The sequence below is a fragment of the Pituophis catenifer genome, unplaced genomic scaffold (assembly GCF_029215685.1).
Source record: "Pituophis catenifer annectens isolate HBS135680 unplaced genomic scaffold, rPitCat1.0.hap2 SCAF_1, whole genome shotgun sequence".
NCBI classification, from domain to species: domain Eukaryota; kingdom Metazoa; phylum Chordata; class Lepidosauria; order Squamata; family Colubridae; genus Pituophis; species Pituophis catenifer.
In genome coordinates this window covers 352,421,265-352,558,697 of record NW_027256881.1, presented here as the reverse complement: position 1 = coordinate 352,558,697, position 137,433 = coordinate 352,421,265, and the positions used below count along the sequence as shown (strand labels likewise).

The 137,433-nt window shown below is 41.6% G+C and overlaps 7 protein-coding genes across 7 annotated transcripts; 1 reads left to right on the top strand and 6 right to left on the bottom strand.

Moving 5' to 3' along the window:
• Positions 1 to 1,899: 1,899 nt before the first annotated feature.
• On the bottom strand, positions 1,900 to 17,018 carry LOC139313388 (vomeronasal type-2 receptor 26-like). The gene is made up of 6 exons (XM_070938992.1): positions 16,786 to 17,018; positions 15,673 to 15,964; positions 13,798 to 14,634; positions 3,980 to 4,198; positions 3,318 to 3,447; positions 1,900 to 2,804 (listed from the first exon to the last, which is right to left on the bottom strand). The coding sequence occupies exons 1-6, from the start codon at positions 17,016 to 17,018 to the stop codon at positions 1,900 to 1,902; spliced, it is 2,616 nt and encodes an 871-aa protein (XP_070795093.1).
• Positions 17,019 to 25,061: 8,043 nt separating this feature from the next.
• LOC139313380 (vomeronasal type-2 receptor 26-like) lies at positions 25,062 to 35,490 on the bottom strand. The gene is made up of 9 exons (XM_070938979.1): positions 35,424 to 35,490; positions 35,205 to 35,268; positions 33,905 to 34,196; positions 33,490 to 33,652; positions 33,057 to 33,318; positions 32,795 to 32,993; positions 30,244 to 30,462; positions 29,950 to 30,076; positions 25,062 to 25,966 (listed from the first exon to the last, which is right to left on the bottom strand). Exons 1-9 carry the CDS (start codon positions 35,488 to 35,490, stop codon positions 25,062 to 25,064), a joined length of 2,298 nt encoding a protein of 765 aa, XP_070795080.1.
• Positions 35,491 to 42,554: 7,064 nt separating this feature from the next.
• On the bottom strand, positions 42,555 to 51,915 carry LOC139313366 (vomeronasal type-2 receptor 26-like). Its single transcript, XM_070938953.1, has 6 exons — positions 51,901 to 51,915; positions 48,667 to 48,906; positions 44,773 to 45,633; positions 44,221 to 44,439; positions 43,918 to 44,044; positions 42,555 to 43,450 (listed from the first exon to the last, which is right to left on the bottom strand). The coding sequence occupies exons 1-6, from the start codon at positions 51,913 to 51,915 to the stop codon at positions 42,555 to 42,557; spliced, it is 2,358 nt and encodes a 785-aa protein (XP_070795054.1).
• An 8,867-nt stretch (positions 51,916 to 60,782) lies between these two features.
• On the bottom strand, positions 60,783 to 64,039 carry LOC139313359 (vomeronasal type-2 receptor 26-like). The gene is made up of 4 exons (XM_070938940.1): positions 63,374 to 64,039; positions 63,051 to 63,269; positions 62,441 to 62,570; positions 60,783 to 61,687 (listed from the first exon to the last, which is right to left on the bottom strand). Exons 1-4 carry the CDS (start codon positions 64,037 to 64,039, stop codon positions 60,783 to 60,785), a joined length of 1,920 nt encoding a protein of 639 aa, XP_070795041.1.
• LOC139313352 (vomeronasal type-2 receptor 26-like) lies at positions 64,039 to 82,985 on the bottom strand. Its single transcript, XM_070938927.1, has 8 exons — positions 82,953 to 82,985; positions 79,560 to 79,799; positions 75,625 to 76,485; positions 73,864 to 74,082; positions 73,561 to 73,687; positions 72,202 to 73,093; positions 65,488 to 65,779; positions 64,039 to 64,125 (listed from the first exon to the last, which is right to left on the bottom strand). Exons 1-8 carry the CDS (start codon positions 82,983 to 82,985, stop codon positions 64,039 to 64,041), a joined length of 2,751 nt encoding a protein of 916 aa, XP_070795028.1.
• Positions 82,986 to 83,986: 1,001 nt separating this feature from the next.
• Positions 83,987 to 101,872, bottom strand: LOC139313344 (vomeronasal type-2 receptor 26-like). The gene is made up of 6 exons (XM_070938915.1): positions 101,775 to 101,872; positions 88,993 to 89,284; positions 87,274 to 88,134; positions 85,854 to 86,072; positions 85,551 to 85,677; positions 83,987 to 84,882 (listed from the first exon to the last, which is right to left on the bottom strand). The coding sequence occupies exons 1-6, from the start codon at positions 101,870 to 101,872 to the stop codon at positions 83,987 to 83,989; spliced, it is 2,493 nt and encodes an 830-aa protein (XP_070795016.1).
• Positions 101,873 to 115,665: 13,793 nt separating this feature from the next.
• LOC139308402 (vomeronasal type-2 receptor 116-like) lies at positions 115,666 to 122,377 on the top strand. Its single transcript, XM_070931920.1, has 4 exons — positions 115,666 to 116,319; positions 118,881 to 119,099; positions 121,164 to 121,293; positions 121,473 to 122,377. Exons 1-4 carry the CDS (start codon positions 115,666 to 115,668, stop codon positions 122,375 to 122,377), a joined length of 1,908 nt encoding a protein of 635 aa, XP_070788021.1.
• The last annotated feature ends 15,056 nt before the right edge of the window (positions 122,378 to 137,433 follow it).

Sequence of the window (137,433 nt, the reverse complement as noted above, 5' to 3'; positions counted from 1 at the left end):
GAGATGGGCAGTATAGAAATAAAATTATCTATCTATCTATCGCGTGCACTCAAAAGCCCAATTGGACTTACTATCAGGAGATGTCTTATTTTTTGGGAAACACGGTAGTTACCAAAGAGATGGTATTTACAGTGTGGAAAGTGTCTTTTCATACTTTCCAGCCTCAACAGGGCCATCTGCAATTAGACATCTAACTACATTTCATGCAGTTCCAGTTGTCCAAAACTACACATAACACAAGTCCAAGGCAGTGCCCAAAAGTCGGTACCCCACTGAAAGCTCCCCACTTCACAGTAGATATGATAACCTCATAGGAATGTTAAATGTCAAAGATATTTATGGGCCTGCTATTTCCATAGTTGGTGCACCAGCTTTTGAAACCTGTGCTTTTCAAAATATATATGAAAAATATGGTTTTTATAGTTACAGAATGTATACCTAAGACTTCAAAGACGACAACTCTCTTAAATGAGCAGCAAAAATATCCAAGAATGGCAATTTGGCAAAATTAGCTGGTCGTTGACTTTGCCTTATTTAAAATGGGCTATGGCTATGAGGAAGTTGACTTCTAAGAGGTCAAAAGGAAAAACAGATGGTGGGGAAAATCAGATTTCAGTTTGATGGGAGTAGGTAATAATAATATTCAAAGACCCCCACAAGCCTGCTATGGGCCTGCTATTTCCATAGTTGGTGCACCATCTTTTGAAACCTGTGCTTTTCAAAATATATATGAAAAATATGGTTTTTATAGTTACAGAATGTATACCTAAGACTTCAAAGACTACAACTCTCTTAAATGAGCAGCAAAAATATCCAAGAATGGAAATTTTGCAAAACTAACTGGTCGTTGACGAGTGCATATGTCTATTTTAACTAAGTTCTCTATAGGTAACCAAAGAGTAGGAAGAAACCTGAAATCCATTACAGCATTACTTATGAATATGCATGCATGAATCATTTCAATAATGAATCATTCTTACATCATTTTCTCATTTCTGAAATGTATAAATATCAGTGCATCTCTTTGTCCTCTAAGGGGACCCAGTTCTCATGAAACATAATTTTTACCGAGAAGCTCTGAGATATGACATGGCACAAGGGATTGTTAAAATAACATGTGTGTAGTGATATTATTTTCTAATTGCAACCACGAAACTCCACCACATTGATGAGCAGATTTGGGTAGGAAGTTGAAAATTTAATCTCTACTATGAAAAAAGAAAGGAATCGAAACAGGAAATTCTACAAAGTTTCAGAAGACTATGGAAACAATTATATAGACAGAGAAACATTGATATGGAATCTAACCTTTTAAAAGACTAATATAGTGAAAGATCTAATTAAAAGAAATAAAAATTAGAGAATATCCTTCTTGGAATAATGAACTTATATGTAACAGCAAGCGTTCTTTCTACATAGCTCACTGGGCATCAATGTGGAAAACTGGGATATGGGATAAAAAAGCTGCATTATTATTGCTGCTAGCAGGTCCCTTTATTCATTCATTGACTAATTCATTCAATTTCTATATCTGCCCACCTCAGACAAGTGATTCTTATTGTAATCACTTATACCACTTGGTAAGGCATTATTTACTGGACGTCTTTCAAAAAAAAATTCAAAATTCAATAAATGTTTAATAATTACTTATTGATTCACCTCTCTGCCCTGTATGTATTTCAAAAGGGTAATAGAATAGAATAACAGAGTTGGAAGGGACCTTGGAGGTCTTCTAGTCCAACCCCCTGCCCAGGCAGGAAACCCTACACCACTTCAGACAAATGGTTATCCAACATCTTCTTAAAAATGTGTTCCTCTTTCTTTGTCATCATGTTTTTAAAATAAGATACTAAATATGCCTCAAAGAAAAATTTTAAAACATTCCCAGGCATGCATCAGTTAGAGATTTTTGGTCCTTATCATATTTTCTCTACAGTTCAGATCCGGCCTCAGCAGAATAATGTAGCATTTGGGAAAAAAGATACAAGCCAAGAGAGCAGCTCCAGAGGCCAAAATGGAGAAGATCTCCACAGCCACCATGGACTTTCCTTTGGTGCTCAGGTAGGTGGGGAGGAAGGAGATCCAAACACTGCAAAAGACCAGCATGCTAAAAGTAATGAACTTGGCTTCATTAAAACTGTCAGGTAATTTCCTAGCTAGAAATGCCACTGTGAAACTGACACTGGCCAGGAAACCCAGATAGGCAAGGACAGCATAAAACATTGAAACTGAGCCTTCCTGACATTCCAAGATAGTCTCTCCTACCAAGGAGCAAAAGTCAAAGTTGAGAAATGGGGGAGAGTTTCCCAGCCAGGTGGCACAAAGAAGTGCTTGGACCAGGGGACAAGCTAGGACAATGGAGTTGGTCAGTGGTTTTCCAAAGAGTTTCCTTGACCTGTTTCCAGGCTTGGTGGCCATGAAGGCCAGAACCACCATGACAGTTTTTGCCAAGACGGAGGAAACTGCCAGGGAAAAGAGAATGGCAAAGGCAGTTTGTCGGAAGAGACAGGTGATCTTCCCTGGTCGACCAATGAAGAGGAAGGAGCAGAGGAAGCAGAGCAGGAGGGAGACCAGAAGGATGTAGGTGAGATCTCGGTTGTTGGCCTTGACAATCGGTGTGTCACGATGTTTAAGGAAAATTGCCAGGACTCCCAATGTGATTGCAGAGAGAGAAAGTGTGAGAAAAACTAATATGTATCCCAGGGCATCTTCATAGGCAAGGAAGTGGATCTTCTTGGCAATGCAGTGGTCCTTGTCCTTGTTGGGATATTGGTCTTTTGGGCAGGGATCACAGCTTGCAGAATCTGAAATCAAGAGTACTTTGCACATCACGGAATATCAAAAAGAAGAAATCATTCTTCAATATTGAATATTCTGGTAATAGGCTAGTCTGAGACAAGGATGTTTCCACCTTTTGGGATTAAGTTCCCTACTTTGTATTTTGCATTGACTCATTCAGACTATAGTCTGAATGAGCCGATGCAAAATACAGTATCTACCTACGTAACTACCTACCTACATCCATCCATCCATCCATCCATCCATCCATCTATCTCTATCTCTATCTCTATCTCTATCTCTATCTCTATCTCTATCTCTATCTCTATCTCTATCTCTATCTCTATCTCTATCTCTATCTCTATCTCTATCTCTATCTCTATCCCTATCCCTATCCCTATCCCTATCCCTATCCCTATCTCTATCTCTATCTCTATCTCTATCTCTATCTCTATCTCTATCTCTATCTCTATCTCTATCTCTATCTCTCTGTCTGGTTTCCTTGACCCGGGAAGATCTACATTGAAAGTGTCTTCTACCTGTCTGGTTAGAAATGGTCCCTTCTGGACAAGGGTCACATTGGTAGCAGCAAACCTGCTCGCCCTCTGGAACTCTTCTCCTCTCTCCTGCCTGGCACCTCTTCATGCCACACCTGGCAAACGGCACCTTCTAAAAGAAGAAAGAGAAATACTTGAGATATCTTCAGCAATGAATATTCTTCACTTATTCTTTTCTATATTTCTCTTTCCATCATTAGAATATCTTCAAGAGCAACGGCTAACTCTGGTGTAGCACAAATCAGGAAAAGCTGCTGGGGGGATTAAGGCTTGTGCTATTCTAAACCACCAATGGATTCTGGGGCTTGGAACTGGGGCTTGGCATGCAAAAGAAAGGTCATGAATTGAGTTATAGCTTTTCTGAAGCAAACAGCGATGGAGATCCAACTGAATGGGAATGGTCCATGGAAACCACTCTTGGCTGCTCCATCTGCATCCTGGGTTTCAGGCAGAATTTCTTCCTGATCTCAATTGTTTTTGCTCCGTCACAAATCAGATCTCAAATACGTTGCATGCAAAACAGCTTTTTCATCAAACGGTTGCCAAATTTTTGCTTCAGTAACCCGTTCTCCAGTAAGGGAGATATTTTGAATCCCTGGAAGAGAATGACTCTTTTGCTGCACTTATTTTACCTTCCAGCTCACCTTTTTTGCCCAGACAATTGCATCAGAGTTAATGGTGAAATCCTGTCCTGCAGGAGCCCTGGGATCTATTTGTCCAACTTTCACAGGGACAAAAGATTCATTGGGGAGCAGAACCCAGTTGAAAAGATCATAACGAGCAGATCCCAGGCCATTTTCTGAGAAGGAGACTTCATCTCCAGCACTGTTGTTGAACCGGACGTTCCTCAAATAGGGAAGAAGCTGAATGAAAAGAGACTTTCAGAAATTGCTAATACTTTCCACTCCTCTAAGAATTTGTTTTCCTCACAGTGCCTGCCCTGATTCCTGACTTCAATGGATATAGAGGTCTATACTTTATGCTTTGAGGCAAAAAAACCCCACACCACAATTTTAGACTACGTTGACTCCTCTTCTGTGTGCTAAAGTTGACCAAGGCTGGTTTCACACAACAAGCAGTTCAGTGCAACAAATGACAAGTGAAACACGTGGGATGGGATAACATAGAATGTAAAGCCGCTGGGTGAGATTATCTGTGGTTTCAGGGTGAAGTACCATCAGTACGCTGATGACACTCAGCTGTACATGTCCACTCTGGACCACCCCAACGATGCCCTTGAAGTGATGTCCCGGTGCCTGGAGGCTGTGTGGATCTGGATGGGGAGAAACAGGCTCAGGCTCAACCCATCCAAGACCGAGTGGCTGTGGTTTCCGGCGTCCCGATATAGTCAGTTGGTGCCATCACTGACTATTGGGGTGAGTCGTTGGCCCCCACGGAGAGGGCTCGCAACTTGGGTGTCCTCCTGGATTCACGGTTGTCTTTAGAAGAGCATCTGATGGCTGTGGCCGGGAGGACTTTTTGTCAGGTCTGCCTGATTGACCAGTTGCGTCCCTTTCTGGATCGGGACTCCTTACGCACGGTCACTCATGCCCTCGTCACTTCCCACCTGGACTACTGCAATGCTCTCTACATGGGGCTCCCCTTGAGGAGCACCTGGAGGCTCCAACTGGCGCAGAGTGCAGCCGCGCGGGTGATTATGGGAGCGACGTGGCATTCCCATGTAACACCTCTTCTGCGCGAGCTGCACTGGCTCCCAGTGGTCTTCCGGGTGCACTTCAAGGTTTCGGTTACCACCTTTAGAGCATGGGTCTAGGTCTATGACTTAGAACCTGGATACTTACAGGACCGCCTTCTGCCACCAATAGCCTCTCACCAGCCAGTACGCTCTCATAGAGAGGGGCTCCTCAGGGTGCCGTCGGCCAAACAGTGTTGGCTGGCGGCCCCCAGGGGGAGGGCCTTCTCTGGGGGGGTACCTCTTATTTGGAATGAGTTTCCCCCGGAGATACGGAGGATCCTGGATTTACGCACCTTCCGCCGCGCCCTCAAGACCTTTTTATTCCAACAGGCTGGCCTGGCCTAACTTTCCCTTTTAAATGGTATATGAGAAATTTTAAATTTGTTTTAAATATGGGGATGTTTTTTAATTCGTCTCGGGCCAAATAGTTTAATACGTTTTTATACTGTTTTAAATTTTATAATTTGTGTGTTTTATCTTTTTGGCTGTTCACCGCCCTGAGTCCTTCAGGAGTAGGGCAGTATATAAATCTAATAAAATAAAATAAAATAAAATAAAATAATAAAATAAAATAAAATAAAATAAAATAAAATAAAATAAAATAAAATAAAATAAAATAAAATAAAATAATAAATAAATAAGCCATAGTAACATAAATCAGAGTTACAATGAATTGGGTCAAGTGTCTTTCTATAACTGGATTCAAGCTACAACATGGAAGAAACTGACATGGTTCTGAAAATATGTCTACTGGGACTTCAGTTGACCGATTGAAGTATCTGACAGACTTGTCATCTTGCTCTGTATCACTCTACCCAATGGCTACTCCATGAAAGTCACACAACCTTTGAATACTTCTGAAAACTTTTGGGAACGTCATAAATCCATGAATCTTAGGTACAATTGATTTGTGTTATTTCTCTTTCCCCCTTCTATCCCATTGAAACAAACATTATACTTAATCTGTGTTATTGCTGTTTTTAACAATAGTTCTGGTTTAATTTGCTTTGAGATGCAGTGATATAATGCCATAATAATATTTAACCAGCAATTCAAGAGATACTTTTCCTTGAAAATTCTTAGGGGAATAGAAACTATAATCTACAGACTGAACAGTCAATCTAAGGCAGCCCCCAGCTCCTCTTCCACAGGGAGACACCCCCCCTAATATTTTGTGGCTGGATCCCTCCCCCGCGATCCTCTCAACTGCCTCAGGATGCTCCGAACTGATAGAGCCTCCATCATAACTGCAGCCCATGCTCTACCCCCCAAGCCCCCGAGCCCCTGCACCAATTGGCTGACTTTGAACTGTCCTCTGCGCCCAAAAGCCCAATATGAACTGTACTGCAACGAATAGTCTGTGGCAAAGGGACTGGGACAGTGGGGCTGTGGCCCAAAGTTTCAGTTTCAGTTTCAGTTTCAGTTTCAGTTTCAGTTTTATTAAATTTTTATACCGCCCTTCTCCCAAGGGGACTCAGGGGGCGGTCCAGAAAGGGACGCAACTGGTGGATCAGGCAAACCTGATAAAAAGGCCCCCTGGCCACAGCCATCAGATGGTCTTCTAAAGACAACTATGAATCCAGGAGGACACCCAAATTGTGAACCTTCTCTGAGGGGTCCAAGGTCTCATCCCCTATAGTCAGTGATGGAACCAACTGACTATATCGGGACGCTGGAAACCACAGCAACTCAGTGTTGGAGGGGTTGAGCCTGAGCTTGTTTCTCCCCATCCAGATCCGTATGGCCTCCACGCACCAGGTCATCACTTCAAGGGCATCATTGGGGTGGCCCAGGGTGGAAATGTTCAGCTGAGTGTCATCAGCATACTGATGGAAATCCACTCCGAAGCCACGGATGATCTCACCCAGCGGCTTCACATAAATGTTGAACAAGAGGGTTGAGAGGACCGACCTCTGCGGCATACCACAAACTAGGCGCCTTGGGGTTGACCTCTGCCCCCCTGTCAACACAGATTGCGTACGGTCAGAAAGGAAGGAGGAGAACCACCGTAACATGGTGCCCCCCCATCCCCAACTCTTCTAACCGGTGCAGCATGATACCATGGTCGATGGTATCAAAAGCCGCTGAGAGATCTAATAGGACCAGGACAGAGGAACAACCCCTGTCCTGAGCCCTCCAGAGATCATCAACCAATGTGACCAATGCTATACCCAGGCCTGAAGCCCAACTGGAATGGATCTAGATAGTCCGCTTCACCCAGGTACTGGGGAAGCTGTCACGCCACCGCACTCTCAACAACCTTCGCCACGAAGCGAAGGTTGGAGACTGGATGATAGTTTGATAAAACAGCCAGGTCCAGAGAAGGCTTCTTGAGGAGGGGCCTCACCACCGCCTCTTTCAAGGCAGCAGGAAAGAAACCCTCACTCAAAGAAGCGTTAACAATCCCCTGGAGCCAGCCTCGTGTCACCTCCCGGGAAGCCAGCACCAACCAGGAGGGGCACGGGTCCAATAAACATGTGCCCATGTTCAACCTACCCAGAACCCTGTCCACGTCCTTAGAAGTCACAAGGTCAAACTCCTCCCAGCTAACATTCTCAAGACCCACCTCCAGCACCCCATCCGGATCTACCCAGTTGGAGTCCCGACCCTCCCGAATTTGACCAATTTTGTCATGCAGATATTGCACAAAATCCTCAGCCCTGCCCTGCAAGGGGTCTTCCCACTCTCCCAGATGGAGGAGGGAGCGGGTCACCCTAAACAGAGTGGTTGGGCAATTATCTGATGATGCAATAAGAGCGGAAAAATAATTACATGTTGCCGCTTTTATCGCCACTAGGTAGGTCTTAATATAGGATCTTACCAGTGTTCGGTCGGATTCAGAATGGCTGGCCCTCCAACCGTTCTCCAGGCGTCTTTTCCAGTGCTTCATCTCTCTCGGCTCCTCAGAGAACCAAGGAACCAATTGAGAATGGCGCCGGGACAGAGGTCGCAAAGGTACGACGCGATCCAAAGCCCCAGCGGCCGCCCTCTCCCAGGCCACCACTAGTTCTTCAGTTGAACCATGAGCCAGAGCCTCAGGAATGGCCCAAGCTCCATCAGGAACCTGTCCGGGTCCATCAGGTGCCTGGGACGGAACCATCTAACCGGTTCCGTCTCCCTGCGGCGAGGGTTAGCAGTTTGAAAGTCCAGTTGGAGAAGTGAATGATCAGACTATGACAAGGACTCGGTGACTAAGTCCCCTATTTCTAGATCATTCAGCCACTAACCAGAGACAAAAATCAGATCCAGAGTGTGTCCCCCCATGTGTGTGGGGGGGAATGAGCTAACTGGGTCAGGTCCAAGGCTGTCATGGAAGCCATGAACTCCCGAGCCACCATAGACGTTTCACCGACCGATGGCAGGTTAAAATCCCCATAACCATAAGCCTGAGGGTATCAACTGCCACCCTGGCTATCACATCAGGCAGTTTGGGTAGGGCCGCTGTTGCGTAGCAGGGAGCCAGGTATACAATCAGCAGGCCCCCCTGCACCCCCTGACCCCACTTCACAAGGAGGGACTCACATCCGGCTATCTGAGGAACAGTGGCCTCCCTTGGACATAGGCTTTCATTAATAATAACCGCCAGCCCCCCGCCCCTACCCTGAGCCCTTGGCTGATGGAATGCCCAGAAACTTGGTGGGCACATTTCAACAAGAGGCACCCCCCCCCCCCGGACCCAGCCAGGTCTCCGTAATACCCACCAGGTCCACAACCCCCTCCTGAATAAAATCGTAAATGAGGAGGGCTTGTTTTTTTTTTAAGTTTTTTTTTTTTTAGACAAAGACACATACAAACATACAATGTATTTACTTTGAACAGAGTATTTGGCTGGTTCACAAATTTAAACAGTGTTTAGTCATTTCAATTAAATTTACAATTTCTATATTTCCTTTTTGCCATATTTATTCCTGATCTATTTTTTTAAAAAAAAACAATATTACCCTTCATCCTCATCTCTAATCTTAATCAAATTCAATTTTTCCCTTCTATTCTATATTATACCTCTTCCCATTGTCATCTATTTTTATATCCATCCTCACATTGGTTAATTATTTAATATTACAATTGTTTAATACAAATTCAACATTTTTATATAAATCAATTAGTTATAACTCTCTTTTTTGTATATTAATCAATATGAACATGAATATTCCAATTATTTCCATGCAATCCAATTTCTTACAAATTTATTTTATTTTATTTTTTATTTTATTTCGAATTTATATACCGCACCTTCTCCCGAGGGATTCAGGGTGCTGTACAGCCAGATAAAAACATACAATACAAACATTAAAAACAATTAAAAGGATATATATTAATTTGGCCCCAATTTAAAATAACAAACCAATTAAAAATATTTTAAAAATATGTTAAAAAATATGTTAAGCCAGCCCGGCTTTCTGAAAAAAGAAAGTTTTAAGGGCACGACGGAAGGCACCGAGGTCTTGGATTCTCCTTATCTCTGGGGACAGCTGATTCCAGAGGGTAGGTGCCCCCACAGAGAAGGCCCTCCCCCTGGGGGTCACCAGCTTACATTGTTTGGCTGATGGCACCCCGAGGAGGCCCTCTCTGTGGGAGCACACAGGTTGGTGGGAGGTCATCGGTAGCAGCAGGCAGTCTCGAAGATAACTAGGCCCTATGCCATGGAGCACTTTAAAGGTGGTAACCAACACCTTGAAGCGCACCCAGAAGACCACTGGGAGGCAGTGCAGCTCACGCAGGAGCGGTGTTATGTGGGAGCGCCAAGCGGCTCCCATGATTACCTGCATGGCCACATTCTGGACCAGCTGGAGCCTCCGGGTGCTCCTCAAGGGGAGCCCCATGTAGAGAGCGTTCCAGTAGTCCAGGCGCGAGGTGACGAGGGCATGGGTGACTGTGCACAGGGAATCCCGATCAAGAAAGGGCCACAACTGGTGAATCAGGTGAACCTGACAGAAGGTCCCCCTGACTACAGCCGTCAGATGTTCCTCCAAGGACAGCTGCATATCCAGGAGGACACCCAAGTTGCACGCCCTCTCTGCGGGGGCCAAAGACTCGCCCCCAATAGTCAGTGATGGAGTCAACTGACTATATCAGGATGCCGGGAACCACAGCTACTCAGTCTTGGAAGGGTTGAGCTTGAGCCTGTTCCTCCCCATCCAGATCCGCACAGCCTCCAGGCACTGGGACATCACTTCAAGGAGCATCGTTGGGGTGGCCTGGGGTGGAGATGTACAGCTGGGTGTCATCAGCGTACTGATGGTACTTCACCCCAAAGCCACGGATGATCTCATCCAGCGGCTTCACATTAATGTTGAACAGAAGGGGCGAGAGGACCGACCCCTGAGGCACTCCACAAATGAGAGGCCTCGAGGTCGACCTCTGCCCCCCTGCCAACACGAACTGTGACCGGTCTGAGAGAAAGAAGGAGAACCACCGTAATACAGTGCCCCCCATCCCCAACTCCTCCAACTGGTGCAGCATGATACCATGGTCGATGGTATCAAAGGCGCTGAGAGATCTAACAGGGCTAGGACAGAGGAGCAACCCTTGTCCTCCCTCCAGAGATCATCTACCAACACGACCAATGCCATTTCCATGCTGTGCCCAGGCCTGAAACCCAACTGGAATGGATCTAGATAAGATGTTTCCTCCAGGAATTGTGGAAACTGTTGTGCGACCACACTCTCAACAACCTTCGCCACAAAGCGAAGGTTGGAGACAGGACGATAGTTGGTTAATACTGCTGGGTCCAGGGAAGGCTTCTTGAGGAGAGGCCTCACCACCGCCTCTTTCAAGGCAGTGGGGAGGTAACCCTCACTCAATGAAGCATTGATAATTCCCTGGAGCCAGCCTCATGTAACCTCCCGGGAAGCCAGTACTAACCAGGAGGGACACGGGTCCAGTAAACATGTGGCCGCACTAAGTCTCCCCAAAATCCTGTCCACGTCATCAGGAATCACAGAGTCAAACTCTTCCCAGATAACGTTCTCAGGACTGTTCCTCGTCACCCTGCCCGAATCTACCTTATTATTTAATTAATTTAAATAATTTAATAATTTAATTAACCCCTGCCCTCCAGGGGATCCTCCCGCGCTCCCGGGTGGAGGAGGGAGCAGGTCACCCTGAACAGGGCGGCCGGACGATTCTCTGATGATGCAATAAGAGCGGAAAAGTAATTAAACTTTGCTGCTTTTATCGCCACTAGGTAGGTCTTAATATGCGACCTTACCAGTGTTCGATCAGATTCAGCGAGACTGGCCCTCCAACCGCTCTCTAGGTGTCTTTTCCAGCATTTCATCTCCCTCAACTCCTCAGTGAACCAAGGAGCTGTGAGGGATCGGCACCGGGTCAGAGGCTGCAAAGGCACAACTCGATCCAAGGCCCCACCAGCCACCCGGTCCCAGGCATCCACCAGGTCCTCAGCCGAGTCATGCGCCAGATCCTCAGGAAGTGGCCCATGCGCCATCTGGAACCTATCAGGATCCATCAGGCACCTGGGGTGGACCCATTTTATTGGCTCCGCCTCCCTGCGGCGGGGTATGGCGGTTCAAAGGTCCAGGCAAAGGAGCGAGTGATCTGACCATGACAAGGGTTCCATGTCTATATCCCCTATAACAAGACCACTCAACCACTGGCCAGAGACAAAAATCAAGTCCAGAGTGTGACACCCCCCCCCGTGGGTGAGGCCATGAACTAACTGGGTCAGGTCCATGGCCTTCATGGAAGCCATGAACTCCCGAGCCAACTCAGACGTTTCACCAACAGACGGCAAGTTGAAATCACCCATGACCATAAACCTGGGTATATCAACTGCCACCATGGCTATCACATCGAGTAGTTCGGGCAGGGCCGTTGCCACGTGGCAGGGAGCCAGGTATGTAAGCAACAGGCCCATCTGAACCCCATGACCCATCTCACAAAGCGGGATTCACATCCGGCAATCTGAGGCACAGTGGTCTCCCTCGGACCGAGACCTTCTTTAATAATGACCGCCACCCTCCCGCCCCTCCCCTGGGCCCTCGGCTGGTGGAACACTCTGAAACCTGGTGGGCACATCTCAACCAGGGGGACCCCTCCCTCCAGGCCCAACCAGGTCTCGGTAATACCCACCAGGTCCGCTCCCCCCTCATGTATGAGATCGTGGATGAGGGGGCCTTATTTACCACAGACCTGGCGTTGCATAGCATCAGCTGAAGGCCCAGATCCTGAGTATCTGTGCCACCTAGCATCCGAGAGGAGCCTTGGGGACCGGGGCATGTAATAGCTCTCAAACAGCGAATGCGTACCCCCGACAGATGATATGGCCCCCTGCTCACGCCATATCTGCCCCTCCCATCGACCGTGCTGATGGTACATCCCTCATTAAGATAGCCCTCCATCCCCTCCCCAATCCCTCGTCCTGCACCCTCCAAATCATTACCCTGGGCTCGGCTCGGCTCTGACCTTAGTGGATTTCCCCCCCCCATCCCCTTTAGTCACCACCCACCTCCCGGGTCCCCTTAAAATTTGGTTAAAAGCCTTAATTGAAAAACCCCTCAGACCATGCTTCGAGGCATGCCACCAATCGGGGTTCCAAAACCCGTCCTTGAAGTAGGCCTTCGATAAATTTGAAGGCCATGTCTGCAAGAGGGGGGCATCTCACAGAGTGAGGAGGGTCGCCGAAGTGTACGCCAGAATAAACATAAGAGGTTGATGTAAGACAGTGACAGGGAACCAAGATGGTAAAAAGAGGGGCAGATATAATGCCAAGATAGGAGTAAACCAGGCCGGTATAACCACCACTCTCTCACAGCGGTGGAGGAGTTCGAAGAGCTGCAATGAATAGGTCCAACGGAACCGGCTGCAACCATCCTCTCACGGCAACTAGGCAAAGAACAACCGCCAGCGGAGTCATAGAACAGTTCTTAGGAACATAATGCAGCAGTCCACCAGGACTCAATTAATTATATTTACCAATAATAATAAACCAAATAATTTTCCCCATATATTCCTCCAAATCACAACTTAACCATTTCTGCTTTCAACACAATATACAATTAATAGTATCTTAATTATTACAATTCCCTAGTTAAATAGAGCTTTTTTTCTTTTGTGTTTTAAAATCTTGAACTCTCCTCTTTTGCCCTAAATTTCCCATTCTTTGCACCTACCTTTTTTGGTGAGGAAAAAGAAAAAGAAATTTCTCTCTGCCTCATTTTGTCATGTTACAGGAGAGCCTGCTTTACTTTCAGTTTCGTTTTTTCAGCATAGCTAGGGGAAAAAAAATCTGCTTCAGCACTCTGCAGCAAGCAGGAGAGCTCTGCGCAAAACAGCTGAGAGCAAATCAGCTATGAGTCGGGAGGCCGATCTAATCAACTTGTGCGAATTAACCTATGCTGAAGCTGAAAGGGGCTGTTTTTTCTTGCTGTTTGCTTGCAAGAAGGTAACTGCTGCAAGGCACAAGCCAAAGGGTGGGGGCCAGTGGGTGGGCAGGGCTACATTTGGTGTATAAGACGCAACTAAATTTTCACCCCCTTTTGGGGGGTAAAAAGGTGCGTCTTATACTCCAAAAAATATGGTAGCTTGTTTTCAGAAGTTGTGGGTGCTCCATCACTGGAGACTTTCAAAAAGAGGCTGGACAACCATTTTTCTGAAATGATATAAGCTCTCCTGCTTGAGCAGGGGGTTGGTTAGAAGACCTCCGAGGTCCCTTCCAACTCTGTTATTCTATGTTCTACACATGGGGTATTTCCTCTCTATGTTGGCTCTAAGGATCTGTGGACTGGATTAACAAACAGAGATTACCTGCCATGACTGGACATCTAAGATCCTCTTTCCAAGTCTCATCATAGCTGGTCGTGCTCCTGATCCATGCATTGCATGTAGTGCGTGTGCCACAGCATAAATGGCATTGTAGATATTGTAACTTTCACCTGTCATGCTTGTTTCAAACAGGTAAGTTGGCACATTCTGTAAATTCTCCTCTCCAGTACATGGTTTTTCCCCCTTTGGAGGGATCTCTCCTGGTTCATAAATGTTGCAGCCAAAGATCAATCCCCACCATAGAGGGAGAAAAATGTCTCCTTGTGGTTTCAAAGGGTCTAAAGACAAGAGAAAATGGCTGAATTCTGAGACATCCCTGGTGTGGTCCCTAAAATGCAAAGCCCCATGGTAGGGCTTTATAACATGCAATATATATTCAGAGCTCATCACATTAAGTTTCCAATTGGATGTGAAGATCCAAACTTTCAGTAATGATGCGTATTTCTGTTTTTTATAAGCAAACAAAACTATATGTACATATGTAATACTACTGTAGTCTCCAAAAAAAATAATCACTTCACCTTTAGACCAAATGTTGAAAATATAATATAAATTTGGATCTTGATCAGTGTAAAAATCAAATTTCATTATTTCAGTGAAGGCCAGGCAGATCTCCTTCTCCTTGAGCTTTGGTATCAGAGACGAGACGAAATGTTCTGCTCTGTCATCTTTGTTGGCCACCAGCCCAACCCAGTTCCACTGGAAATACAGGAGCAGCTGGACTAAACCCTCATACTGAGCAGATTCATCAGGATTGATCTGGAAGAAGGAAGGATAAACGCTTCTCTCTCCTTGAGTGAACTCAAAGCCAACACCGAGCTAGAGAAAGTGAGAATCTTCTTTCAAAAACAAAGTTAAGTTTTATGATGACTTTAAAGCTCACCCTTGGGTAGTTAATGCCCCACCAGTCAGGCTGATTCACTTTGAGTGACAAGCTTCATCTTCCTCCCTTCTTAGGAAGAACCACCAGTTTCCTGTTTTGCCTGGTTGCGATAGATCATAAGTCAAAGGAACAAAACCTCTACCTGATTCTTCACCGACAGGTGCAGAAAAATGATAAACTTTTATGAAAGTCAGGCGCTAATGCTTCTTGGCAAATACAGCTTTTCAAAATTATGTCGGTATCTTTTTGCAGTTGTATAAAAATGTATGTTGACATATAACATTGGTTGGAAGAAATATCCTTCTGGGTTCAGTTCTAAGTGGGGAGAAAATCACTGGAAACATGGTGGCTGATTGGAAAGATGGTTTTTAATGGTGGACAGGACCTCATGGTTTGAGATCCTGGGCAAAAAGTTCATGGTTGAGAGAGAGAGAGAGAGAGAGAGATATTTATACCCTCTTTTCGGCTTTGAATTTGAGCTTGTATTCTGATTGGCTGTCAGCCTCCCAGGGAGCAGGGGTCTTAGCTAACTTTGAAGGCTCCCTGTGTCACAGGCTTGGTTGAGCCTTGCTGGGTGGTGTAATCTTCCCAGGTGCCATGTGGTAAGATGAGGAGAGGGCTAATCCTATCATGTTGTGAGGGCCATGTCTTAATCCCATCACCCTGGAGCTGAAGGGTTGGGGGCAGGGAGTCGCAGGAAGCTGCTTTCTTTTTAAAAATATGTTTCTCCTTTTCTCATTGAGGGAAATATAATATTCTGCCTTTTTAATATACCCCAGAATATTTCATTCTTCTAGAAGGGGGGTGGGTGCTAACTTCCCACACATAGAAAAATCAATTCAACTTTAGGGTGAATTATCTACGTTATATACCCCTGGTGTGTCCCCCACCCCCCAATACCTTTGCTTACATCCTTGGCTTCTGTGTGTTGGTTGTTTGTGTGCTCCATACTGCATCCAGTGCAGCCCTCTTACCTGTGGGACTTTGGGGATGCTGAAGATGGAGGCCATCTGCCTTGAGGATTTGGAGTTGTGACCTCCAATGACAGAGAGCAGAGCATCCTTCCTGTCACATTTGTAACCTGGAACCATTCGGCGCCTTGTGGAGAGCAGGGAGAGGCTGTTTAAGAAAATCTTCCTCTCCATCTTCTTATTTTCATAGATGCGGAAGCCAAAGGTGATGTTGGGGAGGAGAACTAGATTCTTATTCACCTCCATGACAGCAAACATCAAGGCCAGGAACTGATGGTACTCTTTGACTAGGGATCTACAGTGAGAAAAAGATTGGGGAACGTTATAGGAAAGATCTTGTGTGTTGGCGGAGTTGGCCTGGTCTTTTTTGTGTGTTCTTGCAGTATTAAGTGACAAGTTCCATTGGGTTGTTTTGGCTTTTTTAAGGATGTTCCTTGATTGCATTTGGATGGATTTCTGAGAAAGGAGAAAGGCCAGGCCATCCATTTCCCACATCATTTTATACCCGGCTATCCTCCCTCCTTTCTTCACTTTCCTCCAGTGGCTGAACTACTCCCCAATTGCTCCTCTTCCTCCCTACTCAGTTTGTTTCACCCTTGAAGCAGCTTCTACAGGTCTGAGGAGAAGACTCCAGTGGGGGCCACAGCCCAGATTTACTAAGGACCATTATTCAAGAGCTCTGCTGATTCCAAATCTGAGAAGGATGTTTGTTTGTTTGTTTTGACAATATCCACATTGGAAAAAGATCAAAAAAAAATTTGAGTTTTTTTTTAATATGACTTTATGTCCAAATTAATATTATAAGTCAACTTCTTCACTAAACCAGCAAGGTTTCCAAGATTTTTCCCCTCTCAACTTTTATATGGTTGATAATCATCCTGATGAAAACATCTGGAAAGGCAGGTCCTGCCGCCTGCATTTACTTTGTGTATATACTATTGTTCTTCTCTGTCCTCAGTTCTGGAAAGACAAGGAATTCTAGATTATTTCCTGAGCTTTCCTCTTTATTGAGAAAGGGACAAAGATCTGAGGATCCCTAGAATTTCTTAAAAGAGGCCCTGAATCCAAAGAAAAGGAAACAATCACCTACATTTTTTCCCTCCAGGTGAAACTTACGCGAATTTATGAGTAAGCCGCAATGGGTCCCTTTGGAAATCTGGTGATTTGGACTCCACAAAAGTTTCCAGGGGCAAATTCCCTCCAATGATCAGATCACCAGGCCTGTAAAATTCCCACTGATTTTGAAACTTTACATGTTTCTGTAATGGACATACGGTTTGAATCTTCTTAGCGGTAACTGGAGGCAGGAGACAGAAGAGCAGCAGCAGCAGGAGAGGCAGCCCAGTCATTCTTCTCACCTTCCCTCCTAGATCAGAAATCAAGATTTGGGCAGAAGCTGAATGGAAGGGAGTATTTGAAATACCATCAGAGCTGTAGCACAACAGACAGTTTCCATGCCTTCTGGATGGCCTCAAGTCAAATTTATCTGATGTCACTTTGTATGAACACATTTGTACGTTATCACTTTATTTCTTCCTATCTCTCCTATTCTGAAATTAGACTATGTGCTGTATTTTATTTTATAGAATAACAGAGTTGGAAGGGACCTTGGAGGTCTTCCAGTTCAACCCCTTGCTTAGGCGTCAGACAAATGGTTATCCAACCTCTTCTTAAAAACTTCCAGTGTTGGAGTATTCACAACTTCTGGAGGCAAGTTGTTCCACTGATAAATTGTTTTCGCTGTCAGGAAATTTCTCCTTAGTTCTAAGTTGATTCTCTCCTTGATTAGTTTCCACCCATATCTTCTTGTCCTACTCTCAGGTGCTTTGGAGAATAGCTTGGCTCCCTCTTCTTTGGGGCAGCTACTGAGATATTGGAAGATTGCTCTCATGTCTCCCTAGTCCTTCTTTTCATCAGACTAGACATACCCAGTTCCAGCAACCGTTCTTTATATGAATAAAAAATAAAACAAAATTTTATTTTATTTTAATAAGGTCACAAGACTAATCCATCAATAAAACACTGTATCAATCATGTATCAAAATACAATTGACGGATTTTATTTAATCCATCAATAAAATACTATATCAATCATGCTTTCTTTTACCTGTGTTTGGACTTTGACACAAAGGTCAGCTGAGTCTCACCAAACCCCGCAGTTAGCTCTTTAGAGGACCAGGCAAAATCCTCCACCAGTGGGAGAACTCAGAGAATATCTTTTAAAGCAGGTTTAACCTTGGAATATTTTTATGGGTTGAAATCCATAGGGAATATATTAAGAATTACTGTTATTCTATAATTGGAAGGGAAAGCAATTGTCCTATCCATTGGGCAATAGATGTTCTTTGTACACCAGACAGGGAAAAACATGCTTGTGTCTCTTGTTGCTAATCCACAGAGCAGATGGACTTGGGAATCAAGATGAAGTTGACTTTTTGAACTAACTGAAAGTGAACACCTGCACACAAGATGGAGTTTGGCCTGTGCCATGGTATCTTCAGGTAGAATGGCTGCTAATGGGGCACGGTGGCAGTGAGCTGCACCTTAGGAAATGTGAGCAATCGTACCAATGGTAAGATGCAATAATTGCTTTAGTTATTGTCAAGATTTTATTACTACAATGCTTGTTAGCTTAATCATCTTGCCAAATTCAAAGACCCCCGCAAGCCTATCGGGCAGAGTCCGGAATCCATTCTATAAAGCAGGGAAGTCAATCAGTGGCTGAGTACATTCAGGAGTTCTGCAGCCTAGCTGGAAGACTAAGAGGATAGCCAGAGCGCTTACTCTTCTACCACTTCTGAGACAGATTAACTGTATTAGAATTTCCTGGGAAGGGGGGGGAATCCCAGATGACCTCCATGTGTGGTATCAGCTGGTGTTGTGGCCCCGCCCTCTGAGCCTATCCCATCGGAGGAAGAAAGCTCCGAGCATGAGGAAGAGGAGTCAGCCAGGCCTCCCTCTCCAGGCCCCTCCCCTCTGGCACTGTCTCAGGTGCCGGCCGAGGGAGAGGAGATTAGCCGGGAGACAGGTGTCTCGGATGAGAGTGAAGGAGAGACGTCATTCCTGGACGCACGCCACCGAAGGCGTGATAAACGATTGCAGCAGCTCAGGAGGCATGCTAGGGATTAGAACTGAGTCACTGGACCACACCCCAGAGACTATATAATAGAGGGTGGTGGCCAGTGATCCCTGTGACGAACAAAAATAAACCTTGGATAGTCACTAGAGCATCGTCCGAAACTGCTGGGAGGAATATTATTTCTGTCGGACTCTTGTACGCTGAGTATATTATCTTTCTGTTTCTGTGGCAATAAAAGCACTTGGCAGACGGTGTGTATATCGCTGCCGAGTTGGAGATAAAGACCTGGGTGTGTGCCAAGTGCTTCCTTAACCCTCGGCTGGCTGTGTTTGTGTGTGTGTGTGGACGGGGACAGATCAAGCTGGCTACCATGGTAGAACTGGACCTGTTGGAGTACAGGCAGCACACAGTGCAAGAGAGCCACCCCTGGCTGAGGCAAGGAAAGGCACCTGTCAATGCGCAGAGAGGGAGGAAGCCCTCCGTCGGCCACAAGAGAGGGCCAGTGTCACCCCACACAGGCCTGCTTCTGATGCAGAAAGGAGGGCCATTGGGCTGCTAAGTGCCTAGCCCTCCAGTGTGTATCGGTGCCGAAATTCCCAAGCCAGTCAAAGCTGAAGAAAACATTGAAGAAGATGGAGAAGACTTGGGCAGAGCAACAGGTCAAGCTTTGCTAGGTTCCAACTCCCCAAGTACCATGTTTCCCCAAAAATAAGACCCTGTCTGATATTTTTTGAACCCCAAAATAAGCTCTTGGCCTTATTTTTGCGGATGTCTTATTATTTTGGGGCGCGTGGAGCAAGATAGAGATCCTTTTGTCGTCTTACCTGATTTCCAGCTCTACGTTTAAATATTTTCAGGGAGGGCTTATTTTCGGGGGGAGGCTTATTTTATCGCATGCACTCAAAAGCCCAATTGGACTTACTATTTATTTATTTGTTTGTTTGTTTGTTTGTTTGTTTATTTATTTATTTGTTTCAATTTGTATACCACCCTTCTTCAGCAGGACTCAGGGCGGTGAACAGCCAGAATAAAAACAGAACATACAAAATTTAAAAACAGTTTAAAATAATTAAATATTTTTGGCTGCAATTTAAAACAAACCCAATTAAAATCAGTTAAATTTAACCAAAAACTGTGGGATCAAGCCAGCCCGGCTAGGTGAAATAAATAAGTTTTCATAACTTTACTATCAGGAGATGTCTTATTTTCAGGGAAACAGGGTAGTTACCAAAGAGATGTTATTTACAGTGTGGAAAGTTTCTTTTCATACTTTCCAGCCTCAGCAGGGCCATCTGCAATTAGCCATATAACTACATTTCATGCAGTTCCAGTTGTCCAAAACTACACATAACACAAGTCCAAGGCAGTGCCCAAAAGTCGGTACCCCACTGAAAGCTCCCCACTTCACAGTAGATATGATAACCTCATAGGAATGTTAAATGTCAAAGATATTTATGGGCCTGCTATTTCAACAGTTGGTGCACCAGCTTTTGCAAACTGTGCTTTTCAAAATATATATGAAAAATACAGTTTTCATAGTTACAGAATGTATACCTAAGACTTCAAAGACGACAACTCTCTTCAATGAGCAGCAAAAATATCCAAGAATGGCAATTTGGCAAAATTAGCTGGTCGTTGACTTTGCCTTATTTAAAATGGGCTATGGCTATGAGGAAGTTGACCTCTAAGAGGTCAAAAGGAAAAACAGACGGTGGGGAAAATCAGTTTTCAGTTCGATGGGAGTAGGTAATAATAATATTCCAAGACCCCCACAAGCCTGCTATGGGCCTGCTATTTCCATAGTTGGTGCACCATCTTTCGCAGCCTGTGCCTTTCATAATATGTAAAATATACGGCTTTTATAGTTCAGAACATACAGAACATATACCCAAGACTTCAAAGACTACAACTCTCTTAAATGAGCAGCAAAAATATCCAAGAATGGCAATTTTGCAAAACTAGCTGGTCGTTGACTTTGCCTTATTTGCCTTATTTTTCTGACTTGCCAGACAATGGGGAAAATCAGTTTTCAGTTTAATGGGAGTAAGTAATAATAATAATAACCTTTATTGTCACTGCATAACATATTTACAATCTGAATCCCCGGGTGCATATGTTTATTTTAACTAAGTTCTCTATAGGTAACAAAAGAGTAGGAAGAAACCTGAAATCTATTACGGTATTACTTATGAATATGCATGCTTGAATCATTTCAAGAATGAATCATTCTTACATCATTTTCTCATTTCTGAAATGTATAAATATCAGCGCATCTCTTTGTCCTCTCAGGGGACCCAGTTATCATAAAACATAATCTTTACCGAGAAGTTCTGAGATATGACATGGCACAAGGGATTGTTAAAATAACATCTAAGTAGTGATATTATTTTCTAATGTCAACCACAAAAGTCCACCACACTGATGAGGCAGCCCAGAAGAATTGGGTAGGAAGTTGGGAATTTAATCTCTACTATAAAAAAAGAAAGGATCTGCTTATTTGGACCAATGTCCTGTGTTCGAGGATCAAACACTTTATCGTTCAGTTATTGGGTCACTGTTGTATATTAGTAGTTGGACTAGACCCAACATTCCACTTAGTGTTAATCTCTTGTCCCGACACATAGGTAAGGCAAAACAGTTTCATTGGACATGTGTTGAGAAATTATTGAAATACCTAAAACACACTAAAAATATAAAACAATTAGTGAAACAAGGTTTTGTAAAATTGCAGTATGTGCCTACACATGATCAGATTGCTGACATGCTCAACAAACCACTTCCAGCAGCTCAGCACAAGTATCTGCGTAAGAAGATGTGCCTTACCTGATGGCTATACCTGATGTTTGCTCAACTGACAAAGAAGAGGTTGTCACTGCGTTAAGTGTTTGCCAGCTGAGCTTCCATCCTAAGACTTACAGGAAATTTTACAAAGTATCGGAAGACTACGGAAACAATTATATGCAATTATATGCACAGAGAAAAATTGATATGGGATCTAACCTTTTAAAACACTAAAATTGTGAAAGATCTAATTAAAAGAAATAAAAGTTAGAGAATATCCTTGGAATAATGAACTTATATGTAACAGCAAGTTTTCTTTCTACATAGCTCACTGGGCGTCAACGTGGAAAACTGGGATATGGGATAAAAAAGCTGCTTGGTTATTGCTGATAGCAGGTTCCTTTATTCATTCATTGACTGATTCATTCAATTTCTGTATTTGCCCACCTCAGACAAGTGATTCTTAAATATCTTATAGATAAAGGGGAGTTGATGTATTTCAAGACATGGGATAAATTTTATGATTGGTTAGAAAAGAAACATGAATATGGACATAGAGATAAAATAGAGAATAGATGGGAGAAAACAATTAGAAAAATAGATACCCAGATGATGTCAAGTAAAAGGAGAAAGGGGAGGGGGGGATAAAAGGGAAAAAAGTGAGATGTTTTAAAAATGTATGCAAATTTGCCTCTTTATTGAGAAAGGGACAAAGATGTGAAGATGACTAGAACACATATTTCGTAAAGTAGTTCCTAAGGAAAGAAAGAGAAAAGAAAGAAAGAAGGAAGGAAAGAAAGAAGGAAAGAAAGAAAAAAGAAAGAAGAAAGAGAGAAAAAAGAAAGAAAAAGAAAGAAAGAAAGAAGAAAGAAAGAGAAAAAAGAAAGAAAAAGAAAGAAAGAAAGAAAGAAAGAAAGAAAGAAAGAAAGAAAGAACCTATCATCTATAACATTCCTAGTTGAATCTTACATTATTTTTTTAGTAAGCAGGAATGGGTCCCTTTGAAAATTTGGGGGACTGGAGGGCACATACGTTAGCGGGGCAAATTCCCCCCAATAATCAGATCGCCAGACCTGTAATATTCCCATCCACTCCGAAACTTTAAATGTTTTTGCGACACACATATCCTTTGAATCTTCTTAGCAGTATTTGGAGGAAGTAGCCAGAAGAGCAGCAGCAGAAGGAAGTGGGGCAGCCCAGACATTCTTCTTCTCACCTTCTGTCCTAGATCAGAAATCAAGGTTTGTGCAGAAGCTGATTTGCAGGTAGCACTTGTATTCTCAGCAGACCTCTAGCATCCTAGAAACCATTCCATACCACCTAGATGGCCTTGGGGCAAATTTATATCATCCGTGGTTTCTTTTATCTGTGTTTGGGCTGTGACCAAAGAGAAAACAAAGGCCAGTTGAATCTCTCCAACCTAAAATGCTCTTTGCAAGACAAGGCAAGCTATCATGTCCTGCCCCCTCTGGGAAAACTCAGAGCATCCCTGTTTAAAGCAGGTTTTAACATGGAATATCTTTGTGGGTTGAAATCCACAAGAGATATATTAAGAATTACTATTCTAATAATTGCAAGGAGAAGCATGTCAGGGCATTGATTAATCCCATGTTTGGCTCTGGGACAAATCACCCTGATTTAAATTAGAGGATGGATCGTGGCTTTCTCCAAATTGCAATATTCTGAAAAGAAACACGAAGAAAAATTCTCTAATAAAACTCATTTATTTGTTATAAAGAAAATAAAACACCTCACTAACTAAGAAAAGTAATTGCTACATTTTGAAATAGTTCTTGCCGGCTATTTCTCAGCCGGACCTTTCTGGTAAGAGAACAAAGGAAAGAGTGTGTGAAGCAAGTGAAAAGAATGTGGATACACATAGCTTACTGATAAGAAGTTGGCAAGCTACGGAAAGTCAGACAGTCCAGAAATGATTAGCTCAGCTGGTAAATAAAATAACGCAGTGACAAAGCAATTGTCCTATCTACGGAGCACTAGATGTTTATTGCATGTCAGATAGTTAAAAACATGTATGTGTCTCTTGTTGCTAATCCACAGAGTTTGAGAGTAAGGTGAAGTTTGGTATTTGACCTACATGAAACTGAGCCACCTGCACACAAGACGGAGTTTGGCCTTGGCCATAGTATGTTCAAATAGTATCAGTGCTAAATGGGGCACATGACAATCACTTGACCCCCTACTAAGTGTAGGCAATCAATGTTTAGATGGGAGAAGTTGTTTCTTTATGCCTCAGTGGCAGGAGATGAAATTTGAAACTAACTAACTAAAAAGTTGGAGCCCAACCTTTCATTTTCAAGGTGCCTCAGTGAGGCCTTCTCAGTTTGAGGTCCGGTATCACCTGTGTGCTGATGATACTCAATTGCACAACTGTTGACTGACCAAGCAATGCAGTCAGTTTCTTGTCCTAGTGCTTGAAGGCTGTTGGATGGAGAGGAACAGTCTCAATGTGAATCCTAGCAAAACTAAGGAGCTGTGGATGATTGGTCCTCTCAGTACTGGGGACTTTCTCTCTTTGGTCCCGCATGATGTTGCACTGCCATGCTTGGAACTGCTGTGCAATCTGGTGTCTTCCTGGAATCTCAGCTCCTGCTCAAGGAGCAGATAGTAGCTATGGCCAGGAAGGTCTCTGAAGAGCTTCAGTTTGTTAAATAGGATGATATTGAACTGTAGAAAGCCTGGATGTGCATGAGAGCAACAGAAGGGACAGAAATAAGAGTTGGAGGCAGGGAGTCTGCAGTTATTGGGAAATCCCAAACAAAGAGAACTGGTTCAGTGACATCATATCGTCACCGCTACCCACTTGGAGGAACCAGGCCGAACCGGGAGGAACCCACCACTGCTTGAGACCATTTGTTGGTTGCAAACCCCACTTCCCTCCTCAGTGTCACCAGCCATTTTCCTTTTTCACAATATTTGAAAAGGATAAAAAGGATTAAAAAATAGTACCAATAGTACCAATGGCAGGAGCATGTAATAAACACATGATTGTGTTTATTAATAAAGTATGTTCTCTATTGAGTATATAGCGAGTAAAAAATGTAGCTTATTTAAACTGTAGAATCATAAGAACTCTAATAATCATTTGAATGGAAAAGTTGGTAGGAAACTCAGCAAAGCCTCAGGGATCAATACAACCAAACATGCTTCAAAACAGGGCTCACCAGGTTGAACTGACATAAATGAAAAATAAAAGTAGGGGTGATTAATAAATGGTCTGGGATTATTCACATCACTTGATTTCTAATTATTTAACGAATTATCTGCTCTCTCGTGTCGCAATGTTTTTTAGAGATCAGATCAAATACAAAAATGCCCCAATGTCAAATTAAAACTTTCAAATCTCATTAGTCATTTCACTTAATTTCCAATTATTTAATGGACAAGACCTGCCTCCCTTTCATCATTTTTAGAAATTAGATCAAATACAAAAGAAAATAAAAATAAAATCAGAAGTCCAAATTCAAAGTTGCAAAAATCAAAATAAAAGTTTCCAATTCCCACATACTGTAGGTCAGGGATTCTTGTGCCTCATGATATTCTCTCTACAATTCAGATTGGGTTTAAATAGGATAATGTAGCATTTGGGGAAAAAGATGCAAGCCAAGAGACCAGCCCCAGAGGCCAAGATGGAGAAGATCTCCACGGCCACCATGGACTTCCCTTTGGTGCTCAGGTAGGTGGGGAGGAAGGTGATCCAAACACTGCAAAAGACCAACATGCTGAAAGTAATGAACTTGGCTTCATTGAAGCTGTCAGGCAATTTCCTAGCCAGAAAGGCCACAGAGAAACTCACAAGGGCCAGGAAACCCAGATAGACGAGAACAACATAAAACATTAAAGTAGAACCTTCATTACATTCCAAGATGGTCTCTCCTACTAAAGAGTGGAAGTCAAAGTTGGGAAATGGGGGAGAGGTTGCCAGCCAGGTGGCACAAAGAACTGCTTGGACCAGGGGACAGCCTAAGACAATGGAGTTAGTCAGAGGTTTTCCTAAGAATTTCCTTGTCTTGTTCCCTGGTTTGGTGGCCATGAAGGCCAGAACCACCATGATAGTCTTTGCTAACACAGAGGAAACTGCCAGGGCAAAGAGAATGGCAAAAGCAGTTTGTCGGAAGAGACAGGTGAGGTTCCCAGGTTGACCGATGAAGAGGAAGGAGCAGAGGAAGCAGAGCAGGAGGGAGACCAGGAGGATGTAGGTGAGATCTCGGTTGTTGGCCTTGACGATCGGTGTGTCACGATGTTTAAGGAAAAGCACCAGGACTGCAGATGTGGTCACTGAGAGAAAAAGAGTGAGGGAAACTAAAGCATATCCCAAGTTATCTAGATAAGTAAGGAAGTGGATTTTCTTCACAATGCAGTGATTCTTCTCATTGTTTGGATATCGGTTTTCTGGGCAAGGATCACACTGGGCTGCATCTGAAAACAAAAATCTTTGTCTTAAGTCTTCAGTAGCATCTAACATGATCATTATTCCTCATTCAGGGCAGACATGATTATCCCCTCTCTGAAGTGGTGAATCCACAAAGATAATGAACTGGTGCGCTGTGCAACTTGTGGTGCATCAAAACAGACAAATCATCCTTCATTGAAAATGTCCCTGGGGAAAGGTTGGGCAGAGGCAAGGGTCTATTTAAGTCCACCTGACCTGGTCAATTTGGTGGAGGACAAAAGGTCTTCTCCAGTCTTTAGGCACTTCCATGATTACTGTGACTTTTACTGTGAGACAGATTACGGACTATTTTCCCCCTAAAATTATTCTGGAACCCCAAAAAGGCTCATAATTCTGTCAGTTAGCAGTCCTGTTAATTTGTTTCTATGTGCATTATCTGGTTCAGCTTCTTTGCTTTTTAATTCAAGCTTCATCATTCAGACATATTTTGCAGGAAAGTTTAGTGGACATAGATAGTTTAAGTTTCAATTTTCTCCAAAAGTTATATCAGTTTCCTGGCAGATTGATAGTGCTGAAAGAACAAGCAATCTTCACCCCACCAAAAAATAAATGAATAAATATTGAGCCACATACCACACCCCTTTGTGAAAAGATGGGTAGTTGAATTTTTCAATGTGATGTGACAACAGGAGCGGGAATTCCAGTAGGGAAACTATAAATTCTGCCATGAAACTACCCCACATAAATTGCTGAGAGTTGGGAAAGATGGCCCATGGGGTCAAGACAGGTCAGAACCAGGGGTGAAATGCTCCCGGTTCGGACCATCTCAGGCAAGTAGGTAGCGATGATGGCTGGTGGTTCGGAGAACCGGTAGCAATGGCAGCTGGAGGCTCAGCCCACCCGCCCCATTCCCCGGAGTCGGGGGATGCACCATTCCCTGACTCCGGCCTTGCCGTGGAGCTGCTGCCTGCTCGCTCTTCGCCACGTGACTCCACCCACCCGCCCCATTCCCCGGAGTCAGGGAATGCACCATTCCCCGACTCCTACTGATCACCTTTCTCCTGTGGATGGCTGTCAGGGAAGGCAAGCGCTCGAAAGATACCGGAGTCGCTCACTCTCCTTCTTGAATGAGCCACTCTGGTCCACGTGCCAGCTGAGCAAGCACACACCATTTATTTAATTCAGTGGCAGGTTGGGTGTGCGCTGGCGCAGCCAGTGCGTGGACCAGAGCGGCTCATTTAAGAAGGAGAGTGAGCGACGCCGGTATCTTTCGGGCGCTTGCCTTCCCTGACAGCCAGCCGCGGGAGAAAGGTGAGCAGTAGGAGTCGGGGAATGGTGCATTCCCTGACTCCGGGGAATGGGGCGGGTGGGCGGAGCTGTGTGGTGAAGGGCGAGCAGACAGCGGCTCCGCGGCAAGGCCGGAATCGGGCAATGGTGCATTCGGAGCTACGGGAGAAAGGTAAGGACACGCCAGCAGAATAGAAATTTAAAAATTTTTCCCTACCGGTTCTGTGAGAGTGGCTTGATGGGAGGGGGTCTTGTGATTGAGTGGGCATGGCTGTGAGTGACATTGAGTTGGCCACGCCCACTCAGTCACAGGACACCCCCCCACACCAAGCCACACCCACAGAACCAGTAGGGAAAAATTTTAGATTTCACCCCTGGTCAGAACCATAAAATAAAAGTTCTGCTGAAACCTGTGAATAGGTTGATTCAGGTCGATGAAGTTTGATTAGGTTGATTAAATAGATTGATCAAGCTCGATCAATGTCATTAAGAATACTTTCCAAACACTACTGTGCAAACCCTTTTTTTAAAAAAAATTGATTTATATGCCGCCCTTCTCCGGAGACTCAGGGCGGCTTACAATGCGTTAAGCAATAGCCTTCATACTTTTGTATATTTATACAAAGTCAGCTTATTGCCCCCACAACTGGGTCCTCAATTTACCTACCTTAGAAAGGATGGAAGGCTGAGTCAACCTTGAGCCTTGGAGAGATTCGAACCTGCAGCAATTGCAGGCATCTGGTCTTAATAACCAGCTTAATAACAGGGTGCCTTAGACCACTGTACTACCAAGGCTCTCCTTGAAACTATCATAAGCTGTTTATAACTTTCCCATCTCTTTTCCTTACGCAAGATGGTCATAAATAAGCAAGGAAAAGGTAGGAGATTTTTTAAAAAATCCTGGAGTGCCAGGGAAATACCAGAGGACTGGAAAAGAGCTGATGTGGCTTCTATTTAAAAAAAAAAAAAGCCAGGAAACTACTGACAAATCAGCCTAATATCCATACCTGGGAAGATACTGGAAAAGATAATAATAATAATAATAATAATAATAATAATAATAATAATAATAATAATAATAATAATAAATAAAAAAAAAAAACCAGATATGCGAATATCTAGAAACAAATAAGTTTTAACTAGTAGCCAGCATGGTTTTTTTAAAAACAGATCATGCCAAATCAATCAATGGGATAGAATCAAGATCCCGTGAAGTTTTAGTACCGTTTTATAAAACCTTAGTAAGCCATACTTGGAGTACTGCATCCAGTTTTGGTCACCACATTACAAAAAAAAGATGTTGAGAGTTTGGAAAAAGTGAAAAGAAGAGCAATTAGGATGATTAAAGGCCTGGAGGCTAAAACCTATGAAGAAAAGCTGCAGGATTTGGGTTTGGCTAATCTAGAGAAAAGAAGGATTAGGGGGGAACATGACAGCAGTATTCCACTATTCAAAGGGGCTGCCACAAAGAAGAAGGGGTCAGTTTAAGAACAGCTGGACAGCTATCTATTTAAGACTGGACAGCTATCTATTTTTTTTATTTTTATTTGATTTATATGCCGCCCTTCTCCGGAGACTCAGGGCGGCTTACAATGCGCTAAGCAATAGCCTTCAGCCTTTTCTTTTCATTTCATTTCATTTATTCGAATTTCTATACCGCCCTTCTCCTTTCGGACTCAGGGCGGTGAACAGCCAGATAAAAAACATCTATACAAACATCACAGTTAAAAAATAAAGTTAAAATAATTTATAAATTTGGCCCATAATTTAAAATTTGTCAATTAAAATAAATATTAAAATTTTTTAAAACTAACCCTAAAATCAGGACAGACCGGCTAGCTGAAAAAAATAAGTTTTTAGGGCCCGACGAAAAATCCGGAGGTCGGAGATCACTCGTATCTCTGGGGTTAGATTGTTCCAGAGGGTAGGTGCCACCACAGAGAAGGCTCTCCTCCTGGGGGTCGTCAGCCGGCATTGTCTGGCCGACGGCACCCTGAGGAGGCCCTCTCTGTGGGAGCGAACCGGCCGGTGGGAGGCTATTGGTGGCAGAAGGCGATCCCGTAAGTACCCTGGCCCTAAGCCATGGAGCACTTTAAAGGTGATCACCAACACCTTGAAGCGCACCCGGAAGTCCACCGGAAGCCAATGCAGCTCGCGCAGGAGAGGAGTCATATTTATACAAAGTCAGCTTATTGCCCCCACAAACTGGGTCCTCAATTTACCTACCTTAGAAAGGATGGAAGGCTGAGTCAACCTTGAGCCTGGCGAGATTCGAACCTGCAGTAATTGCAGGCAGGTGGTCTTAATAACAGGGTGCTTTAGACCACTGTACTACCAAGGCTCTTTGAAATGGTATAGAATCTCCTGCTTGACCAAGGGGTTGGACTAGTAAATCTTCAAGGTCCTTTTCAACTTTGTTCTGATTGACTCCCACTGTCCTAAAAGACATGGAAAATCCACCCCCATAATCCTGAAAAATTGCTGCTAATAATTTACAGAATACAGAATAACAGAGTCAGAAAGGACCTCGGAGGTCTTCTAATCCAAACTCCCGCTCAAGCAGAAGATCCTTAAAGGAGGCTGAGTTCAATGTCCCACTCTTTAAATGTCATCATCTTGATTTGCTCAACTGATTTGCTCCCTTATGTTCTCTTTCAACCCATTCCATCCATCCTTGCCAGACCTCCTCATTCCTGTTGGAGGAACTTCTTGAGCAACTTGCCTGTTTGATTAGAGATGGTCCCTTCTGGGCAAGAAACACATTGGTAGCAGCAAATGGGCCTCTTCTCTGCGATCTTCCTGACTTGTCCTGGAAGGCAGTGCTTCACACATCGGGAGAAAGGCTTTGTCTGAAAGGAGAGATTTTAGCGTTCAGAGGTTAAATATATTGATCTTGGCTACAGGATCTGTATAAAAGTGGCCCCTCTTGCTCCATTCTGATTTGAGTTTTCATCTCAACATCCCGTTCCCCTTCTCTTGATTTTCCTTAACCCTGGAAGAAACATTTCATCCCCACCTGGTTGGCCCACACAATGGCATCAGGATCGATGCTGAAATCTGCAGCTGAAGGAGCCTCCATATCAACCCATCCGACTTTCTGTCGAAAGATCGTCATATTTGTGAAGACGATCCAGTTTAGGATGTCAAATCCTTCATATTTCATCCCAGTTTCTGAAAAGGAGACTTCCTCCCCAGCCGTGTTGTTAAAAAACATGTTTCTCAAGAAAATGTTGATCTGAGATTGTAAAACAAGCAAAGAAATAACAAGTCCGTAAAAGGGAGAGCATCGTTATAAAGAGATTTCTTTAAAAACTGCAATATCACCCTCTTTTAACAACCCCATAATCCCTTGCAGGGTGGAGTCTGGGCAACTAAATGGAGCTGAGTGTTTACTGGCCGGATGCCCTTCCTGTAGCCAATGCAGAGTTTTGCTCAGCAGATATATTCTCAGCGTGCCCCGAGAGAGAAATATCTGCCTCTACCTAGGATCGAACTCACAGGATCCTGATTGTGAGGCAAGAGCTCCACCTCTAGGCCACCACACCACTCTTTGAAAATTGCAATATGTGGAAGGAATATTATTCTGAATGTGGGAAATGAAACAGAGATGGGGTTAGCCAACATTTCCCCAATAGGGCTTTTACAGGCAATCTGTTTATTCCTTTTAGTTCATTATACACTGCTGCAGAACTACAGTAGCAAGTCTGCTGTTAGCTGATGGAGAAAGCAAACTTTGATGAATAAGAGGGCAAATATATTTCACCTTAAGGAGAAAAAGAAAATTATTTCCCCCACAAATGAAAGTGTGGAGGGAGAGAAATATGCCTGTGCTGAAACGAGACTTATTTCAGTTTGTGATCTGTTATTACACCAGAATCGCAACTGAGCTGTAAGATGAGGCAAAGTTCCATTTCTGGAGCGAATAGATCTTCTGCTTCAAGGATTGGACCTACACGCTACTGAAAAGGAAAAAAAAATAGATGCTTGGAAGAGTAAATTAATAAAAAATAAGCTCCAGTGCCAGATAATGTCTCTGCAAAATTTAATTTAATTTAATTTAATTTAATTTAATTTAATTTAATTTAATTTAATTTAATTTAATTTAATTTAATTTAATTTAATTTAATTTAATTTAATTTAATTTAATTTAATTTAATTTAATTTAATTTAATTTAATTTAATTTCCAATTTATATACCGCCCTTCTCCCTGAGGACTCAGGGCGGTGTACAGCCAAGATAAAAAACATAGAATACAAGTATTAAAAAACATTTAAATATATATATAAATTTTGGCCCGAAAGTTAAGAAATCTTATTTGGTTAATCAGTTAATCCAAGGGATGGATGAGATCCATCAATAATTCATGTTGCCAAAATCTTGGTTAGATGAAAAATGTGAGGTAGACAGGACCACCAAAATATGGATTCGCAACTGCTGACCAACCACACTCAACATGTAGTACTCAATGGAATTAGAGCTACATGGAGGGAAGCATGCATTGGAGTACCCCAAGGTACTGTTTTAGGCTCAATACTCTTCAACATCTTCATATGTCATTTAAATGAGGGGATAGATGGGGAACTCATTAAATTTGCAAATGACATGAAAGTGGGGAAATAGCCAACACTTTGAACGATAGGCTTAAAATTGGAGAAGAATGTTGACAGACTTGAACATTGAGCCCTATCCAACAAAATGCAATTCAGTGAAGAGAAAAATAATGTTCTACATTTAGGCAAGAAAAATCTAACACAGATATACAGTAGAATAGGTTATATCTGGTCCAACAGCGATAACTGTGAGAGAAATCTAAGGGAAGACATAATAGTATGTTTCAATATCTCAAGGGCTGCCACCAAGAAGAGGGAGCCAAGCTCTTCTCCAAAGCCCCTGAGGGCAGGACAAGAAGCAATGGGTGGAAACTAATCAAGGAGAGAAGCAACTTGGAACTAAGGAGAAATTTCCTGACAGCGAAAACAATTTATCAGTGGAACAACTTGCCTCCAGAAGTTGTGAATGCTCCAACATTGGAAGTTTTTAAGAAAATGTTGGATAACCATTTGTCTGAAATGGTATAGGGTTTCTTGCCTAGGCAGGGGGTTGGACTAGAAGACCTCCAAGGTCCCTTCCAACTCTTCTATTCTATTCTATTCTATTCTATTCTATTCTATTCTATTCTATTCTATTCTATTCTATTCTATTCTATTCTATTCAGATCTAGTCTAGTCCAGTCCAGTCCAGTCCAGTCTAAAATGACAGCCTAGTGTGATAAAATTGGGTACCCATAAGAGATGATTTTTTTCGCTACATTGAAATGAGGTTATTTTGTTACCTTACTATATATCTTATTTCTCGTTCTCGCTTACTTCATGGTTTCCCTTATGAATCTCCTGCTGAAATTTTGGTAAATGCCAAGATATGAGATTTAAATAAAAGAGGGGAAAAGTACATAGACAAGTTAGCGGACATTGCAAGCAAAAGTTTATAAATCCTAAAACAGTGTAAAGTGAAGGTAACCAACAGAAGGGAGGATTTGTTGACCAGAAGGGAAGAGTTCAAGAGTTACCTGCCATGGCTTCACAGAGAGCAGGTGTGGCTTCTTTCTGCCCCTCTTCAATGCCCGTTGTGATTCCAACATATACGCAGCATGTAATGCGTGTGCCACAGAATAGGCAGCATTGTAGACGCTGTAGCTGAAACCGGTCATCTTTCCATCAAAGAGGGATATTGGGAGGGTGTCCAGGTTCTCCTCCCCTGTGCAAACCCTTTGGCCATCAGGTGAGGACAGACCTGCCTTCAAAACCTCACAGTTAAATACAACTTCTCACCATTCAGGGAGAAAGACATCTCCGTGGGGTTCATGTGGATTCAGAGCCCAGAGATAATCTTTGAATCCTGGCACTGGATTCGTATGGACGGTCAAAGACAAAGCACCATGGACGGATTTTAGTTTCACCCAATCGTAGTGATAGCCAATAGCTGAAAATTCCCATTGGGTGGTCAGGATCCAGACCTTCCCAAAAGAAGTGTGGTTCTCTTCTTCGTAAATATAAAGGGCTGCTATAAGGTTTTGCAGGGTATTTGAATCCCCTGAAACAATCACAACTTAAGCATCGTTGTTCAAAATGGTCCAAAGCACATCTACTTGATCATTGTGCAATTCATTGAACAATGAGATTTGAGTAAAGATCTGTTTTACAAATTGTATGCAGATGTCATTCTGGGCAAGGGTAGCATCAAAAATCCATATGAAATGGTCACTGCTCTCTGACTTCTGAACAACGATCCCAATCCAGTTCCACCGGAAATAGAGAAGGAGCCGGACTATGGCTGCATTCTGTAGGTGATACTGAGGATCGATCTGGTAGAAGGTGGGGAACTGAATCTTATCCCTCAAAACAGGGTCAGAGAAGCGGTATCCTAGCTGAAGGGAGGGTGGAGATGGAAGAAAAAGGAAGAGGTTAAGCAAGGAAAATGGAACCTGTATTTTTTGTTACTAACCTCAGACCATCTAAACTAGCCAGGTATCCAATCTAAATACCATTCCCCACAACCTTGTATCTCCATGAGATGTTTTCTAATGGTCACAGAATTGGCTCTGCAAGTTGTTTGGCAGTAATTACACAAGATAAAGCTTTCGGCATTCACCCATTCATCATGTTGCGTGTCCAAGTACCTGAGAAACCTTGAAATTGCCAAACACGGTTGCCATCTGGTATGAGATTCTGGGGTTGAGACCTCCAAGGACAGAGAGAAGGTTGTCCTGTGTGTCACACTTATAGTTAGGAAACACTTTTCCCCGGCTGGAGAGCAGAGATAGGCTGACATCTGGAGTCATGCTTGCATGATGGTTCTCTTCGTAGATGCGGAAGCCCAAAGTGATGTTGGGGAGAAGCTGTGAGTCTCTGTTGATCTCCTGAATGGCAAATGCCAAAGCCAGAATGTGTTGGTAGTTCTTGGGAACAGGTCTTTGTTGCACATGTTAGAGGACAAAAATTAGACAGGAGCAGGAAGGAAGTGTTTATTTTGTTAAGAAAGCATTATCAAGATTTTAGGAGTTAGTCATAAAACAAACCAGTACAAATTAGTTCATTGATTTTACTGCTGTCAGAAAACAACAGGGTTGCTGTCAATCAGTTGATTCTGTTATTATTGACAGCAGCATTATGACAAATCCTCATCTCCTTCTCTCTGCAGCACCTTTAAGTGAGTTCATGCACAAGTTATAATTTACAGCATGAGCTCAGTTCAAGTCAGTGTTGACTTTTTCCAAAAGGAACTTTTCAGTCCAGTGAAGGAAATGTGGCTGATCCTCTTTATAAAACTACACATTTTATTATAACCAATCACAGAGATCTTAAAGCCTGACATTTTATGCCCCACCTTCTCAACCACATTTTCCCTGATCTGTCACCCTATCATGTTCCTAGGATCCTCCTGAATTAGGTGGCTTTATAAATCCAGTGAATTAGATTAAACTGAATTAAATTGAATGTCTTGACTTTAGCTAGCTAGCAACGATTAAGCTGATATAACTGGATGGCCCCCAGTTAGAACATGTCTCAGAATGTGGAACTCTTTCTGTTGAGATCCCCAAAGAAGCTCGCTCCACTGATCTCGAAGTGCCCAGGATTAATCAGATATGTTTGGGAAGCCAGACTTGGTGGGACAAAAGATAGACCTTCTCTTTGTGAACTATAATGCAAGCATGAAGGATGGTGTTAGAAATCATCAGAATAATGAGATGGAAAAATTAATTCAGCCCAGCTATAAGATAGAGGACCCTAGCATTATTTTTCCCCAAGTTCAGTCCAAATTAGCTTCTTTGCAATGTGCACCTTTCCTACAGGAACATGGAGAAAAAGGTTGACTCCCTTGTGTGACAAGTTATTCTTTATCACTGAAGAGTCAGAGGGCTTGAAAAAGGATTAGAGGGAGACTGAATCATCAAGTTGTCCTAAATAGGAAGGCTCCACATCAACATAGGCTGGGTGAGATTTAAATCTGCCCCATCTTCAAGACTGCCCTTTCCACTATGCCCTGAGAAAAAAAGACAATCAAAGAAACACTTACAGAGAATAGGCATCCCAATTACCGGGAGGCTCCTGTAAAGGAAGCTGTGGGACTAAAGTAATGGAGAGAGGAAGGTTTCCACCGATGATGAGATCTCCAGGTCTGTAATAGTCTTTTTGTACTTGGAAAGGTCTCCTCCAGAAGCAGTTTGGCCTCAGGTCCATCTGGATGGCTGTAGGCAAGGTCCATAGCAACATTAAAAACCAATTCATTGTCCCACAGAAAGAGACCTTCTTCCTAGAGCAAGTCAGTGGAGGGTGATGTAGGGAATGTGATGCTCTCATGACTTCAGAGGGCTCAAGCAGGGTTTTAAGTCTTCAAGATAAGCATTTATCTCACTCCAATTCTAAAGGGACCCAGCCATATTATACAGAGCATGCTAAGTAAACATGTTTTGACTGGACCCAAACTTCTTTATGCTTGGTGCTGGTGGTGGGAGTTTAATCTCTGGAACTCTACTGAGATGAAGTAAGAATTGATAGTGTCTGATGACTTCCAGGAGAGATTAATGTCCACATTATCCCCATAACTCTGGAGTCTGTGACATTTTAGCAAGAGAAAAACATATATGTGAACCCACAATTGTGTCTCTCAGTCTGTAAATTGAGCAACTGTGATTGGAGAGTGATGCAGCTTTAGAATTGGAGGAGAACTTTATTTTATTTTATTTATTTTTATTTATTTAATTTGTCGAACATGTACTAGATAACAGGCATAAGTCTAAACATGGACATGAACAAGGGAAATGAATACAAATAAATGGGGACAGTAGAACAGGGATGGTAGGCACGATGGTGCGCTTATGCATGCCCCCTTTATGGACCTCTTAGAAATGGGGTGAGGTCCACGGTGGACAGTTTAAAGTTGAAGCTGTGGGGGTTAGAGGATGTAACAACCAAGTCAGGTAGATCATTCCAGGCATCTGTTGCCTAAGTCATATTTTCTGCAATCAAGTTTGGATTGAGTTTGTATCTGTTGTTTGCCCATGTATTATTGAGGTTGAAGCTGAAGAAGTCATTGACAAGTAAGACATTGTAGCAGACAATTTTGTATACTACACTTAGGTCAGACCATAGGCAGTGTAGTTGTCCAAGCCTAAATTTCAAACTTGATGGCATAAGGTATTCTGTTGTGAGCAGAGGAGTGGAGGTATTTCACTCTTCTCGTGAAATACCTCTGGACTCACTCCATTGTGTTAATGTCAAATATACAATGTGAATTCCGGGCAGACGAACTGTATTCAAGAATTGGTCTGGCAAAGGTTTTATATGCCCTAGTTTGTAGTATAATGTTACCGGAGAAGAAGCTTCACAAAATTAGGTTAACAACTCTTAATGCCTTTTTGGCAATGCTGTTACAGTGAGCTTATGTTGCTGATTGAACATGTGGGGCCGCCTAGTCCAATCCCCTTATGGTAGGATATACATGGAGCAATCTGTTTTAAATCTCCAAGATCACTTTGGAATTGACTATTTCCGTTGCCAGTATCAAACTCTTTCCAGATTAAGAAACTTCCTGGGACTTCCTGGAGCAACTTGCCATGGTAAAACAATATACATGAACTCAGAGATTTATGTTTCTATCTTTCACTTTTGTATCTTGGATATTTTTTTTCAAAGTGAAACATCTCTCCAACCCTTATAAGGATATATAAACACCTGTCTGTTCAGGGTCCAGTCCTTTTGTGGGTCTTTTGAGTCTAGGACAAACTAACCAGGCACAGTTTAAAAAAGAACTCATAACAAGTTCTTGGGATCCAGTGATTTTCTATCCTTAGTTCGGGATGGGGTCACAGTACACAAGATGAAACTGATGTACACTTTGGCTGATTTCATAAAAAAAAAAAAAGACTGGAGAAAGTGGGTCTGGATATCCAATCTGTGATCCTGGAGAAAAATGTGGTTGGCATTGGTAGAAGTCATAGACATTCTCCTCCTTATTGGATGATCAATTCTCCCAACTTGTGATGGGAACTGTTAGCAGCATTTTACGTTAAATGGTAAGAATTTCAGCTCAGTTGCTCATGATAAATTTTTTTGCAAATGATGAAAATTTAAGGCAACATTAAAAGATAAAGGTAAAGGTTCCCCTCGCACATATGTGCTAGTTGTTCCCAACTCTATGGGGCAGCGCTCATCTCCGTTTCAAAGCCGAAGAGCCAGCGTTGTCTGAAGACGTCTCCATGGTGATGTGGCCGGAATGAGGCTCATGGAATGCTTTTACCTTCCCACCAAAGGTGGTCCCTATTTTTCTACTTGCATTTTTTACATGCTTTCGAACTGCTAGGTTGGCAAAAGCTGGGATAAGTAATAGGAGCTGACTCCATCACGCAGCACTAGGGATTCAAACTGCTGAACTGCCGACCTTTTGATCGACAAGCTCAGCGTCTTAGCCACTGAGCATTACATTACATTATTACATTACAAAGCACAATCATTCAAGGTTGATCTTTACAGGATAAAAGGGAGGGAAGTGTAAGGCTAAACAAAGTTCTTTCTGGTTAAAATATTTGTATGTTTGAATAAAATTGAAAGGCTTCTTACAGACCTTTCTAAGTGTTCTGTCCCCGTCTCACACACGCACACAAACAGTCAGCCAGGGGTTAAATAAAACTTGCAGACAATAAATTCCTTCGATAACAGGATTGGCAGCAACCCAGTAGCTGCTTGCCAAGAACTTTATTCACAGAGGGAGGTGTTCCTCCTCCGTCAGATAAACCAAAACAAATACACAAAGTCAAAGAATTGTCAAGTCCAGTCTGTATTAAATCCAAGGCAGGCAGATAACGTAGTTTTAGAGATACAATGTGACTTGCTAGTTGTTTAGTTTTGTCCGTCACAGAGCCTGAATGGCCACCACACCCCCTTTTATCCCCTGTGGGGTGTGGTCCAGTGACTCAGCTTAATCTCTGGCACGCCTCCTTTTCTGCTGCATGCGCTTGTCTCTCCGATGCTGACGTGGATCCAGCCAAGACTTATCTCCGTCACTGCCTGACTGCGACTGCTCGGAGATACCTGGCTCCTGGCCAAACTCTTCTCCTTCGGGAGACACCTGAGGCATTGCCAGAGAGGAGGGTCCTGGAGAGGGAGGCCTGGCCAACTCCTCTCCTTCACTTTCGGAGCCTTCTCCCTCCGATAAGACGGGCTCGGGGGTTGGAGTCACAACACTAAGGAGGTGACTGTGCTTGTTGTGTCTGGACATAGTTGTCAACCAGGGGTGAAATCTAAATTTTTTTATTACCAGTTCTGTGGGCATGGCTTGGTGGTGGTGGGGTAATGTGACTGGGTGGGTGTGGCCAATTTTTTTTTTACTTTTAAAACCATTTTTTCTACAACCACTTTGGCGAAGAGGTTGTAAAAAAATGCTTTCAAAAAGCTCTGATAATCCCAGCTGAGTTGCCTGATCGGCAGAGGCTTTTTTTCTTTTAAATGCCTTTGATGATCCCAGCTGAGCTGCGCAATCATCAGAGGCTTTTATTTTTACTTTTAAAAGCATTTTTTCAGCAGAAGAGGTTGTATAAAAAATGCTTTTAAAAGTAAAAAAAAAAACCTCTGGTGATTGTGCTGCTCAGCTGGGCATGGGGGGGGGGGGCAGGGATTTTTGCTACTGGTTCTCCACCCGCCTCCATCACTACAAGATTGGGAGATCCAGTCCGAACCGGGAGCATTTCACCCCTGTTGTCAATCTGCAAAATGACTTCAACTGAAGCCATGCTTACTTCTGCTTGGTTTCTTGGTTGCCATTCAAGGGGGAGGGAGGGAACCTTAGGAATGTGGTGCCTCAGCTGGCTAGTCATAACATCTACCAGCCGTTAGTTAACTATCCCTATGCATGGGAACAATTTAGAGCTAGTTTCACCTTTCTAAGTGACAATATGATGAATTCATTAAAGGGTTTCTTGAACCTGAACAATGTATCAGAGTCACGTGGGAGGGCCTGGCCGGCAGGGAGGGCGTGGCCGGCATCAGGCGATATGGTGTGGATTTTGGAGCTCCAGGAGAACACCGATATCCCAGCCGATTTTGGGGATCCCTAGGGATCATAGCTGTCTTGTAGGGACAGTGAAGAAAGAAGATGCAGGCTGGCACAGATAGGGAAAGAGCTAGTTCCCTGAAGTGGCAGCATTAGTCTTTGACCCATTGGTGAAGGAAGGCAGCCATGGAGCTGTCAAAAGCCGGAGAGGCCACGATCAGAAAGAGGAAGTGCAGGAGTGGTGATTGAACAGAGTATTGTTACTGGATGAGTGATTGGCCAACTCACAGGTAAGAAGAAAAAAACTTTTAAAAGCTTGAAAGAAGTTCCAACGAGCAATTAGCAGCTAATTTGGCACTTGGGAATTTAAGCGGAGGGGAAAAAAAGAGGAACTTTAAAGTTAAAACAAAAGCCCTAAAAGGAATCTTCCACCTGGATTTAAAATTGGATTTTGAAAGAAATAAAAACAAGACAAGGGGAAAAGAGACAGAGAAACATTTTTTAAACAATAAAAAGATTTAACTCGGAAGATAGGAAATGGGTGTTCCCGTGAAGTTACAAAATGGATGCTGAAAGAGTTGTGAATTGAAGAGAGACATCTGCTGGAGGAGAGATAGTAGGAGAGAGCCATAGGAGTATACAGCTGAAAAGATTAAGAGGAGCGGAGAGGACGAGGACTGAGATTGTGATGGCTCAAATGAGCATTTGAACTGGACACTATCTGGAAAGAAAAAGGAGATATTGCATGGACTTTGAAACTAGAAATATAAGTAAATGAAAATAATAAATAGGAAAATTCTAGCCTTTTAAAGTGACAATATGGAGAATTGGGAGGATGAATGTGAGACATTAAGAGAGATGTTTGAAAAAATAAGAGAAGCATTTAAGGGAAATAAGGAAACAGAGGATTGGTTAGAATGCAAGAAAAAAGAAAGAGAAAAGATGAATGAGAAGCAAGAGAAACAAGGGGAAATATTGAAAAGGAAAAAAATGAAAATAAAGATAAAGATGATTACACTGGGATTAACACTGATAGAATAAAAATGGATAAGAGAGAATACATCTCAAAACTGAAAAGAAGAGAAATAAATTGGGAAATATTGAGAGGGAAAATTAACAGAGTGAAAATTAAAGAAAAGAGGCAGAAAGGGAGATATAAGAAAAGGAAGAGGAAGAAGGTAAGGGAATGGGAGAAAGGGAGGAAAGCATCAAGAAATTGGATTGTGGAGAGTTTAAAAGAAAATGATTAAAAGTCAGTGAAAATATTAATGTTAATAAAGAGAAGGATGTTAGTTGTAGAAATTATATGTGAAAATGCTGTTTAATGTAAAATAGATCAGTAGATGAAATGTGAAAGAAAAAGTGAACTGTTTTTTTTAATTATTTTAAAACAAAAACAAAACATAAACCCATCATCATTCCAAATAATTACAGACAGTCTATCGATCGGTTAACATTCTTTTGTGCTTAATCCCATCTTCGAAGTACCAATATATATACTTCAGCTGACTGCTAGTTCAGCAGATCAGCGGATCAAATCTCACCGGCTCAAGGTTGACTCAGCCTTCCATCCTTCCGAGGTGGGTAAAATGAAGACCCAGATTGTTGGGGGCAATATGCTATTTAGTATACTGTCTTTGGTGTAAGCCGCCCAGAGTCCTCAGAGAGTGGGCGGCATAGAAATGTGACAAATAAATAAATAAATAAAATAAAAGCTTATTTCTCATGAAAAAGAACTTCACATATTTTATCTTTACATCAACTTCATATTTCATATTTCATCTCCATGTTTTATTATCTATCAATTGATAAAACAAATCTCATATCAAATAATATTATTTACCTTCCTGTTCTCTAATTTCAAATGTCAATTTACTCATTTCAGCATATTCCATAATTTTCTTAATAACCTCATCATCAGTAGGTAACTTCTCTCCTTTCCAAATTTTAGCAAATCCAATTCTAGCCGCTGTTAAAACATTCACAATTAAATATTGCAATTCTCTATTGTATGTCCCTGGTAAGATCCCTAATAAAAATATCTCTGGTTTAAAGTCAATGTGTTTCTTTATCATTTTTTTCAACCACGTGTGTATCTTAGTCCAATATCTCTTAGCTTCTACACATGTCCACCACATATGGTAATATGATCCTGGACTCTGATGACACTTTCAACATTTCTCCAATTTATTCTTGAACACAAAAAATGAACTATGTTTTTGATGTTGGAGGAAACACTAAGTGGAGAGAAATAAAAGCAACAAAAGAATTAATTGAAATTAAGATGGGAATTGAAATTGAAATGTAAAATTGAATGAAATTGAAATGTTAGTAAATGATGTAAATGATAGACTTGTAAGAAGTAAAACAGAAGAAATACATTGTTAAAGGGAAAAAAGAAAGGGTTGGAAGATTATTTTAACAAAGGTTTCAAGGAAAAAATGCAATAAGTTGAAATATTTGTTAATAATTAAAAAGAGGAGGGGAATTTAAAGTAATATTTTTAATAAATGAGAAAGATCGGGGTTGCCTGGACACCATAGTGGAAAATATTAAATTGAAAATGAATACAGCAATAGAGAGAGATGAAAGAGGAGTAGAGAGTAGAGTAGAGAGATGGAAGAGAGGGGGAGAAGAGAGAGGGATGGAAGAGAGGAGAGGAAGGAAGAGAGGGGAAATCAGAGTAGGAGAGAGGGCTAGACAATGAGGAAGAAAGGAGGAGAAGGAGAAAGGAAGAGGAAGTAGAGAGGAGCAGGAGAGGAGGAAAAAAGAAAGTAAGAAGGAAAGATGAGAGGGAGATGGCAGGATTGAGAAGAAAGATTGCTGTACAACAAAAAAGATGAAATGGAAGAAAGACAACCCCGAACATATATAAATATACTAAGATAAAAAATGAATGGTTAAAAAATAAAAGAGAATAAATATGAATAAGCAGGAAAATTAGAATTTGAGGGTGAATGAAGATGTTGTTTATATAAGTAAGCATAGAAATATTGAGATATGATTTAAAAAAAGGGAAAAAAGAAAATTGGGGTGAAAATTGTAATTGAGTAAAATGTATTTGAATTTGATAACTTGTATAAGATAAGATATGGCCAATACTCTGTTCAAAAAAGATGTGGGTGAATGTGGGGGGAAAAAACACAATAAAACTTGATTTAAAAAAACAACAATGTGTCAGAATCCTGACTTCCCGGAGTTCATTACTCAGAACTATGACAATAGTTGGAATAGAAATGTCTACATTAATCTGTACAGATATAACTACATTTTCATATTTTCTACTTAATTTTCCCCATGAGGTGACTTCTATTGTTCAGTTCTGGCCTCAGCACTATAACGTAGCATTTGGGGAGAAAGATACAACTCAGCAGACCAGCCGCAGAGGCCAAGATGGAGAAGATCTCCACGGCCACCATGGACCTCCCTTTGGTGCTCAGATAGCTGGGGAGAAAGGAGACCCAGACACTGCAAAAGACCAGCATGCTGAAGGTAATGAACTTGGCTTCATTAAAACTGTCTGGTAGTTTCCTGGCCAGAAAAGCCACTATGAAGCTGATGAGACTCAGGAAACCCATGTAGCTCAGAACAGCATAAAACATGGTGGTTGAACCTTCATTGCATTCCAACACGATTTCTCCCTTCACAGAATGAAAGTCCAAATTAGTAAATGGGGGGGAGATTGCCAGCCAGGAGGCACAAAGAGCTGTTTGCACGAGGGGACAGGCCAGGACTAACACCAGCTGCTTCCCCAAGAGTTTTCTTGCCCTGTTTCCTGGCTTAGTAGCCATGAAGGCCAGAACTACAGTCAGAGTTTTTGCCAACACGGATGAAATGGCAGTGGAGAAGACGATGCCGAAAGTGGTTTGTCGGAGGAGACAGGTGAGGTTCCTTGGCTGCCCGATGAAGAGGAAGGAGCAGAGGAAGCAGAGCAGGAGGGAGACCAGGAGAAGGTAGGTGAGATCACGGTTGTTGGCCTTGACGATGGGTGTGTTGCAGTGTTTGATGAAGGCTGCCAACACGAGGATTGTGATCAAAGAGAAGAGAAGACCTAGGGAAACTAAAATGGAGCCAAGTGTATCCTCATAGGAGAGAAAGTTCATGGTCTTGGGAATGCATAGGACGTGGTTTTTGTTTGGCTGTTGGTCTCCTGGGCAGGGGGTGCACTGAGTTGCATCTGTAAGAACAGGCACCAGCTGATATTAGACAGAGAACCAGGGATTATCCTTGAGGGGAACTGTTTTCCCAATGAAAGAACTGAAATGCCCCATGCTCCCCATCTCTTTATTTCTGCTGCACACAACACTGAATGATCCAGTGGAATCATCAGGTAAAAACTTCTCAGGAGTAATTATATAATGAATTAATTGAATTGTTTTATTTTATTATTACATTTTGAAATTCCCATCTTCCATATCGAGGGACTCTAGGCAGCGTTCAATAAAATATTAAAACATATAAACAGCACATAACAGCTAAAACTTCTGCTAACAACTTAAGGGATCCATTCAAGTTAAAAGTTCTGAATGACTCTCATGTTGATTTGCTCAGTTGATTTGCCACCTCATATTGTCTCTCACTCCTCCCCAGGCAGCCACACCAGACCTCCTCATTAGTGCTTTAAGATCTCCTCAAGCAACTTGCCTGTTTGATTAGAAATGGTCCCTTCTGGGCAAGGAATACATCCGTAGCAACAAGAACGCTTCCCCTCTTCAACTTTCCTGGCTTGTCCTGGAAGGCAGCTCTTCACACATCGGGAGAAAGGCTTTGTCTGAAAGGAGAATGAGATTAGCTTTGAGATGGAGAGGTTAGAAATGTTCAGCTTGGCTTTGACATGTGCATAAATATAACCCCTCCTCTTCCTTCCCCTGAATAGAATTTGCATCACAACAACCTGGTCCTTCCTCTCAGCCTTCCTGAACCCTGGAAACAACATCTACTCCCCACCTGATTGGCCCACACAATGGCGTCAGGGTTGATGCTGAAACCTTCAGCTGAAGGAGCCTCCGGATTGGCCCATCCGACTTTCTGTCGAAGAGTTGTCATATTTGCAAAGACGACCCAGTTGAGGATATCAAATCCTGCATATTTCATCCCAGTTTTTGAAAAGGAGACTTCCTCCCCAGCGGTGTTGTTGAAAAGGACCTTTCTCAAGAAGGCATGCATCTGGAATGGCAAAACAACCAAACAAACAAAGTCCATGAAAATGAAGAGACTTTATATCAAAGTTACAACTAAGATGTAGATTGAAGCAAAGCTCTATTTCTGGAGCTTCTAAATATTCAGTTTCAAGAACTGAAACTACAAATTATTCCAAAGGAAAACTAGGTGATTGGATCCTAATCTTAATCATCATCACAACCATTACTTTTCTACATTGTGATATTTAAAATAGAAATTTCAAGATTTGTAGAAGATCACAGGGAAATGTTTATGAATCTTAAAACAGTGTAAAGCTGTTTCCTTGACCAGAAGGGAAGATCTGAAGATGAGAGTTACCTGCCAGGACTCCACAGAGAGGTGAAAGTCTGACTTCTTTCTGCCCCTCTTCAATGCCCACTTTGATTCCAAAGTATATGCAGCATGTAATGCATGTGCCACAGAATAGGCAGCATTGTAGACACTGTAGCTGAAACCAGTCATCTTTCCATCAAAGACGGAAGCTGGGAGGGTCTCCAGGTCCTCCTCCCCTGTGCAAACCCTTCGGCCATCAGGTGAGGACAGACCTGCCTTCAAAACCTCACAATCAAATATAACGTCCCACCATTCAGGGAGAAAGACGTCTCCGTGGGGTTCATGTGGATTCAGAGCCCAGAGATAATCTTTGAATCCTGGCACCGGGTTCGTATGGACGGTCAAAGACAAAGCACCATGGAAGGATTTTAGTTTCCCCCAATTGTAGTGATAGCCAATAGCTGAAAATTCCCATTGGGTGGTCAGGATCCAGACCTTCCCACAAGAAGTGTGGTTCTCTTCTTCATAATAGGAGAGGGATATTAAAAGGCTTTGCAGAGCACTTGAAACCCCGGAGATAATCACAACCTGACAATCACTATTCAAAATTGTCCAAAGCACATCTATTTGTGCACTGGTCAATTCATTTACTAATGTGATTTGGGGCACGATCTGTTTTACATATTGTATGCAGATGTCATTCTGGGCGAGGGTGGCGTCAAAAATCCGGATGAAATGGTCACTGCTCTCTGACTTCTGAACAACGATCCCAATCCAGTTCCATCGGAAATACAGAAAGAGCTGGACAATGGCTGCATTCTGTAGGTGATAGTGGGGATCGATCTGGTAGAAGGTGGGGAACTGGGTCTTATCCCTCAAAACAGGGTCAGAGAAGCAGTAACCTAGCTGAAGAGAGTGTGGAGTTGGAAGAAAAAGAAGAAGCGAAACAAGGAAAATGAAACCTGTACTTTTTTGTTATGAACCTCCGATCATCTAGACTAATAGGTTATCCTATTCTAGACCCAAATCCTGACAACTTTACACCTTCATAAGATATTTTCTCCTGGTCACAGAATTGGCTCTGCAAATTGTTGGCAATAACCACATAAGACACAACAATGATGAAAACTGCCTGGAATGCATTTGGGTCAATGTAAAAGGAGGAAAAATGAGATTGCCATAGGTCAGTGGGCCACAACCCAGAAGAAGAGTTGCCCAGGGCACATGTGTGTGCCTGAAATTGGTTTCTGGAACTTTCATGCACACTGGCCAGCTAATCTTCCGGGTTTCTTGCACGGATACACTCATGACGATCAGCTGGCTGGCACCCATGCTCATGCAGGAAAATGAAAGACCAGCTATTCCAGTTTCTGGCACTGCCACATGCAAAAAGGCCAGCTAAACATTGTGTGCGCATGATGCCAGAAATCCACAAGAGGGGCAGGAGATGCTGCGTGTGCCAGGTGACATAGCTCTGTGAGCCACTTCAGGCACGCGTGCCATAGGTTCACCATCACTGCCATAGGTGTACACCCAACCAAACAGAGGAAATAGATGAACTTTTTGCTAGTCAGATAACTAAGGTATGTAGGTAGCAGATCACAATAGTAATGGGGGATTTTAATTACCCTGACATCAACTACGAGACAAACTCTGCACCAAGTGGAAGATCAAACAGGTTCCTGACAAACCTAGCAGACAACTTTGTTTCCCAAAAAGTAGAGAAGGGAACAAGGGGATCAGCCATATTGGTCTTAATTCTCACTAACAGAGATGAAATGATAGAAGGTGTTGAAGCTACAGGAACCTTGGGGGGAGTGATCATGCAATATTGGAATTCAACATTATGCAAGCACAAGCAATAGAACAAACTTAAACTAGAGTCTTGGACTTTAAGAGAGCTAATTTTAACAAACTTGGAGAGAGCTTGGGAAGGATTCCATGGATGAGAATCCTCAAGGGGAAAACAACTCAAGAAGCTTGGGAAATTTTGAAAAGTGAGATTATAAAAGCCCAGTCTAGCACAATACCAATGAAGAAGAAAAATAACAGATCTCAAAAGAAACCAGCATGGTTGCATAAAGAACTCTCTGACAAATTGAAAGACAAAAAGGGCAAGTATAAAAAGTGGAAAGTGGGGCACATAACTAAGGCAGAATATCAGCAAATAGCCCGAGCCTGCAAAGATGAAGTGAGGAAAGCTAAGGCTCACAACAAACAAAGGCTTGTGACAAAAGTAAAATATAACAAAAAAAAGCTTCTTCCAATATGTTAAGGAAAAAAGTCAAGGAAACAATTGGTCCATTGCTATGAGAAAGTGGCAAGAAGGTGATAAGCAACAGGGAGAAAGCAGAACTACTAACTCATTTTTTGCATCTGTCTTTACACAAAGGGAAAAAACAGTCCAACCTATCAAAAACAGCACTACAAAAAACAGATCAGGAACACAAGTTAAAATAGGGAAGAAACTGGTAAGTGAACACCTGTCTACCCTAGACAAGTTCAAATCACCAGGACTGGATGGATTACACCCAAGGTTCTGAAGGAACTGGCAGACGAGATCTCAGAACCACTGAACTATATTTTTCAAAGATCCTGGAGCACCGGGCAGCTGCCAAAGTACTGGAAAAGAGCTGATGTAGTTCTCATCTTCAAAAAAGGGAGAAAAAAATAGAACCAGGAAACTACAGACCTATCAGCTTAACCTCAATACCAAGGAAGATTCTGCAAAAGACAATCAAGCAACAAATCAGCAAACACCTAGAAGCAAATCAAGTAATAACCAAAAGCCATCATGGGTTTGTCAAAAACAAATCATGCCAGACTAATCTTATTGCATTCTTTGACAAAGTGCCAAAATTAGTGGACCAGAGGAATGTTGTCGATATAATTTGCTCAGACTTCAATAAGGTAATTGATAAAGTAGACCATAACCTACTACTTGATAAAATAGAATAATTGAGTTAGACAGCATCACCACCAGATGGATTTGTAACTGGCTGACCAACTGCACTCAATGTGTAGTCTTCAATGGAACTGCTTCTACATAGATGGAAGTATGCAGTGGAGTACCCCAGGGCTCTGTTTTAGGCCCAGTGCTCTTCAACATCTTCATCAATGACTTGGACGAGGGGATAGATGGGGAACTCAACAAATCTGCAGACAACACCAAGCTAGCAGGAATAGCCAAAACTCCGGAAGATAGGCTAAAGATACAGAAGGATCTTGACAGACTTAAACATTGGACACTATCTAACAAAATGAAATTCAATGGTGAAAAAAGCAAGGTTCTACATTTAGGCAAGGAAAACAAAATGCACAGATACAGTATATGTGGTACCTTGCTCAATAATAGTGACTGTGAGAGGGATCATTGAGTCCTAGTGAAAAATCACTTAAGTATGAGCCAGCCGTGTGCTGCAGCTGCCATAAAAGCCAACACAGTTCTAGGCTGCATAAACAGAGCGACAGAATCAAGATCACATGAAGTGTTAATACCACTTTATTGATCCTTGGTAGGGCCACACATAGAATACGGCATCCAGTTTTGGTCACCACAATGTAAGAAAGATGTGGAGACTCCAACACTGGAAGTTTTTAAAAAGAGATTGGATAACCTTTGTCTGAAGTGGCATAGGGTTTACTGCCTAAGCAGGGGGTTGGACTAGAAGACCTCCAAGGTCCCTTCCAACTCTGCTATTCTATTCTATTCTATTCTATTCTATTCTATTCTATTCTATTCTATTCTATTCTATTCTATTCTACTCTACTCTACTCTACTCTACTCTACTCTACTCTATTCTATTCTATTCTATTCTATTCTATTCTATTCTATTCTATTCTTCTGATCACAGAATTGGCTCTGCTAGTTGTTGGCTGTAACCACACAAGGCAGAATTTACAGTATTCACCCATTCATCATGTTGCGTGTCCAAGTACCTGAGAAACCTTGAAATTGCCAAACACGGTTGCCATCTGGTATGAAGTTCTGGAGCTGAGGCCACCAAGGACAGAGAGAAGATTGTCCTCTGTGTCACACTTATAGTTAGGAAACAATTTTCCCCGGCTGGAGAGTAGAGATAGGCTGACATCTGGAGTCATGCTTGCATAATGGTTCTCTTCATAGATGCGGAAGCCCAGGGTGATGTTGGGGAGAAGCTGTGAGTCTCTGTTGATCTCCTGAATGGCAAATGCCAAAGCCAGAAAGTGTTGATAGTTCTTGGGAACAGGTCTTTGTTGCAAGTGTTAGAGGACAAGAATTAGACAGGAGCAGGAAGGAGCTGTTTATTTTGTAAACAAAGCATTATCAGGATTCTAGAACAGATCAATACAAATGAATTCATTTATGTTACTGGTGTCAGAAAACAGGGCTGCTGTCAATCAGTTGATCCTGTTCTTATTGTCAACAGTGTATGCCACATCCTCTTCTCCTCTCTCTGCGGTACATTTAAGTGAGTTATAATTTAGAGCATGAGTTCAATTCAAGTCAGTATTGACTTTTCCAAAATGAACTTTCCAGTCCAGTTAAGGAAATGTGGCTGATCCTCTTGATAAAACTACACATTTTATTATATCCAGTCATGGAAATATTAAAAGCTGACATCTTTTGTCCTATGTTCCCAAGCACTTTCCCCCAATCTGGCACCCTATCATGTTCTCAGATTCCTTTAGAATTGACTTTCTAAATCCAATAAATTATATTAAATTGAATTAAATTGAATGTCTGATCAGGTTGACTTTTCTGGCTAGAAATGATGGTGCTAATATATCATGATATATATATTGGAATGTTGACTCAGCCTTCCATCCTTCTGAGGTGGGTAAAATGAGGATCCAGATTGTTGGGGGAAATATGCTGACTCTGTAAACTGCTTAGAGAGGGCTGTAAAAGCACTATGAAGCAGTATATAAGTCTAAGTGCTAAAGCTATTGCTATTTCTGGATGGCTTGAGTTAGAAAAAACAGTTTTAGTGTCTCTAAACGTGGAACTCTTTCTGTTGGGGGTTCTCCAAAGAAGCTCACTCCATTGATTTAGAAGTGTGAAGGATTAACAAGAGATTGGTGGGAAGCCAGACTTGGTGGGACAAAAGACAGACCCTCACTACGTGAAATGTAATGTAAGCATGAAGGATCCCAAAGGTGCTTTTTTCAGGAGGCGACTGGACTTTCTTCTTTTTCTTTTGAAGATGTTTTGCTTCTCATCCAAGAAGCTTCTTCAGCTCTGACAGGATAGTGGGGAACGGAAGGATTTGTATTTCTTGCAGGCAGCTGGTCATCTGCATCCTTTTAGACGGTCGTTGAAGCACTTGGGTAAAAAATGCAGACTACAAGAACCAGGAACACTGCTGAGGTGACCCTGAGGACACAGATAAACCCTCCAAGTGATTCAACGATTTCTAAAAGGATGCAAATGACCAGCTGTCTGCAAGGAATATAAACCCTTCCATTCTCCACTATCCTGTCACAGCTGAAGAAGCTTTTTGGATGAGAAGCAAAACAACTTCAAAAGAAAAAAGAAGGAAGTCCAGTCACCTCCTGAAAAAAACACTTTTGGGACAACCCTGACCTGGATGACTGAGAATCTCTACAGACTTTTAAGCATGAAGGATGGTGTTCCAAATCATCAGACTAATCAGGTGGTAAGATGAATTCAATGCAGCAATAAGATAGAGTTCCCTAGCATTATTTCTCCCCAAGTTCAGCCCAAATTGTCTTCTATGCAAAGTGCACCTTACCTACAGGAACATGGAGAAAAGCCCGACTCCCTTGTATGGCAAGCTTTTCTTCACCACTGAAGAGTCAGAGGCAGAGGTGGGATTCAGCCGGTTCGCACCACTTTGGGAGAACCAGTTGTTAACTTTCTGAACAGTTTGGTAAACTTGTTGTTGAAAGAAATCATTAGGGAAGAGAACCGGTTGTTAAATTATTTGAATCCCACCACTGGTCAGAGGGCATAAGAAGGGATTAGAGGGACATTGATTGATCAAAGGGAATCAATTTGTCCGAAATAGGAAGGGTCCACATCAACATAGGCTGGGTAGGATTTAAATCTGCCTCATCTTCAAGAGTGCCCTTTCCACATCGCCCCGAGAAAAAAGACAATGAAGAAACACTTACAGAGAAAGGCTATCCCAATCACCAGGAGGCTCGTGTGGGAGCTGTAGAACTACATTAAAGGAGAGAGGCAGGTTTCCACCGATGGTAAGATCTCCAGGTCTGTAATAGTCTTTTTGTACTTGGAAAGGTCTCCTCCAGAAGCAGTTTGGCCTCAGGTCCATCTGGACAGCTGCAGGCAAGAGCCATAGCAATGCTATGAGTGAAATCATTGGCCACAGAAAGAGACTACAGAAAGTCAAAGGAGGGTCTTGCAGGAACTGTGATGCTCTGGTGACATCAGAGGGTTCAAGTGGAGTTTTCAGTCTTCAGATAAGCATTCATCTAAGCTCCAACTGTAAAGGGACCCAGCTATAGTATTAGGACCTTTTAGATAAACATGTTTTCACCATAACCTCTTTAGGTTTAGGGTGAATTAATCTGTGGAAATCCACTGAGACGAAGTAAGAATTACTATTGTTGGATGAATCCCAGGAGAGGGAAATGTCCAGATTGTGAGATATAAGACCCAAATATTTTAATCCTGACAATTCATAAGCAAATCTTGTTCACAAAACCAAAGGTTTATTGGAGATAAAATGAAGAAAAATAAACAGCGGTTGCGAGCGCGGCCTCTTAGATCCATCCCAAATGGATTGAGTTCAAAGAGTGCAAAAAGCAGTTTTCAAGCTATACATTTTATACTCCTACACAATGCACACCACTCCTAAGAATCCCTCCCAACTCCCCTTTATTTTCCTAAGTCATTCTCCACGTTGTTTTACACTTTAAAGAGTCATCTTGACATTTCCTGCCTAACAACAACTATCTTCTCATGTTTACTTTTAATTTTCACCTTGAGCAGATGTTCCTTTCTTACTGAAAGTGGTCTTGCCCAAGGCATAGGTTCCTGTCTCTTTTTAGCTTTTAGCAAGTCATTAGACTTTGTCTCTACTAATTACAATTTGTGGTCAGTTTGCAACAGTAAGAAGCTTTTTAATACATTGAACCCTTTTATAAAAGACTAACTTATTGTTCATTTCCTTCAAATCCACCCTTTTTCTTTTCTACCTGACTTACTCTTTTATACTTCATATCTTCATATATCATATACTTCATATATCTCTGTCAGATGTAAATGCCTTATTCTCTAATGTGTAAATAATGTATATATGGAACATCAGGGGTTAACTTATTACTTGAGCTTTAATGTATTCATATTTTACCACTCCCATTCCTGGCTCCGCCCCTTGTATATAAAAGGAGCCATCCTCCCCATTTTCCTTGCTTCTATCTTGAATATTCAGCGAATATAGAATGCCTATTATGAATAAAGAGAATTATATTTAAACCTATAATTTCTATTATCTTTATTGAGTCTGATCCTGAAAATATTGCAACAAGCTGGTAGCAGAGGATGGTTAATTGACTCAATAAGTAATTAAAAATGTCCAAGAAAGATAGGCCCAACACCAGGGCCTACAGCAAAGAAATAGAAACTGATCAAGAGATGATCAACGAATCCACTAATGCGATTTCGAGAGAATCCGAAGAATACACCACTGAAGAAGAAGAACTGATGAGTGAAAATAACGACCAGGAAGAAATCGAGATAGAAAATAACGAACTCAGGTCAGAAATATTAAAAATACTAAAAAGCCAAAAGAATGATGAAAGCCTCATCGCGGACCTCCAGGAGATGCTGAGGAACAGCGGAGCAGCGAGAGAGAAAAACATCATTAAAGAAAAACCCAAAGATCAAAAAACTGTGAGTGAAATGACTACTGAGAAAATAGTTGTAAAAAAGAAAAGATGTGACCCCGCGCGAAATTTTGAACGGCAGCCATCTTGGTTTCAACGAACTTCAAAAGAGAGTGAAGCAGAGCCAATCAAAACGCTCAGTTCAAAATTTCTGGCGCGAAAAACGCTATCAGACGAAGAAAGTGAAAAAGAAGTCTCAAACTCTTCAGATGAACCAAAATCAGAAAGTGAAGACGATTTAACAAAGTCTCAAGTAGAGTCAGCAATGAAAACACTTTTTGCTGCTTTTGGGCCAAGATTGAAAATTTCTAAGACATCAACGAAGAAGCAAGCAATCAAACCGACAACTCAAGACCTGCACGCTCCCATCCTGACTTCGAAAACGACGACACCCGAGCCCAGAGAGCCATGCCGATTCCGTCCTACACCGCAGACAGAATCGAGTGCCAGCACACACAAAAGAAAGAGAAGAACCGCCGCCATCACCAAAGCCCCAAAAACCGAGCCAGAGACCGACTCATCTGAAGAGGAGCGGATCGAGAGAGCTGAAATGGAGAGAACCTTCCACAACGGCGCCAAAGAAGAAATGAGCAACGCGCATGTGCAAAACTACGTAGACGGCCCCGAAAGACTTGAACTGGCCAGAGAACCGCGCAGACTCGTTACAAGCATCCCAATGCCGTTCTGTAATTTCCTGCACTTGAGAGACCACGGACTGCCTCAGGTTGTAAGTAATGGACAAAATAATGTGGGGAACTTACCCAGTGACTTCCCAAAACTTAGAGTTGATGGCATTAATTTACAAGAGTGGTACCAACAGCTTCAGGTTATTTTTATGAAAGAAAATTTACTATTCTTTATAACTAGTCCTCCAAGAAGACCTTGGACTTTAAAAATAGACTGTTTACATCATAGAGCATTTTTCATAATAATTTCTAGCGTGTCTCCTGCAATGTATCATAGCATCAAACCAAACCTAACTGTATCAGAAATAATTCAATGCATGTTTAATCTATTTCACAGCGATAGCGTAGCCACAACCACAAGAATGTCTAAGGATTTCTTTTCTTCTAGAGTGAAACCAGGGGTTTCTATAAGTGAACATTTGATAAATCTAAACAAAATAAGAGCTGAGCTGCAATTGAGGGGGGAAGTGATTTCAGATCAAACTATGAAAAGTGTTATTATCAATTCACTTGATCCATCATGGGATAGCTTTATGTCACACTTAGATACCATTAATTTGGGATATTTATCAATAGAAAGTCTATCTAACAAATTGATAGCAGAAGACAATTCAAGAAAAAATCGTTCCAGTAACCAAACAGAACACAAATCTTTTAGGAAAGTAGTCTTTCAAGATAAATATAATGAGGTCTTTAGATGCCACAATTGTGGATCCAGGGAACACAGTAGAAGAGACTGTCCCAAAGTCCCAAGGGAGAGACATAGGCCAGAATATAGGAGCAAATACAATTACAGACAATCTTCCACAGATAGACACAAATATAGAAGCCCACCAAACTACAGAGAAAGTAGAGGGGGTAGAGAAAATTCAAAAGAGAGAAAATCTGGGTCACTAAATGGGCTAAATAAACAAGACAGCACCAAAACACAACAAGATGAGAACAATAATTGGCTTATTGATTCTGGTGCAACAAATCACACCACTAATAACAAAAGTATATTATCTTCATTTACAGAAGATAAGTTTGTGATAAAGGTAGCTAATCAAGAAAAGGTTCAAGTATTAGGCAGAGGAAATGTGACCTTGCCTGGTTTAGGGAAAATAGAGGGGGTATTATTAATCCCAGAAATACCTCACAACATACTAAGTGCTATAAAACTAAGCAGAGAATCTGACATCAATATAGTTTTCTCAAAGGGGAAAGCAACTATAGAAAAGAACAAAACAAATGTAGGCACTGTGATGATAAAAGGGGGTCTACCCTATCTGATAACCAAAGAAAGATGGTTACATAACATTGATTCAAATATGGAAGATTGTATTGAAGCAGATGATGAAAATGTCAGTAACAGTGACAATGATGAATGTAAAATAACTCATGATAACAAAAATACACACAATGAGAAGAAACCAAAAATAGGTAAACCAATTCATGATGAGTGTGCTCATATCTTACATAGGAAGTTAGGACATGCAAGCTTTCCTGTAGTACAAAAAATGACTGAACACGCAGAAGGTGTAAAAATAAAAAATTGTGAAAATTATTTAGAATGCTCAGTATGTAAATCCACCAAACTAAAAACCAGTCCTAGACCAAAAAAATCTAACAGATCAACTAACAATATTTTTGATTTGGTACATATGGACTTAGTTGGTCCATTAACTCCATCAATTACCTATAGAAAACGTTACTTCCTAACAATAGTGGATGATTACAGTCGCTATGGTTTTGTTTACACATTAAAGCACAAGGATGAAACCTTTCAGAAATTTAAGGAATTCTACAAACGCATAGAAACACAACATAATATCAGAATAAAACAAATTATGACAGATAGGGGATGTGAATTCATGTCTAAAGAATTCTCCCAATGGTTAAAGGATAGAGGGATGCTACATTTCACGTCCAATCCATTTTCTGCCTTTCAAAATGGGATTGCAGAGAGAAAGAACTCCACACTACAAACCATGATTAGATGCACATTAGAAGATGCTGGTTTAGGCAAACAATTTTGGTCAGAAGCCTTACATTATTCAAATTACACTCAAAATAGAACATGGTCCAGTATTGTGAATAAGACACCATATGAGGTGATGTACAATAGAAAACCTAAATTAGCACACATGCACATATTTGGAGTTACTGCAGACGTGCACATACCTAAACAATTGAGGAGAAAGGGAGAAAACGTATCCAGGAGATTAAGATTCATGGGATACGAAACTGGAACCAAAGGGTACAGATTCATCGATAATAATAACAAATTTATAGTATCCAGAACAGCTGTGTTTCATGAGCAGGCCAATTGGTCTAAGTTGCACCTTAATGAAATTTTTTCTAATAAAAGCAAAGATAATATATCTTGCGAGGAAGGAACAACAGAAAATCAAAATATTAACAAAAGTAAGAACAAAACCAAAACTTGGACAAATAGTCAGCATAAAATAAAGACAGACACATTAACAAAAAAGGAAGCCAGATATTTGCATGACAACCATAGCAAACCTGAAAGAAATATTAGAAATACTAGAAACCAAATACCAAATAAATACAAAGATTATATTATGCATATGGATGGAGAACAAATAACACCTAATACATATGAGGAAGTATTGAAACTTCCCCGTGAAGAAAGAGAAAAATGGGAACTAGCTATGGAAAAAGAAATGAAAAGTTTACAAGGATTAAATGTATTCACACCTGCGATCGCACCTAAGGATAAAACAATTATAGGTACCAGGTGGATTTATAAAATTAAGAATTTAGAAGGAGGAAATACCTTATACAAGGCCAGACTAGTTGCACAAGGTTATGCACAAAAATATCCAGAAGACTATACTGACACATATTCACCCACAGTGAGAACAGAGAGTGTCAAAACAGCTCTAGTAGTAGCATCTGCACTCAATCTAGACGTGTTTCAATATGACATACAGACTGCATACTTACATGCAAAATTAGATAAGGAAATATATGTAAGAGCACCACACAGTCAATACACTAATAAGAACGAAATTTGGTTACTAAATAAGAGTCTGTACGGATTGAAGCAATCTGGCAAAAGATGGTACGATTGTTTGGTAAAAGTACTAAAGACCATGGATTTCAACGCCACCACTGCTGATAACTGTTTCTTTGTAAAAAAGAGTAATGATCATATTGAATTTGTATTAATTTATGTGGATGATATTTTATATATTGGAAAGCATAAAGAGAGCAGGGAAATCTTTGTAAATAAGTTAAACGAACACTTCTCATTGAAATCACTAGGTAGAGTGAATAAATACCTTGGTGTACAAATTAACAAAACAAAAAGGGGATTCAAACTTACTCAAAAAGATAAAATCATTGAACTCCTAAACAAATGTAACTTAAATAATGCCAAAACATGTGACACACCTATGCAAACTGATTTTCTTAGAAACAATGATGAATCTTCCCCTGAGTTTAAAGACAACACATTTTACAGATCAGTTATAGGTTCACTCCTTTATATATCTAATTGGACTAGGCCAGATATTGCATTACCTCTCAATTTATTGTCAAGATATGTTAGCAAACCAACCTTGTATCATTGGGAAGCTGTCAAAAGAATTTTAAGATATCTGAAAAGTACATTAGATTTTTGTTTAATATTGGAACCCAATAATGACAAAGAACCAAAAATTACTTGTTATGCTGATGCAGATTGGGCTGGTGATACATCATGCAGAAAGAGTACCTCTGGTTATGTTTTTCTATTGAACGATTGTCCAGTTTACTGGTATACTGGTAAACAAGAACTGGTAGCCACCTCTACCACAGAAGCAGAATATGTTTGCTTGTCTAAAGCTGCAAATAACCTTGTATGGTTCAATGATTTGATCACAGATGTTTGGAAGAAACCTACTTTACCATTTATTATGCATGAAGATAATAAAGCGGCCATTGAAATTTCTAGATCCGATGCAATTGGACAAAGGTCCAGGCATATTGATATAAAATTTAAGCACGTGAGACAACTATCTCAAGACGGATTCATCAAAGCAATACATTGTGATACTTCTGAACAATTAGCTGACATATTAACAAAACCCTTACCTTCTAAACAACACAAATATTTAACTTCTAAATTATATGTATTATATTGTCCTGAATCTGAATGTAACTGGTGTTGTATAACGAACCGGCATTTAGAGGGGGATTTGTCAGATGTAAATGCCTTATTCTCTAATGTGTAAATAATGTATATATGGAACATCAGGGGTTAACTTATTACTTGAGCTTTAATGTATTCATATTTTACCACTCCCATTCCTGGCTCCGCCCCTTGTATATAAAAGGAGCCATCCTCCCCATTTTCCTTGCTTCTATCTTGAATATTCAGCGAATATAGAATGCCTATTATGAATAAAGAGAATTATATTTAAACCTATAATTTCTATTATCTTTATTGAGTCTGATCCTGAAAATATTGCAACAATCTCAGAGTTTGCCACAAAGAAGAGGGAGTCAAACTAGTCTTCAAAGCACCTGAGGGTAGAACAAGAAGCAATGGTTGGAAATTAATCAAGGAGAGAAGCAATTTAGAACTAAGGAGGAATTTCCTGGCAGTTAGAACAATTAATCAGTAGAACAACTTGCCTGCAGAAGCTGTGAATGCTCCAACAGTGGGAATTTTTAAGAAGATGTTGGATAACCATTTGTCTGAAGTGGTGTAGGGTTTCCTGCCTAAGCAGGGGGGTAGACTAGAAGACCTCCAAGGTCCCTTCCAACTCTGTTATTCTATTCTATTCTATTCTATTCTATTCTATTCTATTCTATTCTATTCTATTCTATTCTATTCTATTCTATTCTATTCTATTCTATTCTATTCCATTCCATTCCATTCCATTCCATTCCATACTTACAACAATTCATAATTTCATACTTTCCCTCTAGATTCTTGTGGAAGTATACAGTTAGTCCCAGCAGTTGTTTCTGTTCAATGGGGAGGAGGAAAAAGTTTGGCTTTATTATTCCTAATGTGCAAGATCCATACCACCCCTTGGGTAGATATCCATAGGCATACTTTCCACATATTCAAAATACATACCTTCCGGAGCTACCCAGTCCAGGGTGTCACTTTCGGGATTCTTTAAAAAAATCCACCTCTTGGTACCTAGCCCCTGCTAGATTGGCAAAAATGTACACAAATTGTAATCCGATATGTTAGAAATGCAGACAATCACTGGGAACCTTTTATCATCTTTGGTGGCTCTGCCCAAAAATTAAAAAATTCTGGATGGAAATTAGAACCTGGATAACAGAAATAACGGAAGAAGAGATTGGTCTAAAACCTGAAATTTTTTTATTAGGCATACTTAAAAAAAGCAGTAGAAAAGAAATAAAATACATCACATTACATATAATTACGGCAGCTAGGTTAACCCTAGCCCAATCCTGGAAATTAGAACAGTTGCCAATAGAACAACAAATAATTCAAAAAGATATTTATATGTGCAGAAATGGATAGATTAACTTTAAAATTAAACGATAAGGAAGACTCACAGTATTTCCAAATATGGGACAGATGGTATGAATGGATTAATCGATGGAAAAAAAACTAAAGTCAAATACAGTAAGAAATTAAAGGTAACAAATATACACCGTCATTAAGAAATTAAGGTTAATGTGTATATATATATATATATATATATATATATATATATATATATATATATATATTCACATGTTTAAATATTATAGATAGATAATCCTGTTTGTTAGTTTTAGTATATATGCAATTTAGAATTGTATTTTCTTTTTTAGAGTTAAGAACGTTTTGTACAATTTTTTATCTTTTTATATTGAATAAAGTTTGTTTTTAAAATAAAAAAAAAAAATCCACCTCGGTTATTTTGCTTAATGCCTCCTCCTTTGAGGTTCCACTTCCTCCCCACCAACTGCCATTGTTCCATACAGTCAAGCAAATCACGTCTCCTACTACCTAACTAGGTGGCTCAGTGGCTAAAGATGCTGAGCCTGTCAATCGGAAAGGTCGGCAGTTCGGCGGTTCGAATCCCTAGTACGGGTCTCCTGCATGAGCAGGGGATTGGACTAGATGACCTTCCAGGTCCCTTCCAACTCTGTTACTGTTACTGCCACCCTTCTATTCTCCCTCTTTCTTTCATAACATACTTTCCCTACCAAATTCGTTGTCAGGGCCCATGTCCCTTCCTTTCCTTTTGTGAATTTTAGAGTTTTATTTTTCCACATATCAACTGCTATACTGTGACTAAATTCATCATTGAGACTAGGGGGTTATTTTTCCACCTTTTAAAGGAGGACTTGGTTCACCCCTTCCTCAAGAAACATGCTGGACCCCACCATACTGGACAATTGTCATCCAGTATCCAATCTCCCCTTTTGGGGGAACATTCTGGAGAAGGTGGCCATGCAGCAGTTATAGTGGATGCAATAGACTGCCTAGACCCTTCCTCAGTCAGGATTCAGGTCTGAGTATTGGGGGGGGGGGGGAAACGGCATCGGTTGCACTTTTAGATGCTGCTTTGCATGAGTGAGATTGGGGTGCTGCATTCATCCTGGCTCTACTTGACCCCTCAGTGGCCTTCAGTATCAGAATTGATGGTAGATTCCTGTTTTGGTACCAGGGAATGGGACTGGCAGCCCTGTAATGAGCTGGCCTTTTCCTTTCTACAAGCACATACCAGTCAGTGTTGAATTGGGAGTGAGAAGTCCTTGACCCCAAAACTCTGCTGGTCTACTGAAAAAAAAAATTAATAAGGAACTGAGCACCACCTCAGGAATCTGTCAGGCCTGGAAGTCATCCTTTTCATTTGGCCTTCAGGCCTGCCACATTTACTACTGTGGGAAACTGGGAGGGGGGGTTGTATGGAGCAAGGATAATTATATAGTCATAATAACATTCCTTTCTCAGAGAGTCAAGGACACATGGATGGCTGGAACTGGGAGGCATCTCCAGTTGGGACGGTGCTTTGATTGGACCATGGGATGGACATGTGGGTGCTGGGCAGGGACCTGAACTTTCCTTTGGGTGAGGAAAACCTGGAAACTTTCAGATTCGGGTTTTCCCAGATGTGCCAATATGACATCTCTAATAAAATGGAACTTTAAGGAAACTCAAGCCTTGGAGTTTTCATTCATTGGGGGTGTTACTTGGAACCCTGACAGGATCTATAGAAACAAAAGGGCTTAAAACACTGAGAATGAAACCAAACAGATACATTTTTAATGACTCTTTTAATTAAAATAAATAAATATAAACTCGAAATTATTATCCACATCATTGATATCAAAGTTTATTTCCAAGTTGGTCATATGGGGTCTCACTGGGAACAACTGAAATTAATGAAACATTAAAGGGGGAGGAAGTGACTGTTGCCTTACTTTGTCCTTAATCATATTGCTTAATTTACAAATATTTAACGGAAAAGCACCTCTCCCATTTCACTATTTTTAAGAAATCAGATTCACAAAAATGCACCAAAAAGTTCCCAGACCCTGTATAAATCAGAGATTCTTGTGTCTCATTATATTCTCTCTGCAATTGAGATCAGGACTCAGTAGGATAATATAGCATTTGGGGAAAAAGATACAAGCCAAGAGACCAGCCCCAGAGGCCAAGATGGAGAAGATCTCCACGGCCACCATGAACTTCCCTTTGGTGCTCAGGTAGGTAGGGAGGAAGGAGATCCAAACACTGCAAAAGATCAGCATGCTGAAAGTAATGAACTTGGCTTCATTAAAACTGTCGGGCAATTTCCTAGCCAGAAAGGCCACTGTGAAACTGACAAGGGCCAGGAAACCCAGATAGGCTAGGACAGCGTAAAACATTAAAGTAGAACCTTCATTACATTCCAAGATGGTCTCTCCTACTAGTGAGTGGAAGTCTAAATTGGGAAATGGGGGAGAGGTTACTAGCCAGATGGCACAAAGAATTGCTTGGATCAGGGGACAGGCTAAGACAATGGAGTTGGTCAGTGGTTTTCCTAAAAGTTTCCTTGTCTTGTTTCCAGGTTTGGTAGCCATGAAAGCCAGAACCACCATGACAGTTTTTGCCAAGACCGAGGAAACTGCAAGGGAAAAGAGAATGGCAAAGGCAGATTGTTGTAAGAGGCAGGTGATCTTCCCTGGTTGACCAATGAAGAGGAAGGAGCAGAGGAAGCAGAGCAGGAGGGAGACCAGGAGGATGTAGGTGAGATCTCGGTTGTTGGCCTTGACAATTGGTGTGTCATGATGTTTAAGGAAAATTGCCAGAACTGCCAATGTGGTCATGAAGAGAGAAAGAGTGAGAGAAGTTAAAGCATATCCCAGGGTGTCTTGATAGGAAAGGAAGTGGATCTTCTTGGCAATGCAGTGATCCTTCTCCTTGTTGGGATATTGGTCTTCTGGGCAGGGGTTACAGCTTGCAGCATCTGAAAGCAAAAGTCAATTTGCATTTCATGGTCTATCAAAAAGGGTAAATCAACCTTCAATATGGTCATCTCCTACAGGCGCTTTCTCCAACAGGGCCCCAGAGATACGTACAATACCAGACCTCCGGACTTTTCGTCGGGCCCTGAAAACTTATTTATTTCACCTAGCCGGGCTGGCTTGATCCCACTGTTTTTGGTTAAATTAATTGATTTTAATTGGGTTGTTTTAAATTGCGGCCAAAAATATTTAATCATTTTTAAACTGTTTTTAAATTTTGTATATTCTGTTTTATTCTGGCTGTTCACCGCCCTGAGTCCTGCTGGAGAAGGGCGGTATACAAATTGAAACAAACAAACAAACAAACAAACAAACAAACAAACAAACAAACAAATAAATACCAATCTCCTGGGAGATTGATAGTGCTTATAGAAGAAGCATACCCTAAATAATGAAAATTAAAGCTTGACGCTCACACTCTTCACGAAACATTTGGTAGCTGGTTTTTCTGGATGTAGCCAGATATAAGATTTGGAATATAAAGTCTAATATGGAACACATGAATTCTTCCCTGAAACTACCTTGCATTAACCTGTTGAGGAATAGAAAAGGTTATTGGTGGACAGGACAGTTTAGATCCATCCACTCAGAGGTTGAATATTTTGAGAAATGTCAATGTACCAAAAATGTTCATATTTGCTTCTACTGAATGGCTTCCTTGATCCTGGAAGAGATACATTTAAAACAGGCTCTACCTGTCTGATTAGAAATGGTTCCTTCTGGACAAGGGGCACATTGGTAGCAGCAAACTTGCTCGCCCTCTGGAACTCTTCTCCTCTCTCCTGCCTGGCACCTCTTCATGCCACACCTGGCAAAGGGCACCTTCTAAAAGGGAAAAGAGAAACACTGTAGATGGCCCAATTATTTCTGTTTGTATCTTCAGAATGTCTTCAAAAGAAATGGTGAAGTAGGGTCTATCAGAAACCAGGAAAAACTACAGTGGGGTTAAGGCCAGTGCCACTCCTACATTATCCAGGGTTGCTGGCATTTGGAATAGGGCCTTGGCATGCAAAAGAAGCCTTGTGAATTGAGCTATACCTTTTCTAAAACAAACAATCACGAAGATCCAACTGAACAGGAATGGTCCACAGAAACCAATGTTGGCTGTTCTAAGCGCATCTTGGATTTCAAGCAGAATTTCTTCCTAATCTCAATGCTTTTTGAGCTGTCACTAATCAAAACAGGTTCTTTGTCAAATGGTTGATGAGGTTTTGATTCAGTAAGTTGTTCTCCAGTAAGGAGGATGTGTTGAATCCCTAGAGGGCAACGAGTCTTTTGCTGAAGTTAGTTTACCTTCCAGCTCACCTTTTTTGCCCAGACAATTGCATTGGAGTTAATAGTGAAATCCTGGCCTTGAGGAGCCCCTGGATCTATTTGTCCAACTTTCACAGGAAGAAAAGATCGATTGGTGAGGAAAACCCAGTTGAGAAGATCATAACGACTAGATCCCAGTCCATTTTCTGAGAAAGAGACTTCATCTCCTGCACTATTGTTGAAGTGGACATTCCTCAAGTAGGAAAGAAGCTGAATGAAAAAAGACATCAATAAATTGGACTAACTGGCTGAAAGCCACAAATGAGACATCATGGCTTATATTCATTCTGGGGTAACATCATCATAGAAATTACCTGCCATGACTGGAAATTTGAGATCCTCTTTTCAAGTCTTAAGATGGCTAGTCGCCCTCTAGATCCATTCATTGCATGTAATGCATGTGCCACGGCATAAATGGCATTGTAGATATTGTAGCTTTCACCCGTCATGCTTATTTCAGAGAAGTAAGCTGGCAGATTCCGTATATTCTCCTTTCCTGTACATGGTTTGGAGGCATCTTGGAACCTCTTTGGAGGCATCTTGCCTGGTTTGTAGATCTTGCAGTGAAAGACCTGTTCCCACCATGGAGGGAGAAAGACATCCCCTCGTGGGTTCAAAGGGTCTAAAGACATGAGAAAATGGCTGAATTCTGAGACTTCCCTGGTGTGGTCCCTGAAATGGAAAGCCCCGTGGAAGGGCTTTACAAATTGCAATATATATTCAGACCTTACTGCAATAAGTTTCCAGGTGGATGTAAAGATCCAAACTTTTCGAAAAGGTGCTTTTCTCCATGTTTCATAAATATGCATCACCGCCTGCACGTTTCCAATAGTATTGGAGTCTCCAAACAAAATAATTACTTCACCTTTTGACCAAGTATTGAAAATATGGTTTAATTTCGCCGCTGGAGTATTATAAAAATCAATTTTCATTATTTCAGTGAAGGCCAAGCAGATCTCCTTCTCCTTCAGCATTGGCATCAGAGATGAGATGAAACGTTCTCCATTGTCATTTTCAGGAGCCACCAGCCCAACCCAGTTCCACTGGAAATACAGCAGCAGCTGGACTAAACCCACATACTGAGGAGATTCCTTGGGATTAATCCGGAAGAAGGAAGGATAAACTCTTCTGTTTCCCTGAGAGAACTCAAAGCCAACACCGAGCTGGAGAAAGTGAGAATCTTCTTTAAAAGAGATAGTAAAGTTGTTTATGACCTTTAGGAGGTCCCCATTGTGTGGTTTCTTACCCACCAGAAAGATTTACTCATTATGAGTAGCCAGCTTCATCTTCCTCCCTTCTTACGAAGAGTCACCAGTTACAAATTTAATTTAATTTAATTTAATTTAATTTAATTTAATTTAATTTAATTTAATTTAATTTAATTTAATTTAATTTAATTTAATTATTTAATTTAATTTAATTTAATTTAATTTAATTTAATTTAATTTAATTTAATTTAATTTAATTTAATTTAATTTAATTATCATATTTCTATGCCGCCCAACTCCCAAGGAAGTATTTTACCTGGTTGTGATAGATCAAAGTTAAAGAAAAAAGCCACTAACCTGAATACACAGAATAAACTGCACTGAAAGGTGTAGAAAGATGATAAACTTTTATAGAAGTCAGGAAATAATTCCTCTTTTAGTATTATATCAATATTTTCTCGCAGAGAGAAGTTCCCTGAAGATGGGCTACAGCAGGAATCCAAAATCTTGGAAGACAAAACTTCTGATCCCAGTGATTAGATCTTTTAACATTATCCTGGGATATGTATATTTGCCTTCATTCATGAGTTATATCACTATCTCTTTGTGGTTATATAAATATGCATTTTGACATGTAAAATATAAAAATCAATTGAATTATATCATGGATTACCTAAGTCATAGTAGCCTCCCACCGGCCAGTACGCTCACATAGAGAGGGGCTCCTCAGGGTGCCGTCGGCCAAACAGTGTCGACTGGCGGCCCCCAGGGGGAGAGCCTTCTCTGTGGGGGCACCTGCCATCTGGAATGAACTCCCCCCGGAGATACGGAGGATCCCGGATTTGCGCACCTTCCGCCGTGCCCTCAAGACCCTGCTATTTCAACAGGCTGGCCTGGCCTAACTTTCCCTTTTAATTGTAAATTTTTAAATTTGTTTTTAAAACATTAGGGTGTTTTAACCTGGTTCGGGCCAAATTGTTTAATTGGTTTTATATTGTCTTTTAAATTTTGTAGTTCATGTGTTTTATCTTTTTGGCTGTTCACTGCCCTGAGTAGGGTGGTATATAAATCCAAAAATAAAATAAAAATAAATAATAAATAAAATAGACCTCTGCTTTGTTTCTCCCCCTCCCCCGCAAACATCTTTGCTTTCATCTTTGACCTCAGTTGTAGTTGTGTTATTTGTCTACTGCATGGTGTATCTAATGGAACCTCCTTACCTGTAGGACCTTGAAGAGGCTGAAGATGGAGGCCATCAGCCTTGAGGATTTGGGGTTGAGACCTCCAATGACAGAAAGCAGAATGTCCCGCCTGTCACATTTATAACCTGGAACCATTTGGCCTCGTGTGGAGACCAAGGAGAGGCTGAATAAAGTATTATTCCTCTCAGTCTGGTGATTTTCATAGATGTGGAAGCCAAGGGTGATGTTGGGGAGGAGAACCAGATCCTTGTTGACTTTTTTAACTGCAAACATCAAGGCCAGGAACTGCTGGTAGTTCTTGGGGATGGGCCTATAGTGAGAAAATCATTGAGGCTCATTTCAGAACAACTTCTGTGGTGAAGTTTGCCTGTCCCATGTTTTATGGGATTTTTTTTTTAATGGAAAACCCATGATGAAACTTGCATGTTTTTGCTAGAAAGAAGAAAAATCTGTCTGTCCATACCACAGACCTTTTTATACCCATTATTTATTGTCCATCCCCTTCAACACTTTGCTCCAGTGACTAAAATTCTCCCCAGTTGCTCTTCTACAACCCACATCAATTTGATTCTGTCTTGGAGCAGCTTCTTCAGGTCTGGTGACAGTTGCTGAACAGAGGACTTCAGCTGGAGTCACAACACAGAATTCCTGAAGGCCATTATTCATGAGCACTGGTGATTCCGAAACTGATTATTATTACTTTTTTAATCTGCCACTCTGGAAAAGGATCGAGCCTTTATTTGAGTTTTCCACCATGACTTTCTGACCAAATTAATATGATAAGTCAACTTCTTCCCTAAGCCAGCACAGTTTCTGTTCTGTTGTCCCTCTTCACTTTTTAGATTTATCATCTTCCTGACTTCTGAAAAGATTGAGAATTGTATCCTTTTTTTTTTTATCAGAACAAGTTGTATTAGCTCAAAATCTTTATTCTTTTCGTTTAGCACATTTGGAAAATTGTATAGCAGATCAGCAAAGAAGAATTATGCTTTTGGAGACACACATTAACAGAGGTGAAAGAACCCCCAATTTGTGTCTCATTTGATAAGGAGAGTATCAAAGAAGTACAAAGTGCAATATAACTATTTGGATTCTGCAAGATTACATTCATATACATTACCACTTGTGGGAACTACCTGTGAAATTTTTTTTAAAAAAATGCAACTTGAGTCTACAGCAGGAATAGTATCTAGGAATACCACTGGGGCAAGGAAAACACAATTTTTACACAGACTACTTAGTCAACTGAGAACAATTTATTAATAGGGAATCAGATTTACTGCAAGGAAAAAGACATTGGACAGAGCAGAAAGCCTACAAAAACAATGCATGGAGTATCCATGTTGTCTTGTGGTTGCCACTATATTAAAATAAGTCACATTTTTTATATTAAAGCTAAGGTGTAGATCTGCTTATACTTTCCCAAGTAAATTGTCAGCTGATGACCACAGTCCCAATATCATCTCTTCCCAGAAGCAGAAACCTGTTTCCAGAGGAGACTCCGTTATTAGGGATGGAATTCACAAGAGAATTGTATCCTATTTTTTTAAAAAAATGTGTTGACCAAAACAGGAAAAACAATGACCTACCATCAGAAGACAAGGTGATTAGAAAAATTATGGAGTGTGTGGAAATGGATAAGCTCACAAAGAAGATACAAGAAAAAGATGAAACAGAATATTACTTAGTCTGGGAGAAATGGTACAAGTGATTGAAGGAGAAAGGGAGGGGGGAAAGGGGGGGACAAAAGAAAACTAAACAGTGGTTAAATTAGGTGGAGGAATATGGAAACAAATGGGAAGATATAAAAATTGTGGAAAGGAAATTAGGTACCTGTTTATGTTAAATGTAAATAAAATATTTAGATTAAGAGAATATATTATAACGGTATATATATATATATATGAGATACTAGAAATATATGTATAAAAGATATATTAAGATAAGCAAGAGAAAATGTATAAATATGGATTACTGATGCGAAGATGTTGAAAAGAAGAAGATGTAAATATCTGGTTTTTTTTTTAAAAAAAACCTGTTTAATAAAAATTATTGAGAAAAAAATGTGTGGACCAGATTCACATCTCATGAACAAAGTGTAACTATTTTATGAGCTTTGCTTTTTATTGTGAAAAGCACAAACATAGAGTAGGATATTGCTGAGATGGGGAGGGAGGCACATTGGGGAACATGACAAGGAAGTTGGAGTCTGCTGGTAGAACTTGTGTTGCCATATTTTGGGTTGAGTTTGCAACAGCAAGTCCCAGGTTTCATTGAGTTTTTAAAATAAACATTCCTTGATTAAGCTTCTATGGTTTTGGTGAGAAAGGAGAAAAGCTCTCTCTCCGTATCATGGACCATTTTATACAATTCTATCACCCTCCCTTCTTCACTTTGCTTTAGTGATCGTAATTGAGTTTCTCTTGGAGCAGCTTCTTCAGGTCTGGTAACTATTGCTGACCCCAAGACTCCAGTGGGTGGGTTACAGCACAGATTTACTGAACTCCATTACTCATGAGAAATGCTGATTCCAACACTGAGGGATTTTGGCAGTTCCTCACATTGGAAAAGGACTGAGTTTTCGGGTTTCTTTCGCCATGATTTTACATCCAAATTAATACTAGAATAGAATAATAGAGTTGGAAGGGACCTTGGAGGTCTTTTAGTCCAACCCCCTGCTTAGGCAGGAAACCCGATACCACATCAGACAAAGGGTTATCCAATCTCTTCTTAAAAATTCCCAGTGTTGGAGCATTGACAACTTCTGGAGGCAAGTTGTTCCACTGATTAATTGTTTTAACTGTCAGGAAATTTCTCCTTAGTTCTAAGTTGCTTCTCTCCTTGATTCATTTTTTTTTAATTTTTTTTTTAAATTTGATTTATATGCCGCCCTTCTCCGGAGACTCAGGGCGGCTTACAGTGCGTTAAGCAATAGCCTTCATCCTTTTGTATATTTATACAAAGTCAGCTTATTGCCCCCACAAACTGGGTCCTCAATTTACCTACCTTAGAAAGGATGGAAGGCTGAGTCAACCTTGAGCCTTGGCGAGATTCGAACCCTGCAGTAATTGCAGGCAGCTGGTCTTAATAAGCTTAATAACAGGGTGCCTTAAACCCCTGTACCACCAAGGCTCCTTTCCACCCATTGCTTCTTGTCCTACCCTGTTATAAGTCAACTTCTTCACTAGGCAGCTGAGTCTCTAAGGTGCTGCCCCTCCCCACTTTTATATGCATAATCATCCTGATGAAAACTTTTGGAAATAATTGAGAATTCCAGCCCATTTCTTGCGCTTTATATGGAGAAAAGGACAAAGATCTGAACATCACTAGAGCAAGCGGTTTTTTTTAAAAAAAGAAGCCCTGAATACAAAATAAAGAAAACAATCATATAAATATTTCCCCTCCAGGTGAAACTTACAATATTTTATCAGTCAGCACTAATGGGTAATTGTGAAAATCTGGGACAATGGAGTTCACAAGAACTGCCAGGGGAAAATTTGCACCAATAATCAGATCACCAGGTCTGTAAAATTCCCATGGATTCTGCAAGTTTAAGCTTTTTTGCCATGCACACATGCTTTGAATCTTCTTAGCAGCAATTGGGGGAAGGAGCCAGAAGAGCAGCAGCAGCAGGAGAGGCAGCCCAGACATTCTTCTCCCCTTCCCTGCTAGATCAGAAATCAAGGTTTGTGCAGAAGCTGAATTGCAGGCAGCCCCTTAAATCTCACCAGATTTACATAGTTGAGACTAACTTGCCAGCTGGATGTCCTCAGGGCACATTTATCTGATGTCTCTTTGCATTAAAACATTTGTATTGTATTGCTTTATTTCCTCCTATCTTCCTTATTCTGAAACTAGACTATGTGCTCTATTTTATTTTAATGATAAGGTCACAATATTAACCAATCAATAAACTACAATTAAACCAATCATGCTTTCTCTTACCTGTCTTTGTGCTTTGACATGTAGGCCAGCTGAGTCTCACCAAACCCTGGAGTTAGCTCTTTGGTGGACAAGGCAAAGTCCCCCACCACTAAAGACAAATTCCTTGTGTGTCCAATCACACTTGGCCAATAAAGAATACTAATTTTCTAATCTAATCTTCACTGGGAGAACCAATATTTTTGAAACCAGGGTTAACCTTGGAAGATTTGTGTGGGTTGAAATCCACAGGGAATACCTTAAGAATTAGTTCTTCTGAAAATTGCAGGGGAAAGCAGTTCTCCTACCCACTCAGCAACAGATGTTGTTTGAACATCAGATGGAGAAAAACAGGTTTGTGTCCCTTGTTGCTAATCCACAGAACCGATGGAGTTTACAGTTAAACTGAAGTTGAGATTTTGAGCTACCTGAAAGTGGACACCTGCACACAAGATGGAGTTTGGCCTGCGCCATAGTATGTTCAGGCAGAATGGGTGCTGGTGGGGCATTGTCGCAGTCAGCTGTACCCTAGGAAGTGTGAGCAATCATGCCAATGTGGAATAACCGGTTTAGTTATACCCACAAGACAGGAGATTGATTGATTGATCAAATTTATATGACCACCCCATGCAAAGTCATTCTGGGCAGCATACAACAAAGCAGTAAAAGCTGCAACTAAGGAAGACAAGCAGTGTTTAAAACCTTTATATAATAGTTATTAAAAAGAATTAGTTATTATACGAGCAGAACTAAAAGCAGAAAAGAGAATAATAGACGGAGGGATCTTAATAATAACAGAGTAAGCTCATGAGTTCACCTGCCTCCTGGGGTCCCTTTACTTACAGATAGTAAGTAAAGTAAGCCCTGCTGATAGTTATTCATTGCCTTCTCACCACATGAATAGACTACTGTAATGACCCCTATGTGGGGCTGCCCTGAACAGCATTTGAAAGTTTCAACTGGTGCAAAATGGGGCAGTTGCAGGCAATTCTATGTGCTCTTAGAGCATGGCAGGTTACACAAGTGCTCCATGAAGTGTCTATGGAGATTCTCAGTCATCCAGGTCATGGTTGTCCCTTTTTGGAGGAGGCAACTGGACTTTTAGGCTTTTCTTTGAACATGTTTCACTTCTCAACCTGAGAAGTTTCTTCAGCTCTGACTCCATTCTGAACCATCCAGTCAGAGCTGAGGAAGCTTCTTGGATGAGAAGCGAAACATCTTCAAATAAAAACCAGAAAGTCCAGAAGATACTTTTGTATCTTGGATATTTTTTTTTAAGATTTAAGGGGGGGGGGAGGGAGAGAGAGAAATTTCCGACAGAAAAGAAAACACTGGGAGTCAAAAAACCTGGGTAGCCATGGGTGGGGGTCATGTGACTAGATGGGAGTGAGTGACGTTGAGTTGGCTATGCCCACCCAGATTTTGTGCCTCCCGGTGTTTTCTTTTCTTTTTTGATGTTATTTGTACATTAACATATCATTATTTTTACTTGCTGTAAGTCACTGAGCTATTGGGAACAATTTTCTTTTTTTCCATATCTTCTGATAAAAACAAATATTTTTGTTCAGTAAAAGCCCTATTTTATTGATGACTTGGAGCTTGTATAATTCATTGTCGGCCTTAAAGAGCTCTAGAAAAAAATGAGTGAAAAGCCTAAGTCTAGACTGTTTTTGTGTGCATGTGTGTGCCTGAGTGAATTAAGGTTTTTCTGGGAGCAAAATCTTGATTTTCTGATGAACATAGTGCAGTAATCCAATTTTTAGTTTGAATGTAATTTATTAAATTTCATGTATATAGACACTATAAAAACCCAATGTATTTTCTCACATACCACATTAGAAAAATGATTTTTTTTTTCAATTGCTTATTTGCAGAACCAAATTGTTTAATTGTACTTGTTTTGGCATAACTTCATCATATGAGGTTCTTGAGTGCTTTTAGTGTTAGGGAAAGGAGGAAGAAAATCAAATTGGTCCAGCTTTCAAGGAAGGGTGGAATATCTTAACTGGTCCTCTGTGCACCAAATTATGCTGAAAGAATGTCCGTGATTAGAAGCTTCACATCACAATTTGTTTGACCTTAATCTGAATGTTTCTAGTTGAGTATTGGCTTATGAATAGGAACAATCATATCTTACACCTGACTGTGCTAGTTTTCAGTACATATCAGCTCAGTTTATTACGATCTGTAATAATATAAAAAGAATTGAAAGATGAAATGATTCAGCTGATAGAAAATTCATAGGAAGATTTTTCTCAACTAAAATTGAGTTGGTTTCAAGGATTTAATGGCAATCAAAATCTAGTTCAATATTTAAATAGAATTTTTAGATTATTTGCCTTTGAGGTCATTTTTATTTTAAAGGTTCTGTCTTAAGCTATTTGGAATTTGTTAATGGGAGGATCATTTAGATTTAAGGGAACGTGTAGAAAATGTCATTTTTGTTCATTTCATTATTTTCAGTTGCAGGAAACTGTAACTCACCCACAACACACACATGCCAGTGGTACACAGTACCTCTTGTATATAGGTTATTGCAAATATTATTCTGAAAATGCTTAACTTCAGAATTACATTTTTAAAAGTAAATAATTGTTTTAAATCTATTTTGTAAAGATATAAAAAACAATAGAATTTCTGGAGTACAGATTGAACTATTTGCACTAACACATGTGATGTGCATGATTTAATAAAATAACTTTACTCTCCCTATGAAAAAAAAAAAATGTGGCTCTTTGAGTGTTTAAGGTTGCAGACCCCTGTCCATATTAACCTGCACAGATGTGACTATATGTTTTCTTGCTTTCCTACTTAATCTTCCTCATGAGGTGATTTCTTTTGTTCAGATCTGGCCTCAGCACTATAACGTAGCATTTGGGGAGAAAGATACAACTCAGCAGACCAGCCGCAGAGGCCAAGATGGAGAAGATCTCCACGGCCACCATGGACCTCCCTTTGGTGCTCAGATAGCTGGGGAGAAAGGAGACCCAGACACTGCAAAAGACCAGCATGCTAAAAGTAATGAACTTGGCTTCGTTAAAACTGTCCGGTAGCTTCCTGGCCAGAAAAGCCACTAGGAAGCTGATGAGACTCAGGAAACCCATGTAGCTCAGAACAGCATAAAACATGGTGGTTGAACCTTCATTGCATTCCAACACGATTTCTCCCTTCACAGAATGAAAGTCCAAATTAGTAAATGGGGGGGAGATTGCCAGCCAGGAGGCACAAAGAGCTGTTTGCACGAGGGGACAGGCCAGGACTAAGATCATTTGCTTCCCCAAGAGTTTTCTTGCCCTGTTTCCTGGCTTAGTAGCCATGAAGGCCAGAACTACAGTCAGAGTTTTTGCCAAGACAGATGAAATGGCAGTGGAGAAGACGATGCCGAAAGTGGTTTGTCGGAGGAGACAGGTGAGGTTCCTTGGCTGCCCGATGAAGAGGAAGGAGCAGAGGAAGCAGAGCAGGAGGGAGACCAGGAGAAGGTAGGTGAGGTTGCGGTTGTTGGCCTTCACGATGGGTGTGTTGCAGTGTTTGATGAAGGCTACCAACACGAGGATTGTGATCAAAGAGAAGAGAAGACCTAGGGAAACTAAAACGAAGCCAAGTGTATCCTCATAGGAGAGAAAGTTCATAGTCTTGGGAATGCACAGGAAGTGATTCTTGTTTGGCTGTTGGTCTCCTGGGCAGGGGGTGCACTGAGCTGCATCTGTAAGAACAGGCACCAGCTGATATTAGACAGAGAACTAGGGATTATCCTTGAGGGGAAAAGTTTTCCCAATGAAAGAACTGAAATGCCCCATGCTCCCCATCTCTTTATTTCTGCTGCACACAACACTGAATGATCCAGTGGAATCATCAGGTAAAAACTTCTCAGGAGTAATTATATAATGAATTAATTGAATTGTTTTATTTTATTATTACATTTTGAAATTCCCATCTTCCATATCAAGGGACTCTAGGCAGCGTTCAATAAAATATTAAAACATATAAACAGCACATAACAGCTAAAACTTCTGCTAACAATTTAAGGGATCCATTCAAGTTAAAAGTTCTGAATGACTCTCATGTTGATTTGCTCAGTTGATTTGCCACCTCATATTGTCTCTCACTCCTCCCCAGGGAACCACACCAGATCTCCTCATTCCTGCTTGAGGGTCTCCTCAAGCAATTTACCTGTTTGATTAGAAATGGTCCCTTCTGGGCAAGGAATACATCCATAGCAACAAGAACGCTTCCCCTCTGCAACTTTCCTGGCTTGTCCTGGAAGGCAGCTCTTCACACATCGGGAGAAAGGCTTTTTCTGAAAGGAGAGTGAGATTAGCTTAGAGCTGGAGAGGTTAGAAATGTTCAGCTTGGCTTCGAAGTGTGCATAAATGCAGCCCCTCCTCTTCCTTCCCCTGAATAGAATTTGCATCATAACAACCTGGTCCTTCCTCTCAGCTTTCCTGAACCCTGGAAACAACATCTACTCCCCACCTGATTGGCCCACACAATGGCATTGGGATTGATGCTGAAACCTTCAGCTGAAGGAGCCTCCGGATTGGCCCATCCGACTTTCTGTTGAAGTGTAGTCATATTTGCAAAGACGACCCAGTTGAGGATATCAAATCCGGCATATTTCATCCCAGTTTCTGAAAATGAGACTTCCTCTCCAGCGGTGTTGTTGAAAAGGACCTTTCTCAAGAAGGCATGCATCTGGAATGGCAAAACAACCAAACAAACGAAGTCCATGAAAGTGAAGAGACTTTATATCAAAGTTACAACTAAGTTTTAGATTGAAGCAAAGTTCTATTTCTGGAGCTTCTAAATATTCAGTTTCAAGAACTGAAACTACAAATTATTCCCAAGGAAAACTAGGTGATTGGATCCTAATCTTAATCTTATTTCATTTCATTCTTTTATTTCTCCCTTTATCTCATATATTTTCAATATTTCTTTACTGTATTGAAACTCTTTAATTTAAACACAATCATTTTACTATTTCACAATTATTTCTTAATATCGATTGTTTTCTAAAGGTGGACCACATTATCATGTCATACTTCTTTATTAATCATTTTAACATTTTAATGATACATTTCTTCAAATTTACTTTTGACATAATCTTTTTTAAATAAAAATATCTTATTCCATTTCAATTTCATTTAGATTTCTGTTTCTTAACCGCTTCTAAATAAAACTCTTCTAAATAAGTCATTCTATATTTCACAATTTATATCATCATTTCCAATCATCTTCCCCTCTGAGTAAGTAATTTCAAATGATCATTTTGCATTACCAAAAACAATATATTTCTTCACATTTATTTTCACACCACCTTTTTTAAAATGAATCTATCTTCCATTTCAATTTCATTTAAATTTCCCCTTCTAAACAAATCATTTTATATTTCACAATTTATATCATCATTTCCAATCATCTTCCCTCTAAGTAAGTGATTTCAAATTATCATTTTGCATTACCTTAAGTTCATTTTTTTCCAATCCTAATATTAATACCATTCATTCAACCCCTTCTTTATATATCATTTTCTACTTCACAACCATTATTTTTCTACATTGTGATATCTAAAATAGAAATTTCAAGATTTGTGGAAGATTTAAATAAAGGAGAAAAATATTAGGGAAAAGACAAAACAGTGGAGATCACAGGCAAATGTTCATGAATTTTTAAACAGTGTAAAGCTGTCTCTTTGACCAGAAGGGAAGATCTGAAGATGAGAGTTACCTGCCAGGACTTCATAGAGAGGTGAAAGGTTGACTTCTTTCTGCTCCTCTTCAATGCCCACTTTGATTCCAAAGTATATGCAACATGTATACAATATATATATGTATACAACAATATATAAATATGTATCAAGATATGTAAGGTTCTAGGTATGTATTAGGATCCAAAGTTATAAATGGCTAGGAAACATTATTGAAAATCTGTTCAAGGTGAAGACTGAATGATTAATTGATTATACTGTGTGGATTGAACTATTGTAATACAACAATGGAAATTCAATAGAAAACTCAACTGGCATAATTAGGGGAAAACAGTTTAAGATTCTTTTTTTGCTCTTCCAGCTGTGATATCTAAAATAGAAATTTCAAGATTTGTGGAAGATTTAAATAAGGGAGGAAAATATTAGGGAAAAGACAAAACAGTGGAGATCACATGCAAAAGTGAATGAATCTTTAAACAATGTAAAGCTGTTTCCTTGACCAGAAGGGAAGATCTGATGATGAGAGTTACCTGCCAGGACTTCATAGAGAGGTGAAAGTCTGACTTCTTTCTGCCCCTCTTCAATGCCCACTTTGATTCCAAAGTATATGCAGCATGTAATGCGTGTGCCACAGAATAGGCAGCATTGTAGACGCTGTAGCTGAAACCGGTCATCTTTCCATCAAAGACGGAGGCCGGGAGGGTGTCCAGGTCCTCCTCCCCTGTGCAAACCCTTCGGCCATCAGGTGAGGACACACCTGCCTTCAAAACCTCACAGTCAAATACAATGTCCCACCATTCGGGGAGAAAGATGTCTCCATGGGGTTCATGTGGATTCAGAGCCCAGAGGTAATCTTTGAATCCTGGCACCAGTTTTGTGTGAACCGTGAAAGACAAAGCACCATGAAGGGATTTTAGTTTCCCCCAATTGTAGTGATAGCCAATAGCTGAAAATTCCCATTGGGTGGTCAGGATCCAGACCTTCCCACAAGAAGTGTGGTTCTCTTCTTCATAATAGGAGAGGGATATTAAAAGGCTTTGCAGAATACTTGAAACCCCAGAGATAATCACAATTTGAGCATCACTGTTCAAAATTGTCCAAAGCACATCTATTTGTTCGCTGTTCAATTCATTTAATATTGAGATTTGGGGCATGATTTGTTTTACAAAGTGTATGCAGATGTCATTCTGGGAGAGGGTGGCGTCAAAAATCCGGATGAAATCATCACTGCTCTCTGACTTCTGAACAACAATCCCAATCCAATTCCATCGGAAATACAGAAAGAGCCGGATGATGGCTGCATTCTGTAGGTGATACTGAGGATCGATCTGGTAGAAGGTGGGGAACCGGCTCTTATCCCTCAAAACAGGGTCAGAGAAGCGGTATCCTAGCTGAAGAGAGTATGTAGTTGGAAGAAAAAGAAATGAAACAAGGAAAATGGAACCTGTATTTTTTGTTATGAACCTCAGATCATCTAGACTAATAGGTTATCCTATTCTTGACCCAAATGCAGACAACTTTATACCTTCATAAGATGGTTTCTCCTGGTCACAGAATTGGCTCTGTGAGTTGTTGGCAGTAACCACATAAGGCACAACAATGATGAAAACTGCCTGGAATGCATTTGGGTCAAAGTAAAAAGGGGGAGAGGGAAATGGCATTGCCATAGGTCAGTGATGGTGAACACACATCTGGGCCACAATCCAGAGAGGAGTTTCCCAGGGCACACGCGTGTGTCCGAAAATGAACAACTGGTTTTTGGCACTTGTATGCATACTCACCAGCTAGTCTTCTGGTTTTCGGGCACAGATGTGGTCACGACGATCAGCTGGCCGGCACCCTTGCTCATGCAGGAAAATGGAAGACCAGTTATTCCAGTTTCCAGCACTGCCATATGCAAAAAGGCCAGCTAATCATCGTGTGCACATGATGCCAGAAACCTGGAAGAGGAACAGGTGATGCTACATGTGCCAGGTGACATGGCTCCATGTGCCACTTTGGGCATGCATGCCATAGGTTTGCCATAACAGCCATAGGTGTACACTATAGGCCACCCAACCGAACAGAGGAAATAGATGGACTTTTTGTTAGTCAGATAACTAAGGTACGTAAGAAGCACACCACAATAGTAATGGGATGTTAATTCCCTGACATCAACTGGGAGACAAACTCTGCACCAAGCAGAAGGTCAAGCAGGTTCCTCACAAACCTAGCAGACAACTTTGTTTCCCAAAAGGTAGAGAAGGGAACAAAAGGATCAGCATATTGGATTTAATTATCACTAACAGAGATAAAATGATAGAAGGTGTTGAAGCTACAGGAAACTTGGGGGGGGAGTGATCATGCAATATTGGAATTCAACATTATGCAAGCACAAGCAGTAGAACAAAGTCAAACTAGAGTCTTGGACTTTAAGAGAGCTAATTTTAACAAACTTAGAGAGAGTTTGGGAAGGATTCCATGGATGAGAATCCTCAAGTAGAAAACAACTCAAGAAGCTTGGGAAATTTTGAAAAATGAGATTATAAAAGCCCAGTCTAGCACAATACCAACGAAGAAGAAAAATAATAGGTCTCAAAAGAAAGCAGCATGGTTGCACAAAGAACTCTCTGACAAATTGAAAGACAAAAAGGGCAAGTATAAAAAGTGGAAAGAGGGGCACATAACTAAGGCAGAATATCAGCAAATAGCCCGAGCCTGCAAAGATGAAGTGAGGAAAGCTAAGGCTCACAACAAACAAAGGCTTGTGACAAAAGTAAAAAATAACCAAAAAAGCTTCTTCCAATATGTTAAAAACAAGAAAAAAGTCAAAGAAAAATTGGCCCATTGCTGGGAGAAAGTGGCAAGAAGGTGACAAGCAACAGGGAGAAAGCAGAACTACTTAACTCATTTTTTGCACCTGTCTTTACACAAAGGAAAAAATCAGTCCAACCTATCAAAAACAGCACCATAAAAAACAGATTAGGAACACAACTTAAAATATGGAAGAAAATGGTAAGTGAACACCTGTCTACCCTAGACAAGTTCAAATCATCAGGACTGGATGGATTACACCCCAAGGTTCTGAAGGAACTGGCAGACGAGATCTCAGAACCACTGAACTATATCTTTCAAAGATCCTGGAGCACCAGGCAGCTGCCAAAGAAATGGAAAGGAGCTGCTGTAGTTCCCACCTTCAAAATAGGAAGAAAAAGAAAATAGAACAAGGAACCAACAGACCCATCAGCCTGACCTCAATACCAGGTAAGATTCTGGAAAAGATAATCAAGCAACCAATCAGCAAACACCTAGAAGCAAACAAAGTAATAACCAAAAACCAACATGGCTTTGTCAAAAACAGATCATGCCCGACTTATTTTATTGCATTCTTTGACAAAGTGACAAAATTAGTGGACCAGAGGAATACTTTCGATATAATTTGCTTGGACCTCAGTAAGGCATTTGATAAAGTAGACCATAACCTACTACTTGATAAAATAGAAAAAAAAATGGGTTAGACAGCATCACCACCAGATGGATTCGTAACTGGTTGACCAACCACATGCAATGTGTAGTCCTCAATGGAACTGCATTTACACGGAGGGAAGTATGCAGTGGAGTACCCCAAGGCTCTGTTTTAGGCCCAGGACTCTTCAACATCTTCATCGATGACTTGGATGAGGGTATAAATGGTGAACTCATCATATTTGCAGATAACACCAAACTAGCAGGAATAGCCAAAACTCTGGAAGATAGGCTTAAGATACAGAAGTATTTTGACAGGCTTGAACATTGGGTGCTATCTGACAAAATGAAATTCAATGGTGAAAAAAGTATGTTTCTACATTTAGGCATGGCTTGGTGGGCGTGGTGTGGCTTCGTAGGCGTGGCAGGGGAAGGATACTGCAAAGTCTCCATTTTGAGAGAAAGAGAAAGAGACAGAGACAGAGAATGAAAGAGAGAGAGAGAGATAGAATGAAAGAGAGAATCAGAGAGAGAGTGGGAGAATCAGAATGAGAGAAAGAGAGAGAGTGGGGGAGAGAGAGAGAAAGACAGAAGGGGAAACAGAGAAAGAGAGAATAAGAGAGAAAGAGTGGGAGAGAGAATGAGTGGGAGAGAGAGGGGAGAGAAAGAGAGAAAGAGAAAGGAGGAGAGAGAGAGAAAGAGAGAAGGGGAGACAGAGAGAAAGAGAGAGGAGGGAGAGTGCCTGAAGGACCTGATACTATCACTGGGAGTCCCGGTGCTTCAGCAAGCAGTGTGCTGTATTCGTATTAGTGGTCCGCGGAATTTAAAATTATGAACTTGGTGGTCCCTGAGGTCCAAAAGGTTGGGGCCCCTGGACTATAAGACCTCCAAGGTCCCTTCCAACTCTGTTATTCTATTCTTTTCTTCTGGTCACAGAACTGGCTCTGCAAGTTGTTGGCCGTAACCACACAAGTCAGAATTTACAGCATTCCCCCTTTCATCATGTTGCATGTCCAGGTACCTGAGAAACCTTGAAATTGCCAAACACGGTTGCCATCTGGTATGAAGTTTTGGAGCGGAGGCCACCAAGGACAGAGAGAAGATTGTCCTCTGTGTCACACTTATAGTTAGGAAACACTTTTCCCCGGCTGGAGAGCAGAGATAGGCTGACATCTGGAGTCATGCTTGCATGATGGTTCTCTTCGTAGATGCGGAAGCCCAGAGTGATGTTGGGGAGAAGCTGTGAGTCTCTGTTGATCTCCTGAATGGCAAATGCCAAAGCCAGAATGTGTTGGTAGTTCTTGGGAACAGGTCTTTATCGCAAGTGTCAGAGGACAAGAATTAGACAGGAGCAGGAAGGAGGTGTTTATTTTGTTAACAAAGCATTATCAGGATTCTAGAACAGATCAATACAAATGAATTGATTTATGTTACTGGTGTCAGAAAACAGGGCTGCTGTCAATCAGTCGATCCTGTTCTTATTGTCAACAGTGTATGCCACATCCTCTTCTCCTCTCTCTGCGGTACATTTAAGTGAATTATAAGTTAGAGCATGAGTTCAATTCAAGTCAGTATTGACTTTTCCAAAATGAACTTTTCAGTCCAGTTAAAGAAATGGGGTTGATCCTCTTGATAAAACTACACATTTTATTATATCCAGTCACAGAAATATTAAAAGCTGACATCTTCTGTCCTATGTTCCCAAGCACTTTCCCCCAATCTGGCACCCTATCATGTTCTCGGAGTCCTTTTGAATTAGGTGGCTTTATAAATCCAATAAATTATATTAAATTGAATTAAATTAAATTGAATGGCTGATCAGGTTGACCTTTTCTGGTAAGAAATGATGATGCCAGTATATCTGAATGGCTCAAGTTAGAAAAAAACAGTTTTAGTGTCTCTGAAGGTGGAACTCTTTCTGTTGGGGTTTCCCCAAAGAAACTCACTCCTCTGACCTAGAAGTGCTAGGTTTAACAAGAGATTGGTGGGACCAAAGACAGACCCTCACTATGTGGAATGTAATGTAAGCATGAAGGATCCCGAAGGTGCTCTTTTCAGGAGGCAACTGGACTTCCTTCTTTTTTCTTTTGAAAATGTTTCGTTCTCATCCAAGAAGCCTCTTCGGCTCTGACATGATAGTGGGGAATGGAAGGATTTATACTCCTTGAAGACAGCTGGTTATTTAGAGGGTTGTTGGAGCACTTGGAAAGAATTGTAGACTCCAGGAACCAGGAGCACTGCTAAGGTGACCCTGAGGACACAGATAAACCCTCCAAGTGCTTCAACGACTCTCTAAAAGGATGCAGATGACCAGCTGTCTGCAAGGGGTATAAATCCTTCCATTCCCCACCATCCTGCCAGAGCTGAAGAAGCTTCTTGGATGAGAATCGAAACATCTTCAAAACAAAAAACAAAGAAAGTCCAGTTGTCTCCTGAAAAAAAGCAACTTTGAGAGCGCTCTGACCTGGATGACTGAGAATCTCATCCAAGAAGCTTCTTCTGGTCATTTGCATCCTTTTAGAGGGTCATTGAAGCACTTGAAGACTACAGGAACCAGGAACACTGCTCAGGTAACCCTGAGGACACAGATAAACCCTCCAAGTACTTCAATGACCCTCTAAAAGGATGCAGATGACCAGCTATCTGAAAGGACTATAAACCCTTCCATTCCCCAGTATCCTGTTACAGTTGAAGAAGCTTTTTGGATGAGAAATGAAATGTCTTAAAGAAAAAAAAAAAAACAAGGAAGTCCAGTTACCTCCTGAAAAAAGCACTTTTGGGACAACCCTGACCTGGATGACTGAGAATCTCTACAGACTTTTAAGCATGAAGGATGGTGTTCCAAATCATCAGACTAATGAGGTGGTAAGATGAATTCAATGCAGCAATAAGATAGAGGACCCTTCCATTATTTCTCCCCAAGTTCAGCCCAAATTGTCTTCTACATAATGTGCACCTTATCTACAGGAACATGGAGAAAAAGTTGACTCCCTATCCAGTGTGAGAAGCTAATCTTCACCACTGAAGAGTCAGAGGGCTTGAGAAGGGAGTAGAGGGAGACTGATTAATCAAAAGGAATCAATTTGTCCTAAATAGGAAGGCTCCACATCAACAGAGCCTGTAAATCACCAGAGTAAACCACCAGGTGGGATTTAAATCTGCCCCTTCTTTAAGTCTAACCTTTCCACATTGCCCCAAGAAAAAAGACAATCAAGAAACACTTACAGAGAAAGGCTATCCCAATCACCAGGTGACTCATGTGGGAGCTGTATAACTATATTAAGGGAGAGAGGCAGGTTTCCACCAATGGTAAGATCTCCAGGTTTGTAATAGTCTTTTTGTTCTGGGAAAGGTCTCCTCCAGAAGCAATTTGGCCTCAGGTCCATCTGGACAGTTGCAGGCAAGAGCCATAGCAATGCTAAGAGTGAAATCATTGGCCACAAAAAGAGATTTTTTCTCCTACAGGAAGTCAAAGGAGGGTCTTGCAGGAACTGTGATGCTCTGGTGACTTCAGAAGGTTCAAGTGGAGTTTTCAATCTTCACGTAAACATTCATCTAAGCTCCAACTGTAAAAGGACCCAGCTATAGTATTCGGAGCTTGGAGATAAACATGTTTTCACCATAATATCTTTAAGTTTAGGGTGGATTAATCTGTGGAAATCCACTGAGACGAAATTAGAATTACTCATGTTTGATGAATCCCAGGAGAGGGAAATGTCCACATTATCCCCATCACACTGGAGTAATTTTGTCATTTTGACAGGATGAAAACATATTTCTTAAACTACAGTTGTGCCTCTCAGTCTGTCAATTGGGCAACTGTGTTTGGACAGTGATGGAGCTTTAGAATTGGACAAGAATTTATCCCATCCCATTAATGTAGGACACACATGATGCAAATACTTTTAAATCTCTGAGATCTTTTTGGAATTGACTGTCTCTGCACCTACCACCAAACTCTTTCCAGATAAAGAAACTCCCTGGAACTTCCTGGAATAACTCACCATGGCTTTAATCTTACAGTTGCTTCCCTCACTGGCCAATGGAGATGTTTTTCAGCTATAAAGTATCTGGATGGTTTTTAATAATCACAAGCTTTCTTCTTTTTTTTACGACTTAGATGCATTCTGCCCAATCTCCCTGTCACTCAAGTGTGTCATTAATATTTTAAACAAGTATTTCAAGACCAATCACTCTGCCTGATGGAGGATTTCCTGAGGACATGATCCAGAGCTTCTCTCAGGTGCACCATTCTGCTCTACACCATTTTTCAATCCACATCCTTTGTGGTTTGAACCAGGATTGAACCTGGGTTACCTTTCTTTGAGTCAAAAGCATAATACCAAATCATCACCCTATGAGACAAATCCTGCATTTGCAGTGTCCCAGAGAGATGACAGATGCCCCATTGTACCTCCTCCTCATCATCATCATCATCATCATCCATGTGGTCTTGATGCCATCAAGCAGGGTATCCAGCTGGACCACCTAGCAAGGTTCAAGATTGGAGACCTGGCTGTGCTCTGGTTCCACTCAAGGACAGTTTCAGTCAGTGTTGCTTGAAGGTGAGAGGTCAGCCCAGGCGGTTCTGCTATGTTGAATTCTTCGGGGTCAGCTCTCTCTCCCTCTCTCTCTCTACCCCAAAGTATTTTTGTATATTCAGGAAACATCTAAGACTATCACACAACATTGTCTTCCTTCCTCTCTGCCCAAGATCAAACAAATATTTAACTATTCTATTAATTAACATCCCATCAATCCATCCCAATGATAATCTGAGAGCAGAAAAATATATCAGGAGAAGATCCCTTAATATCCACTTCACATGGCCTTGTTCATTAACGAAGCGTGTTTATCTAGTCATAATGAAGAGAACACTCTATGCAATTTCATGTTTTGCATTCAAAATATACAATGAGAAATACTTGAATGAAAAAATTAGTAGAGAATTCTGCAATGCCCCAAGACTCCATGTGCTGTCAACATATGCTGTCAAAATGAGTATGTGCTTGTTGTGTCTGGACATAGTTGTCAACCTGCGAAATGACTTCAACTGAAGCCATGCTTACTTCTGCTTGGTTTCTTGGTTGCCATTTGGGGGGGGGGGAACCTTAGGAATGTGGTGCCTCAGCTGGCTAGTCATAACATCTACCAGCCGGTGTGTGAACCATGGTCATGTCAATGGACATCTGTCAAAGCCGGGTGGGAACCTATGACTGGACTGGTTGGCCCTTGTGACCTGAGAGACCTAGGGGGTGGGGAAATAATTTAGAGCTAGTTTCACCTTTCTAAGTGCCAATATGATGTACTCATTAAAGGGTTTTTGAACCTGAACAATGTGTCAGAGTCCTGACTTCCCGGAGTTCATTACTCGGAACTATGACAATAGTTGGAGTGGAAACCTCTATATTAACCTGCACAGATGTGACTATATGTTTTCTTGCTTTCCTACTTAATTTTCCTCATGAGGTGACTTCTATTGTTCAGATCTGGCCTCAGCACTATAACGTAGCATTTGGGGAGAAAGATACAACTCAGCAGACCAGCCGCAGAGGCCAAGATGGAGAAGATCTCCACGGCCACCATGGACTTCCCTTTGGTGCTCAGATAGCTGGGGAGAAAGGAGACCCAGACACTGCAAAAGACCAGCATGCTAAAAGTAATGAACTTGGCTTCATTAAAACTGTCTGGTAGTTTCCTGGCCAGAAAAGCCACTATGAAGCTGATGAGACTCAGGAAACCCATGTAGCCCAGAACAGAATAAAACATGGTGGTTGAACCTTCATTGCATTCCAACACGATTTCTCCCTTCACAGAATGAAAGTCCAAATTAGTAAATGGGGGGGAGATTGCCAGCCAGGAGGCACAAAGAGCTGTTTGCACGAGGGGACAGGCCAGGACTAACACCAGCTGCTTCCCCAAGAGTTTTCTTGCCCTGTTTCCGGGCTTAGTAGCCATGAAGGCCAGAACTACAGTCAGAGTTTTTGCCAAGACAGATGAAATGGCAGTGGAGAAGACGATGCCGAAAGTGGTTTGTCGGAGAAGACAGGTGAGGTTCCTTGGCTGCCCGATGAAGAGGAAGGAGCAGAGGAAGCAGAGCAGGAGGGAGACCAGGAGAAGGTAGGTGAGGTCGCGGTTGTTGGCCTTGACGATGGGTGTGTTGCAGTGTTTGATGAAGGCTGCCAACACGAGAATTGTGGTCAAAGAGAAGAAAAGAGCTAGGGAAACTAAAATGAAGCCGAGTGTATCCTCATAGGAGAGAAAGTTCATGGTCTTGGGAATGCATAGGACGTGGTTTTTGTTTGGCTGTTGGTCTTCTGGGCAGGGGCTGCACTGAGCTGCATCTGGAAGAACAGGCACCAGCTGACATTAGACAGAGAACCAGGGATTATCCTTGAGGGGAACTGTTTTCCCAATGAAAGAACTGAAATGCCCCATGCTCCTCATCTCTTTACTTCTGCTGCACACAACACAGAAGGATCCAGTGGAATCAGCAGCTAAAAACTTCTCAGGAGTAATTATATAATGAATTAATTGAATTATTTTATTTTATTATTACATTTTGAAATTCCCATCTTCCATATCGAGGGACTCTGGGCAGTGTTCAATAAAATATTAAAATATATAAACCAGGGGTGAAATCTACTTACACAGGTGCATGCAGATGGTAAAAAACAGGTTACTTCCTGGTTAAAACCAGGAAGTAATGACATCTAGGCAAGTGGGTGGAGCCTTTCACTGCTGCCGCTACCTGTTCTCCAAACCACCCGCCACGGCTACCAGTTTGCCCGATCCGGTGTGAACCGGTAACATTTCAGCCCTGATATAAACAGTACATAAAAGCTAAAGCTGCTGCTAACAACTTCAAGGATCCATTCAACTTAAAAGTTCTGAATGACTCTCATGTTGATTTGCTCAGTTGATTTGCCACCTCATATTGTCTCTCACTCCTCCCCAGGCAACCACACCAGATCTCCTCATTCCTGCTTGAGGATCTCCTCAAGCAACTTGCCTGTTTGATTAGAAATGGTCCCTTCTGGGCAAGGAGTACATCCGTAGCAACAAGAACGCTTCCCCTCTGCAACTTTCCTGGCTTGTCCTGGAAGGCAGCTCTTCACACATCGGGAGAAAGGCTTTGTCTGAAAGGAGAATGAGATTAGCTTTGAGATGGAGAGCTTAGAAATGTTCAGCTTGGCTTTGACATGTGCATAAATATAACCCCTCCTCTTCCTTCCCCTGAATAGAATTTGCATCACAACAACCTGGTCCTTCTTCTCAGCTTTCCTGAACCCTGGAAACAACATCTACTCCCCACCTGATTGGCCCACACAATGGCATCGGGGTTGATGCTGAAAACTTCAGCTGAAGGAGCCTCCGGATTGGCCCATCCGACTTTCTGTCGAAGAGTCGTCATATTTGCAAAGACGACCCAGTTGAGGATATCAAATCCTGCATATTTCATCCCAGTTTCTGAAAAGGAGACTTCCTCTCCAGCGGTGTTGTTGAAAAGGACCTTTCTCAAGAAGACATGCATCTGGAATGGCAAAACAACCAAACAAACAAAGTCCATGAAAGCGAAGAGACTTTATATCAAAGTTACAAGTAAGCTGTAGAAGGAGGCAAAGTTCTATTTCTGCAGCTGATAGATATTCAGCTTCAAGAACTGAAATTACAAATTATTCCCAAGGAAAACTAGGTGCTTGGAAATATAAATGAGTCAAACTCTGGTTCCAAATGACTTCTCTGCAAAAAATAAAAATAAAAATTGGTTAACTGAAGTAATGAATGAGATGCACTGATATTGCATGTCACTCCAATTTTTGGCAAGAGGCATTGATGCCCTTCATAGGTACAGAATGGTTTTTATTGCCCCTAACCCAAACCCCTAACCCTTGTCTTGATCACCAATCTTACAATCAAAGTACAGTATGTTTATTTTTCTGTTTGTTTATTTACATTGACTATTTCAGTTCAGATGCTTTCTTAACAAGACCAGTCCAGTCTTGTCTTTGAGGCTTAAGCATGTACTCACCACAAATGTAGCAGAAATTAAAAGTGCCTGTAATACACATTTTATCTTATTGACTAAAGTGGGTACGAATCCTATTAATTGATGAAGGAGAGATTCTGATGAAGGAGAGATTCAACCTAGAACTAAGGAGAAATTTCCTGACAGTTAGGAAATTAATCAATGGAACAACTTGCCTCCAGAAGTTGTGAATGCTCCAACATTGGAAGTTTTTAAGAAGGTATTGGATAACCATTTGTCTTAAGTGGTGTAGGGTTTCCTGCCTAAGCAGGGGGTTGGACTAGAAGACCTCCAAGGTCCCTTCCAACTCTATTATTCTGGATAACAGTGTTGGAAGGGACTTTGGAGTCCGACCTCCTGTTCAAGATATAAAGTATATCGATATGTATCAAGATATTTAAGGGTCTAGGTATGTATTAGGATCCAAATTTATAAATTGCTAGGAAAAATTATTGAAAATCTGTCCAAGATGAAGATTGAATGATTAATAGTGGATTGAACTATTGGCATAATTAGGGATAAACAGTATAAGATTCTTTTTTTCCCTCTTCCAGATATGATTGCTAAAATAAAATTTCCAAGATTTGTAGAAGATTTAAATAAAGGAAGAAAAGACAAGACAGTGGAGATCACAGGCAAAAGCGAATGAATCTTAAAAGAGTGTAAAGCTGTCTCCTTGACCAGAAGGGAAGATCTGGAGAGTTACCTGCCAGGGCTTCACAGAGAGATGAAGATGTGGCTTCTTTCTGCCCTTCTTCAATGTCCGTTGTGATTCCAAAGTATATGCAGCATGTAATGCATGTGCCACAGAATAGGCAGCATTGTAGACGCTGTAGCTGAAACCGGTCACCTTTCCATCAAAGACGGAGGCCGGGAGGGTGTCCAGGTTCTCCTCCCCTGTGCAAACCCTTCGGCCATCAGGTGAGGACACACCTGCCTTCAAAACCTCACAGTCAAATACAATTTCCCACCAGCTGGGCAGAAAGACGTCTCTGTGGGGTTCATGTGGATTCAGAGCCCAGAGATAATCTTTAAATCCTGGCACTGGGTTTGTGTGGACCGTGAAAGAAAAAGCACCATGGAAGGATTTTAATTTCCCCCACTCATAGTGATAGCCAATAGCTGAAAATTCCCATTGGGTGGTCAGGATCCAGACCTTCCCAGAAGAAGCGTGGTTCTCTTCTTCATAAAAGGAGAGAGATATTAAAAGGCTTTGCAGAGCACTTGAAACCCCGGAGATAATCACAACCTGAGCATCACTGTTCAAAATTGTCCAAAGCACATCTATTTGTCTGCTGTTCAATTCATTGAATATTAAGATTTGGGGCAAGATCTGTTTTACAAAATGTATGCAGATGTCATTCTGGGCGAGGGTGGCCTCAAAAATCCGGATGAAATGGTCACTGCTCTCTGACTTCTGAACAATGATCCCAATCCAGTTCCACTGGAAATATAGAAAGAGCTGGACAATGGCTGCATTCTGTAGGTGATACTGAGGATCGATCTGGTAAAAAGTGGGGAATTGAGTCTTATCCCTCAAAACAGGGTCAGAGAAGCGGTATCCTAGCTGAAGGGAGAGTGGAGTTGGAGGAAAAAGAAGTTAAACAAGGAAAATGGTACTTGTAATTTTTGTTACGAACCCCAGATCATCTAGACTAGCAGGTTATCCTATTGATCTTGGAGTCCTAGTGGACCATCATTCAAATATGAGCCAGCCGTGTGCTGCAGCTTCCAAAAAAGCCAACACAGTTCTAGGCTGCATAAACAGGGGGATAGAATCAAGATCACATGAAGTGTTAATGCCACTTTATTATTCCTTGGTAGGGCCATACATAGAATACTGCATTCAGTTTTGGTCCCCATGATGTAAGAAAGATGTAGAGACTCTGGAAAGAGTGCAGAGAAGAGCAACAAAGATGATTAGGGGACTGGAGGCTAAAACATATGAAGAGTGGTTGCTGGAATTGGGTATGAAAAAAAAAGGACTCAGGGTGAACATGATAGCAGTGTTCTGATATCTCAGGGGCTGCCCCAAAGAAGAGGGAGTCAAGCTATTCTCCAAAGCACCTGAGAGCAAGACAAGAAGCAATGGGTGGAAACCAATCAAGGACAGAAGCAACTTAGAACTAAGGAGAAATTTCCTGACAGTTAGAACAATTAATCAGTGAAACAACTTGCCTCCAGAAGTTGTGAATGCTCTAACACTGGAAGTTTTTAAGAAGAGATTAGATAACCATTTGTCTGAAGTGGTGCAGGGTTTCCTGCCTAAGCAGGTGGTTGGACTAGAAGACCTCCAAGGTCCCTTCCAACTCTGTTATTCTATTCTATTCTATTCTATTCTTTTCTTCTGGTCACAGAATCAGCTCTGCTAGTTGTTGGCCGTAACCACACATTCCCCCTTTCATCATATTGCATGTCCAAGTACCTGAGAAACCTTGAAATTGCCAAACACGGTTGCCATCTGGTATGAAGTTCTGGAGCTGAGACCTCCAAGGACAGAGAGAAGGTTGTCCTCTGTGTCACACTTATAGTTAGGAAACAATTTTCCCCGGCTGGAGAGCAGAGATAGGCTGACATCTGGAGACATGCTTGAATAATGGTTCTCTTCGTAGATGCGGAAGCCCAGAGTGATGTTGGGGAGAAGATAGGGGTCTCTGTTGATCTCCTGAATGGCAAATGCCAAAGCCAGAAAGTGTTGGTAGTTCTTGGGAACAGGTCTTTGTTGCAAGTGTTAGAGGACAAGAATTAGACAGGAGCAGGAAGGAGGTGTTTATTTTGTTAAGAAAGCATTATCAGGATTCTAGGAGTTAATCATAGAACAGATCAATACAAATTAGTTCATTTATGTTACTGGTGTCAGAAAACAGGGTTACAAAAAACAATCAGTTGATCCTGTTCTTATTATCAACAGTGTATGGCAAATTCTCTTCTCCCTCTCTCCGCAGGACATTTAAGTGAGTTCTAATTTACAGCATGAGCTCAATTCAAGTCAGTACTGACTTTTTCCAAAATGAACTTTTCAGTCCAGTTAAGGAAATGTAGCTGATCCTCTTGGTCCCTTGTGCATTTTGTTTTTCTTGCCTAAATGTAGAACCTTACTTTTTCCACTGTTGAATTTCATTTTGTTAGATACAGCCCAATGTTCAAGTCTGTCAAGATCCTTCTGTATCTTGAGCCTATCTTCTGAAGTGTTGGCTATTCCTCCCAGCTTGGTGTCATCTGCAAATTTGATGTTCCCCTTATATCCCCTCATCCAAGTCATTGATGAAGATGTTTATTTATTTATTTATTTATTTATTTATTTATTTATTTATTTATTTATTTATTATATTTCTATACCGCCTTTCTCCCATAGGATTCAAGGCGGTGTACAGTCAAGAAAAAAATGTTGAAGAGTACTAGGCCCAAGACTTCCAAGATCCCTTCCAACTCTGTTATTCTATTCTATTCTCTTGATAAAACTGCACATTTTATTATATCCAGTAATGGAAATATTAAAAGCTGACATCTTCTGTCCGATGTTCCCAAGCACTTTCCCTCAATGTGGCACCCTATCATGTTCTCGGAGTCCTTTTGAATTAGGTGACTTTCTAAATCCAATAAATTATATTAAATTGAATTAAATTGATTGTCTGATCAGGTTGAATTTTCCTGGCTAGAAATGATGATGGTAATATATCTGGATGGCTCAAGTTAGAAAAAACAGTTTTAGTGTCTCTGAAGGTGGAACTCTTTCTGTTGGGAGTTCTCCAAAGAAACTCGCTCCTCTGACCTAGAAGTGCTAGGATTAACAAGATATTGGTGGGAAGCCAGACTTGGTGGGACAAAAGACAGACCCTCACTATGTGAAATGTAATGTAAGCATGAAGGATCCCAAAGGTGCTTTTTTTCAGGAGGCAACTGGACTTTCTTCTTTTTCTTTTGAAGACGTTTTGCTTCTCATCCAAGAAGCTTCTTCTGGTCATTTGCATCCTTTTAGAGGGTCATTGAAGCACTTGAAGACTACAGGAACCAGGAACACTGCTGAGGTGACCCTGAGGACGCAGATAAGCCCTCCAAGTACTTCAACGACCCTCTAAAAGGATGCAGATGACCAGCTGTCTGAAAGGACTATAAACCCTTCCATTCCCCAGTATCCTGTCACAGCTGAAGAAGCTTTTTGGATGAGAAATGAAATGTCTTAAAGAAAAACAACAACAACAAGAAAGTCCAGTTACCTCCTGAAAAAAGCACTTTTGGGATAACCCTGACCTGGATGACTGAGAATCGCTACAGACTTTTAAGCATGAAAGATAGCAATAAGATAGAGGACCCTTCCATTATTTCTCCCCAAGTCCAGCCCAAATTGTCTTCTACACAAAGTGCATCTTACCTACAGGAACATGGAGAAAAGCTTGACTCCCTTGTGTGACAAGCTTTTCTTCAGCACTGAAGAGTTAGAGGGCTTGAGAAGGGATTAGACGGAGATTGATTGATCAAAGGGAATCAATTTGTCCTAAATAGGAGGGCTCCAGATCAACAGAGCCTGGGTGGGATTTAAATCTGCCCCCTCTTCAAAACTGTCCTTTCCACATTGCCCCAAGAAAAAAGACAATCAAGAAACACTTACAGAGAAAGGCTATCCCAATTACCAGGAGGCTCGTGTGGGAGCTGTAGAACTATAGTAAAGGAGAGAGGCAGGTTTCCACCGATAGTAAGATCTCCAGGTCTGTAATAGTTTTTTTGTTCTGGGAAAGGTCTCCTCCAGAAGCAGTTTGGCCTCAGGTCCATCTGGACAGCTGCAGGCAAGAGCCATAGCAATGCTATGAGTGAAATCATTGGCCACAGAAAGAGACGTCAAAGGAGGGTCTTGCAGGAACTGTGATGCTCTGGTGACTTCAGAAGGTTCAAGTGGAGTTTTCAGTCTTCACATAAGCATTCATCTAAGCTCCAACTGTAAAGGGACCCAGCTATAGTATTCGGAGCTTGTAGATAAACATGTTTTCACCATAATATCTTTAGGCTTAGGGTGAATTAATCTGTGGAAATCTACTGAGATGAAGTAAGAATTACTAGTGTTTGATGAATCCCAGGAGAGGGGAATTGTCCCCATAACTCTGGAGCCTGTGCCATTTTGACAAGGGGAAAACCTGTTTCTGAAACCACAATTGTGCCTCTCAGACTGTCAATTGGACAACTGTGATTGGACAGTGATGCAGCTTTAGAATTGGATGAGAATTTGGAGGTGGGGGTGTCACTTAGTGTGATCCCCTTAATGTACACATGAGGCAAAGTCTTTTAATTTTCTGAGATCTCTATGGAATTGATAGTTTCTGCTGCCACCACCAAACTCTTTCCAGATTAAGAAACTACCTGGGACTTCCTGGAACAATTCACCATGGATTTTATCCTAGTGGTATTTCTCTAACTGGCCAATGGAGATGTTTTTCAGCTATGAGATAACTGGATGGTTTTTAATAATCACCAGCTTTCTTCTTTTCTTTATGACTTAGATGCATTCTACCCAATCTCCCTGTCACTCGAGTGGGTCATTAATATTTTAAACTTGTATTTCAAGACCAATCACTCTGCCTGATGGAGGATTTCCTGAGGATGGGATCCAGAGCTTCTTTCAGGTGCATCATTCTGCTCTACACCATTTTTTCAGTCCACATCCTTTATGGTTTGAACTAGGATTGAATCAGGGTTACCTTTCCTTGAGTGACAAGCATAATACTCAATTGTCACCCTACCAGCCAAATCCTGCATTTTGCAGTGTCCCAGGGAGATGATAGATGGCCCATTGTACATCCTCATCCTCCACATCATCCATTTGGTCTTGATGCCATCAAGAAGGGTATCCACCACTATCACCATCTCTACGGGACAGTGAGGTCCAAAACAGACCGTCCAGTGGCGAAGATATTGACGGCTATATTGGAGCTTCAAGATCACCCGCCGTACTATCGTGATGCCAGCTCACGCCCCTCAATCCCCTTTTTTTATTGGGGATTGTACCTGAAATATACAATAGATAATTGAGATATCTGATTGTGAATGTATTAACAGTGGCTAGAATTGTGTTTGCTAAAAATTGGAAAAATGAGAAAATACCAATGGAAGATGAAGTTATTAAGAAAATAATGGACTGTGCTGAAATAAGCCAATTGACATTTGAAATTAGAGAACAAGAAGATAAACAATATTATAAGATATGGGACTTATTTTATCAATGGTTAGATAAAAAAATATGGAAATGAAAGAAGATAGAGATTTTTATAATACAAGAATTGTACTAATATATAAAATATAACATAAAGATGTATTATTATTGGATCGATTTAGTGATGAAATGAATGTTATAATACAAATTAACTAAAATCTTAGAATATTTTGAACAAAATGAGGGAAGAATAGCTTTAGTCAAATAAATGATCAATGAGGACAATAATACATAGATATATATTAGATGGATAATACAAGAATTTAGGTAAACTGTAAGCTATGAATATGGTGAAGATGCACAAAAGACTTTTAACCAACCGACACCCTGTGTGTAATTGAAGATGGTTTTATGTTTTTATGTATGTTTGTTTAAAAATAAAAGATTTGGTCAAAAAAAAAAAAAGAAGGTTATTCATCTGGACCACCTAGAAAGGTTCAAGATTGGAGACCTGGCTGTGCACTGGTTCAACTCAAGGAAAATGTCAGCCTTTCATTGCTTACTTGCTCAGCTGTCATGAAACGGGGGGACGGGGGAGCTATTGGAATTCTTGGGAGGGGGGGGAATGAGCTGGAGGAGAAGGAAAGAAAAACTTTGCAGCAGCATTTTCTTTGAAGCTGATAACGTCTCAAGGTCAATGGTCGTGGCATAGCAAGAGGATGACACTGCCAGACGTTTGCACGCACATGACCCCTGGAGAAGTTTTGGATTGGATGATTTACGCTGGACAGTTGGGGGGGATGCTTTCTATATGTGATTTTCATGCCTTTGCTTCAGACCTTGCTTTTCTTTGGTTGCCTTCAGTTCTCACTCAGTAAAGTACCTTTCTCTATGAAAATGGAGTCGGGGTTTTTCTTTCTTGGATATTGAAAGGAGGCATGCCTGACAGACAGTTTCAATCTGTGGCAGTGGAAGATGAGAGGTCAGCCCAGGGAGATATAATATGTGGGGTGCATTGGGGTCATCCTTCTCTCCCCCTTTCTCTATCCTTAAGCATTCTTGTAAGTTCAGGAAACTTCTAAGACTACCACACAACATTGTCTTCCTTCCTCTCGGCCCAAGATCGAACAAATGTTTAACTATTCCATTAATACACATCCATCAATCCATCCCCATAATAATCTGAAATCAGAAAAAAAGACAGGAGAAAATCCTTTAATATCCACTTCACTTAGTCTTGTTTATTAATGAAGTTTATTTATTTATTTATTTATTGGTTCGATTTATATGCCTCCCTTCTCCAGAGACTCAGGGCGGCGTACAATGCGTTAAGCAATAGCCTTCATACTTTTGTATATACCTGCTTAGTAGGGCTTTCGGCCCGCTCCCCCAAGCGGTGTTCTTTTTTATACAAAGTCAGCTTATTGCCCCCACAATCCGGGTCCTCATTTTACCTACCTCGAAAGGATGGAAGGCTGAGTCAACCTTGAGCCTGGTGAGATTTGAACTTGTAGTAATTGCAGGCAGCTGGTGTTACTTAACAGTGCTTTAGTCTGCTGCGCTACCAAGGCTCTATAAGTTCATTATCTACTCATAATGAAGAGAATGCTTGATACAATTTAATGTTTTGCATTAAAAATATACAATGAGAAATACTTGAATGAAAAAAAAATAGAGAGTTCTGCAATGCCCCAAGAGACCATATGTACAAGTATGCTGTCAATATTAGTGTCAGCACTTCAAGCTGCATTTACTCTAGTGCTGACATAAGAAGGAGGAGCGGAGGCATCTGGAAAGGGACGTTTGACTTTTCACCTACTTATTTTCCCTGGAGATAATATACCCTAGGAGATGGGATGGGAGGGGGGAAATTCCTTTGAGCTGGAGCAGTAGATTAGGGGTAGAATGACTTGGAAGATGGCCAATGAGTGCAGGGGAGTGGGGAACGGAAAGGGAGGGTTTTGGGTCTGGAAGTCAGTGTTGGCTTCGATGGAGTCGGGTTTAAAATGTTGTGCTTAATAAATAGGAGTTTTCCTTCAAAGACTTTGTTTGAAATGCAATTTATTTGAGACGACCTCGAAACTTGACAATTAGTATTTATTTATTATTTCTGCATGAATTTTCTTTGCCACTGTATCTGTAACCCGACTTGATGCTTTTTTTCAAAGATTCTTCATTTAAAAAAAAATAAAGGGACAAAATTTCTGCTGGAAATTAACATTCACGTCTTCAAGATCAATCTATATTACAAATTTGGGGACACAGCCTCACTGGGAACAAGTGGCTTTCATTAAAAATAAAAGAGTGGGTGACTCTTCCAGATTCCTTATTTATTAAATTTTAGGCTGCCCATTTTCCTTACACAAGGTGACTCTGAGCAGCTAACTAATATATTGAGATCATTTACATCAGTTGAAAGAGTGGTGCAGTGGCCTAGAGGTGGAACTCTTGCCTCACAATCAGGAGACTGTGAGTTCAATCCTAGGTAGAGGCAGATATTTCTCTCTCTGGGCACAATGAGGATATATCTGCTAAAAAAAACCCTTTGCATTGGCTACAGGAAGGGCATCCGACCAGTAAATACTCAGCTGCACTCAGTTGCCCAGACTTCACCCAGCAAGGGATTATGGGGTCGTTAAAAGAGGATGATGATTTACATTAGTTGAAGATCAGCTGTTAAATGGCCAACAAAATCAAAATAAAAATTCCCAATCCCTGCATTATTTAGAGATTCTTGTTCCATATTATGTTTTTGTCTAAGACTCAGTTTGGGTCTCAGCAGGAAACAAAATATTTGGGGGACCAGATACAAGCCAAGAGACCAGCTCTGGAGGACAAAGGTGCTTATTGGGGTGAACGGACATCCATGAAAAGTAAAATAGAGAGTGTTTACTGCTGATAAACAGGTATATTGTGATGGGTCATATGACATGATGTTCAGAGTGAGGGCCAAGAGGCATTCAACATGGAAGTGGACGTTTATTGCTGATCAACAAATATATTGCGATGGGTCACACAACTTGACATTCAGAGTGAGGGCTAAGAGGCAAGGGCAGTTGTAGCCTTGTAAGTGTGAGCAACAATGCTAGATGGGACGGCTGTTTCATTTATAATCACCTGGCAGGGAATCACTGAAAGAGGTACTTGTTGTGGCCAGTCAGCAGCCTGTGCAGCTAGTAGCTGATTCAGACAGCGAGGAGGCTGGTATGATGCTGTACCAGCAGCCTGTGCAGCTGGCACTCGAGTCAGACAATGAGGAGGCTGGAAAAGATGTGGTGCCAGAGGCGGGGATTCAGCCAGGGCCTTCAGAACCTCCAGAAGCTCCCATAAGTGAAGAGGAAGAAGAGGAGGAGCCTCTTCTCGATGCACGAGCGCGCAGAACTGCCAAAAGGCAGGAGTAGTTCCTCAGGAGGAGGTTTCCTTGAGAGTAAGGCTTGGGGCTAATTGGCCACTCCCCTAGCCTGTTTAAGGAAGGATGATGACTGATGCAATTTGCAGGAAACAATTTCATTCATATTCCTTTGCGTCTTGATTCCAGAAACATTTGATTCGGCTTTTGTATCTCTCTTGTCAGTTTTTCTGCAAATTGCTTCTGGGCATTCTGCCAACCACAGTAAGATTACGGTTATCTGAAATATTGTGCCTCAGAACTGAGTTATTATTCTTTGGATTCTTGTTGGCTGTTAATGAAGTTAAGTTAACAGCCCTTGTTCAAAAAAGACTGATTTAAACTGTACTTGTGTTTGAACAACTACCAAGAAAGCTCATTAGTAGTCCTTAATTAGTAAACTAAGGTTTGTATGGACTTTGTGTGTGCTGCATTCTTTGGGGTCCATAGCTGGGGCAGAACAGTACTTGAACATCTTCTGGAGAATTTCCCTCAGATGGAGTAAAGTTTCAGATGAAGAAGGGAAGAATCAAAAAGGAATAAACAAAGAGAAAAGCTGAAATGCTGACCAGGGGACGAGAAGGAGGGAAGACAAGATAGATTCATGGAAGCTTTTCCACCAGCAGCCTCATGAGGAAGAGGCTGAATAAAAAGAGCTAATGACCAAGTGTCAACCCTGGAGCCATTTTTAACTTGGTATCTTCAGGGCTGCCACAGCAATGGATGGACAAGCTGTGGGAACAAGAGGAGCGTGGTGGTGGAGACAGTGTGGGGTGTATAGTCATAACAACATATTTTCCCTTGGGAGTCAAGGAGATTCACCCTGTACCTGGGGAGGTGTGACCACAATTAAGATGGTACAAACCAAAAGATACAAACCAAGAGACCAGCCCCAGAGGTCAAGATGGAGAAGATCTCCAAAGCTACCATGGACTTCCCTTTGGTGCTCAAATAGGCAGAGAGGAAAGTGATGCAAATAATGTAAAAGACCAGCATGCTAAATGTAATTGAACATGGCTTTGTTAAAGCTATCAGACAATTTCAGAGCCAGAAAGGCTGACGTGAAACAGATGAGAACAAGGAAACCCAGGTAGGAGAAGACAGTTCAAAACATTGAAGATGAACCTTCAAGAGGAGCCTGGTTTAGCTCAACAGACAGAGCTCTGAAATTTAACACCAGCTGTCTGCAATTACTGCAGGTTCGAATCTTGCCAGGCTCAAGGTTGACTCAGCCTTCCATCCTTTCAAAGGTAGGTGAAATGAGGACCCAGATTGTGGGGGCAATAAGCTGACTTTGTATAAATATACAAAAGTATGAAGGCTATTGCTTAATGCACTGTAAGCCGCCCTGAGTCTCCGGAGAAGGGCAGCATATAAATCAAATTAAAAAAAAAAACAACCTTCATTACATTCCATGATGGTCTCTCTTACCAAGGAGTGGAAACCCAAATTGGGGAAGGGGGGAGAAGTTACTAAGTCAGGTGGCAAGAAGAGAAGCCATCTTCCAAGAGAAGGAGACAATCTGTCAACCCTGAAGCTGACCTGGCTGTGTTACTTGGAATCCTGACACAATCTACAAAAGAGCCTGTAGTACAGTGGACTAAAGCACTGTTATTAACATCTGCTGCTTGCAATTACTGCAAATTCAAATCTCACCAGGCTCAAGATTGACTCAGCCTTCCATCCTTTCTAAGGTAGGTGAAATGAGGACCCAGTTTGTGGGGGCAATAAGCTGACTTTGTATAAATATACAAAAGTATGAAGGCTATTGCTTAACCCATTGTAAGCCGCCCTGAGTCTCCGGAGAAGGGTGGCATATAAATTAAAGCAAAAAAATAAAAAAAAAAAAGTCTGGGGAGAGTGATGTCAGACCGGAGTAACCAGAACTACTCCGTGATTAAACTCAAGTAGATCATCCATATTACAAGAATGTAGCCAAACTGTCTGCTTTCCTTTTGGAAACAGCATATATAGACCTAAGCGTTTGAGTGCAGACTTTTCTTCTCCAATCTGACATTCTACATTGGAATGTCTTTTCACTCTTCCTAGAGGTGATCCGTCTCCTTCAGTCAGTGAAACATCACATCAACCTTGGCTATGTTCAAACTCTCCTGTAGTTACCAAAGAGATGGTATTTATTGTGTGGAAACTGTTTTTTTTAAATACTTTCTAGCCCCAGGAGATCCGTAAAAATTGTTCTGCATTCCATGCAGTTCCAGTTGTCCAAAACTACACATCACAAATCCAAGGCAGTGCCCAGAAATCCATACGCAACTGAGAGCTCCCAGGAGCTAAGGAACTCCCAGGGAATTAACAGTAGCTCATATGGGATGCAGTGGCTTAGTGGCTAAGATGCTGAGCTTGTCGATTAGAAGATTGGCAGTTCAGCGGTTCGAATCCCTAGTGCCGCATAACGGGGTGAGCTCCTATTACTTGTCCCAGCTTCTGCCAACCTAGCAATACGAAAGCATGTAAAAATGCAAGTAGAAAAATAGAGACCACCTTTGATGGGGAAGGAACAGCGTTGCGTGCGCCTTTGGCGTTGAGTCATGCCGGCCACATGACCATGGAAACATTGCTGGCTCTTCAGCTTAGAAATAGAGATGAGCACCACCCCCTAGAGCCGGAAATGACTAGTACACATGTGTGGGGGAACCTTTACCTTTACCCAGGGGTGAAATCCTCCTGGTTCGAAATCGGCTCGGGCGAGTAGGTAGAGATGGCGGTGGGCAGTTCGGAGAACCGGTAGCAAAAATCCCTGTCCCTGCCCCCATGCCCAGCTGAGCCACGTGATCATCAGAGCCTTTTTTTTCTTTTAAATGGCTCTGACGAGCCAAGCTCTGACAATCCCAGCTGAGTTGCCTGCTAATCAGTAGCAAAAATCCTCCTACCCCCCACCCCCCCACCCCCCCACCCAGCCTCCAGCTTGCTTACCTTAGCTGCTGGTTGCAACGCCTGCCTTGCTTCGCTTGCTGTAATACCTGCAATCCATTGCATTAGCAAGCAACTGAATCTCCCTGCCTGCAATCAAGCTCATCGGTGAGCAGCTTTATCTGCCTTCCTGCCTGCCTTGCAGGGGTCTCCAACCTTGGCAACTTTAAGACTTGTGGACTTCAACTCCCAGCAAAGCTGGCTGAGGAATTCTGGGAGTTGAAGTCCACAAGTCTTAAAGTTGCCAAGGTTGGAGACCCCTGTTCCATTGGGTAAGTTTTTTTCCCCTTTGGGAGCTTTAAAAAAATAGTTAACTGGGTTTTTTTTGGTTGTTCTTTTTTTAGACCTAGCCACTTAAAGTTTAGGAAGTTTTACATTTAGCTGCTTTTATATAAAAATAAAAATAAATTAAAATAAAATAATATTTGTGCAGCTTTCTGAGATTTAGTGTGTTTCTGTAGTGTTTCATTCTAACTACACAAACACACAAAATCTCACAAAGCTGTATGTGGAAATTTGTGTGTGTGAAGTGTGAAAGTTGGTTTTTTGGGCTTTTTGTGGCTGTGGGAGGTTCCTGCTTGTTGCAGGGGCCATTTTGGGTCTAGCACAGCTGCTTTTACATTGTGGGTGAGCCAGTTGTGTTGTGTTGTGTTTTGTAGGTTAAAAAAGGACAAAGAAGTGACATTGACTTGGTCACACAGTCACCTTACCACCAAGCCCCACCCATTAATTAAGCCCCGGTACAGAACCGGTAGGAAATTTTTTTTAGATTTCACCCTTGCCTTTACCTTATGATTATCTCACAGGACTGTTAAATGTCAGAGATATTTATGGGCCTGGTATTTCCATAATTGGTGCACCAGCTTTTGCAGCCTGTGCGTTCCTTAATATATATAAAAATCTAACTTCTATAGTTGCAGAATATATATACAAGACGTGAAACATTATAACTCTCTTAAATGAGCAACAGGACTATCCAAGAATGGAAATGTAGGGGATGGTGTGATCTCAGTGGTTGGCAAACCACGCTGAGTAAACAACGTCAGCACAAGGTCCTAATCTCATCAGGAATGTAAAGACAGGATGTCTGGCAGAGACCCTATCTCAAATATGCAAGGCATGGGGACCCAGCATGTAGGCATTGTTTGTCACAGGAAGAACATGAGGGAAACACAAGGGGTCCACATGGAATTCACGAGCCTTCTTTAGCCAATCAGTACAAGTAAACGTTGATTAATGTTTTGCCATGGTAGTTGTAAAATAACAATAAAAGGGAGCCTTTTGGATGGGGTCGGTGTGCCTTCAACAAGGTGCCTTCCCACCGAGGGGCCTTCCCATGAACCATCTTACTGCCTTTTTTCATCGAAACAACATGGAAATCTTGCAAAACTATTTGGTTGTTGACTTTGCCTTAGAGAGGTCAAATGGAAAAACAACCTTGGGGGAAATCAGTTTTCAGATTAATAGGAGTTACAAATTGAGATATATTAAAAAAAAAAAATGTTTTCTTGCATCTCCCTGAGGCCCATTGTAATTTTTCTCAGAACATTCCTACAGCAGCCTCTGAATCCCATGATGCAAATGATTGTTCTAATTAAGTCCACTGTTCTCTGTAGATAACAAAAGATCAGGGAATAACCTGAAATCCATTACATTAGTATCTTTGGATATGTATGCATGAACCATTTCCCCTTCCTTTCGTACACTATTTTCTCCTTTCTGAAATGTATAAATATCAGTGCATTTCTTTGTGCTCTAGGGGGACATAATTATCATAAAGCATCATGTTTATCAAAAAGTTCTGAGATATGACATGGCACAAGGGATTTTTAAAGCAACCTGTGTCTTGTGAAAAGACAACAACACTATCTAACGGTTAAAATCATGTGTGCGTAGTGATATTATCTTCTATTCCCAGCCATAATATTCCACCACATTGATGAGGCCACACAGCAGAATTGAATAGGAAGTTGGGAGTTTAATCTCTACCATTTAAAATAAATAAATAAAAAGGAATAGAAGCAGGAAAGGGTTGAAAGACTATGGAAACAAATATATAAAACTGAAATATTGATATGGAACCAACCCTTTAAAACATGAAACTAATACAGTTAAAAGAAATAAAATTGGAAAATATCCTTCTTGAAATAATGAACATATCTTTAACAGCAAGCTTTCTTTCTACATAGGGCACCGGGCCTCAATATGGACACCTGGAAGAGGTGGGATGAAAGGGGCTACATGATTGTTGCTGATAGATTTATTTATTTATTTGTTTATTTGTTTGTTTGTTTGTTTATTCAGTTTCTACATCTGCCCACTTCAAACAAGTGACTCTTAATATATTTAATATATTAAATATTTTTTAAATATTTTTAATTGGTTTGTTATTTTAAATTGGGGCCAAATTAATATATATCTTTTTAATTGTTTTTAATGTTTGTATTGTATGTTTTTATCTGGCTGTACACAGCCCTGAGTCCCTCGGGAGAAGGTGCGGTATATAAATTTGAAATAAAATAAAAAAATAAAATAAATAACCAGTTATAGCACTTGATAAGTCATTATTCAATACACATGTTCCTCTTTCTCTGTCATCATGTTTAAGAAACTAAACATACCTCAAAGAAAAATTTAAATGTTTCCCGTGCATGCATCAGTTAGAGATTTTTGTTCCTTATCATATTTTCCCAACAGTTAAGATGGGGCCTTAACAGGATAATGTAGCATTTGGGGGAAAAGATACAAGCCAAGATGCTCCAACATGGCGATGCCGGCCTGAGTCGCTGTCAGGACGGGCAGCATTTTGGGGGTTTCGGGGTCTCCTGGGGCTGTCAGTACCATCGGCAGCCCCACCCCCGCCCGGGAGAGTTTCCCCTCAACCCGTTGAGGGCTTTTTCGCCCTCCGGAATGCTTGGGTGAGGGGAAGGCAAAGAAGAACGCCGCGGGAGGCTGCAAGACGCCGCGAGGCGCGCCGCGAGGCGCCCCGTGAGGAGGATTAGGGAAATTGGCTGCAGCGATGCCGGCTTCTTCCCCGCTCGCTGGTCGGCGGCTGTCAGAACAGCGGCGACGACGTGGCAGGACCAATGGTGCCGATGGTGGACTGAGGGCGTTCTGGCACTGGCGGTGGAGTTGCAGAGTTGCAGCGGCAATGGCAGCCGCTGCGCAGCGATTGGGAGGGGATGTTTAGCTGGATAAAATGGTTGCGAAAAAGGGTGAGGTGGAGGTTGTTGGACATTCGATGCTGGCGGAGAGGCGAAGCGGAGGCATGATATGGCTCAAATGACGAGGGGATGGAAAGATCTGGGGTTGGAGAGTCCGGTGGATGGCTCTGGGATGGGGCCTCCATGGGCGGCCTCTCCTCCCCCTCCTCCCCCCCCCTTTCTGGCCCTGTTATCGGCCTGGGAGTCAGCCTTCCTCCCCCCCCCCCTCACCCTCTCCTCTCCCTTGTGTATACATCTATCCTCCTACGGAATTACTGGGCAACTACTGGGCAGCTTTATTTGTACCCCGCTTCAAATCAAATCATATTAATTACTTCCATCGAAACTCCCAGCAGATGGGGACTTGGACAGTATTTTGTGGACCCTGAGGGAAGTTGGCTGTTTGAACCATCTTTTATCAGAAGGGATGATACCATCAAATTCCTTGCCTTTGGACATCTGGCCAACCACTGTGAGAGGGTGGCTGGGAAAAACTTTTCTCCCGCTGACTGTATAAACCAACTCCCTCCGCTGCTGTGAGAGAGCAGGGGATTCCGGGTTGCTGCTTATAAAAAGACCTTCTGTCCTAGGACTCTGTGGACACTACCAAACTGCCTTCCCATTCTGATTTTACTTGATGTACTCGGCGGCGGAGCTATGTGCACTGCGAGACTCCCCCCTCTCGCAGGTTTGGCCCTCCACTCTATCGAGGGCCTACCTTAATGACGGGCTTTGGAACCCCGAGAGGTGGCATGGTGCGAGAAGGGGGTTGAGGGGTTTTTTAGCTAAATTTTTAACCAAAATTTTAAGGGGACCCGGGAGGAAGGGAGGGGGTTGTAAAAGTGGACCCGGGGGGGTTCAGATAGCAACTGAGCGGGGTGATGGGTCGATTGGCTGCAACAGAGGGGTCGTGAAAGGAAATTTAACCGGGGAGCAGGGGGACGATAGGAAGGGCTGTGTAATTGAAACAATGAGTGGGAGGGGCAGGTATGACGGGCGCAGGGGGCCATATCATGTGCTGGGGGTGCGCACACGCTGTTTACAAGTAATTACGCACCCCGGCCCCCAATGCGCGACTCGTGTCCTGGGTTGTGCAGAGTCTCAGGCCCAGGGTCCGCGGCTGATGTTGTGTAATGCCAGGTCGGTTGTTAATAAAGCCCCCCTCATTTGTGATCTTATTTTAGAGGGGGGTGCGGACCTGGCAGGTATTACGGAGACCTGGTTGGGCCACGAGGGGGGGGTCCCCCTCGTTGAAATGTGCCCACCAGGTTTCTGTGCATTTCATCAGCCAAGGGCCCAGGGGAGGGGTGGGGGAGTGGCGGTGGTTATTAGGGAGAGTCTTTGTCCGAGGGAGACCACTGTTCCTCAGATAGCCGGATGTGAGTCCCTCTTTGTGAAGTGGGGCCGTGGGGTGCAGATGGGTTTGCTGACTGCGTACCTGGCTCCCTGCCACGTGGCAGCGACCCTGCCCGAGCTACTCGACGTCATTGCCGGGGTGGCGGTTGACACCCCCAGACTTATTGTCATGGGGGATTTCAACCTTCCGTCTGCGGGTGAGGCGTCAGAGGCGGCTCGGGAGTTCATGGCTTCCATGACGGCCATGGACCTGACCCAGTTAGTTCAAGGCCCGACTCACATAGGGGGACACACTCTGGACCTGATTTTTGTCTCTGGTCAGTGGTTGAATGATCTTGGTAGAGGGGACCTAGACATCAAACCCTTGTCATGGACAGATCATTCGCTCCTTCACTTGGACTTTCCTACCGCTTTCCCCCGCCGCAGGGAGACGGAACCGACCAAATGGTTCCGTCCCAGGCGCCTGATGGACCCCGAAAGGTTCCTGACGGAGCTTGGGCCGTTTCCTGAGACTCTGGCACACGACTCGACTGAAGAGCTGGTGGCCGCCTGGGAGAGTGCGGCCACCGGAGCTTTGGACCGCGTCGTGCCTTTGCGGCCTCTGACCCGATGCCGATCTCAATTGGCTCCTTGGTTCTCTGAGGAGCTGAGAGAGATGAAGCGTCGGAAAAGACGCCTAGAGAGCATTTGGAGGACTAGTCAATCTGATTCCGACCGGACACAGGTGAGGTCTTATATCAAGACCTACCTAGTGGCGATAAAAGCGGCAAAATCTAATCATTTTTCCGCTCTTATCGCATCTGCAGAGAACCGCCCAGCCGCCCTGTTTAGGGTGACCCACTCCCTTCTTCGGGGGGGAGTGCGGGAAGATCCCTTACAAGGCCGCGCTGAGGATTTTGTGCAATTCCTGCATGATAAAGTCGCTCGGATTCGGGATGGCTTGGACTCCGATTGGATGAGTCCAGGGGAGGAGACAGGGGCAGGCCTTGAGAATATTATCTGGGAGGAGTTTGATCCTGTGGCTCCCGAGGATGTGGACAGGGTTCTGGGTAGGATTAGTGCCGCCACATGTTTATTGGACCCGTGTCCCTCCTGGTTGGTACTGGCCTCCCGGGAGGTTACACGAGGCTGGCTCCAGGGGATTATAACTGCTTCTCTGAGTGAGGGTGCCTTTCCCGCCGCCTTGAAAGAGGCGGTGGTGAGGCCCCTCCTCAAGAAGCCTTCCCTGGACCCGGCTGAATTAGCTAACTACCGTCCGGTCTCCAACCTTCGTTTTGTGGCGAAGGTTGTTGAGAGTGTGGTGGCACGACAACTGCCCGGGCACCTGGATGAAGCTATCTATCTAGACCCGTGCCAGTCGGGCTTCAGGCAGGGGCACAGCACAGAAACGGCATTGGTCGCGTTGGTGGATGATCTCTGGAGGGCTCGGGACAGGGGTTGCTCCTCTGTCCTAGTCCTATTAGATCTCTCAGCGGCTTTTGATACCATCGACCATGGTATCATGCTGCGGCGGTTAAGAGGGTTAGGAATAGGGGGCACCGTTCTGCGGTGGTTCTCCTCCTTCCTCTCCGACCGCTCGCAGTTCGTGTTGGCAGGGGGGCAGAGGTCGACCTCGAGGCATCTCGCATGGGGAGTGCCACAAGGGTCGGTCCTCTCGCCCCTTCTGTTCAACATTTATGTGAAGCCACTGGGTGAGATCATCCGTGGTTTTGGGGTGAAGTGTCATCTGTACGCTGATGATACTCAGCTGTACATCTCCACCCCAGACCACCCCAATGATGCCCTTGATGTGATGTCTCGCTGCCTGGAGGCCGTGCGGGTCTGGATGGGGAGGAACAGGCTCAGACTCAACCCGTCCAAGACCGAGTGGCTGTGGCTGCCGGCGTCCCGATATAGTCAGCAGGTGCCATCGCTGACTATTGGGGGTGAATCTTTGCCCCCCACAGAGAGGGCTCGCAATCTGGGTGTCCTCCTGGATGCACGGCTGTCTTTAGAAGAGCATATGACGGCCGTGGCCAGGGGGGCCTTTTATCAGGTTCGCCTGATCCGCCAGTTGCGGCCCTTTCTGAACCGGGACGCCTTGCGCACAGTCACTCATGCCCTTGTCACCTCCCGGCTGGACTATTGTAATGCTCTCTACATGGGGCTCCCCTTGAAGAGCACTCGGAGGCTCCAACTGGTCCAGAATGCGGCCGCGCGGGTGGTTATGGGCGCAACTCGTTGTGCCCGCGTGACACCCCTCCTGCGCGAGCTGCACTGGCTCCCAGTGGTCTTCCGGGTGCGATTCAAGGTGTTGGTTACCACCTTTAAAGCGCTCCATGGCATAGGACCCGGGTACCTTCGAGACCGTCTTCTGCCACCAATAGCCTCCCACCGACCAGTCCGCTCCCACAGAGAGGGTCTCCTCAGGGTGCCATCAGCCAAGTTATGTCGGCTGGCGACGCCCAGGGGGAGGGCCTTTTCTGTGGGAGCCCCAGCCCTGTGGAATGAACTGCCCCCGGAAATACGCAAGATCTCCGACCTCCGAGTGTTTCGTTGCGCACTGAAGACCCTGTTATTCCGCCAGGCAGGGCTATCAACTTAATAATTTTAATTGGGGTATTTTAAATGTTTGGGGTTTTAAATCGGCCAAATCTATGTAATTATTTTAATTTTTAATTATTGTTGTGTGTTGTGTTTTTAAATTGGCTGTACACCGCCCTGAGTCCTTCGGGAGAAGGGCGGTATAGAAATAAAATTATTTATTTATTTATTTATTTATTTAAGAGACCAGCCCCAGAAGCCAAGATGGAGAAGATCTCCACGGCCACCATGGACTTTCCTTTGGTGCTCAGGTAGGTGGGGAGGAAGGAGATCCAAACACTGCAAAAGACCAGCATGCTAAAAGTAATGAACTTGGCTTCATTAAAACTATCAGGCAATCTCCTAGCCAAAAAGGCCACAGTGAAACTGACAAGGGCTAGGAAACCCAGGTAGGCAAGGACAGTGTAGAACATTGAAGTTGCACCTTCATTACATTCCAAGATGGCCTCTCCTACCAAGGAGTGGAAGTCCAAGTAGAGAAATGGGGGAGAGTTTATGTCAATTATTTGCAAGCCATTGGCACATGTATCATACAGACACTAGTGGAGGCAGAAAGTGCCCCCACCCCTATGTGGAGAGGAGGAGCTTACACTGAGTATAAAACCCCCTCTAACCTTTCCACCATGCTCTCTTTTACGTTTGTTCTCCATGAGACATGATCTTTGATAAGGGTAGTCACACACGCTGTGTACCCCCTATCCTAATGAATATTAAGATAGTCTTTGTATATAGTTAATATGTTTTGTTATATGAATAAATACATTTATCACATTTATTCATGCATCTGCCTTTGGACTCTTCTATGCTCCTGGGTGTTTCTACAATCCCAATTTCCACAGTTTACCAGCCAGGTGACACAAAGAATGGCTGGAGTTTACCAGCCAGGGGACAGTCTATGACAATGGAGTTGGTCAGTGGTTTTCCTAAGAGTTTCCTTGTCTTGTTCCCTGGTTTGGTAGCCATGAAGGCCAGAACCACCATGACAGTTTTTGCCAAGACAGAGGAAACTGCAAGGGAAAAGAGAATGGCAAAGGCAGATTGTTGGAAGAGACAAGCAAGTTTCCCTGGTTGACCAATGAAGAGGAAGGAGCAGAGGAAGCAGAGCAGAAGGGAAACCAGGAGGATGTAGCTGAGATCTCAATTGTTGGCCTTGACAATCGGTGTGTCACGATGCTTAAGGAATATCACCAGAACTGCAGATGTAATCACAGAGAGAGAAAGAGTGAGAGAAACCAAAATGTATCCCAGGGTGTCTTGATAGGAAAGGAAGTGTATCTTCTTTTTTCTTTTTTTAAAGTTTTTTATTTTTAAACAAAAACAACATAAAAAACGTCATCCTTCCATATACTTACAGACAGTGTTTTGATCGGTTAAAGTCATTTCGTGCTCTCAACATTTTCAAAATTTCAATTGTGACAAATGTTCTTTCATCTAACTAAAAACAAGTGTTTACACATTTTATCCAAATTTCATTTCATATGTCATATTTCATCTCCATTATTTATTGTCTATCCATTGATAAAATAGCTCCCATATCAAATAATATTGTTTATCTTCCTGTTCTCTTATTTCAAATGTCAATCTACTCATTTCAGCACAGTCCAATATTTTTTTAATAATTTCGTCATCAATAATTATCTTCTCTCCTTTCCAATTTTTTGCAAATAGAATTCTAGCTGCTGTTAAAATATTCATAATTAAATATTGCAATTCTTTATTAAATGTCTCTGGTAAGATCCCTAATAAAAATGTCTCTGGTTTAAAGTCAATATGTCTCTTTGTCATTTTTTTCCAACCATGTGTGTATCTTAGTCCAAAATCTCCTTGCTTCTACGCATGTCCACCACATATGGTAATAAGATCCTGGAGTCTGATGACACTTCCAATCGGACACTTCTCCGATTTGTTCTTGAACATTCTGGCTACCCTCATTGGGGGTAAATGCCACCTGTAAAACATCTTATACAAATTCTCCTTATATGCTGTAGACATTGTCATTTTATAATTATGTGACCACAATTTTTGCCATTTCTCTAAATCAATACCATAACCAAAATTTTTTCCCCACGCTATCATTGATTCTTTAACTTGTTCTTTTTCCAATTTTACCTCTAACAAATATCTATATAACTTTTTAATTACATGGTCATCAGAACTCATTAATATATTGTCTAAAATAATCAAAACACTATAAAAGCCTTCTTGTTTGAGATCTTCACGATATCTAGAAAATATTTGCATATATGAAAACCAATCCATCTTAAATCCCTGATCTTCTAAATCTTGTTTTAACTTAAATTCACCCTTTTCATCCAATAACTCACTGTATCTAAAAATATGTTCCCCTTTAAATATCACTGGATATGAGAAGGCTTCAATTGTCAATACCCAGACTGGAATCTTCAAATAATGATATTTTTTAATCCTCTCCCAATTCAAAAATAAAGCTTCACGTATCTGATGTCTTCTAAAATACCCCTGTATTTTAGTTCCTTTATACCATAGAAAGGCATGCCACCCCATTAACAAATCATGTCCCTCCAAATTCAATAGTCTAATATTTTTCAATGTTATCCATTCTTTAATCCACATTAAATTAGCTGCTTGATAATATAATTCAACATTCAGTAATCCAAAACCACCCCTCATTTTAGCATCTTGTAACAGCTTAAATTTTATTCTTGCCTTTTTTCCCTGCCAAATGTATTTTGACACCATTTTGTTCAAATCTACAAAAAATTCCTTGCCCAACTTTATTGGAATAGTCTGAAAAAGGTACGGAATTCTAGGTAAAATATTAATCTTAATAGTTGCAATGGTACCTATCATAGATAACTGCAAATTTCCCCATTTCACCAAATCTTGTCCTATCTGTTGCTTAAGCTTATTATAATTATTTTCTTTAAGTGAACTACATCTCGTTGTCAAATGTATTCCCAAATATTTTACCTTGTTTGTGACCTGCATCTTGAAAATCTCCATCAGTTCTTCGTTTTGTTTTTTTAACATATTTTAGTCATTATTTTTGTCTTTTCTTTATTAATTTTCAAACCAGCAACTTCCCCAAACTCTCCAATAATTTCTATCAGTTTTTTTATTGATGCTAGTGGTTCTTCAATAATAAAGACCAGGTCATCAGCAAAAGCTTGTAGTTTATATTCTTCTTTTCAAATTTTCATATCTTTTATCTCTTTTTCTTCTCTAATATTTCTATTTAAAATTTTCAGTGTCCAAATAAACAACAATGGGGACAATGGGAATCCTTGGCGAGTACCTTTTTCTATCTCAATAGAATCAGTCAATTCTCCATTTATCATAACCTTCGCTGTCTGTTTAGAATATATAGCTTCAATTGCCTGAATAAATTTCCTACCAAAGCCCATCTCTTCCATTTGTAACATCATAAATCACCAATTCACATTGTCAAATGCTTTTTGTGCATCTAAAAGTATCAAAGCCATCTGCTTTTAAGGATGCACTTCATAATATTCTAAAGTATCCAATATTATTCTTATATTATCTCTAATTTGTCTTTTGGTAGGAATCCATTTTGATCTGAATGTATAAAGTTATTCAAATATCTCTTAAGCCTTTCTGCCAGCATTGAAGCAAAAAGTTTGTAATCTGAATTTAGCAAGGATATAGGCCTATAGTTTTTGATTTGTTGTGAGTCCGTATCTTCTTTATGGATCAATGTGATATAAGCCTCTGTCCATGATTTGGGTATTTCCTTTTTTGTCATTACTTCGTTCATAACTTCCAGTAATGGAAGATTTAAGGATTCTTGTAGCATCCTGTAATACTCAACTGGCAAGCCATCTGGTCCTGGTGCCTTTCCATTGTTCTGCTTCTTAATTGCCTCTGTTAATTCCATCATCATAATGCTCCTTTCCATCATCTCCTTGATATCCTTGGGAATCTGTGGTAGATTTGCTTTTTGTAAGTACCTTATCACTTTTTCCTCCTCTATTATCTCTTTTTTGTAAAGCTGTCTGTAATATTCTTGTATAATTTTCCCCATCTCTTTATTACCAAATTTACATTGTCCTTGGTCATCAAGTAATTGCATTATTTTCCTTGATTCTCTATCCTTTTTCAGTTTATAAGCTAGCCATCTTCCAGGTTTATTCACATTTTCAAAATAGTTCTGTTTGGTGATTCTTATTTTTTGAGCTAGATCTTCCTTTTCCAGCAGGTCTATTTTATGTTTTATTTTGTCAATTTTAATTTTAACATCTTTCTTATATGGATCTTTCTGGAATTCCTTTTCACATCTTTTATAATCGTCCGTTGCCTCTGAAGGCAAGCTGCTCTACTGGTTAATTGTCCTCACTGTTAGCAATTTTTTCCTTAATTTAATTTAATTTAATTTCCAATTTATATACTGCCCTTCTCCCTGAGGACTCAGGGCGGTGTACAGCCAAGATAAGAACATAGAATACAAATATTAAAAACAGTTAAAAATATATATAAATTTGGCCCGAAAGTTAAGAAGTCACAAACTGATTAAAAGAATTTAAAAATTTCTTCTTAAACCAGCCCGGCTTGCTGGAAAAGATGGGTTTTAAGGGCATGACGGAAGGCATTGAGGTCATGGATTCTCCTTCTCTCAGGGGGCAACTTATTCCAGAGGGTGGGAGCCCCCACCGAGAAGGCCCTCCCCCTGGGGGTCACCAGCCTACATTGTTTGGCTGATGGCACCCTGAGGAGGCCCTCTCTGTGGGAGCGCACAGGTCAATGGGAGGTCATCGGTAGCAGCAGGCGGTCTCGGAGATAGCTAGGCCCTATGCCATGGAGCGCTTTAAAGGTGATAACCAACACCTTGAAGTGCACCCAGAAGACCACCCGGAGCCAGTGCAGCTCGCGCAGGAGCGGTGTTACATGGGAGCGCCATGTTGCTCCCATCACTACCCGCGCTGCTGCTTAATTCCAGGTTGCTTCTTTCCTTGATTAGTTTCCATCGATTCTTTCTTGTTCTGTTCTCTGGTGCTTTGGATAACAAGGTGACCCCCTCTTCTTTGAGGCAGCCCCTCAAATGGTGGAATACTGCTATCATGTCCCCCCTAGTCCTTCTTTTCTGTAGACTGGCCATTCCCAATTCTTGCAACCGTTCTTCATGTGTTTTTGCCTCCAGACCCTTGATCGTCTTAGTTGCTGGGCTTTTTTTTTTGCACTTTTTGGAACGTTTCAACATCTCTTTTTGTAATGTGGTGACCAAAATTGGATGCAGTATTCCAGGTGTGGTCTTACTGAGGATTTATAAAGCAGTACTAATACTTCATACCATTTTGATTCTATGCCTCTGTTTATGCAACCAGGGATTTTCCAACATCCCCCTGTCTATTATTGTCCTTTATGGTTTTAGTTCTGCTCTTATAACTTTTAATTCTTTTTAATAATTATTATATAAAGATTTTAAGTCACAACTGTCTCCTTTAAACACAGTTTTTAGTGGATTGTTGTATGTTGCAACATACAGGGTGTTTCTGAATAAGATGGGTAGTCATATAAATTTAATCAACCAATCATCAATTTCATCCCCTGTTGTGTGAATATAACTAAACTAGTTATTCCGTCTGAACATTGTTATGATTATTAGTGTTCAGCTGACTGCCACCATGTCTCATTCTATCTGAACCAGGGGTGAAATGCTCCCGGTTCGGACTGGATCACCCGATCTGGTAGCGATGGAGGTGGGTGGTTTGGAGAACTGGTAGCAAAAATCCCTGTGCCACCCCCCCCCCCCACCATTGCCCAGCTGAGCCACACAATCATCAGAGGCTTTTTTTTAACATTTAAAAGCATTTTTTCTACAACCTTTGGCCGAAAAAATGCTTTTAAAAGTTAAAAAAAAAGCCTCTGATGATCGCGCAGCTCAGCTGGGATCATCAGAGGCTTTTAAAAGCATTTTTTCTACAACCTCTTTGGCCGAAAAAATGCTTTTAAAAGAAAAAAAAAGCCTCTGATGATCACACAGCTCAGCTGGGATCATCAGAGGCTTTTAAAAACATTTTTTCTACAACCTCTTTGGCTGAAGAGGTTATAGAAAAAATGTTTTTAAAGGGAAAAAAAGCCACTGCCAATCAGGAAAATCAGCTGGGATCGTCAGAGGCTTTAAAAGCATTTTTTTTACAACCTCTTCAGCCGAAGAGATTGTAGAAAAAATGGTTTTAAAAGTAAAAAAAAAAAAAAGGTGGCCATGCCCACTCAGTCATATTAACCCCCCCCACCAGGCCACGCCCACAGAACCGGTACAAACAGAACAAATTTTACATTTCACCACTGATCTGAATATATTATGACACAGGCCAAACTCCATCTGATGTGCAGGCGATCACTTTCTTGTAGGCCAAAAACTCAACTTCACCTTGACTTGAGAGTCCATCTGCTCTGTGGATTAACAACAAGAGACACAAACATGTTTTTCACTATCTGATGTTCAAACAGCATCTATTGCTAAGAGGGTAGGATGATTGCTTCTCTGTGATTATCAGAGCAGTAATTCTTAAAGTGTCCCCTGTGGATTTCAACCCACAAAGATTTTCCAAGGAAAAACCTGTTCTGGGTTCTCCCTTAGCAGAAAACCTTTCCTTCTCTTTCAAAGAGCTATTGTCTTGGTTTGGTGAGACTTATCTGATCATGTCAGAGCCCAAACACAGATCAGAGAACACATGGTTGATATAACATTAGTTTAATGATAGATTAGTCTTGCGACTTTATCATTAAAATAAGATAAGATAAAATAAAATACAGCACATAGTCTAATTTCAGATTGAAAAGGTAAGAGGAAATAAAATGATAAAATAAAATACAAAGAGACATCAGATACATTTGCCCTGAGGCCATCCAGCTGGCAAGACTGTCTCAACTATGGAAATCTGATGAGATTTAAAGGGTTGCCTGCAATTCTGCTTAGGCACAAACTTTGATTTGTGATCTAGGAAGGAAGGTGAGAAGAATGACTGGGCTGCCTCTTTTGCTGCTGCTGCTGCTCTTCTGGCTCCTGCCTCCAACTTCTGCTAAGAAGATGCAAGCCATATGTGTGCCACAAAAAGGTTTAAACTTTCAGAATACATGGGAACATTACAGAGCTGGTGATCTAATTATTGGGGGAGATTTACCCCTGGCAGCTCCTTCGCTCTTCGTTGACCCAGATTTTCAAAATGACCCACTCCTGCTTATTGATAAATTCTTGTAAGTTTCACCTGGAGGGGAAATATTTTTTTTCTTTTGACTTTTTTCTTTGTTTTGGATTCAGAGACTTCTTTCAAAAATAATTGTTTTAGTGTTGTCTTCAATGTCTTTGTGTAATTCAGATATTTGTCCCTTTCTCAATAAAGAACCAAACTCATGAAATGAGCCAAGGTGGCGCAGTGGTTAGGGTGCAGTACTGCAGCTACTTCAGCTGACTGCTAGTTCAGCAGATCAGCGGATCAAATCTCACCGGCTCAAGGTTGACTCAGCCTTCCATCCTTCCGAGGTGGGTAAAATGAGGACCCAGATTGTTGGGGGCAATATGCTAGTTAGTATACTGTCTTTGGTGTAATCTGCCCACAATCCTCGGAGAGTGGGCGGCATAGAAATAGGAATAATAAAATAAAAATAAATAAATGGGCTAGAATTTTGAGTCTTTCCAGAAGATCTCATCAGGATGATTATAATGCATATAAAGGTGGGGAGGGCAGCACCTTAAAGACTCTGCTGGCTTAGTGAAGAAGTTGATTTATAATATTAATCTGGACACAATATCATGGTAAAGAAAAATCTCAATTCTCAACCCTTTTCCAAGGTGGGTTACAGCCAAAATCCCTCAGTTTTGGAACCAGCATTTCTCATGAATTATATCTTCAGTAAATCTGTGCTATGACACCCTCCCATCCCCCACTGGAGTCTTGTGGTCATCAATGACCAAACCTGAAGAAGCTGCTCCAAGAATAACACAATCACTAAAGCAAAGGGAAGAAAGGGGGGTGATAGAATTGTATAAAATTCTCCATGATATGGAGAGAGAGCTTTTTTCCTCTCTCACTAAGCTATAGAAATAATCAAGGAAAAAAGTGAGAAAAAACTCAATGAAACTTTTGCTGATGCAAACTAAACCAAAAATATGGCGATGCAAACTCTATCAGCAGACACTATCTTCCTTTAATGTTCCCCAATGTTTTATTTTCACTGTAGCGCCATACAACCCAAGAACTTTGAGAAGTTCCTGGCCTTGATGTTTGCTGTTACAGAAGTCAACAAGGATCTGGTTCTCCTCCCCAACATCACTCTTGGCTTCCACATTTATGACAATCACAAGACTGAGAGGAATAGTTCTTTATTCAGCCTCTCTCTGATCTCCACACGAGGCCAAATGATTCCAGGTTATAAATGTGACCAGAAGGATACCCTGCTCTCTGTCATTGCGGGTGACAACCCCAAGTCCTCAAGGCTGATGGCCTCCATCTTCAGCATCTTCAAGGTCCCACAGGTAAGGGGAATACAATAAGGAATGGACAAACAACAGAAAGACACACCGAAGCCAAAGTTGAACATGAAGTTCTGACAATATGACTTAGATAATCCTTCCTATAGTTGAATTTATTTTTTATATTTTATATATCGAGATACATTTTACATAACCACAAATAAATATTGATATACTTTTCAAAATCATAACTCTTAAAGTCACCATAAAGTGTTCAGAGACTACAGTTGGTCCAGAACGCAGCCGTGTGAGCTGTCGTGGGTGCACCTAGGTACACCCACATTACACCAATTCTCCACGAGCTGCACTGACTCCCTATTGGTCTCTGGTCACAATTCAAGGTGTTGGTTATTATCTTTAAAGCCCTACATAGCTCAGGGCTAGGTTATCTTCGAGACTGCCTTCTACCGCATAGCTCCCAGAGACTGGTAAGATCCCACAGAGTTGGTCTCCTCCGGGTCCCATCAGCTAAACAGTGCCGGCTGGCGGGCCCGCGGGGGAGGGCCTTCTCTGTGGCTGCCCCAGCTCTCTGGAACCAGTTACCTCCTGAGGTCCAGACCATCCCCACCCTATTGGCCTTCCTAAAAGGGGTGAAGACCTGGCTTTTCCGGCAGGCCTGGGGCCATTGATCTCACTCTTGTGATCCAGCGAGATCCAGCCATGAATGGTGTGAATGAGTTTTAATGTTTTTAATTTTTAAATGTTTTTAATTAGGATTTTAAATGTCTTGTGAGCTGCCCTGAGTCTTTGGAGAGGGGCGGCATATAAATTCAATTAAATTGAAATTGAAATTGAAATAAAACTTAACTTTGTTTTTGAAAGAAGATTCTCACTTTCTCTAGCTTGGTGTTGGCTTTGAGTTCACTGAAGGAGACAGAAGAGATTATCCTTCCTTCTTCCGGATTAATCCCAGTGAATTTGCTCAGTATGTGGGTTTAGTCCAGCTGCTCCTGTATTTCCAGTGGAACTGGGTTGGGCTGGTGGCCGCTGACGATGACAATGGAGAACATTTTATCTCAGCTGTGATGCCAATGCTCAAGGAGAAGGAGATCTGCCTGGCCTTCACTATAATGTTGAAAGTTGATTTTTCTGATATTCCAATGTCGAAATTAGTTCATATTTTCGACACTTGGTCTAAAGGTGAAGTGATTATTCTGTTTGGAGATATCAGTACTACTTCAAATGTACAAACGATTCTGTTTGTATATGAAAAATGGAGAAAAAAATCACTTCTGAAAGTTTGGATCTTTACATCCAGTTGGAAGCTTAATGTGCTGAACTCTCGATATATATTGAAATCTATAAAGTCCTTCCATGGGGCTTTGCATTTCAGGGACCATACAAGGGAAGTCTCAGAATTCAGCCATTTTCTCATGTCTTTAGATCCTTTGAACCCACGAGGGGATTTCCTTCTCCCTCTATGGTGGGAATATGTCTTTCACTGCAAGATCCACAAGCCAGGCATGATGCCTCCAATGGGGAGAAAACCATGTACAGGAAAAGAGAATTTACAGAATCTGCCATCTTACATGTTTGAAACAAGCATGACAGGTGAAAGTTACAATATCTACAATGCCATTTATGCTGTTGCACACGGACTACATGGAATGCATGGATCCAGGGGGCGACCAGCCATGCTAAGACTTGGAAAGAGGTTATCAAATGTCCAGTCATGGCAGGTAATCTCTGTGATTGTTTTTTTTTTTAATCCATTCCTCAGCTCTTTAGAGACGAAGCTCCCCATGTGTATTTCTTGAAATAAATATCTCTATGGCATCATAATACTGCATAAAATCTGCATCAAACCAGATTAAAATGGTAATTAAAAAAAAACAATCAAACAAATTAAGTATAATATTTTGTTGAAAAGGGGTTGAAGGGGCGGGGTTGGGGGGAAGAGAAATAAACCAAACCAGTTGTCCATAAGAAAAGATCTTCCTAAAAGTTCTTCAAAAGTCTTCAAAGGTTGTCTGAGTTTTATAAAATGGTCATCCAAGGGAGGTAGCATCATGGCATTGGACCCGGGTACCTTCGAGACCGTCTTCTGCCACCAGTAGCCTCCCACCAGCCAGTCCGCTCCCACAGAGAGGGTCTCCTCAGGGTGCCATCAGCCAAACTATGTCGGCTGGCGACACCCAGGGGGAGGGCCTTCTCTGTGGGAGCCCCTGTCCTTTGGAATGAACTCCCCCCAGAAATTCGCAAAATCTCTGATCTCCGTGTATTTCACTGTGCCCTCAAAACCATGTTGTTCCGCCAAGCTGGGCTATCAATATAATGATTTTAATTGGTTTTAAATTAAATTGGGTTTTTAAATTCGGGGTTTTATAAATTAGGCCTACTATTTAATAATTTTAATCAATTTTAAATACTGTCTGTCTTTGTGTTTTTAATTAGGCTGTACACCGCCCTGAGTCCTTCGGGAGAAGGGCGGTATAGAAATTAAATAAATAAATAAATAAATAAATAAATAAATAAATAAATAAATAAATAAATAAATAAATAAATAAATTCCAGAGACAAATTCCTTGTGTGTCCAATCACACTTGGCCAATAAAGAATTCTGTCTGTCTGTCTGTCTGTCTGTCTGTCTGTCTGTCTGTCTATCTATCTATCTATCTATCTATCTATCTATCTATCTATCTATCTATCTATCCGAGATCAACAGAGAACATAAAGCAAGGTAGCAATTCTGCCAGAAGCTACAACCTTCCTAGTGGGCATATTGGCAGTTTCCTAGCATTGCTTGCTGCATTTTGATTCCATAACAATACCTAAACAAGTTACAAATTACCCATTCATTCCATGTTCTTTTAATTGTCCACTTTTTCAATCCATAAAGGCAGCATAACCACCATTCCTTGCTAGCCTTTGCTTTTAAGGATTGGGAATTCTGGTCCATTTGCCAGGACATAACCTCCTTTTATCATACACTTAGCCATATATTATCCTCTCCCTTCCAGCCTTGATACTTCAGTAGCCTTTTAATGTTCCATTTGGTTGAGTTCCTCCTCCGTCACACAGTTCTTGGGGAGAAACAATTCCTTGTGACCAGAGGGCTGTAGCTGGTTTGCATCTTAGGAAGACTTGTATGGCTTAAGGCTCTGATACACCTTACTTACTTAGCTGTGGTAAATTCAGTGTCTGCTTGCTCACTCCACCAAACACCTCCTTCTTCTTTTAGTTCTCCACCACAATGTCCTTTTCCTCTTCCACCGGTCTCCTGAGTCTTTTGAGTAGGGTTTTCTTTTTGTAGTTTTGCAGGTATCTAGTCTCATGAAATAGGAAGATTAGGGCTGATGTGATAGCAATCTTCCAACATTTGAGGTGCTGTCACAGAGAAGAGGGGCTCGACCTATATTCCAAAGCACCTCAAGTAAAAGATGGGAGATTATCAAAGAGAGATCCAAGCTAGAATCAAGGGGGGGGGGGAATTCATGATAGTTAGAATAGTTAGAAACAGAGAAAACTGACAGCAGTGATCCATTGAGTCTGCACTTTGTCTTTATTCACTTTTTGTTTCTTTTTAATTTTATTTAGTTCTTTAATGATTTAATTGTTCTTTAGTTATTATTTTTATTATTGATTTACTTCTATTTTTTTTTTTTTTGGATGAAGGACATCTTTATCCCAAGCCTACTTAAAATCAATTACTGATGATTGACTGACTATCTCTGTTGGAAGTTGGTCCGAGCTTCCACTACTGTTTCTGTGAAGTAATACTTTGATATTTTTGTAGGTAGATATCATTCTCATGAAATGGTGGTGAAGAAGTCATGATACGAAATGCCCAATGTGAAAAAGAAAAGTTTGAAGTTTTTGGGAAGGACTTAAAAATTGGGTGTTATTCCTGACTGCTGAGATCTCCATCAAGGAACCCCTTTTAGATTCTCAGATATATACAAACCTCCTAAGATGATGGCCATCACAAAATGATAGAAGCCATAATGTCTCATTTGTGTCTTTCAACTAATTATTCCAATTTCTGAATGTCTCTGTCAGACCTGAAGCCATTTTGGAAATCTTCAAGGCTGCCACAGTAAGACCTGTTGCAGCTGTGGGAACTTAAGGGGGTGGGTGGGAGATAGAGATAACTGGGGCTTTGATTTGGGTAGGGAAAACCTTGGGTCCTTCACAGTCAGCTTCTTCCTAATAAATTCTTACTTTAAGGAAACTCCAGGCCTCAGAGTTTTGATTTCGTTGGGTCTGTTACTTTGAACCCTGACAGTCTCTTTTCCCTCAGCTTCTTCCCTATTTGAGGAATGTCCAATTCAACAACAGTGCTGGAGATGAAATATCCTTCTCAGAAGATGGACTGGGATCTGCACGTTATGATCTACTTAACTGGGTTCTCTTCCCCAATTTATCTTTTTTCCCTGTGAAAGTTGGGCACATTGATCCTGGGGCTCCCCCAGGCCAAGATTTCACCATCAACTCTAGTTCAATTGTCTGGACAAGAAAGGTGAGCTGGAAGTTTAAATGAATTCAGTAAAAGACAAATTCTCTTCTAGGGATTCAAGATATTCTCCTTACTGTAAAACAGGTGACCGAATCAAAGCTTCAGCAAGTATTTGATGAAAAACTTGTTTTTCATGTAACATATTTGAGGTCTGGTTTGTGACAGATGAAAAAGGATGGAGATCAGGAAGAAATTCTGGTTGAAACCCAGGATACTGATGGAGCAGCCAAGAATGGTTTACATGGACCATTCCCATTCAGTTGGATCTCCATCACTGTTTGCTTCAGAAAAGCTGTAGCTCAATTCACAAGGCTTCTTTAAAAAGAAAAAAAAGTTTTATTAAATTTTTCTTTTACATACATATTTTATGAACAGAGTATTGACTGGGTCACATCTTATACAACTTATAACATAGTTATGTATTGATATCTATTCCAATCTTCTTTTTTGTTTTTATGTATTTCAATTTCTGCCGTAATATTCTCTTTCCCTACTTATTTATCTTATCTTAATCTCTTCTTAATGCATAATATATAAACATTATTATCTATATAGTCTCTTTTTTATTTCCAGATAATATCCATTTCAAATGTTGGTCCAATCCACTCCAATTTAAAGCTTTGTTGCATTTCACCTCCTATAAAAATCGAGACCAAGCAGTTTAAAATGTAACAAATACTTCTTAAAGTTTCTCATAGTTCTTTCAGTGATCAAGGTCACTGCTGTTATTTCCTTCAATTTTCAGGCCCGTCATTGTAGTGCTTTCTTTCCACCAGCAGATGTCTCTCTCCAATCCACAATTCTCAGAACAACAAAGTATCAAGCTTGCAAAAGTATTTTTAATCCACATAGAAAATACTTTCTCTCAAATTTCTTTTCCTTTTATTGTTTTTAATTTCTCCCAATTCAGTTTTAAATCCAGTTGTAAAAATTTCCTTTCTTGGGCTTTAATATTTTGATCTCTTCTTTGTTCTTCCTTCAATTATCAAAACTATCAAAAATATTTCAAATCCTCATTAAAAAGCACCTTTCCTCAGGTTTCTTTTTCTTGTATTGATTTTAATTTCTCCAAATCCAATTTTAAATCCAAATATAAAGTTTTCTTTTTTGGGCTTTAGTACTTTAACTTTGTTCTTTGTTCTTCTCCCTCCATTAAAATTCCCAACTGTCAATTAGCTGCTCATTTCCTCCCAGGGAAAGGGAGGAAAAAGTTTTAAGAACTTAAAAAAAAAAACTTTTAAAGTTTTTTTTTTATTTCCTTTTTTTAACCTCTGAGTTGGCCAATGAGCCCTGGTAGCGCAGCCGACTAAAGCACTGTTATTAACATCAGCTGCCTGCAATTACTGCAGGTTCGAATCTCACCAGGCTCAAGGTTGACTCAGCCTTCCATCCTTTCTAAGGTAGGTAAAATGAGGACCCGGATTGTGGGGGCAATAAACTGACTTTGAATAAATATACAAAAGTATGAAGGCTATTGCTTAACACATTGTAAGCCACCCTGAGTCCCCAGAGAAGGATGGCATATAAATCAATTTTTTTTAAAAAAATCATTCACCTGGTACCAGTACTCCATTCAAACACCACTCCTGCACAAAATTTTATTCCGGTTACCCCAGGTTCAAAGCGGTCATTTTTAATAGCTGCCACCCATACCGCTGGTTTGAAGAGCTGCCTCCAAACTTCCGAGGAACTTGCCTGTCCTTTTGGTCATCCGAGGTGCCTCTCCTTCACTGTCCCTATAGGACAGTTCTGGTCCGAAGGACAACAGTTTGTCTGGCTGTATTTTTGTAGGGCTCACTAGAGCCCGCTATTTTCCAGCCAGTCTTGCCGCGATGCTTCCGGTTTCTCTCACAAGCCTTCTTTTGAATGTCAAGCCCCAGTTCCAATCTCTAGAATCCATTGGTAGCTTAGAGTGGCACTAGCCTTAATCCCCCAGGAGTTTTTCCTGGTTTCTGTTAACCATTGCTTTTGAAGACATTCTGACAATGGAAACAGAAATGTACAAATGAATAAATAAAGCATATTAATTGCCGAGATCCTTTTAAGCATTTCTCTTTTCTCTTGTAGAAGGTGCCCTTTGCCAGGTGTGGCATGAAGAGGTGCCATGCAGGAGAGAGGAGAAGAGTTCCAGAGGGTGAGCAGGTTTGCTGCTACCAATGTGACCCTTGTCCAAAAGGGACCATTTCTAACCAGACAGGTAGAGCACATTTTAATTGTAGATATTCCAGGATCAAGGAAACCATTCAAAAGAAACAAACTTTGTTGTCATTTTGTATCACTTTGTCTCAGGTTAATCTATCCTCAGGATAATCAATATTGAAGGATGATTTGTCCTTTTCGATAGACTATCAAATGCAAAATGACTCTTGATTTCAGATGCAGCTTCCTGTGATCCCTGCCCAGAAGATCAATATCCCAACATGGACAAGGACCACTGCATTGCCAAGAAGATCCATTTCCTTGCCTATGAAGAGCCTCTGGGATATGCTTTAGCTTCACTCCAACTTTCTCTCTCCATGATCACAATGGGAGTTCTGGCAATTTTCCTTAAACATCATGATACACCGATTGTAAAGGCCAACAACCGAGATCTCACCTACATCCTCCTGGTCTCCCTCCTGCTCTGCTTCCTCTGCTCATTCCTTTTCATTGGTCAACCTGGGAAGCTCACCTGTCTCTTCCGACAAACTGCTTTTGCCATTCTCTTTTCCTTTGCAGTTTCCTCTGTCTTGGCAAAAACTGTCATGGTGGTTCTGGCCTTCATGGCTACCAAACCAGGAAACCAAACCAAGAAACTCTTAGGAAAACCACTGACCTACTCCATTGTGTTAGCCTGTCCCCTGGTCCAAGCAGTTCTTTGTGCCATCTGGCTAGTCACCTCTCCCCCATTTCCCAACTTGGACTTCCACTCCTTGATAGGAGAGGCCATCTTGGAATGTAATGAAGGCTCAGCTTCAATGTTTTATGCTGTCCTTGCCTACCTGGGTTTCCTGGCCTTCATCAGTTTCACAGTGGCCTTTCTGGCTAGGAAATTGCCCGACAGTTTTAATGAAGCCAAGTTCATAACTTTTAGCATGCTGGTCTTTTGCAGTGTTTGGATCTCCTTCCTCCCCACGTATTTGAGCACCAAAGGGAAGGCCATGGTGGCTGTGGAGATCTTCTCCATCTTGGCCTCTGGGGCTGCTCTCTTGGCTTGTATCTTTTTTCCCAAATGCTACATTATCCTTCTGAGGCCCAATTTGAATTGTAGGGAAAACATAATGAGGCATAAGAATGTCTGAAATGCAAGGATTGGAAACTTTTGTTTTTGACTTTTGGGCATTTTTGTATTTAATCTGATTTCTTAAAAATTATGAATATTAAATAATTGGTAATAAAAGTATGTAGCTGGTAGCAATATACCAGTTTATCATCAATAATCCCTTACCATTTTATTTTTCTTTAACTCCTGTTGAGGCCCCTTTGATCTTGAAAATAAACCTTGATATGAAAGATGTGTTTAGTTTACAGCAGGAGAGTTCCCCACTTTATTTATTTTTATCAAAAGAGTCTTTAGAAATGTCTTGGGCTCACTATTAGCCTTTTTAAGGAGATTTGTTTCCCTAGGACTCTGAGGCTTTGCTGAGTTCCAATTATGAAGGAGGAAGGATGGGCAGAGAATGGGAGGAAGGAAGGAAGGAAGGAAGGAAGGAAGGAAGGAAGGAAGGAAGGAAGGAAGGAAGGAAGGAAGGGTGAAAATTAATGGATTACATGATGACTCGTTCATTGTTAAATAGAGTGGATGATTTTCTCTTGTTTAATGAATTTCAATAGCAGATGCTTAAAACTGGTTATTTGGTTAGCCAAATTTCTGTGTACTTCAATATATAGAGACTGTGATACGTTGTCTAAGGACACAAATCATTTGCAACAAATGTTCCATAGATTATAGATACCTACTGATTGTGAATATGTATTTGAAAAATAATACATCAAACACCAAGATAGTTGTGATTGACATTGAAATGGAGTGAAGAAATTAAAATAAGTGCTTGTCAGAGAACCCCAGAACCTCTTTCTTTTTTCAAATGATCATCTGGATCAATTCACACCTTAACAACAGGTATACGAACACTTATAAGGTGTGCAAGTGGATATAAAAACATGGCAGATAATCTGTTGTGAGCCTTGATGTAAAATCAAAGATGAGACTGAGACTGAGGAAGTGAGGTTGGAAGGAGCCAATGAGAATCTCTCAAATGAATCTGATAAAAAGAGAACTATTATGTGGTGTGCATGTTTTTTTGGAAGCAATGGAGGTCTGCAAAGAGGGGAAAGTATGGAGAGTTATAGGGGATGATGTTGCCATTTGGATCCATTAGGCAGGTGTATTCCTCAAAGTATAGATTTAGTAGGCATGTTGTATAGGCACATCTGGGGAAAACCCAAATCTGAAAGTTCTGGATGAATGGGAAATGATTTGGAATAAAAACTATATGTTAACAAAATCGGCAGTCTATAAAGAAAATCAATATAAAATGCTCTATTGTTGGCATCTAGTGCCAGCAAGACTGGCTAAAATATATCCAAACCTAAGCCCCAAATGCTGGAAATGCAATTATCATCAAGGTACCTTCTTTCACGCCTAGTGGACATGTCCCGAAGTGAGGAAGTATTGGATCAAAGTACAACATTGGTTACAAGACCTAACAAACTGCAAAATTGAGTTAATTCCAGATACATTTTTCCTAGGTATACTAAAAACCAAATATTCCAAAGAAATAAGATACTTGATTTTACATATACTTACCGTAGCAAGAATCACATTTGCACAATATTGGAAAGAACATAATTTACCACCAGAGGGACTGATTATTCAAAAAGTATTTGAATGTGCCGAAATGAACAAATTAACGCTAGAATTAAGAGAAAAAGACAATTCAGAATACTGTGCGATGTGGGGAAAATGGTATAGGTGGACAGATAAAAGAAACAAAAATAAGTAATATTTATATGAAAGTTTAAGAGGTATTTACATGTATTGTATACAATGTGCTGATTATATGAACTGTTAATCCAGTTTCTATAATTAATGACACTGTCTGTTTGAACATGTATTAGTGTTTTGGAAAAGGAAAATTTACAATAAAAAACAATAAAATAATTTGTGTGTCGTGATAGAGTATACAGTAAGGATGGAGAAAAAGAGTTGAACAATTATAAGGTGTGCAAATGGATATAAAAATATGGCACATATCTGTTGTGAGTGTTGATGAAAAATCAAACATGGCTAAGGGGAGACCAAGGAAGTCAAGGTTGGAAGCAGCCAATGAGAATCTCTCAAACGAATCTGATAAAAAGAGAACTATTATGTGGTGTGTGTGTTTTTTGGAAGCAACAGGGGTCTTTAAGGACTCTTGATTTCAGATGGAGCCCACTGTGATCCCTGCCCAGAAGACCAATATCCCAACAAGGTCAAGGACCACTGCGTTGCCAAAAAGCTCCACTTCCTTTCTTGTCAAGAGATTCTGGGATACATTTTACTTTTTCTCTCCATGATTACATTAGCAGTCCTGGCAATTTTCTTTATGCTTCGAGACACACTGATTGTCATGACTAACAACCAAAATTTCACCTACATCCTCCTGGTTTCCCTCCTGCTCTGCTTCCTATGCTCTTTCTTCTTCATTGATAGACCCAGGAAGCTCACCTGTCTCTTCCAACAAAGTACCAGGGAAACTGATTGTGGAACACCATATTAAGAAGAAACCATCTCTATTATCACTTTCTTTAATTATTGATATTATTTATATTATAAATGATTTAGCCATATATTCTGCTACTAATTAATTTCAAATATTGATTGATGTTTTGAATTGAAAATTTTGAATTATATTTTGACATAAGTATTTAAAAACTAAGTATTAAATGATTTAATAGCATAAGGTTAACACAATTGATATGTAAGCCATTAATAGATTCAAGAATAATATAAATCTTGTGGTAAGCAGGAATGGAATAGACAGAGTGATAGTTTGGGAGTGCTGGAAGGAAATACAACGACTGCAAAAAAGTGGGGAGGTTGGTTTAACCTGGTGACAAAGGTGATGAGTATTCCTAATTTAACGAGAATTGTTACAGAAAGGAGGCAGGCAGCCCAAGCCACAACAGTTGAACTGAATCCAGCAGGACAAAGGTCTATAGAAGAAATGATGCAAAGAGAAAGATCTAATTCATTTAAGGACTTACAACTAATGTTACAATCAATGCAAGATGTAATGCTGAAAAATCATGAGGATCTGAAAAGAGAGATAGGAGAAGTGAGGAATGACGCCGGAGAACTTAAAGAAAAGATGAAATCGATGGACGATAAATTTGAATATTTCCAACAGCAAATTATGAAAAATGAGCAGAAACGACAAGAGATGGAAGAGAGAATGGGAAGGGAGGAAAAAAGAGTGGATGAAATGAATGAAAGATTAATACAAGCCAATAAAGATCTCGAAATGATGGTTATCCAGTTAGAAATAAAAAAGACAGACCACTACTTACGATTTCAAAATGTGAGAGAAGATAAAGGTGAGGACCTACTGGAGATGATGGTGGATTTATTGGCAGGAGCTCTAGGAATTGGAAAAGAAGAGATGGCTAATGAAATGGACAAGATTTACAGAATCCACACTATCTATGTGACAAGGCATAATTTACCCAAAGAAGTTCATATTAGATTTGTCAAGAAATTGATTCGAGACAAGATATTACATAGAACGAGAGACGACCCAATAGAATATGGAGGAAAACAACTAGTGGTACTTAAACAAGTGCCTAGAAGGCTGAGAGAACTAAGACGATCTTACCAAACTTGATTTTCGGGTTTTCCAGGCCAACCGGAAGTCGGGAATGGGCTGTTTCCGGCCTCCGGAGGGATTCCAGGGGGGGTGGTGGGGTGGGACAGCTGTTTTTGCCCTCCCCAGGATCCTAGAAAGGCTTTGGAACCTGGGGAGGCTGAAAAACGGGCCTTCCGGTCCCACTGGAAGTTGGAAAATGGGCCATTTCCGGCCTCTGGAGGGCCTCCGGGGGGGGGGGGAGAGGCTGTTTCGCCCTCCCCAGGCTCCAAAAAAGCCTATGGAGCCTAGGGAAGGCAAAAAATGGGCCTACCGGGCCCACCATGCCATCACGTGCCAAAAGCGGGGGGAGTGAGGGGTGTGTGTCATATGCTTATGTGCATGGGGGTAGGGCACATTGAATTATGGGTGTGGGCATGTGCATGTGCGACCCCCTCCACACTCCCCCTGCTTTTGGCATGGGACAGCAAAAAGGTTGGCCATCACTGCCATATATATTAAAAAAATAGGCAGAATGATCACTGAAGATGTTAAATTAATTTAACCTTTATGGAAGGGTTGTCTAAAAACTAGTTGGAGCCAGAAAAATTAATCTGCTGATATGGAAAGGATACCGTCACTGATAAGAAAAAAACTGCTGGACTGGATGGGGTATTAAGCCTTCAGTCAGAATAGAGCTGGAAGGGACCTTGGAGGTCTTCTAGTCCAACCCCCCTACTCAAGCAGGAGACCCTATACAATTTGAGGCAAGTGGCTGTCCAGTCTCTCCTTAAAAACCTCCAGTGATGAAGCGCCTTACAACTTCTCAAAACTCCAGATTCTCTGAACGAGGATCGGTTGGTTGATTTAAAAATATCTTTGAGGGATATTAGGCATCAAAAAATGAGGTGACAGCTTGCACTCAGTTCCATCTTTTGAATGATAACAGACCCAGCACGATAAAAATGCAAAAAGAATTTGACAACCTGGCCTAAATCTTCCCCCTTTTTAAATGTGGAAATTTTAAATTTTTAAATTTTAAATTCGTCTTTTTATAGGGGTATGGGTAAGGCATTTTAAATTGGGGAGCCATTTTAGATTTAATTCTGTTTTAAACGTATTTTAATTGTTTATATTGTATGTTTTTAACTTTGGCTGTGCACCGCCCCGAGTCCTTCGGGAGAGGGGGCGGTATAAAAATCTCATAAATAATAATAAAATAAAATAATAATAATAATAACCTTTTGAAGTCGGTTCACTTCGATTGCATCCTGCCATAAAAGGAGGGGGGGGAGGGAGGAGAGTAAGGGGATATTGGGGGGGGGTGGAGGGTTGGTGGTGACAGGAGGCACCAGAAATGCCAGCATGAAACAAGGCCTGGCAGATCCAAGGACCCTAAGCGTGAGAACAGAATGTGAATTAATCAAGGGGAGAAGCAACCTGGAATTAAGGAGAACCTTCCTAAGAGTGAGGACAATTAACCAGTGTGACAGCTTTCCTTCAGAAGTTGTGGGTGCTTCATCATGGGAGGTTTTTAAGAAGAGACTGGACAGCCGTCTGAAATGGTAAAGGGTTTCTTGCTTGAGCAGGGGGTTGGACTAGAACAGTGGTCCCCAACCCCCGGTCCGTGGACCGGTGCCGGGCCGTGGAGTACCTGGCACCGGGCCGCGCAGCAGCCGGGGGACATAAACACTGCAGCGCAAAGGCTCCTGGGCCGTGCGCAAAAGCTCCTGGGCCGTGCGCAATGGGCCGTGCGCAAAAGCTCCTGGGCCGTGCCCGCACCCCTGCGCGCGCTCAGCGGGCCGCGGCGATAAAAAGGTTGGGGACCACTGGACTAGAAGACCTCCACGGTCCCTTCCAGATCTTTTATTCTGTTAGGTTTTTTTTTTTTTTTAATTTGATTTATATGCCGCCCTTCTCCGGAGACTCAGGGCGGCTTACAGTGCGTTAAGCAATAGCCTTCATACTTTTTGTATATTTTATACAAAGTCAGCTTATTGCCCCCACAATCTGGGTCCTCATTTCACCTACCTTAGAAAGGATGGAAGGCTGAGTCAACCTTGAGCCTTGGAGAGATTTGAACCAGCAGAAATTGCAGGCAGCTGGTGTTAATAACAGGGTGCGTAGACCACTGTACTATCAAGGCTCTTTTAAGCAGCTCCCATCCTATTCTCTTCAAACATCACTCCTCCAACAGTTGTAGAAGTCAGCAGCAATAGCCTTACATTAATTTATTCTTTACCTTACTTAATTTGATTACTAAACTCTTGTCAGTTTGGCACTGAGGTTTCCTCACTTCCTTTCCTGCATTTGCTCATTGCACAAAGTAATGGATCGTTTCTTGGATAATAGCACAAGCTCAACATTATGTCTTAGCTTCAGGGCATTTTTGGATATACGATTTATTTCCAGAGTTTCCTCACCCATCTGCTTCCTGTGGTTTTTGAGCAAAGAGGCCACGTTATTAAACGCCGATTTTCTCTCCTTGCAAGAACTGCTAATTTCCTCATTTTCAGCCGGACCGATCTGCAAATATTAAGCCTCCCTGTAAACCTGCAGACTTTTGCAAATGGTCCTGTCTCTTAAAGTTGTTGATTCCTTTTACAGCCAGTCCTTGATTTGCAACAGTTTATTTAGTGACCGTTTCATAACATAACATAACATAACATAACATAACATAACATAACATAACATAACATAACATAACATAACATAACATAACATAACATAACATAACATAACATAACATAACATAACATAACATAATGGTAACAGAGTTGGAAGGGGCCCTGGAGGTCATCTAGTCCAACCCCCTGCTCACACAAAGTTAGACTATTGAATATAGAATAACAGAGATGGAAGGGACTTTGGAGGTCTTCTAGTCCAACCCCCTGCTTAGGCAGGAAACCCTACACACTTCAGGCAAATGGTTGTCCAATCTCTTCTTAAAAACTTCCAGTGTTGGAGGACCCACAACTTCTGGTGGCAAGCAGTTCCACTGGTTAATTGTTCTCACTGTCAGGAAATTTCTCCTTAGTTCTAGGTTGCTTCTCTCTTTGATTAGTTTCCACCCATTGATTCTCCTCATGTGTTCAGATGCTTTGGAGAATAGCTTGGCTCCCTCTTCTTTGTGGCAGCCCCTGGGATAGTAGTTTTGCAAGTTTTTAAGAAGAGGTTGGACAACCATTTGTCTGAAGTGGTGTAGGGTTTCCTGCCTAAGCAGGGGGTTGGACTAGAAGACCTCCGAGGTCCCTTCCAACTCTGTTATTCTATTTCTATTTCTAAATCAGTAACCCATTTTAAACCTTACTGAATTGAGCAGATTATTCCCAAAGTCAAAGTGTTTTCATTTATAAAGAGCAGAGTTAGATATATTATGACAAATAGGTAAATAAACAAACAAATCATTAAAGTGCAGCTGAGGATGAATAAGCCAAATGCTATCAATCACGAAAAAAGAATCTTACTCTCTATATTAAAGAATGGCTTTTGAAAAAAACTTTTTAAAAATATTGAAATTCAATCAATGGCTATGGCAACGCTGTATGTTCTACTTTGCTGGAGATTTGCATGATACTTTATTTTATTTTATTTATTTATTTATTTGATCAAATTTGTATACCGCCCTACTCCCGAAGGACTCAGGGCGGTGAACAGGCACAAAATAAAACACATAGATACAAAAGTTAAGAGCAGAATTAAAACCAAATTAAATATTTGAGCCCAAGACAATTTAAAACATCCCAAAAATTTAGAACAAATTTAAAATTTCAATTTAAATTTAAAAATTAAAAAAAATTAAAAGGGGGGAAAGGTCAGGCCAGGCCTGCTTGCTGAAATAGAAAGGTCTTTAGAGTGCGGCGGAAAGTACGCAGGTCCGGGATCCTACGTATCTCCGGGGGGAGCTCATTCCAGATAGTAGGTGCCCCCACAGAGAAGGCCCTCCCCCTGGGGGCCGTCAGTCGACATTGTTTGGCCGACGGCACCCGGAGGAGCCCCTCTCTATGAGACCGTACCGGCCGGCGGGAGGTTGATTGTGGTAGTAGGCGGTCCCGTAAATAGCCAGGTCCTAAGCCATGGAGTGCTCTAAAGGTGATAACGAGAACCTTGAAGCGCACCCAGAAGACCACCGGGAGCCAGTGCAGCTCGTGCAGGAGAGGTGTTATGTGGGAGCGCCATGTCGCTCCCATAACCACCTGCATGACCTTACTCTGCACCAGCTGGAGCCTCCGGGTGCTCCTCAAGGGGAGCCCCATGTAGAGAGCGTTGCAATAGTCCAGGCAGGAAGTGACGAGGGCATGAGTGACTGTGTGTAAAGAGTCCTGATCCAGAAAGGGACGCAACTGGCAAATCAGGCGAACCTGATAAAAGATCCTCCCGGTCACGGCTGTCAAATGCTCTTCTAAAGACAGCCGTGAGTCCAGGAGGAAACCCAAGTTGCGAACCCTCTCCGTGGGGGCCAGCGATTCGCCCCCAATAGTCAGCGATGGCGTCAACTGACTATATCGGGACGTCGGAAACCACAGCCACTCGGTCTTGGAGGGGTTGAGTCTGAGCCTGTTTCTCCCCATCCAGATCCGCACGGCCTCCAGGCACCGGGACATCACTTCAAGGGCATTGTTGGGGTGGTCTGGGGTGGAGATGTACAGCTGGGTGTCATCAGCGTACTGGTGGTACTTCACCCCAAAACCACTGATGATCTCACCTAGCGGCTTCACATAAATGTTGAACAGGAGGGGCGAGAGGACCGACCCTTGCGGCACCCCACATATGAGGGGCCTCGGGGTCGACCTCTGCCCCCCTGTCAACACAGCCTGTGACCGGTCAGAGAGAAAGGAGGAGAACCACCGCAACACAGTGATTTATATCTTGTGTTTGGTTATATTTTGGTATTATATTGCACTTTCAAACAAACTATTTACAGTACTATCTGTATGCTTAGGATGTTTTTTGGGAAATTTCCCTTTACAGTTCCAGAATAACAGAGTTGGAAGCAGTGGTGGGTTCCTACCGGTTTGCATTGGTTTGAGCAAACTGGTAGCAGTAATTTGGCCTGGGTCACTGAACCGGTAGCAACTGCTGGCTAGCCACCTCGTGCATCCACAGAACTGCCTTCTCCTGCCTACACACAGGTAAGCATTTGCACTAGCTTACCCCCACTCCCGCTGGGCTAGCGTCTCCCAAAGCCACCAGTGTTGCAGCTGCTGCTGGGATGGGGGGGGGGGGGCGGGCTGGCAAGCTTCACAGCCATGTAGCTGCAAAGCTTGCCAGGCTGCCACCCCCCTTCTCGCCAGGGTAGACCTCCTGAAGCAACCCAAGTTGCAGCTGCACAGGAATGGGGGGGGGGGCAGCCCTGAAGCTGCTGTAGTTGCAGGCACAGTGAGGATGGGGGGTCGGTCTGGCAAGCTTCCAAGCCACTTAGCTGCAAAGCTTGCTAGGCTGCTGCCCCCTCCCCGCCGGGCTAGCATGTCATGAAGTCACCAGCATTGCAGCCGTGGCAGGGATGGGGAGCAGCTTGGCAAGCTTCACAGCCACATAGCTACAAAGCTTGCTGGGCCACCGCCCCCCTCCCCGCCAAACTAGCATCTCCTGAAGCCATCGACATTGCAGCTGAAGCAGGGATTGGGGGGGGGGGCAGCCTGGCAAACTTCGCAGCCGCGTAGCTCCAGTCCCCTAATCATCTTGGTTCCTCTTCTCTGCACTTTTTCTAGAGTCTCAACATCTTTTTTTATAGTGTGGTGACCAAAACTGGATGCGGTATTCTAGGTGTGGCCTTACTAAGGCTTTTATAGAGTGGTCTTAATACCTCCCTTGATCTTGATTGTATCTCTCTGTTAATGCAATTTAGGATTGCATTGGCTTTTTTGGCTGCCGCTGCACACTGCTGGCTCATATTTAACTGGTTGTCCACTAAGAATCCAAGATCCCTTTCACAGTTACTGCTATTTAGCCTGGTTTCACCCAGTCTACATGTGTACTTTCGTTTTTTTTGTATTTTTGGGGTTTTTGGGTCAAATTATTCTCCAAAGCATCAGAGGGCAGGACAAGAAACCTTGGTAGTACAGTGGTTTAATGCACCCTGTTATTAACACAGCTGCCTGCAATTTCTGCTGGTTCGAATCTCTCCAAGGCTCAAGGTTGACTCAGCCTTCCATCCTTTCTAAAGTAGGTTAAATGAGGACCCAGTTTGTGGGGGCAATAAACTGACTTTGTATAAATATACAAAAGGATGAAGGCTATTGCTTAACGCACTGTAAGCCGCCCTGAGTCTCCGGAGAAGGGCGGCATATAAATCAAATTTAAAAAAAAAGAAACAATGGATGGAAACTAATCAAGGAGAGAAGCAATTAAGGAATTAAGGAGAAACTTCCTAACAGTGAAGACAATTAGCCAGTGGAACATTTTGCTTTCAATCATTGTGGGTATTTCATCACTGGGGGTTTTCTAAGAAGAGACTAGACAGTCACTTCTCTGAGATGGTACAGGTTTTCCTGCTGGATCAGGGGGCTGGACTAGAAGACCTCCAAGGTCCCATCCAGCTCATTCTACTCTGTTCTAAGTCTCTTGGTTTCCCAAGGTCTTTTGCACAAGCAAACCCACAGGAAATATTTCAACAGCAGGAAGATGCAAAAATGCCTTATGTAAGAACAGTAAAAGTAACTCCTAAAAATATTTGCAATATTTTACCGAGATGGAGCAATAAATCATAATAATAATACTGTGTCCTTTCCCAGAAGTAACATTTCCTCCAGAACCAATCCCAACATGAAGATCTTTTATCTGCTCTTCACATTCCTTTTCCTTGCATTCCTGCCCGGACCAGGTAAGAAACTAAATGCCTGATAATTCAAAGAAAAAAAAAATTGATAGCTCACTCCTTTCTAAACAAGTATAATCAACTTTGAAAGCAGGGTAATTTAATACATCTTTTCTAGGTCTACCACTCAACGGAGGGTCATAATTTGCAAAAGCTTAAAAAAAAAAGAACTTTTAGAATTTTTAAAGCTAGAAATATCTCAATCCTTGATGTTAAGACAACGCTTGGAATACTGCATCTGGTTTTGGACACCACGATGTAAAAAAAGATGTGGAGACTCTAGAAAGAGTGCAGAGAAGAGCAACAAAGATGATTAGGGGACTGGAGGCTAAAACATATGAAGAACAGTTGCAGGAACTGGGTATGTCTAGTTTGATTAAAGAAGGACTAGAGGAGACATGATAGCAGTGTTCTGATATCTCAGGGGTTGCCCCAAAGAAGAGGGAGTCAAGCTATTCTCCAAAGCTCCTGAGGGTAGAACAAGAAACAAGGAAACTAATCAAGGAGAGAAGCAACCTAGAACTAAAGAGAAATTTCCTGACAGTTAGAACAATTAACCAGGGGAACAACTTTCCTCCAGAAGTTGTGAATGCTCCAACACTGGAAGTTTTTAAGAAGATGTTGGATAACCACTTGTCTGGAATGGTATAGGGGTTTCTGCCTAAGCAAGGGATTGAATTAGAAGACCTCCAAGGTCCCTTCCCACTCTGTTATTCTATATTCAATAGTCTAACTTTGTGTGAGCAGGGGGTTGGACTAGATGACCTCTGTTATGTCCTTATAAGGACATCCGCCCGGATTGGCTGCCAGCCATCGGGCGGGAAAGTTCGAATCTCTGTCAGGGGCGGTGCGACTGCCGGAGCTAATATAAGGAGAGCTCCGGCAGCGCGCGGCCAGTCTAGTCTTGTCTTGTTACTGTAACTAATAAAGTTACTAAATGTATCGAGCTGGTCACGTCTTCATTTCCTGCGCCTGATCTAACAACCTCCAGGGTCCCTTCCAACTCTGTTACCGTTATGTTATGTTATGTTATGAAACGGTCACTAAATAATCTGTTGCAAATCAAGGACCGGCTGTATAGGATGTCCTGCCTTACGAGTGGGTTGGACTAGAAGTTCTACAAGTCTCTTCCATCTCTGTTATTCTGATGCCTTTTAGTTTTATTCATTAATATTGACAATCTGAGCTTCCAAAGGTCTGAAAACATGTCTTTGATTTTTCGTCTGAATTAAAACTAGAGAATCCAATATTATATAGGGCAAGAAGGAGGGAGTGGAAAACCAATGTGTTGGTTCATTATTATATTTACGTTCAGTCTGAGTAAGGAGAAAAAAAACAGCTATACCATGCTCAAGTAATCATCAAGTGAATTATTATTATTATTATTATTATTATTATTATTATTATTATTATTATTATTTATTCAATTTATATACCGCCCTTCTCCTAGTGGAGAAGAGCGGTGCACAGCCAAAACTAAAATACATAACAATACAAAATTTAAAATTAATTAAAAGAATTATATACTTTGGCCCGAATTAATCTATTTTCTCTTAGCATGGAAAAAAAAAACAAATGAAATGAGGAGACAAATGGCAGAGAAAGGCAAAACTGCTTAACTCATATTTTGCACACTTTTTTTCCTTTCAACAAATCGAAAAAACAACAACAGCAGTCCAATCTATCACTTTAAATGCCTTGGTAACACCACCCTTGGAATATTGCATCCAGTTTTGGTTGCTAAAATGTAGGGAAAAAAATGTTATGATTCTAGAAAGAGTGTAGAGAAGAGCAACAAAGATGATAAGGGACTGGAGGCTAAAACATATAAAGAACAAGAATAGAATAGAATAACAGAGTTGGGAGGGATAATGTGACAAAATTGGTGGGCCAGAAAAAAAATGCTAATTTACTTGGACTTCAGTAAGGCGTTTGATAAAGTAGACTACAATCTGCTACTTGATAAGAAAAAAATGGTGATGGCACAGTAGTTAAAATGCAATGCTGTAAGCTATTAGTTCTGACTGCCGGCTGCCTGCAGGTCAGCAGTTAGATTCTCACTGGCTCAAGGTTGATTCAGCCTTCCATCCTTCTGAGGTGCGTAAAATGAGGACCCAGATTGTTAGGGGCAATATGCTGAATGTAAACTGCTTAGAGAGGGCTGTGAAGCACTGTGAAGTGGTGTATAAGTAAATGCTAGTACTAAGGGAGGGAGGGAGGAAGGAAGGAAGGAAGGAAGGAAGGAAGGAAGGAAGGAAGGAAGGAAGGAAGGAAGGAAGGAAGGAAGGAAGGGCCATGGTGATGCAGTGATTAGAATGCAGTATTGCAGGCTAATTCTGTTGACTGCCAACTGCAAGCAGTTTGATCCTGACTGACTCAAGGTTGACTCAGCCTTCAATCCTTCTGAGGTGCGTAAAATGAGGACCCAAATTGTTGGGGGCAATAGGTTGACTCTATAAACCACTTAGAGAGAGCTGTAAAGCATTGTGAAATAGTACATAAGTCTAAGTGCTATTGCTAGTGCTGTTGCTATCACCACCAGGTGGATTTATTTGGGAGTTTTACAAGGAGAAACAGACTCCTCTGGTGAGATGAAACTGCCTGAAGCCACAGGACATCTTCATTGGTAGTGGTATCTTGGAATGAGAAATGTATGTCAATATCAAAGTAGCTTTACTCATCAATTACTTCTCTCCTCTTTTCCTTTTCATAGGGAATGCCGGTTCCCAGTGCCGGAAACGAGGAGGATACTGCATGTCCTCTCCCTGTAATCCAGGCTATACCTACATTGGAAAACTGGATTGCTTGAGAAAAGTGTGCTGTTTTCCGTAAGAAAAAAGTTCCCTAATAGAAATGCCACAGTTGTAAATTTGTCAAGAGATCCAGGCAGTTCAAATAAGTATAAAGATTTATTGCAAGCTTAGGCTCTCTACAAGAATCTGACCAGAGGTGATATTCAGCCGGTTTTGACAGGTTCTGCCGAACTGGTAGCAGAAATTTTTAGTAGTTCAGAGAACCAGCAAATACCACCTCTGGCTGGCCCCGCCCTCAATCTATTTGCTGCCTCCCAAGTCCCAGCTGATCAAGCCTCAGAGTCTCAGTTGATTGAGTCTCAACTGATCGTCTGGGTCTTCTTTTGTTGCCCTGCACAGGAGAACGGAGCTGAAAAGCAGGTTAGTGGGGTGGGGAGGGAATGGGGATTTTGCAGTAACCTTTCCCCAGGAGTGGGGTCGGGATGGAGATTTTGCAATATCCTTCCCCTGGAGTGGGAAGGGAATGGGGATTTTGCAGTATCCTTCCCCTGCCACGCCCACCAAGCCACAGCCACCAAGCCAAGCCAAGCCACGCCACGCCATGCCCACCAAGCCACACCCACAGAACCGGTAGTAAAAAGAATTGAGTCCCACCACTGAATCTGACCAACTAACGGTCAAAGGAAATGGGCAGGAGATAAGGAAGTCATTCAAGGGGGTCTTAGATTGCTTGCAGGCACATAGGAACCGGTGATTTATGACCTGTTGACCCCTCCCTTGAGCTCAGCCTGGTCATCTTTACTTTACTTTTATTTTTATTTGATTTATATACCGCCCTACTCCCGAAGGACTCAGGGCGGTGCACAGCCAACAATAAAATACATACATACAAAATTTAAAAAGCAGAAATAAAATTGAATTAAATAGTTTTGGCCCAGACAGATTAAAACCCGAATCAATTTAAAACAAATTTAAACATTTGAATATATAAAAATACTAAAAAATATTAAAAATTAAAAAATGTTTAAAAAGAGGGAGAAAATTAGGCCAGGCCCGCCTGGTGAAATAAAAAGGTCTTTAGAGCACGGCGGAAGGTGCGCAGATCCGGGATCCTCCGTATCTCCGGGGGGAGCTCGTTCCAGATAGTAGGTGCCCCCACAGAGAAGGCTCTCCCCCTGGGGGCCGCCAGTCAACATTGTTTGGCCAACGGCATCCGGAGGAGCCCCTCTCTATGAGAGCGTACCGGCCGGTGGGAGGCTATTGGTGGTAGTAGGCAGTCCCGTAAGTACCCAGGTCCTGAGCCATGGAGCGCTTTAAAGGTGGTAACCAAAACCTTGAAGCACACCCGGAAGACCACTGGGAGCCAGTGCAGCTCGCGCAGGAGGGGTGTTACATGGGAATGCCATGTTGCTCCCATTACCACCCGCGCGGCCCCACTCTGCGCCAGTTGGAGCCTCTGGGTGCTCCTCAAGGGGAGCCCCATGTAGAGAGCATTGCAATAGTCCAGGCGGGAGGTGACGACAAGAGTGGTATAATCTGCCTGATATTGTTTGTATTTACAATGCATTGCAAGACACAGACATGGACATGAAGTGGGTTTCCAGAAAAGCTCTGTATAGAAAGGAAAGGAGGAGAGAAGAGGTATTGGGGTTCAGGGGGCAGAAGAAACATTGATCTCACTTCTACCAACAAATTGTTTTATCTCATTTCTTAGACGCATCTTAGAAGAATAATGCCATCTCCATCTACTATCCGGCATGTCTTCAAGATCTGGCCAATGACCTGAGATCACTGCTTGCTATTGCTTTATCTCCCTTTGTATAAATCCAAATTGCTATCTATTGGAAGCTAAAATATGTATGCATTGAAGTAAAGTTTGACAACCTTTCCTTGAAATACAGCTAAGTGAGCATTGCAGTTGTTGTGTGATTATTTTAACAGGGGCTTGGGGCAGTATATTCATG

Bases quoted from the DNA above. Each gene is read 5' to 3' on its own strand.
- LOC139313388 (XM_070938992.1), bottom strand. From the start codon at position 17,018: ATGACTGGGCTGCCTCTCCTGCTGCTGCTGCTCTTCTGTCTCCTGCCT. The intron at 3,448-3,979 runs GTGAGCTGGAAG...TTCTTCTTTTAG, and splicing joins CAATTGTCTGGGCAAAAAAG to AAGGTGCCGTTTGCCAGGTG. The intron at 2,805-3,317 runs GTAGAAGACACT...TCTTGATTTCAG, and splicing joins GACCATTTCTAACCAGACAG to ATTCTGCAAGCTGTGATCCC.
- LOC139313380 (XM_070938979.1), bottom strand. From the start codon at position 35,490: ATGGACCTTGCCTACAGCCATCCAGATGGACCTGAGGCCAAACTGCTT. The intron at 33,653-33,904 runs GTACTTGGACAC...CCCTCCCTTCAG, and splicing joins GCAATTTCAAGGTTTCTCAG to CTAGGATACCGCTTCTCTGA. The intron at 25,967-29,949 runs GCAAGTTGCTCA...TTTTGTTTTCAG, and splicing joins GACCATCTCTAATCAAACAG to ATGCAGCCCAGTGTGATCCT.
- LOC139313366 (XM_070938953.1), bottom strand. The intron at 45,634-48,666 runs GTACTTGGACAC...CACTCTCTTCAG, and splicing joins GCAATTTCAAGGTTTCTCAG to CTAGGTTACTGCTTCTCTGA. The intron at 44,440-44,772 runs GTAACTCTCATC...TTGCCATTCCAG, and splicing joins TCTCTGTGGAGTCCTGGCAG to ATGCATGCCTTCTTGAGAAA.
- LOC139313359 (XM_070938940.1), bottom strand. From the start codon at position 64,039: ATGCCAATGCTGAAGGAGAAGGAGATCTGCTTGGCCTTCACTGAAATA. The intron at 62,571-63,050 runs GTGAGCTGGAAG...TTTCCCTTTTAG, and splicing joins CAATTGTCTGGGCAAAAAAG to AAGGTGCCCTTTGCCAGGTG. The intron at 61,688-62,440 runs GTAGAGCCTGTT...TTTTGCTTTCAG, and splicing joins AACCATTTCTAATCAGACAG to ATGCTGCAAGCTGTAACCCC.
- LOC139313352 (XM_070938927.1), bottom strand. From the start codon at position 82,985: ATGGATGATGATGATGATGATGATGAGGAGGAG. The intron at 74,083-75,624 runs GTAACTCTCATC...TTGCCATTCCAG, and splicing joins TCTCTATGAAGTCCTGGCAG to ATGCATGCCTTCTTGAGAAA. The intron at 73,688-73,863 runs GTGGGGAGTAGA...CTCTCCTTTCAG, and splicing joins CCATTGTGTGGGCCAATCAG to AAAAAGCCTTTCTCCCGATG.
- LOC139313344 (XM_070938915.1), bottom strand. From the start codon at position 101,872: ATGGTACTGACAGCCCCAGGAGACCCCGAAACCCCCAAAATGCTGCCC. The intron at 88,135-88,992 runs GTACTTGGACAT...CTCTCCCTTCAG, and splicing joins GCAATTTCAAGGTTTCTCAG to CTAGGATACCGCTTCTCTGA. The intron at 86,073-87,273 runs GTAACTCTCCAG...TTGCCATTCCAG, and splicing joins TCTCTGTGAAGCCCTGGCAG to ATGCATGTCTTCTTGAGAAA.
- LOC139308402 (XM_070931920.1), top strand. From the start codon at position 115,666: ATGCCAATGCTCAAGGAGAAGGAGATCTGCCTGGCCTTCACTATAATG. The intron at 116,320-118,880 runs GTAATCTCTGTG...CTTTTCCCTCAG, and splicing joins CAAATGTCCAGTCATGGCAG to CTTCTTCCCTATTTGAGGAA. The intron at 121,294-121,472 runs GTAGAGCACATT...TCTTGATTTCAG, and splicing joins GACCATTTCTAACCAGACAG to ATGCAGCTTCCTGTGATCCC.